Raw genomic sequence first — 106,183 nt, forward strand, 5'->3', positions numbered from 1 at the left:
CCTCCCTGACACACAGTCTTTCCTTTGCCCATGTCTGAGGAGCCAGCACGGAAAGGGCAGCAGGGAACAAGCTGCAGAAAATGTAGTTTGCTGAGCTCTTTTCAAAGCCAAGCCATTTGTGTAATTAATGTTCCATATTTTCTACCTATTCCCAGCTGTCACATGAAACTTGGCATGCGTCAGCTCTCTTGGGCGTAAGGAAAACAGTTTGTATACTGATGAGACATTTACAGGTGCTCCTTGTCTTTATTTCTCATGCTCCTTCCCTGATAATGACAGAATGAATACAAGATTGTTACTTTATATGCTTTTACTATTTCAATCTTCCCAACACACAAGTAAGACCCAGTGGTACAAATAAGGAACCCATCTGAGGAGGAGAATAGTTTTATTAAGAAATCTGTATGCCATGACAATGGTACAGACTTTCTTGTCACATGATGTGTGTAATTTAAATGAGTTAATAAGGAAGATGTCTTTTGGGTATTTCTGGTCTTCTGGAATAAGTGTCCTGGAGCTTGGAGACAGTTAAGAGTTGGGATACATTTTGTGGGACCTTATTTGGGTGTTTGGATCACTGCTACCTGCACTGTTCCCATACCTGAGAAGAATGAAAGATCTCAGTAACTGGGTTAGCAATCCAGAACTGCCTTTTGATAGTCCATTGTATTGGTACAAATCCCAAGGGACACAAGGATTTCTGATGATGTAATTTGACTTCACAGTTGTTTCTTGAGAAGGATGGACTGGCTCTGAAGTGTCCAAAAGGTTTCATTCTTTGATTCCTTACAGAAGTCTTGGGAAGCACAGCAATGGGAAGGACTCACCTGCTTTTTAGACTGCATCTCAACCAGCAACTGCAGCAACTGCAGCAACTGCAGCAACTGGCATTGTGCAGGTCAAAGAAGGTGTACAGCCTGCAGAAGGTGGTTGCAATTCCTTGTGGTAGAAGCAAGGCGCTGGCTGCATTCACCTACAGGGCTGCAGGGAGCTGGCCATCCCTGCACACCAGTTTTTTTGCTCACATGCTTTTCTTTTGTAGGTGCAGGGGCAAGTAGGTGCCCATGAAACTCTCCTGTATTTCAGGAACCTGGGTAAATTTATTTAGAAGGGGCTTTGGTTGCCTAACAGGAGGCATCATATGAAAGAATCTTGATTTTCAGAGAGAAAATGCTGACCACTTTCCCCAAAAATCAGATCTATGATAAGATGCCCCTTTTTGAATATTCAGGGTCACTATCAATTTTTTAAAACAGAGCCCATGACAGCTATTTGGTGGCTTTTGAGGATAACCAGTTCAGTGCATTATAGATTTTTATGGCTTTACTTTCCCAGTGATTTTTCCCTCTGGCACTACATTCCTGCTGTTGCATGACAAGCACCATTGAGAGCCTGCTGCAGTGCTTGTTCGCCAAATGAAAATCCCACCATCTTACAAAGTTGTTCTTGCACCTACAACTAAGGACACATTGAGGTTACTACCAAGAGCAGTAACAGGAGGTATGTAGCAATTCCCTAAAGTCTTTCAGGTCCTTCAGGTCATAAGAGGTAAAATACTGGCCAGCTGATTCATTGGTTATTCAGTATACAAAAAGTCTTTTAGTTGGCAGGAAAGTCGATACCCAGCAAGCTTTTTTTCCCCCTATTTTTTCCTAAATTCTCATCACGGAGTGAAAAATATTTCAATTCTATAAGAAGATGTTTATGGAAATGAAAAGGAGAAACAAAGCTCACAGGACCTAATACATTTTGGAAACCACATTGTGAGCGCAATAGTTAAAACTGTTTTGCTGGTAATACATATCCCTGTGCTCATTTCTCAGGTAACAGAGATTTACTTTAATGTTCCAGAGAAACCCCCTGCCCCAAAATCCATAAGGATCCCAGTTATTACTTGTCAGTTTTCTCTGATCGACCAGAAAAACTTCTTTTGGATGGCGTCCATAGTGGCACAGGAATAAAAGAAGAAATATTTCCCTAAATTTTCCCACTATTCCTGGCACTATTTTTCCTCTGCTTTCACCACTGCTTGCCTGCAGCCTGCTTTATAAATTCAACCGTTAGGTGGGGCGTTTCTACTGTCAGCAGCCCACATTTCATCTGCGGCATCTTGGGCCTGGGACAGATGCTCGGTAGTCCCGTGTGCTGGGATACGAGGTCTCTGCTGTTATCTTTAGTGCTTTCTTCTTTTACCAGTTCCATTGACATCCAAAATAGTACAAAGGGGGAAACCTGAGTCAGATGGTACAACCTGAGGTCTTGGTCTCTATCTTTCTTGTCATGTGTGATGTGTTAAAGGTTATCCAACTGAAGAAGATGGTGATCAATTACTAAGTTATTTCACTAAGTTCAGAGCAAAAAAATGTGCATTCATTAATTTTTTTCATTTCATTTGAACAATTTGGAATCAGACAGCACTACTGGGACAACTATTTCTTCCTGGTTTCAGTGTCTGGGTAAAAGCAGTGACACATTTCCTGACATTGCAGTGGACCAGTTGTGTCTCATGATACAGCACTGGCCCCTGCTCTTCCATGGGGTAAACTTTCACAGGGTTTGGGCTTCTTTTTCTATGAATAGCTATGCTTTATGTGCCCTTTTTAAATTTGGAAAGTAAAAAAAATCAATGAGGAGCTCTTTGTTGTACTTGTATAGAGACAATGCTCATCCAGCACAACTGAGCAGCCCTTCCTGAACTGGGGGGAGAGGGAGCTCTCCCATGGGGCCTCTGAGCTCTCCTAGCACCTGAAGTCCCAGAAATATAGGCAGTACTTTCACTTCATTAAACTTTTGGAGAAAGTGATGGTCTCTTTGCAAACCTGGGCTCTGAGGCTTGGGTTTGTCCCGGTCAGACCCAAGTGCCTCAGTCAAGGACTGCATTGCTGCAGGAGATGGAGGGAGAGAGAGGCACATACAGAGGGCAGTTGAACTTTTTCTGAGTTTGGGGACCAAAGGCAGAGGTTTGTCCTTCAGTCAGAAATGTGGGAGGATGAGTGGGGCTGCTGGAGATGGTGGGCACTTGTCCAGCACTGTGAAGAGGACTGTACCATCACACTGATGGGCCAGATCCAAGCTTGACTATCCAAATCACCCCAAAGCAATCCTTTTGTGGTTTCTGTATTACTAAGCCCATCTGGCAGGTGTCCTGCCAAGAAGAAGGGCTCGGGGAACATTTGACTATGGTGTAATTAGAGAGGACATAAAAAGTCTGAAGGACTTTACTGATGGCTGGTACTGGGAGCCTGCCTGGTTTACTGTTGCCTCAACCTCTACCCACCACTAACTACTGAGCCCCCCTCAGACCTGCTTCTGCAGATGGGACCCTTCAGGTACTCCAGCTCCAGCTCAGAGTCTGGACTCCCCTTAAATGCCTCTTTTATTAAGGGTTTCAAAAGCTTCTGGAAAGCTACACTTTGGAGACTCAAAAGCAATGGACTATGCTTGAAGCAATAACATTGTCATTAATTTTTCCCAGTCTCCTTAAAAAATCTCTTTCCATGAGAGTCTAATTCCATAAGAATATGAAATTTCAAAATACGTCACCATAGAGAGGGAACCTTGAGAAACCTTGTCTACCTGGGCTTTTTTTTTTTTATATTCCCTGTTCCTGGCCTGGTTGTGATTGTGTATCTGTGTCTATAGCTAAGCCAGGGCTTTAAGGAAGCATTAAAAAAAAAAAATTCCTGCTACCTTTAGTATAGGCTAAGGATCTAATTCCTCCAGTGACCTTGAGAGATGCTTGCCTTGAGAACTGTATATCAGTAAAACAGAGCTCTGTAGTATGGAAAAGGAACAGAACTGCACGGAATTACACCCATTGTCCAGAACCACAAAAGCCAAGAGATGTGCTGGCAGATGCCTCAAAAGCATCTGTTATTAGGTCAGACAAATTGAAACAGCAGCTGGGAGGGCTCCCTTCACTGCCTCTCCTGTGATGGAGTGAGAGATGTGCCTAAAGGATAGCAGGGGCACAAGGCCTCTGCTCCTGGGGGTAAAAAAATCTGTGAAGGACTACTGGACACTGTGAATTAAACTGTTTTCTATTGCCTCAGAAAGGGTCTCATCAGAGTTGAAGCCTGGCCATTCGCACACCTGGCACCCCAGCATAGATGAATATATCACTCCTCAAACACGTTTTCTTTCTGAAATACTAATTTCTGGCATTTCTTTGCTTATCACCAGTGCTAAATTTCCTGCCCTCATGGTCTGCAGTGACTTGTTTACTGCAAGGCACACCAGTACTCTATTGCTCCATCACCACTGGAATTTGTATGGCATTGTTCTCTTCTTTCCTGAAGGGTTAAGTGTGCTAAATCCCAGAATGAAGTGATTTCCTTAAGTGAGGCTTTACCCATAAGGATGCATTTAATGCAAATCTATGTCAGGTTTTAAGTGTACTTTGGGGAGGGTCATTTGACTTGGAGGGATGTTTTATCTTACCAGCAGAGATTAAGGCACGCAACAACCTAAAATTGACCCCCACAAGATGACTCTGCCTGGCTTGTCCTGAACACAGGATACTGCATCTTAGTCTGCTAGTTTTACATCTCTATTGAGAAAAACAAACAAGGCAGGTGTAAACTGAAAGACTTAAGGGCCTCCTGGTGCCCAAGGACAAGCTCTGCTGGGAAACACCTGCTTAATATTTGTCTAACTTTCTGCCAGAGACAAGAGCTCCTTCAATTTGTTACAGAGGAATAATATTTCCAGGTGTGAATAAGGGGCAATGTTCCCCCCCCCCCCCCAATTTCTTTAAAAATGTTAGCTAAAGAATAATTAAGGTGGCTTCTAATTAGAATAATTAAATTCTAATAAGATTAATTAAAACTCCCTCTATGAGAAGGTGACCTGTCTAGTGGGTAAGGGAAAAACTGAGTATGTTGTCTAATTAGACTTTAATAAAGCCTTTGACACCATTTTCCACAGCATTGTCCTGGAGGAACCAGCTGCTCATGGCTAGGATGGGTGAAGTGTTTGCTGGGTAAAAAACCAAATGGATGGCCAGGCCCAGAGGGTGAGAGTGAATGGAATTGGCATCCATCTGGTGTTTGGTCACCCATGGTGTTCCCCAGGGCTCAGTACTGGGTCCAGTCCTGTTTAATACCTTTATCAATGATCTGGACAAGGGGATTGAGCCCACTCTCAGACAGTTCACAGGCGCCACCAAGCTGGGCAGGAGTGTTGATCTGCTGGAGGGCAGGAAGGCTCTGCAGAGGAGTCTGGACAGGCTGGATCCATGGGCCGACATCAATGGTGCGAGGTTCATCAAGGCAAAGTGCCAGGTCCTGCCTTGGGTCACAATAACCCCAGGCAGAGCTACAGGACAGAGAGGCTGGAAAGGTGCCTGGAAGAAAAGGACCTGGGGGTAAACATGAGCTAGAGTGTGCCCAGGTGGCCAAGAAGGCCAAGGGCCTCCTGGCCTGTATCAGCAATAGTGTGGCCAGCAGGACCAGGGCAGTGATTGTCCCCCTTGTACTCAACACTGGAGAGGCCACACCTCAAATCCTGTGCCCAGTTTTGGGCTTCTTGCTATAAGAAGGACATTGTGGAACTGGAGCATGTCCAGAGAAGGGCAATGGAGCTGGTAAAGGGTCTGGAGCACAAGTCTGGTGAGGACCTGCTGAGGGTGTTTAGCCTGGAGAAAAGGAAACTGAGGAGGGACCTCATCGCTCTCTAGAACTACTTGAAAGGCGGTTGTAGTGAGCTGGGTATTGGTCTCTTCTCACAAGTAACAAGCAATAGGACCAGAGGAAATGGTCTCAAGTTGTGCCAGGGGAGGTATAGATTGGATATAAGAAAACTTTCTTCACTAAAATGGGTGTCAGGCATTGGCACAGGCTGACCAGGGAAATGGTGGAGCCACAATCCCTGGAAGTGTTCAAAAAATATGTGGATGTGATGCTTAGGGACATGGTTTAGTGGTGGACTTGGCAGTGCTGGGTAATGGGTGGACACAATAGCCTTAGATATCTTTCCCAACCACAGCGATTCTGTGATTCTCCTGTGCAGGCAGGAGAAGCCAGCTAATAGGGAATTTTTATTCAAGTCTGTTGCAAATGCTCTATGCTTTAAGGACTTTTCTCAAATGTGAAATGAAATAATGGACAAGAAAAAGTAAATTGGGCTTTAGGTTTAGTACAAAGTGGCCTTTATGTTTGCCAGCTTGTAACAGCTTGGTGGGTGAAGTAAACCTCTGTGTGTAAGGGCAGTGTTGTATCTCCAATAAAATCTATTTTAGTTTTTGAGGACTGGAGTGTGATATACAAATGCAGTTTTCATTTTGTGACCCTCCAGATGCCAGAAAGCCTAATTCTTGGCAGGTTGGGAAGGAAAAAGAAGTCAAAGTTTCAGCCTCTTCAGTGGTCAGGAAACACGATGTTCACATGTCCCCGACCGGGCCAGCCCAGTTGTCACTTACGTAACTCGTGTGCATTGTGCTGGCAAACGGGTTTGATCTCAGCTTGCTGCCAGCCTGTTCTTGTCCTTAGTCTCTTGATGGCAGTGGGTGGGGGCACTCTGCCAACCTGGGCTTAAGGAACAGCCAGCCCTCAGCTGAGGAGTGTGGTCATGGAGAGCATCATAAAAATGGAAGGGAATTCACTGCCATGGGGAAGCAGGACCTTGTTTGTACAAACCCTCTCTCCTCCTGAAGTTGGATCCTTAGGATATGCCTTTAGGGTTCCTCCACAGTAGGTTTTAATATGAATGTGTGGCTACAATGCTAAGCTAAACTCGTGTATGGGAGAGTTGGCGCTGTGGGACGTTCTGTCTGTCACGGCTTAACTAAGACACCCAAGGCAGCAACCCTGCCCTCCCTTCTCCAAAACAACATTCATCACACACAAACTTTTTGCAGAAGAGGCTATTATTGTAAACACAAAAAATGATACTGCATTAGTAGGATTCAGTGACACTGGCTGCTTTTTACTGCTCTATTTCACATTGCACTGTAAAATAAAGACTTCCTAAGACTTTAAATGTGAGCTGAGGCACCTGCCTCATGTCTGTGTGCCCCAGCATTTGGAGTGGGACAGATGTCCCAGGAAGAGCTGAATTGCCATGTCAAAGTGTTGAGCCACTCTGGCTTACCTTGTCCTCATGGCCTTTCAGAGTCGAGCTTTTTTGAGCTCTTACACTTGTTGCATATTCATTTTCAGTAATTAAGAACCCCTTGAAATGGTGTACCTTTACAACAATAATACATACAGTGTATGGCCAAAGTGCAAATAGCTTCAGAGGAGGTTAAATCACTATTTTCCCAACATTAATATTAATGAGGCTGAACATTTGCATTTGCCATAAATCCCCTTGTAGCATCAATGTCCTTTGAGGATTTTTCTGCAGATAAATGAAGCATTCCCCTCCTTCCCTCACTACTTCTGCTAGCAATGTCACTCAGTGCAGCAATAGATCAACAGTTGCTGCTAATCTGTGAAAAGGCAGAGCTTAGAACAAGTGCTTTTTGACATAATTAAAGCTACACTGCCTACCACTATTCCTGGAAGAAGTACTAGCAGAGTTTCATTAGAACAAGTAAATACAAATAGAGTTCAGCCTGAACAGTTGTCTTTGTTCCAAACAAAGGCCATTAGTTAGCGAAGAGAATTTGAAGCAGGGCTGAATTCACGCTGATCTCAAAGCCCTTCTCATATTTAATTTATAAACTGATGATTAATTCAGTGATTAGCTAATTCACTTGCAGTGATTAATTTAATTCACGTCTTCAGGCTAATGTTTAAGAAAGAAAAAAAACCTAGCTCTGATAGATGCACATCAATGTCCTTGTGATTAAAAAATGATAATATAATGCCCTGGAGAAAAAAGGAGAAAAGTAAGATCAAGAGAATTGGTAGCATGATCTGTTGTAAGTTCTTGCCTAAGCTGCAGCTGTAATTTTTAGCTGTGATGTTTAAATGTGTCAGTTACTCTAATGATCAATGGTTTGAAAGCTGAATCTAAGGATCCTTCACTGTAGCTTTCCACTGTGTATTTTGAGAATGGTGTTGCTTTAGAGCAGTCCTCCAGCTCTGCTTTTTTCTCGCTTGTTTTGCCAGCTGCCTGCCCACTCCCCTCCCTTTCAGCAGCGTCTTTCTCATGCCTCACCAAAGTCTTTGACGAGAGTGCTTTGTACTTCTTAAATCCAGGCTGCTTTTCTCTATTTCCAGCAGGATTTTCCTCATCTTTTGATGCAACATGTAATGATGAGGACGATTTGGGGGATTTCTCTGTATTAGACAAACTGGTCTCTTTTGGGACAGCACTGCTTTTACAGTTTATGCCATTGCTTGGCAATGGAGCTTGATAGCTTCTGAAATCCATCACAGGGCCCTCCTCTCCTGAGCCATGATTGCTGTGCCTCTCTGACTGGACTGAAGAACCGATCTTATATTTCTCTCTTCTCTCAGGTTCCCTCTTCTTTTCTGGACTACCAGTCTTATGCGTTGGTTTTTCATCATATGGTGGTGGCAAATGCTCCTTTTTGGCTGTGGCATTATTTTCTTGAGACTTCACAGGCAAATTTGAGTATGGGGACTGGCACATCCCAGAAGTTGGATCTTTGCTCTTACGTTTTACAGCATTTAAATCAGGCTTTGTAAAACTTTTGGATACAGTTTTTGGTTTTTCTCCTCCTGGAATATTTTTCTCAGGCTTCAATAATTTACTTGAAGGAGGTAACTGATGGTTCCCAGAACCTTGGTATTTATCTTTCTCTTTTACAGCCTTTTCTTCAGGTGACCTGGTGTCCTCTCTTGCTGGCGTCTTTTGCTTCCTCTCTCCTGAAGTGCTTTTTTCTTGAGGCTTCAGCACTCTGTTTGAAGAAGGCAGCTTCTCAGAATTTGTATCTTCATCCTTTTTTTTTACAGAATTAGTACCAGGCTTCTTAAAACCTGAAGAATCTGATGGTTTTTGCTTTTGTTCTGGAGTAATTTTTTCTTGATTTCTTTTCTTATTTAATGTTTCTGGTGGTACTGATGAATACTTCCTGGAACTTGGAAGTTTGTCTTTCTCTTTTGCAGTATTTGTATCAGGTGTTGGAAGACCTTCAAATCTCATTTGCTGTTTGTCTCCTGGAATATTTTCCTCATGCATTTCTGATTTTCTTGATGGAGGTAGCTGGTGCTTCCCAGAAAACTGCTGCTCAATATCTTCTTTTACTACCTCTGTTGCAGGTGATCCAGTGTCTTCTGCTGCTGGTGTCGTTTGCATCCTCTCCCTTGAAGAGCTTCTGTCTTTGCAATTTGGCACTTTGTTTGAAGAAGATGACTGGAACTTCTCAGAGGTATGTTGAGCCTCTTTTTTGTCTGACTTAGTTTCAGGCTTTACAAGGTCACCTGGTGACATCTGTTTCTGTGTCTCTAGAGTGCTATTGTCCTCATCAGAGGTCTTATTGTCTTGCCTTGCTGTATTTCTTGGTGGCATTGAATAATTGTTGAAGTCTGACTTGGTGTTTTCTAGCCCTTCACTGTCATTTGCATGTTTCATTGGCTCATCTGATGAGTCCCGGTGGTTCTTCCTGTTATTGCAGTAGATGTCTTCATCTCCTGTCATATTATGTTTGTGTTTCACAAAATCTCTTGGAGGTGCTAGATGCTCCAAACTCTGTCCAGTATTTTTCACTCCTTGAATGTTCGTATCATGCTCTGATGAAGATAACTGGGATGTTTGAGGTCTATGAGCATCATTCTCCTTTGAAGAGTTATTATCATGATCCACAGTATCATTTGGTGGGAATACTTGTTCCTGCTCAAATTTAGGCAAGACATTTTTTTCTTCTTTCTCTTCTGTCTCCATTCTATCACTTCCATCCTTCATGTCATCATCTGAGGAGAAGAGCTTATCCCTTGTGTGTTCAGATATCTTGTTTCTACTTTTTGCATCCTTCTTTTGGTCTGAGACCAATTCAGTTGATGAAGGAATTGGGTTCTCTTCCAGCATATCACATCCTTGTTTTTTGGTATCATCTAATGTTGGTGTTTTGCTCTTCTCCAAGGGTAATGGGGGTTCTCTTGCTAGCGTGGTTTTATTTTCATGTTTTCCTGGCTTTGTGGTTGAATGTGAAAGACAGTTCTCAAGTCTCTGACATGTACTTGTCTCTTTGTCAGTAGAGTTTTCATTTTCTGTTGCATGATTTGGGAATAGTGCTTGGTTCTTAAAATCACACATAGTTTTCTTCTCCCCCATTGTGTCATTCCCACCATTTGTCAACTCATCTGAAGGGGGGTGTGGATGCTTCTCAGAGCCATGGCTGTCATGCTCATGTTGCACACCACCAGCTCCCTGTCCCACCAGATCAATAGGCGGAAGTGCTGGAGGATTTCCAAGAGTGTGATGGATACTTTGTCCTGCAATCCCACTCATTGATATTGGTAAAGGGGTTGACAAGGGTGACTTCCATGCCTCAGAGTCAGGCCAGGGCATCTCATCCACAGTGTCCTCTTCATGCTCAATGAAAGATTCAAATGGCCTGTGGCAGGTCTCCAGGTCAGTTAAGGAACTCCTGTGCAGGGCTTGATTGTTTGAGTGATTCATCATTTCATTTGATGAAGATAATTTATCTGTCCCCAAATCTTCTTCTGAAATAAAGGAACTGTGCTTTACAAGGTCACCTGGCAAAGGGCTTTGTGTCTTTTCCAAAGGAGAAGAGGTGTCCTTTTCTTCTGCAGCACCAGGCTTTGGCTCCAGGCTCTCATTTGAGGAGAGTATAGGTTTGTTCTGATTTGCACCTGGAATTGGCATGTCCACATCGGAAACACTATTTTGGGAGCTACAATTGATTTGAGGAGGCTGTGGCTGCGTAGTTTTAAATTCATTTTGCATTTGGCTGTTGGGTGTTTTATTCTCCTTGTCCTCCATATTTGGGATATAACTATTATTTTTGCTAGAAGACATTTTGTCTTCACTGTGAAATTTTGCTTCCTCAGAACATTTGCGTCTTAAATCCAGTGCCTCTTTTTGGACCATTGGTGGCTTTGTGCCAGAAGCTGGTATTAGGACAGTTAGCTGTTGATCATCCATTGGAGACTCAACTTCACAAGATGCTGAAAATCTTGGAGAGTAAAATGGCAGAATGTTTTCCAGCGCTTTCTGCTCTGGAAAACATTTTTGGCCTGCAAAGAAAGGATCCTCTTCTGACTCTGTGAGCTCTGTGTCATCTTCCTCTGAGCTGTATACATACATCGATATTTCAGGAATCTCTCCTGGTTTAGTATCCTGAGGGCTTTGCTCGTGGGATTCTTCAGCTGTGCTAGAGTCAGGCGAGTCAGAAGGTGGGCTGCCTTCCTTAACAAGTTGCAGAACACAGGTAATTCCCAATAGTGAAGATGTGTCAGGCCCAGCTGGCATGTTAGTTCTGTCACAATCTAGACCACATTCTGATAAGGGAGGAATGCAGTCTGCAAGAGCTTTGTTTTTATGAGTAGTTGAAGAGTTACCTAGAACAGGATGAAAGTTGGGTGCCTGGTTTGTGGAATCTATTTTAGCACAGTCCTTTGCATCCAACATGGCCTCTGGTGCCATGAGTAACTCTTCTTTGTCCTCCCTGTCCTGTGCTGCATTTGCCAGTGTTTTGTTCTCTCCATGGTCTCTGTTGGATCCTTCCTTTTCGTTCAGTAGTGTTCCCTGACCAAAAGGCTGGTTTGTGGCATTATTTTTCGACCAGCTCCAGGGATGGTTAATTTTTGTAGCCATGCTTAGTCTGGGCACTGGGACCATAGAGCACACTAAATTTTGGGACTCTGGACTCTTTATACCTGTGGCTGTCATTGCTGCCATGCGCAGCACTCTGACCTCAGGCTTATGAATAGTTTTTCTGCTCTGAAAGCTTTTAGTCTTTCTTTCACCTTTGCGCAAGAGGGATGCTTTCACCTCTGCAGCTGAGCAGAAAGCACTTTGTTCAAACTGCTCCTTCAGTTTGGACAGGACTGAATTCTTGTTGACTATTTTTGGCAAACTGATGTTTGCTCCCTTCTTTTTCCAGCTGGGAGACTTCTCCTTTGCTTCTTTTTCTTCAGCAGCTAAAAATTTCTTCAGGATGTTCTTCACTGTGTTTTTTCCAGGCACATTACTCCACCTTGCCCTCTCACTGGGTGCTGTGTCTTCATCCTCCTCCACTGCTTTTCCATCTCCCTTCCTGTCTCTACTTCTGTCCAGCTTGTTACCAGCCCTGCTCATCCACAGCTTCTCTTTAATGACCAGTTTGCCAACTTCTCTTCTCTTCTTGGTGTACGGCTCACGATTGTTGTTTAGAAACCTGGACCGCAAGAGCTGAAATCTGGTTGGATACTGAACCCTGACTGGACCTGGACATGGCTGGTTAGAGCTCACCTGGTTTTCTTTACCTTCTGCCCATTTTGTCCTCTTGTTGCTGATCTCTGGATCACCAGCTGCGAGCTCAGTGACGTATAGCAGCAGACTGCTGAGAACCTCAAAGGCTCCTGGCTCTGTTGCCATCCTATTGAGCTTCTTCTTCAGCACCAGAGGGTCTATAAGCATCTTATCATCTCCACAGAAGTGTGTGCTTTTGGTGCTGTGCAAGAGAAAACATAAATATCTTTTCAAGTCATGAACATTGTCACTATCTTCTTACTTTGCTTTAATGGCATGCTGCTACGCATGAAATGGAAAAAACACTTAAATTTAGAACGTCTCAAGAGAGTTGATGTTAGTGGCCTGTTAAAAAGCATGCAAAGTGGTCAACAAGCTTCATGAGGCGTGGTGTAGCAGGACTGTCAGGGCTTCACATCGTCCCACACAGCACTGTCAGCTCTTTCTTCTGTTTTTTGTGGGCAGTGGAAGCACTTTGGGAAGCAAGCAATGCTAGTTGGGTCACTGCATCTCCTCTGTGCCACTAGTCCCTCGTTTAGTATTACCATGTCCTAAAGTGAGGGCAACACTGAAGTTGCTTTCCTTTTTTGCTAGGTAAAGTGTAGGCAAAAATAAATATGATGAGACTGCAGTTAGCAGGAAACCATGGTTCTGTCTCTGGTTTATAAAACCAGACACCGACCATTAAAACAAAATATCAAGGTTGAGGGGCCCAAATGTGCCACTCATGGTTTTTGCTATTGGTACAGCTTAGAAGTCAGTAGATACCTCCCCAGAATTGAAAAAACACAACCGGGTTTCTGTTATTTGCTTTTTGATAGCATTCAAATCTGACATCAGGACTATGCTCTTAAATCTGCTTTGTGAAGGCTATCACCACAACAGCAACCCTGGCAATGTCCCTTGACTACAACATCTTTTAATCTGGAGGAAGAAGGATGGTGTGTTGGACCTTTGCTTGTTTGAAGAATCAGGCCTTTGGACAGCTGGGGATTTAGGCAATGCTTTAATTGGTGTGGATCAGTTACTAAATAAAATACTGAACTCAGCACAGAAGCTGGAGCTTGAAGTCAATAACAATAGATGGGCCTAGGAGGAAAAAATCAAGAGGTGTCAGCTTTCTGACACCATGAAAAGCTGGAAGGTTACTTCACTGTGCAGTGAAATAGTTTCAGGCACAGAATGCAGCCTGCACACCCGGAGGGGATTAATCTTTATGAGCAGAAGTGGAATAAAAAATTCTTTAAATTAAGTCCACATGTAGAAAATGAAGAAAGGCTTCAAAGAGTCTCATCCTTTAGGGAGTGTCAAGCTTGGAAGGTTGTGGAAGGCCCAGCTGTGCCTTAGCAGCTGGTACCCCATGGCCTCTGAAAGAAACTGGACACGGCCCCCCACTGCAATATTAGGGAGGCTGTTTGCGAAGTGAGGGGCTGATCCCCGTCCAGTTGGGTTGTGACATTTGAATTCCGCTTGGCTGCATTTCAAGTGCACATATTGAAAATGACATCCCTCATCAGATGGATGAAGTTGCCATCTTGAATGGAAGAAGGTCTATTTATAATGACTTTGTAGGTATTTTTAAAGGCCAATAAAAGAAAATGCCTGACAACTGGCCCATGTCTAATGTGACAAACAATACCTTGTAGGTTTTGATTGGGAATAACCACATTTCAGCACAGCACAGGTGGTATCATCCACCCTCTCCCTTACCAAATTGACCACAGTCAAGGAGGCAAAGCTTCTACGTTACACCAAGAAGCCCATTTGTCTCAACTATGGGAATTTTCAGAACAAAGAAAGAACCAGAATTCAGAGTATAATTGGCTAAAAATATCCTAGTTCATTCCCTCTCCTAGCAAGTCTGCCGATATTTTAACTGCAAGATTGCCATCCCTCTCCTCCCTAACTAGTGTCTAGTGTTTTCAGAAAAACATGTGGGACCATCAACCAATATGTTTTAGGGTCATCTCTGATCTCTCAGAACAGCAGTGGAACCAGATGCCCTGCTTACCTCTCCCTTCTGGACTGCTTTGGATGCTATAAATGGCCACAGTAAAATACAGACTAGTCTTGCTTTCAGCATAGCCAAACTTGTATTGATTGTGAAGGAAAGAGGATCAGACTCTCTCTGCTAGGAATATTCACAGTAATTAATCACGTATGAGCTATAAAATTCAAATAGCTTCATTAAAATATACAATGAGCGAGGTCTATTCCAGGATTTCCTTTTCCATGTTAGAGTGTTATTATAGGATGCCATCTGAAATGTAGCATGTGTGGGAATACTGCATTGCCTTAAGTACCAAGACATGTTGCATGGGTTGAGTGTTTGATCCATATTCACCAGCCAGCAGCAGAAAATGAACAAACAGCTATGGCACCTATTTAGGGCATCTGCAGTTCTTCCAAGATGACGTCACCTGCAAACGACCATCGTGACCATGTAAATCTGAAATGCATTCTGTGCAAGGGCAGTGGTACGATGACACTGAATTCTGAGACCACCACAGAAAATGGAGGTAGTGGATGAGTCAGCTTTGACCTAGTGTTTGGAAAACACCATGGTTCCCCCTCAAGGAAGGAGGGCTAAGTAAGAGGTTTCTCATGTTTGGGAGCATGACCACCATTCTCAACAGGCTAAGTCATCATCCCTAATTTTTCCTTACTGTCTTTTCCCAAGTTGCATCCTGCTGTTCTTAAACTATGTCACTTATCAATGAAATATAGTCACCTCTATATCACCTACAGACAGTCAATTATAGTCCCATTGGGAGTACCTCGACAGGTAGTCCCCAGGAATAGAGGGAGCCCCATGCCAGCAGAATTCACTTCCCAGTGCCATGAGCTATGCCGTATGGCAAGGCAGATACTTGGGCTCCTCCCTGATCCTGTGAAATGGCCTAACATGTACTTTATCCCCCTCACCCCTCTCTTCCTCTGGAGATGCTGGTTTTCACTCTTTTTAATGTGTGTGATGTGCCTCAGTGTGCTCCTGGTTCATGGAAGTGCTGCTGCATGGTTTTCAGTGTCTGGAGGACAGACTACTTGGACCTGCAGAGGAGGCAGGGCCACCTTCAAAAGTTTTGTCTTCTTGGCCCACAAATAATTAATATGCATAGGACAGGCTGCTTAGTTACTTATTTATAGGTTCTTTGGGGACACTGATCACAGGCAGCATCAGAGTGGTAACAGCCTAATATGCTAATGGGCATCAGTGCAACCCTATCCCGCTGGCTGGCCTGTCCCAGAGAAACCTCTGCAGTGGATACCGCTGTGTTGCAAGCGGAGGAGAGCTGAGGTGCCAAGGGGAAGGGAGAGGAGCTGGCACTCTCTCCCAGTTCTGCCCGCTGCCTCCTGCACCAGTGTTTTCCATTCTGTTAGGGGTTCAGATGTTGCTGAGTAGCAGCGGGTGGTGGCATCCCATGGCATTTGCTAAAAGCATACAGTTACAGGATTTTCTGGTTTACTGTCTCTGGAGTGGAAAAGAGAAGGCCCCGTCTCCTGATCCTGAATTTCATGTTAAATATCTGATCACCATTTTAGACACTGAGGCAGCCTGAAGGACTGGCTGTTGCAGGGACAGTGGCATGGGCAGGAGGAGACAGCACTATGGAGGCTTCATCAAAAAACAAGAAACAAATTGGAAAACACTGTCCAGCCTGCAAAAGTTGTCAGAGATCAATGGATTTGTCTGCCTTACTGTTGGTAGGCACTGGGGAAATGCCCATGAGCTAGAGTGTGCAAAGTGCTGCATCCCATAGCCTTCCTCATCCCTGGACGTCCCATCACTACCTGGTTCTGTGTGGTGTCCAATGACCTGCCCCTAGATAAGGAAGACAATCAGGACCAGCTCTGCCCACTCAAACCAAACAGGCCTTTTGAGTGTGTTCAATGAAATGATGGCCAAGGCACTGCTCACCCCAACAGCTGCAGAAATGGTGCTTTATAGGTTCAATCTTTTTTTTCACCTTTTAAATGAGATTCTCTTATTGATCTCTGAAACACAACTTAGTCCTGCCCAGGCTGGATAGAAGGTAAAGTGGGAAAAATTATGAAAGCTCTTAATTTTTGTCAGTGATTATTTTTTTTCTAAAGGAAGAAGAAAAGCCAAAGTACTAGAGAAAGTCCTACCTTATGCAGAATATGTTCTTCTCTCTTCTCTACTGCTGAATTTATTACAGGAGTGCTAGAGGCATCCTAAACTAGAAGCAATGTTTTCAGAAAGTCTTGGTATTGTCTGGCACCAAAAGCTACTGACACAACTGCTGCCTTTGGTTTAACACATCTCCAAAGCAAACAAGAAAGCACCTTGCAAAGCTGCCAAGAGAAAACATGCTAAAACAACAGTGCGAGAAGTAACGCATCGTAGGGAAAACCTTTTCATATGGACATTGTCATGCAGGCTGCTATTCCTACTGACAGGCATCACCTGCTCCTGTGTCTGCCTCATAACATCCCAGTGATGAGTCCAGCAATGGCTTACATGGAAAAAGGCGTAGGAAAGTACTCATGTATTTTTAGCTATCTTTTTAAAACACAGTTCAGCAGCTGGAGAAAGACAGGAGAAACCAACACCACGTAGGCAATCACACACGGTGGAAATTAGAAAGCATTACGCAGACCTCAGTTTCTGAACTTCTAAGGTAAAACATGAGGTTAAACACAGGAACAAATTCTGAGCTTGCTTCTGCATTATTTCATAGAGGATTCCAGATTTGTGCCTGTGCTGCTCTTGGGGGCATTAGGATCTCCGTCGTCAAGGTCTACTGTTTGCTTTGTTTGTGGTATGCAACTTTTAACCCAATCATGGTTTGTTGGTTTTCTTGAAAAATGAGGAAATAAAAGAAAAAGGGAAAGAAGAAAAAAAAAAACCAACAGGGAAAGGCAAAGAGGAAGAAAAAGAAAAAAGAATGAAAAAAAGGACAAGAAGTAATAAAAATTAAAATTAGAAAAAAATAAAAAAGGAAAAAAGAAAAAATAGAAAAAAGAAAAAAGAAAAAAGAGAAAAAAGAAAAAAGAAAAAAGAAAAAAGAAAAAAGAAAAAAAGAAAAAAAAAAAGAAAAAAGGAAAAAGTTGAAGTAGAACTTGGAGAGGAGAGGTGAGATGAAGCCAGGCAAGGAAAGGCAAAAAAGAACAAAAGGTAATAAAAGGAAGGAAAAAAAAAAGAAAAAAGGTAAAGCAGTTGTAACTTTTCTTCTTGGGGTTTTCGTGGTGCTCAGACTTATGAAACGTATCACAGCCTAACCGTTGACCTATTACAACTGCTTGAAGACCTCAGCCAAAAATTCTGATACTGATACACCAACATATAATCTGTTCCATCTAAAAATAAAGACTGATACTTAGAAAATAGTGCAAGATTAATTTATTTACAAATATTTCAGCCAGTTATATTTTAGAGAAACTTTTGTTCTGAAGACTGAAGAAGAATAAGAACATAATTCGGAAATTTTAGACACACTGATCAGAAATTTTAGACACACTGATGCTTTGCTGTTCCTTGGAGGTATTTTTAGTGTTGGCTTTTCCTTTTCTGGAAGCTTCTAATGTAACAATACTTTACACCACAGTGCTGATACAGGGATCAGTGATTCATTAAAAGTAATCCACGAGACATTAGGTTTACAAGTGTCACAGACACATTAGATTTGAGAACAAGGAGGGACACAGTGGTGAAAGGATTGTCAAATATACAGAGAATATCCCTGTAAGTGGGTACTACCATTAGTTTTGCAAGAAAGCATTAGTTCTGAAAATTAATTTTGTATGTGTAATTACTGGAAACAGCTGTTTAGGAAGTGGTATTATAGCAAGTTAGACTGAAATCAGTCAAAAGAAGTTTTATTTATTTTTTGCCATTTGAGGTTTAAGCAGCACTCCTTATATTTAGAAATCCCTCCATCTGTAAAAACCCCACAAATATCGCATATATCTAATCAGTCTAATAATTCAGCTATGTTCACTTGCACGCGATGTACATAGAGCTCTTCAGACTAACTCAGGGCTACTTCCTTCTCTATGAATGCCAGTCAGATATCTACAGGGTTTGATATAGTCTTTATAGAAAGAGAAAATGGCAGAAACTGCTTTACTTTTCCTCCATGGATAGTCGGTAAAGATTCTCGCCCAAGAACTCGAGCCTCTCCCTTTGTTCCAGGTCCTGGTACAAGCCCTTGGGCACCTTGCTCAGGCCGTAAACCAGGCCGAACAGGCAGCCAGCGATGGACCCAGTAGCCGCGCTTTCCCCTGCAGGTTTAAGCACAGTTGCAGTGGTCTCTTAGTGTCACCTTCACACACACAACCAAAAAACTGCGCTGCACAGAGGAGGGAATATTCCACACTGATGGAGTGCAGTGGGAGCATGTTGGGCCAGTCCTAAAGGCTGAGGATGCCTAAGTAAAAGAGTGTTGCCAAAGCAAGCACATGGAGATGCCACTGTGGTGTGAACTCCTGGGCTGGGAGCTCACTTGGTTTTGGGAAAATCTACCCCAGCACAGCAGCTCTTACAAGCAGCTAGCCATTGCTAAGAACAAAGGAGGGAATAATAGTTGTTGGGGTGTCTACTATACAACAAAGGTCCTGGACTGGAGAGTGTCCCTTCCCTCCTCACAGCGCAGCACAGCACTGTGCAGGCTCTAAAACATCCAGTCTTGCTGAGGAGCACTGATGCTCTGTGCATGCAGTGCCTGTGGGTTTGTGCCTGCCAGGGTTTGCAGTGGGGGACTGTGAGCTCTCACCACTGTGTTGGGGCAGGTGAGAGACCCAGAGCCCCTGCAAAGGGCCCACACCACATCGGGAGGGAGTGGGTGATTCAGGGCTGGGGTCCTACCCACCCCAGCTACGCTGGCCCTCCCAAAAGCGCAGCAAGATGCGTCTGCTAATAAGAAAGTTCTCTCTCACAAAGCTGTAGAAGTACTTAATTGTGTGCCTCTAAGTGCTGGATTTTATTTGGCTGTCACTTGTTTGGGTGCTATATTATTTTTCTCCCTTATTTAGTTTCAGTACATGCAGCTAAAAGGTTGTTTTGCCAAAGGTGCTTGTGTTCTGTCAGGAACTGTCAGCCCTTTAGAAAGTCCAGCCTGCTGGACTTACTCCTCATGACCTCGGGCAGAACCATGAGATGTAGGAGGAACAACATATGAAAAGTGCCATTAATGGCTTGTGTGGCAGCTGCTGCCAGAAGAATGGGGCTTAGAGGATAAAACCAGAGGGGAGAATGTTACGGACAGCATGGCAGATTGGCCAACAGAGGCAGCTGACAGCCAGGAAGGCGCTACCCTGGCCCTGGCGAGGGAGCAGGGGTGGGAAGCACAGGGGACCCTCACCTCCGTGGAACATGGAGCGGTTGCAGAGCTCCGTCCAGTCCCCGCCGCAGCCCATCAGGGCGTCGTACGCGATCATGGGGGCGTCGTGGCCTCGTCTTCCCCCACGGCCTTCGGAGCTCCACCGCCTGTACGTCTGCGGGAGAGACAGCACTGTCAGGGCAGGGTACTGGAACTGCAGGCGTGGGGCACTTGGCCACGCCGGGCTGGAGTCTCCCCTGCCAAGTGGGAATGGCTCATTGGGCTGCGAAGGGCGGCAGGGGCTGGGCTGTGCTGCCGGCTCCTCTGTGTGTGGCGTGGGACGAGCCACAGCGGCAGCTCCAGCAGCCCCGGTGATGCCCGAGGTGCTAATGTAAGCCAGCACTCCAGCTTAATGCAGCCAGTTCCTGGCAGGCCAAGAGGCTGGTTTAAGCAAGCCAGAAATGCCAAAAAGTAGATGAAGATAGCTTTCAAGTTCACATCCTAGAAATTCCTTACCATATAAAAAATTAAGATTGGTAAGTCTTTGTCAGTCCTCTTCCTGCCTCTGGGAAATATTTTCAACTCCCCTTGTCACACATTTGCGAATGTTTCAATTAGCCAAGTTTTCATAGGGGGTGAAAATGTTCTGATTCAGTAATTTCTTTAGGGCCTTAGTTTGAGACTATGTTAATTCAAGCCCCTTCCTCTGTCTTTTTCTTGCCAAGCCTTTTCTCTCCTCTTCTAAAAGCTCTTGTTGAACAAAAGGGAAAATAACTTGCAAATGTCACAGTTCTTCCCCAGGAGAAGGAAGAAGAAAGAACTCCAAACCCACAGTGAGGTTTGCAAAGGAAAATCGGATTTTCTCTAGAGCAGATACCTCCAGCCCCAAATCCCCAAATTATCTCAACACTAATAAATTTATAGTTAAAAAATACCTTCCTATTAAGAAATGGGCAGCTTTATTTCCTGACGTTTACCTTACATCATGGCAAGTTGAATTGTTGCTGGTTGGCTGGCTCTTGGCTTCTGCAAAGTGTATGAAGAGTTTGCATTTCTCTCTATTCATTTTCACCTCAGCCATTTCATACTTGGCTGAGGTTTATCTACACATACATCAAACAAGGCAGAGTCAGACTACAGCTTCACTCTGCTGCTTCCTTTTTTTTTTCTTTTTTACAATTTAGGAGATTATTTATGCCTTTATGCTGTCCTCTGCCCCATGCAAATTTCCAGCCTTATTGCTGCAGTTTGGATGCTAGTGGAGCAGCATGAACACACATGCAATGCTACCAAAGGCAGGAGGGCTCAGCACAGAGGGGCTATTCTGGGTGTGCAGCCGGGTGGCTCAAGTGTCACTCTGGTTATTCCTCCTCATCCCTGATGCTCTGCACACATCTGATGTCATCTTGCCTTGTTGAAACAGCTTTACATTGGGGATAGCTGTCCTAGGACTGAACCTGGCGGGACTTAGCTGCACCAAGGCAGCACTTCCCGAACTTCTTCCTTCTCCTTTCAGCTCCAGCGCCTTTGTGCAGCCCTGTGCTGTGCTGTGGCACCAGCCCAAGCTTGCCTTGGGCCAGCAAGAACCTAGTACTTGGATGGGTGTCAGCAGGCACTCTCCTGCTGAAGGCACTGAGCTGTTGCCAAGCCCAGGAGGTAATTCACTCATCCCCTCCTTGCTGTCAACCCCTGCCACCAGTACTTACAGCTGCCTCTGACTTCCTCACCCTTCAGGAGCTCACCTGCTGCTGGCTAGCACTCCCTTTCCATTCTTTTTTTCCCCCTGCTTCCTGGGTTCTTTCACACTGCTGGTTTAAGCAATTCCATCTTAAGGAAACAAGGTCCTTACAGTCTAATTGTCCTGAATGACTTTGGTTTGGTTCCTCCCTCATTTTGTGGCACATTGTGTCCATCACAGGAAAGCGAGCCAGGCGAGTGTTTTGTTTGCAGAATCAAGGCTGATCCCACATGTTGAGAAATGTCTGCCCATGCACTGTGTATCTAACATCTTCCAAATGCGCATCACTGAAAAATTACATATACCAGCTTATAGAGAATGTGGCCTTTGCTGCAAAGCATTTCAAGGGGTGATTTGTTTTTGGGAGAGAAATTGCCTTTGAAACATGCTTGGATCAGTCCAAGCCACATTTGAGGGCTTCACTTTCACATACAGCTGGCACTGTGCCTGAAGAAAGGTGTACCTGGCCAAACAGGAACATGTATGGTGACCTGTTGGCAAGGGTTGTGCCAGATACTGGTGCTTTATTAACTGCACATGGAAAGTGAGTGGCTGTACTCCCAAACGCAAGGGGACAGCTAGTCTGGACAAAAGGCAAAGAGAGAGCACTCCTGGGAAAAAGGCAGGCAGAGTTGTTACCTTCTCCTTGTCTGTTCTTTCCATAGCTATTAGCACACTGATGAAGTATCTCAGCTTCTGCCAGGCTGTGATTTCTGCCTGCTGATTTGAGGGTCAAGCACCATTTTTCCTTTCTTGTTCATCAAAATAAATAGTCAATAGGCCAAAAGAGTTGGGCTAGGGTAATGAAGGTAAATTTTGCTTCTGCATTAGGAATTCATACAGTTCTCTCTTGAAATGACCGTGCGAAATTACTGTTTTGGTTTAATCTCTCCTAAAGCTTTGCTAAGACTCCAGTGGTACCAGAAGGACTATAAAACTAGTAGCAAATTCATGGCACCGATTTAGTAAAATAAATCTGGAAGGGAATCTGTTCTTTAGAGTGAGCAATTTCTTACTACCTGCAGTCAATCAGACTTCCATAGGCACCTTTCACTGCACAGATAATCACCCAAGCATACACAAGGTGACTTCTGAGCATAGAACTATGCTTAAATAGTCTGGAAAAAAAAGATTGGTTTATGGCAAAAGGTGACAAGAACCACATACTTATTGCTTAGCTGCCAAGTGGAGAGCTTTGGGAGGTGCCAGCATGTATCAGATAGCTGTAAACACCAGGAAAGAAGACACATTATTTCTCTCGAGTTAAGAAGATACAACCAGCAAAGAAAAGATCATGTACACTATAAAATAGTATCTCATGGAATGTGGTGAAACATCATCTCTCAAGACACTTAAAACTAGCTTGGCACAGCCCAAGCTGGCAGAGAATCAATCACTTGGCATGTCTGTCTTCTGCTCGAAGAACCAAAAAATCATAGACTGGTTTGGGTTGGAAGGGACCATAAAGGCCATTGAGTTCCAATCCCCCGCCATGGACCAGGATACCCTCCACTAGATGTGACCAAATCCAGCTTCTAATACCTGGGGATATTTCTGTGGGACTCTGGCCATAGCTCCTTAGGCTTTAATGAGAGCCCCAGGCAAGACATTTGCCTTTTCCACCTTCAGATAGCCATGGCCTATGTCCTGTACCTGCTCTGGGTACCAGACCATTAAGTCTGTCTCTCTGCACTGTTTTCTCTCATTGCAGCAAACCCAGGACTGGCGGCAACTGCTTTTTTTTTTTTTGAGCTAACATGTACCTGAGCCAAGGACGGGAGCTGTTTTTTCTTTCTTGAAATTTCAGAAAAAAAAAAAATTTCCTGACTACTCTGGCAGCAGAATCAGTTGAAAAATAGTGGTTTGTCTCTTTGAAAATACCTCTTTTGGTTCAGAGCCATCCCAAGAAGTTTTGGAAGTTGCAGTTACCTTTTCTCTCTCCTCTGCATCATAGTTGGCTGGAAAGACAGGTTGATTCTGATTTTCCTCATTGATTTCTCTCTCCTCCAAATAAAACTGCCACTTGGCTTCAAAGTAAAACCAGTGCTCCTGATATTCTGAAGGCAAAAGAAATTAATGATGTAGTATTTCATTTTGAGAATATTTTCAGTTCTTCTTTAACATATTTTAAGGATAATGACAGTGTTGACTGATACGAAACCCCAGGTATTTTACAGTAATATACTGCATATATACTAAGTATGTATGGAGTGGGACATCTAATTGAAAAGAGGGTGCAATGAAAAAAATACTTTCAGAATTTTGTGCTATTTTAATGGCATTTAAGATATATCAAGATGAAATTTTACAAGAATTTACTGAAGAGAACTCCAAGGAAAATATAAGAGTCAACAAAAAGAAAATAATCAATTCTTTGTCAGTTTTTATTCCTTTACTGTGATTAAAGAATATCTAAAAATGCTTCCATGTCCTAAATACAAATTGCCACCTACCTCAGTTATCAATTTTTAATCACATAAGTTCTCCAGTGTTTCTGTTCTATTTTCATCGGGTTTATTGTGTGATCATTCAGGAAAAAACAGATAGGAAAGCCCAAAATTCCCATTTGCATATATTATAATACATATCAAATGTAACAAAAGGGATAAATAACACACACCTGCTATCTGTGCCTATAGAAATAAGCCTTTTTAAGTAACCATATGTCTTTCTCCTTCTTTTCTGTCACTTCGGGAAGTGATCTCTAATCATGCTTAATGTTCCACGTGTAAATAAACTTTATAAATTTAGTTTGCTTTCAACCCAATGCTCTGGTTCACCCTTTTCAAAAAGGCTTAAAAAGGCACCTAAGTCAGTCACACTGAACTGTTAAGCACATGCACCTGCCTGCAGAACTGAGGCCTGAGGGAAACCCTGCCTGGCAAGTTGAGGGGGATAAGGAGTTAGAGAACAGTGGCCCAGATGGCTGAGTATGCCAAGGCAAACTAGCAATTTTGGATGGGACTATGGATGTAAAATAAAATTTAACATTCCCACTTTTTCCTTGTCTCTCTCCTGCTTGGCTGCTCAGTGGTGTGTGCTGCAAGTGGCTGAGAAGCACACACACAACCAAACCATTCATCTGAAGGATGTAATCTGATTTTCCTTCTTTTCCTAAAATGCCACAGTGGTGATGCTCTTTGGCAATTAAGACCTTTAAGTAGGGGCTTTTTTGTAAAAATCCAAGCCAGCAATGAGCCTTCAACCACATGCCTGAGACACCCAGAAATGTCCACCTTTTTCTGAGTCTATGACCCAGTTTGACCCCATTTCAAAGAAACCATTCACCAGAACCCTAAAAAAGGGGAGGTGTTTAGAAAAACAGAGTGAAAGTGCACTCACAGCCTTGAGGCCAAGGAGACCATCTAGATGCATCTACAGCATCTAGAGGAAAAGAAATGTAAGCAGAGCAAATGTAAACTATCAACACCCACTACAGCAGCTGGTTATGATTGTTTTGAGGAATGTGAGTGACCTGACAGGTTTCTGTCTTTTTTGTTGGTTTTTTGTTTGGTTGTGGCTTTTTTCCTAATTCCCCCGTGACAATAAAGCATAACTGCCCCAAAAATGAATGTTTTCTATGTAGCACCTAAACAAGCAAGAAAGTGTGATTATTCCACAGGTTCCAAAATAGACGGATCAAGCGGCTGAAGGAGATTTTTATTGGGTGGACCTGTAGCACGATCAGAATCCCATGCCACTAACCCTAGCAAGGCTCTGCACCTCCCCTCGAGCCCAGCCGAGATGGTGGTCACATTCAGGTCCATGGAACTATCTGGCAGTAATCGCAGTTGGATATCAGAGAGGAGTGTAGAGTCGACCTCTCTGTGACATGGATAACAAACTCTCTGTTTGTTATCCATGGGGGATAATATAGCTAAAATAGGATTTTCTAAAACTGGAGGACTCTGTTTGGCAGGATTTCTTTGCAGCGCATCTCAGCAGCCAAGGAGCTTAACTTTAATGCAGGACACTTTTCCCACTACCAAAATAGGATGAAGCTCAACAATACAGGCACTGGCTGGAGGGCATGCCTCAGGAGTCCAGCACGCATACCTCCACGATGAGGGGTCCTGCTCGGGTGGAGTGACAGGGACCTGCTGCAAAGCCACTCAGAGAGACGCTCGATCACATTAATCCTGCACCTGCTCCTCATGGGTCTGGTCTCTGCTAAAAAAATCCTGGTGTGCAATGAGGCGCAGACGAAAACGCGGGGTCTTTCAGAAAGCCTTCCTGGTGCTCCTTTCAGATTTTAAACCAGCAGCTTTTCTTCAGGGGGAAGGTTTAATTTCTGGGTGCTCTTGAGTAAAGATTTCTATTGAATTCAATCTTTCTCAACAGCTGTCCCTTAATCTCTTTCCTTGATGTTTCAGTGTAATGATACTCATCTGTCCATGGCAGGTCTCACCGTTACAAACACATCACTCCCTGGCAAGAGGGGACTAAAGTACCTTTGCCCCAAAGACCACATACATAGCAATAATACGGTAGTAGTATCACTACTACTACAGTAGTAGTTGTGTGACACTCAGTTTTTTAAAAACAAGGCTACAACAGGTTGTATCTTAAATATTTGTTCAGAAAAGCAACAAGTCAAATCTGAGGTTGTGGTCAAAAGCTAACTCTTGGTTAGGGGCATCTGCAGGTGCAATTTTCCTGCCAGGATGAGGAGTGTCAGTGTTTTTTCTTTTGGATGATGTTGAACTCCACTAATTGATGGAAGGCAGCTGAATAATTAGTATCTCAGCAGTCACTTTGCCTAATAACCTGCTAAATATATTTTCCTTCCTCCCCCCCGCCAGCAATCTCTGAAGATTCCCTAAAAATAAAAACTGTGCCTTAGGGCATGGTCATTGCTATTTTGCTTTGTATTTTTGCCACTAATACACCAGGCAACTAACTGGTGGTAGAAGGTGCACCACCTGTAAAGAGCTTGCTTCTCTGAGCAGAGAAAGCAGGAGGACAACCTGTTGAGGGAGGAGGAGGGGGAAAGCAGCAAGTTGGAAAGACTAGGGAGTGACATTTCTTCAGTGCCTTTTCAGCTAAACATAGCTTTAAGAAAATAAACTCTTGATTCAAACTCGGTACCTGCCATGTGACGAATGGTCTTCTTACAGTATTCTTCAGCCATCGGCACAACCTTCATCATCTCTCTTCCCCACTGCGCAAGGGGTTTCCCTTGTATAGCATATGCCACAAAGAGAGCTGTGCAAAGGGACCCTAGAAAACCTGGAATTCACAAATAACAAGGATTACCAGTGTGCATCTGTGCTGGTACCATCCTTGTTGTCCTTGTTGTTCCTCGTAAAATCACCAGTGGAATGCCTCATGGCTGTCAGGTAGGTTAACAAATGCACACAACCCATCTCCGCCTGCTTGCAGCCTGACCTGTGGCACGTCGAGATTATTGGCTAATGAGTGGTTCCCACTGGTTTGCGACTTACATTACATGGAAGGGAGCTTCTGTTCTCAGTGGTGTAATGTGATAGAAATTGAGGTAGGGGTCAAAAATAAACATCATCCACCAATGTGATACTGAAAATCTTCTAATTGAAGTCACATGAAATAATTGACTTGTACAAAGTGATTCAATTACAAGCTGTATCACCTTGTTTACAGCATCATCCAGCCCAAGAGTGGTGGTTGCTAGATCTAACACTATTTCTGGCTCATTTGACTCTAAGGGAACAAACCCATGTCCCCTTAGAGGAAAGAAGAAATTGTCCAAGAACAACACGCTTATCTTCTACTTTGGTTACAAATATTTCAACATTGTAAATATTACAAATATTATAACTGTTGATGGGCACTCAACACTTCCATGACACCAGAAGCAGTAGGGTTCATTTCTTGTATTTGCTTGTGCTCTTAGCATTCTGTCAAGGGCAACAAAATTAACCTGGTGCAGTGTGCAAAAGAAGCTTAAGAAAACCAGTCAGTTATTTAAATAAATCCCAGGTGAGCAAAGTATTGATGCATGTGCTTCTCTCAGTGCATGGATCCAAAAGCGTCCACTCCTGCACAGAGGCAATCATGAACTTTGTGTGTTTTGCTGAAGGTAAAACCAAATTATTTTAGGAGGTGACAAGTCCAGATGAGGTGATTACTAATTCCCTCTGCCACAAGACCTGCAATAGTGGGTCAGGCCCAAGGCGCATCCAACTAGAGTCCAGTAGATGTTTTCATAAAGAATAGAAGCCTGTGTAGAGCCAATCTGAAGAGTCTCAATCAGGTAGACAGCATCTATCCCAGATGACACAAAGATCCTTGAGTGCCACATTTACCATGAGGGTGGCAGCAGAGGGTTTAGAGTGAATCAGAGGGCTAGCAGGGGGCAGTGGGACAACTCAGTCAGAGGGTGGCAGAGGCTAGGGTGTGCCCTGAAGGTTTTCCAGGGGCTGGCAGTCTCCCCCTGCCCACTGCCCAGGCTGTTGCTGTTGCCCTGCTCCCAGCAGCCCTCACACAGCCTGCTGCCCCTCACTGGGGAAGAAAGCACACCCTGGCCAGGGTGTCTGCCTCTGCAACACAGTCAACCTAAGTGGTTTGGCTTCTCCATTCCCCAGAGCAACTAAGCTAGCTTCGTGGCCATTTTAATTACACAGCTTGTTTGATTTGACTTGATAGTCTCTTTGCCTGGTCTCCTTTGAACCCAGGCATATCTGTAGACTTTGCAGCTGTCTGTAGCAGTGAGGTCTGAGGCTTCACTATGTATAACATGGAGAAGTATTTCCTTTGTCTGCTTGTTTCAGTCCTGACTGACACACTAGTTGGGTTTTCTGAGTCTTTGAGTTATGAGGATCACAACTGGCATTTCACTGATACCTTTCAGGGTGGCAGTGAGGTGCATATGGCCCTTCCACCCCTCTCCTTCCTGCCTCCCTGCTGTACCACTTGTTTCTTTCCCAGCTGAAAACTCTGGATGTAATATCTCATTGTATGGAAGGTGTCTGACAACTTGGATCCTCCTTGCTGCCATTTTCTGGGTCTCATAAGCCCTTTCTGGCATGAGGCATGCAGACTGCCAACAGTCTTATGGCTGCTAATGCACCACAGACTTTACATACCAGCTTAATTTTCTGCTTTGTTTTGAACCCTTTTCCCCTAACTTTATGCCATCCTGATGGCTTCTCTGACTGCTTCATAGCACTGAGCGTGTTGAACATGTCACCATTCATTATGGTTTTATTTATTGCTGTTTAAAACAGACAGAATGAATACATGTTTACATAGCATAAAATTATCAAAATGACAGACCTGAATATTAAAAACAACATTAAATCTGCTTATTTAGGTTTTGTTTAGAAAATGTTTCAGATTCTATCCTAAAATATGTGGAGTTAGGTTTTTTTGGCTTACTACCTTTACCTACGGTGATTGGATATGACAAAATCTGCCAAGAGAAAAATGCTGTTATCCCCTGAACCATAAATTTGCATGATAACAGTGAGTCATCTAGATAGACATGAATCCTAAAATTTGACCCGGGCAACTAACATGAACATGCTTTGGACAAAGCAGGTTGTGTTTACATATTGGGATTTTAGGAAAGAAAACAACCTGAGGATGCTGTCAGCATAATATACAAGCAGCTATATCAGCCTATATAAGTAACATACACATGTATGTGTTAACCAAGCAAAGTTCAAACTGAGGCCTTGGAGCCTGCAAAGCAGAAGTAGTTTAACCAGGGGGGTTCACAGGAGCCACGTTAGTCCCTGCAGAAGAGCAAATCTGCCTTAGGGATGTCAGAGTGTGGGCATTACCTGTGGGATGGTTATGAGTCATTCGTCCACATTCAATGCTCACTTCAATAAGCGACTCCAGCCTTTCTGGTTTCCAGTATCGCATCCCTAAACACATGGCTTTTGTGGAAGCTCCAAATCCAGAACCTAAAGTGAAAGGATAACACCAAGCATTTAAAAGGAGACTGATCTCACACAAATATGTTGATAAAATGTGAGACAAGCACACTTCATTAATTCAGTTCATGTGTGGGAAGGGAACTCCTCAGGGAATGGGAAATTAACATGCAAAATGAGTTACAAGTTTTGAAAGTTTCTTGCAAGGGATTTTGCTCCTACATAGTCATTCTGGTTTTACAGGTATGTTCCAATATAATCAAGTGCTATGAAGAGCACAGTGGGTTCAGAAAGCAGTGCGCTCTCTTGTTCACAGCACTTGTTTGATCCAAACTCTCATCCCATCTTCACTCATTCTTGGCCGACACTTCTGTTTTGCTTGCTCCAGGTGCCCACACTAGAAACAGAACTTTGAGAAACAGATACATTTTCCCCATGCCCTTATTTTATAGCTGTAAGCACACAATTAAAACACTTTATATGAGCCTCAGAGTTCACCTTTCAATTTTAATGCACGTTTCATCCTGGAGAGCCTCCCCAGTTTCTGCTGCATACAAAAATAATGTGTCCAAAAGAAAGTAAAGGCTACAGAGCCAAATCCTACAAAGTTAGGCAATGTCAGAACTGGAGTTTCCCATGCAACCTCAAATTAGTGCTTGTTGTGCTACAGCCTACACTTACTGAGCTTGGTCTTGGGAACATCTGCCTCTGTGCAGCAGAGAATTTATTTATTGAATAGCTAATTCAGAATTTCTTTTAATCCTCAGCACTGAGTGCATGATCCCAGGTGTTCAACTTTTAAGCACTTCATTGAATGGAGTTAAACTTATTAATGAGTTTCTCTGCAGTACTTATCACAGTAATATCAGGATCCCAGAGAAGTTTTAATGAGCTTATCTTCACAAGGCACCAGTGAGGTGATTATCTCCTCTTTGCAGCTGGTGAGCCAATGCCCAAAAAAGCATTAACTCATTGCAGGCAACCACCCTGAGATGGATAGGCTTTGATTTTTCAAAGTACTTGGCATTTTTCAGCACTGTCTTTGCTCAATCACACTTCCCAGTGACCTTGGGAATAGCTGAGAGCAATCAGCATTTCTCTATTTGGTTCCTGGAAGATAAGGGGCATATTTATGCTACCTAATTTTAGCCTGTGTGAACCTGCATTACGAGCCCAATCTCCTTGTCTTTCCCAGACAGGCAGCATGGAGAAAGGCTGTATGTCCATGAGTGTGTATGATGGCATAGTAGGAGCAACTCAGGGGCCAGAGTGAATTGAAGCAGCGGATGCCAAGGAGCCAGGGTCATGGCTTTCAGTCACTTATCTGCAGAAGGGCCCTCAGCTGCTCCACTGGGATTTGTCTGTTGTGGGAGCAAAACACATGGGGCTCTTTTGGAACACCTCTTGCCATTTACTCTCATCCCAAGTGGCTCCAGCTCCGATGTCCTAAGATTATGAGTGTGATACAAGTAGGGTAGTGAGAGTTGCAGGGAGATCTACTTCAAGCCAAACTGAAGCCTGAGCCAAACTAACATAAGCTACCTACTGGCATTTCCAGGCGCAATATCTGAATTTCCCGCTTAGGAAGAGTTCTTCTCCTCCCCGAGAGCAGCTATCCAGGAGCAGATAAAACTGTCTGCCAGTCCCACATATCACACAGAAACCACAAGGAAGAGCCAGGAAGAAAATCCAGTCTTCCAGGGCACCACTCAACTGGGAGAAAATATCTCCTCCTGCTTGCAAGACCAAACTCTTCATGAAACCATCTGCTGCTGTAGAGTAGCAGATGAGAATCTTCACTATGCAAACCTGGTTTCTCCAAAGGACACAATCCATGCTGGTTATCCAAGAGGGAAAGCTCTTGTACTGCACAAAGCTGCTAATTAAATAGCATCTCTCACTGTATCCAAAGTGGAAGATGTACTACAGTAATCTGACTTCTGGTTTGGAGGAGGTTCTCTTTCCCACTTTATTGCATTCCTACAATCTGGGAAGTTCCATTAAAACCTTCTGCAGTATTAGAAAAGTAAACTTGGTAACAAAAAATTCCATCACATGGAGTAACATTAAACCCAGACAGAGCTTCAGGAGCTGTTAACTCCCATGTCTCATGTCTACCATTTGAACCAAGGACATAAGGGACAGTGAGACTAGTCTGAGCAATGGGTGACACATGTGACAACATAAGGAGTGTCCTCCATGATCACACCAAAGGTCAAACCAACTTATCATGTCTGAAAATGAAGAGGATACTTAAAAAAGAGTAAAAGAGAAGTACAATGGCACTATCCCTTTGCACTAACTAAGCTGCTGACAGTTTGTCTCCCTGATCCAGGAGGCAGCTAGCTATTCATTGTTCTGCTTAAAAACGCATGAAGGATTTCCCCTCGGTGAATTTGCCCAGCTCTTTTTTGAACTAGCATGAACCGCATCATCTGCAAATTGGCTTTGGAAAATAGTTATGCAGCTTATGTAGGTGTGTGAAGGAGTCCTTTTTTTTGCTTCCTTTGAGCTCATGACCTCTTAGTTTCATTTGAAGCCCCTAGTTGCTGTCCTGGAGGAGACAGTGAATTTTGCTGTACCTATCCATGTTTCCCAGCTATTTTCATTTTCCTTCATGCACTACATTATTCTTTTTTAGTATGTCATACCTCAGTGTGATTTTCTTCACTCTACACCTGTAGAATAACGAAGATTAGGGTAATGGCTGCTAAGCCCTGAAGAGGATGTGCCTTTTGTGACTACAGATAATTCTGCATGAAAACATAGAGCCCAGAACCTTTATCTCCTGTGCATCTGCAGCTTAACCCTCTCTTCAATTTTCCCCTCAATTTCTGCATTTTCCCTCACACGTTTCCCTCATGCTCCTCTGACAATACCACCAGCAAAAGGGCACTGTTTTCAAGTGCTTCTAGGAAGCCCAGAAGTTGCTTCCACAGTTGCAAATAAAGACCTGCTTGGATGCTGCAGCCTCAGCCTGAAATATGCACGATACAGGTAGAGCCCAGCTATTTGACTCGGCATTTGACTGGCCTTTCGCAGCGGCTCCAAAAGCAAATCTCTGGCTCAGGGGGTACCACCTTACTCAGATTTTAGTTCCAGTTCTACAACATCAATGATTCTCTTCTGAACAATTTGAAGTTTTAGCAATGGGTCAAAACATTTTTACCATGTCTCAGAAACAGCAAACACATCTGCATCAAAACTTTAAGCAAATACTGACAGACAAAGAAAGGCAAACACTTAATGGAGAGAACGTTAGCCTTGCACTTATCAATGTTGTAAATGGTAAACAAGCTCTTAAAATGGAAGGTGTTAGACAATCTTGGGCAGGTTTTCTGATGGTCACAGGAATCTCACCAGCCTCTAACATAACCCAGGTATCTCTGCAAAGAGTGTGGCAACGAGCATGACATGAGGTGGCAGAGACACCTTGGGCAGTTTGACTTAGGGATTCAGTGTGCTGCCTAAACCCACAAGAATTTGAGCAGAGAAGCATCCATAAGCAATGCAAAATTACCTAAGATAAGCCCATGAAGGCTGGCACATGAACTATTGCTGGAAGCAAGATAAGATAGAATGCCCACAGCAAATCAGACTTTCGGTTCCAGCCTATCTAAAATATAACCTGACTGCTAGGCATTCAATCCCAGGCATTCAATGCCTGTAGCATGTTTTTGCCTCAAGAAGAATTTTGTGCAAATTCAATTAAATGTTAATTAGGTCCATAGCAGTGCTTGGTCCCGTAGTAGACAGAACATCTCCATTCAGGTCACTGGTTCTTCTGCTCTCAGGGTGAAAAAAAGGCTTCTTGAGATGTTCAGGATGCTTATTTGTCAGACCAGATGGAGAAGGTGGCTTTTAGCTGTCAGATCTCTCAAGGCAGGAATTAATTTTAGATTCTTCTAGCCCAGAGTGTCCCCAAAGCAGATAGTCCATCATGGAAAGCTGGGGAGGAGGAAGGCTGAAAGAAGAGATGTAGCTCCAACACTGCACTGGACCAGGGAACAGCCATACTCAACTGCTTGTTGAACAATGTTAAGAGCTACTTGGGGCCAACAGCATCTCCCATGATTATTTTCACCAAATTTTATCCAGTGTCAGTCAGAAAACACATGACAAGTGCCAAAGGGGCACTTTCTCAGATCTGGCTGATAGCAGGGTGGGAAAAGTAAACCCTTATCACTCCCAGCAGCTGTTGTGAGGAGCGCGGGACAAGTGAGAGATGCTTTTTTTCATCAGAGAAAACTGGCTGCAGAGACCCAGAAATAGCCATGGCACTGTGCCACCGGGTCTTTGCCGTGGTGTTGCATCAATATGCAGTTGTGTTGAGCCAGTGTGCTCTGCAGTGGCCGAGTGTCACACCAACACAGCCAACGCTGGTGTGAGCTGACACCGTTTTATGGCTGTCTGGGTCTCCCTCTGATAACGGGGTGTCTCTACGGCCTTTCAAGATTAATTGCACTGTATGTGTATGCACATAGCTGCATGAGCATTATTTAACTTGAAGCGGAAATTTTATTCATTGTAAACATAAATGATCATAAAGAGAAGGAAAGAGAGGGTCAGGTGTAGGTAAACCAGGCTACGAATATTAGGGATTGTCAACAAAACAACCACAGTTGTTAGCAGGGGGTCCAAATGGAGAAAAGTCTCTGCTTTCCCTCCAGTGAACAAGTTGGTGCTTAGAGCAATTTACAGGCTTGGCATTTTGTTTCAGATCTGGTATCACTGAAAAAATCCAAGTCTACAAACGTTTAAATGAAAAATGGCAGAAAATATTTCTTAAAATAACCATTAAACTCAAGGACAAAGATCTGGACCCTGAGGCACAGAGCCAAGGACAAAGCCTCTTTAAATAGATGTTAAAAAGGGAGGGGTTCACTTACAAGAGGACACAGTGCCCTACAGAAGGAATTCTTGGCAGATCTCTTGTCATCCTCAGGCAAACATGGAAATGTTTCAGGGGTAGTGGCCTTTGATGTCACAGGGGAAAAGGAAACACTTTCCATACAGCCACAAACACCGAGAGCATGCATTATTCTAGCCAGGGCCTCTAAAAGGAAAGCAGTACCGTACCCTTTTCATTGAAGGGCGTGTGCCAAGCGAGAAGGTGGTTGTCTGGTTTTAACTCCCTGCAACCTTCGATGGTGGCGGGGTCCGGCCGCCTCCCTGACAGCTTGTCAACAGCATCCACATAGCGCTTCACCAGCTCCCGGTACAGGTCTTCTAAACACCAGTAATCTGCTCAGGGGAGGGAAGAGAAGGTTATTGTGTGAAGGCAGAAGGGCAAAACACCACAGAAAACATGTAAGCAAGTTCACTATGCATTTGAGAAATATTCCTGTTTCCATTTCCAATATAACAAGTCATATTTCTGGTGCCACTGTTGACACATTTTTACACAACATGACAACCGGCTGGAGGGAGAATGGTCTTCACTCTCAATTCTCATCTTTCCCTCCATTTCTTCCCATGTTTAATTCCTTCACTGGAATGATGAAGCATTCTGTTAATCCACAGTAGCTGCTGAGGGCCTGTATTTAAGCTCTGTGGTGTGAAGTCGTTACAGAGATGTTCAACTGTCTGGTGACAGTGTGGCTGCCATGGGATCTGGGTAAAGCCAGGTATGCCTAGCTCAGCCCCTGCCTTTACAGATGTGAATCCAATCTAAAAATGAAAGCTGGTTTTTTTTTAAATTACCACATTATATAATTACTTTAGAAGTATGTATGACTAGATACAAAAGCAAATTAGCAACCCCTTTTTAAAATCTGTATTTTATATAAATTTTGTCAAAAAATTGTAGGTCTTACATGTAGGGATCCAAATATCTTATAATATCATTAACAGTGAGCTTTTATAAAAAATATTACAAAAATCAGTAAGAGTAGTAAATCCCTACTGCCTGAAGGCACTTTCCAGCACATAAATTTCTCTAATGTAATAAGTTCACTAACAATATCTGTTTATAGATTATTTTTACCAAGTCCTACAGTCTTGTCTGAGGAGGAACCTTCCCCCCGTTAAACATATACTGTTTCTTCAGTATTGCTGCTTCTCTCGGCTGGTGTTGTCTGTTGTTGGTCTTGAAGAGTCCTGCCTTTTACTCTTGTCAAGGAAAACCTTCCACTGGCATCTATTACAACTGCGCAATCAGTGGAAACAGAGGCCAAAGGGATTTATCCACTTACATATTTTCTACATACTTAGAGAAACTCCATTTAATACTTGGTTAGTTGCACAGGTTGAAAGACACAACAGGAGAAGTTCTTCTAAAAATATCTTCATTTTGTCAGAGAGGGTGAATTCTGGAAATCCACAGTTTAACTTAAGAGAAAGTTTGGAGTCCAGAAGCCAGAGACATTCTGAAGTACCAGTTGTGGAGGCAGGCAAAAGAGAAGATGAAGGGTCAAACATTCGTCTTCTTGCACATAAAATAGTACCCTACCAGTTATACTGGCCATCCCACATGTAATCCGAAAGAAACAAGACACTGTCAAGCTGCCAGTTCTTTCCAGACTTAGGAGTCAGGTGTCACAGTTTATCCAGATGGGAACTGCCTGGCAGTTCCTCCAGAAACCTTGTCCCCAGAGCCAGAGTTGCTGTGGTCCAGCACCTCCAGGCTGTTCAAGCCCACCACGGTTCCCATGCCTGGAGCCAGATTGCTGTCTCAGCCATCAATAGGACAGGTTCTTTCTTTAGAAATGAACTCTTATTTTTTTAAACCCATGTGTAAGTAAGAGAGGAAAAGGCTTTTGTCATTACAGGGATAGTGTCCCTGGGTTTGATGATGCTGTCCTTGTTCCTCCCTTATAAAATAACAGATTCCTCCTGGAAGCAGATGTTTTGTCTATCCTTCATTGTCAGATCAACCTTTCAGTCAGGGCACATGGTGGATTTGGGGAGCACCAGCTCAGTCTGCAGCAGTGCCCACAGCCCTGGTTGCTTGTGGCCGTGCCCCTCCTGGGATGCTCTCCATGCAGCCGCCAAAGCGCTGGCCAAAATCCCCTCCCCAGGTGGGAACAGCATTTGTCTTTAACACAAGCCTGCACCTCATGCTTGGCTGCTGCCTCAGGCTGGGAGCTCCCCCGAGGGCAGTGCCCTGACAATGACAACGGGCTGCCTGACTTTAAGCCGTGGGCAGGTTTAGTCCCAGCCTACAAGTATCCCGCAATTGCCCGCAGGTGAGCATCCGGGGAATGCTGTGGCCAGCAGGCAGCCAGCCAGGCAAACAGGATGTGTAGGGAGCAGGGCAGTGAGAAACATTTTTATTGCTTATTTACACTCCTTTTTTTTTTTTTTTTTTTTTTTTTTGGCTGGTAATGTTCCAGTCAACCAATATATTCTTTAAAATCTGTTTCCACAGCAGTAAGGGCAGGTCCCCAGGGCTGGGGGCAGACGCCTTCAGCCTCACAGATGTTTCCCTTCCTCTGCTCCACTCTGTTGGCGTGGGTGATTTGGCACCTAGGCTGGGCCATGGGCAAGCCACGGGGCTTTTTTGCATTCCCTGTGGGCAGGAGGAGCCACTGCTGTGGGCAGGAGCAGTTCTTGTTTCCCTTGTGGGAAGCAGGGAGAAGGACTTGTTTTATCCCACTCACCAATGTTGCTGTGAAATGAAGATTTCTTACTAAAATTCCCTACTCCATCTTGCTGTTTCCTCTCCAGCCCATGAAAGCACCTTTTTAAAATGCTTGTCTGATCAGCTCACAGGGAAATAAGAATGTAGGATAAACACAGCCAATGGAAACAATAGCTTAAACTTTTTTCTTTAGAGCAATTTACAGGCTGCTATATTTAAGAAAAGAATTATTATTTTACTGTTGGTCTAGCTGACTTGATTACCCAGAAGTTATGGTTTTAGAGGGTTCAGTAAGCAAGAAACATACGATACGTATTTAATCATAGCCTATATTCAGAAATATACTAGTCATCTTTTTTCTTGATAGGCTGACATCTTGCCCTTATCTTTAGTGTATTAGCTACTCCTTAAACCATTGGTTAGCTAATAGCCAAGTATGAAGTGTCCTACACACTCTTCAACTGATCTCTACATACTAAATTTAGAGCAGATTGGAAGCAGGCAGATAAAGGAGTGAAACACTAGCACAAGGGAAATCTCATTGATGTGAAGGATACTTGGCTACACTGTGAGCTTCTGCTACTGGTAGTTATGCAGTGTTATGAGTTTTAAGAAAAATCAGGAATATTTTAAAAATTTTTAAATAATATTTCCTGATTTAAAAAATCAGGAATATAAAAAAAATTGAATCATTGTGAAGAGGCAAAATACTGCTGAGAGGTCACTGTCTTCTGGTGTACTTTCTATGATCTTGCCAGTCTCAGCTCTAGTTTGATGGGTAAGGTGTCGATACAAACACTGTCTTATCTTAAACAGACTACCCCCACTTTAAGAAAAAACAAATGTTCTCTCTCAAACCATTGTGATTTTAGAAGACATATCTTAATAACTTCCACTATTCTGACAGATTTCATCATAAACACAGAATGTTAGGATACTTTTTGGACTAAAGACATGGAGCTCTCCTAATAAAACAAATAGGTTTTTTTCTGGCTTTGCAGATGCAACCCTTTGTCTGAGGGGCAGCAAAGAGGAGACAGCACTAGTGCTTTTAGCCTGAAAGAGGTACTAAGGTAACTCTACTCCAGCCTGGAGTTCTGGACACAAACACGTAAAAAATGCACTCAGAAGAGTTCTTGTCTTTTACAGAAGGATATCTAGTGGCTATATTATTCCCTAATGTATTCCAGCATACAGATAATCTACTTGGCAATTATTTTTGTTATGCTGGACATGTGATATTTTAGTCTCTAAGCTTTAACCAACTGTATATCTCTAGAGAAAATATAGGAAGAGCCCCTCCACGCTCCAGAAATCAAGACGACCCCCCAGTTCGTGAGATGGTCACAGGATTGTAATGGAACAGCCAAACTAATGCACATTCTCATTCATGTAAGCAGCATTTCTGACATGCTTTCTTATGACTTCCCCAGCAATCAGGCTTATTCTAAGAACTGCAGCAGCTCGACCGTTCTGCTCCTCTGCAGACTGCGTTCGCCATTCGCGCCGTACCTACCTGTGATGACAGCCTCAGCTGTAGCCATGTGCATGAGCGTGTTGTCACTTACTGGCCACTTGTCAGGAGAGAGCACCAGGTTCTCAAGCCCTCCAATTTCCTTCAGCTCCTGCTGGATTTTTGCACCTAAGGCATTGTTTTCTCGGGAGAAATTGCGATAACCGAGAGCATCCCCTACTCCAGCCAGAACAAGCGCAGCCTTAAATTTATCCATCCCCAAGACACTTTCCACTTTCCTTTTGCCTGAGACAGCCACCGAATCTTGATCTTCCTTTGTTCCTTTGCCTTCAACTCAGCTCCCCCGACACTTTATATCAGCCATTGTGTCACACCAAGAGCTCTCTCTATAAGGCAAGGACTTCCTTTTCTGGCTCTGCAGATGCCATCTCTTGTCTGGGACCCGACAGAGAGGAAATATTTCATAACCCAGGGATTTTGCAGGGGCTTTGTTCAATGAAACTGTAAGAGCAGACCTGCAAAAGCCTTGTTTCTGCAACCCAGCTTAAAGCAAGCCAAGAGATCCTTAGCCCTACCCAGCCAAAGTAACTCTACACCCAGAAAAACAGATGCCTCCACAGGGGTGCTTATTTATTCAACAACTTGTAAATTAGTATTTTTTCTTCTGCCCATTTCTGATATGCTGAAGTCAGCCTCCCTCTCAGGGACCAGTCAGAAGTAAAGGCTATTATAAAAGCAGTTTTCCAGGCTCTGTACACACTAGAAGGAGGGATCAAGGAGTAAGAAATCTAGTGAAATGCAGATGACCTCTCCCGTTTCTAATTACGCCCTATAGAGATATTTTGTTAGCAGCTTTCTTGTTCTGTTCCACCTAGTACAAGAATGTTCTGCTAATTCACTGCACCCCTGGATAAACACTGAGCAAAACACCAACTTCAATTCCATGCCTCTTAGTCCCTGGCAAAGAGTGACTTTCTCCTGAAGATGAGGTCAGTCCACACTTGGACTCTGGAAGGAAACTATTTTGAAAGATGTATTGAAATGGCATCCTGTGAGCCTAATAAAATCCTAAAGACTCACAAACAACTACTACTACTTTACAGATAGAAATAGAAATGTAAATATAAATGTAGGTAGATAAACAGAAAGCTTTGATTGACTTGACTATAATTTTGATAACAGATACCAGGGGAAAGGTCTTTGTTTTGATTTTTTCAGAGGGCAATACTGATTGCTACCCAGATGGAAAAGGCCAGCAGTGTAAAGGATACACCATCCTAGCACCCAAAGCAACAAGTTAATAAGCAATAAGTTAATCACAGTCTGAGTTATTGACCTGTGTAGAAATATCTCTGTACTTAATGGAGTTTCAGGACACAGAGAAGCATTGCCATACTTATTCTACATTAGAAGAAATAAAGTGCCCAAATGGTGAAAGCAGCCTCTGTTAGTGCACTCTTGCTTTAAAGATTGGGATTGGTTAACAGAAGAGCTGAAAAGGACACTGAGAGTGTGTTATCATTGCTAGAAAGCAAAAGCTCTACACTGAAAAACCCCCAAAAAATGCCCCAAAAAACAAAAGAAAGGAGGACAATTATGCCTTAGGGACCAAAGGATATGCAGGGACAAGCATCAGAGGGGCACAGCCAGCCTACTCCCGGGCTGGCTTGCCACAAGTGGTGGATGCCAGCCCTGCTGCCCTGTGTGGGGCAGGGGGAACAAGCATCATCTCCCACAACCAGGGCATTTATGTAACGCAGAGGTAATCTTAGAGTCACCCCTGCACTGCCCGTTACCTCACGTTCCACGTGTCTGAAAACAAACACTAAAAATGGAAAACCAAGGCCAGGGCAGCTTACAGAACACACCAGGCAGAAGCACTGACGTTGACATCTCTGTTACAGGTCCATCCACCCCTCTGTGGCACACACCTGTTTTCTATTCCTGCATAGCATCACGGTTTGGAGGCACGTGGGAATTTGAACTTGCAAAGCAAGGACAGGAGGAATCACCTGCTGAGGCACTGTGGTGAGCTAGCAAGGGCCTCATCAGATGGAAGGTTCCTCCCTGAAAAGGGGCAAAGCTATTCTTAGTTTTCCATTTATCTTTTTCTTCTGAATGTGGCTGGCAGTTGCACTGCCCTTTTGCCTCCTGTGGACTTCACTCTGTTGCAACACACTCGGCTGCTCGGAACACAGCCCAAATTAGGAATAAAGCCATAATAAAAACCCAGAGAAAATTGCAGAGAAGTTCTATTTTTCAACTCTGTAAAACAGAACATGCAGCAAAGACATTTTTATTTAATTTGTTAATTATGCAGGGTCTCCTTTTCATGTGGTACTTCCAGCTTCTGTGAGCTTTCTGGGCAGAGGTAGGCTAGACACACTGATAACTCCCCCACAAAGCAGACAATTATTTGTAAAATATCATACCTACATGTCTTAAACAGAGACAAAAGACAGTAACTCTGTTAAGATGGGTAACTATTCACAACAGGAAAAAAACCAAAACCGAGCAGAGGTCCAAACTACTTGGTAAATCACATAAAAATGCAGCTTTGGTGTCTTTTCACAGTGTACATACAACTGCTTTCAGATGGTGAGAATCCTTAAAGAAAGGAATGGGAAGGCAGAACAGAGAAAAGGCTTGTCTGTGTTGGTGGCAACACAGTTGTTTCAGCTCAACTGCATTTGAAATCCAAGGTGAGAACATGAAAGCAGCCTTTGGCAAACGTGGCTGCTCCTGCTCCTCCAGCAGAGGGATGTGCATGGATGGTCTCCAGGCCCAGGACACCCGTGCACGCTACAGGTGCTGAGCTCTGCTCCAAACCAAGGAACTGGCAAATGGAGCTGGGCTGACACTGTGTCCACACAAGCCCTTTTAAGTTAAAAGAAGACTACACCCCAAATGCTTCTCCCATGAGTGTCTGAGTGATCCTTTGCCATTCAAAGACACTTGGCAGAGAAACGCTCTAGATTCCAAGTTCATCCATCCAAAGGACACAGCGCCATATCCTGGAAAAGCAGCATTGATACCAGATGGGTGCCAGACTTCTGTCAGAGCTGCATTTTTACAAATCTTGAAGTGAAGGATTTTACTCCAGCATCAGGATCATTCCTTTAAAACACATTCATTGAGATACAGGAAAAAAATAAACTGGTTTTACTCAATTCTTTAGCAATGGAGATGAATTATTTCCATACAGTTTTATACCACTGCCTTGAAGGAAAAAGAATCCTTTAACACCACAGGATGGACTTCTTTACTGTCTTGACAGAAAGCTGTCATGACATGAAACCTACAGGATTCACTGAACAATAGAGTAGTTCATTGCTTGGAAAAGGAGGCACAAAAAACCCCCATGGGAATTGGTCAAGTATATGCACCAACAAGAGGAAGTATCCCAATACTCAATCAAAACGTGAATGCCCCTAAACTTCCCCAGCCCTTCTCATTAAGAGGTGAACATTGCAACTACTTGTCTGAAATACAGTATTTTCCGCATGTGATTGTAGAGGCAGCTGCAGATCCCTCTGTCAACAGTTTAGAACAAAAAAGTTGATTTTAGAGGTCTGTCACCTAGTTCTACCCAGCACTTTGTAGATAAGGAGAAGATCAGAAAACATGTTCTGCTGAACAAGTTCATGGTTGTAAAAACATTACACTTCTTCTCTTTCAGAAGAGCCTTTTGGTGAGCAAGGTGCTGGCTGGCATCACCTGAAGGAAGTTACTGGTGCTGAGACTTGAAAGAAAAAAGGCTTGCCATGGTTGAAATATCAGCAGCTGCAGTTTCACTGTCACAGGAAAAGGAAGACAAAACTTGTGCAACACCAAAGCAGCCCATGGTTGGTGAAAGCACTGGAGAAGGATGGCAGCTGGGTGAAAATAGAGGACAACTTATTTATTTTAACTTAAACTTTCAGAAGAGAATTAATGATAGGTGAATGCATACCTCTGAAGGTCTTTGCACAGATTTCTGAGCATGCTGCTTCTCCCACAGAGCTCAGAGCCAGGACTGAACAACACTTTCTGGCAATTAAACCTCATTGCCAGCACAAAGTAATGACAAAAATTGTGGAGAGTTTGGTGACCAGCAGACACATGCAGTGAATACAGTACTGCAGCTAAACATGCCAAGCTTCTTAAAAGCTTAACTGTGACACAGATGACCAAACCAGACGTTTATTAAGGCCATACAAAAATTACTGAGTTGCATCCTTACCCTCTTCTGGCTGATAGAGTAATAACACAAGAACCTAATAAATGAACCAAAAAACAACAACAAAAAAACTCCCACCAGACCAAGACTTCCAAAGCAGAAAGCTGACAAAAACCATACAGACAGCTCACATGACTGACTTCAATCCTTTGACAGTCCATTTATTCCTTTTTCCATTGCCACAAAATATACACACACGTACAGCTTACTCAGCAGCAAATCTCCCAGGTGCATTGAATGAGCAGATGCCTGCAGGTTTGCTCTCCTTGGCATGACACACATGATAAATTACATTTAAATTTAGAACTGGCAAGTACAAATCCTATGGCTCAGTTTCAAACCAAACAACTTGGCACCAAGTTTAAAAATACATACAGCATATCTGTGAAGTAATACTGTATGCACTGAACAACTTGAAGACATCTGTACCATTTAGGATTACAAATTGAGCAGCCTAGGTGTTACCACTGTATCAGCTTACTTAAAATGGAAGTCAGAGTACCCTGTAAAGTGGAACTGTGGACAGCAGCAAATGATTAAAATAGGTAAGAAATCTGTAAGGTGAAAACAGTTTATTTGCATTTTTTATGACTGTTCAAGTGTGAAGGTGTTACTCCATGCTATTATGTATGGGAATATAAAAAGCACATGTGGTTTAAAATGGGTAGAAGACCGGGAAGAACAAGGAAAAGCATAGCAAACCTCAAAAGCTGGCTGACAAGGAACAACTATCTTTGGAGTATTTTGCCCAGTATTTGTCTGCTGGAAGATGTCACCCATGAAGGATCTGCACAAGAATGAGGTTTAAATGTGCGTGTGTGTATATATATATACATACATGTATATACATATATATATGTACATGTATATATCTATATGTACACACACTGAATCCTAGGCTAAGCACCTTCCTTCTTGCTCAGATTAACAAGAAAAAAACCCCTCGACCCACATGCATTTTTTATGCTCTATTTATTTTAAAAGGTAGAATCAGAATGATTTGATGGAGCTCTCATCATGAGCAAATGTTTCACAAGCTCTAGTGCTATGAAACTTCAGTTACATCACATACCAATAGATTAAGCTACTTCTGGTCAGTTATATTATATCTATATATTTTAAGTGGCAATTGTGTGAGTAACTAGCATTCCACTACTTCTGGCTAGGTAAATGCACTTAGAGGCTGTAAGATGTTACACATTCTGCAAAGCCTGCGGGACAGATACAGCAGTGGCTTGTTTTGGGGAGGAGGCATAGATAAATCAAATGCAGTTAAAAGAGCGTAACACTACTTCTAGCTCTCTGTTGACTTCTGAAGAATACCTGGAGTTATGTACACAAATGCCCTTCTAAACAGATTGAGTGAGAAAGCAGTAATTTGGCACAACCTCAGTGGTTATCTCTGCACAGGAGCACGAGGCAGCAGCAGGCTCAGACGCTGACATCTGGCGGCTGTTCGGCCAGGGCTGGCACTCACAAAAAAAAGACAAATATTGGTAACAAATCATTCACAGGGCATTTCTAACTTGAGTGCTAGGCTCTTACTAAGAGAAAATTTGCTAATTTGTTCAAATTTTCCCTCACCCTGCTTTTTAAACATCATGCACAACTGAAATTCCATCAAGTGGAAGAATGAAGGCAGTCTCTGTATGCAGCATGTACACTTGTCCTTGCAGGTTGTGTTGACATAATGAAAGCTGACTGCTTGTATGAAACTCTAAATATTAGAGTTTAAGAAAATATTGTAAGCTTTTATACCCTGGCAACTACAAAATAAAATAGTATGCTGTCATGCAACACTTCAACTATCCAAACAGATATAATTTATATAACTTAATGCACAATTTTATCCAAAATTCTTGAATCTATTCAGCCTTAAATACAGAAAATATATTGATCATAGCTGTACATACTCTTCAGCAACTCTTCATTTTAACAAACTTTTACAGTGGCTATGACAAACTCATTTTGATGAGGTAGCATTTGCAAGAGCCCTGTGCGAAGACATGCCGAATAGTTTCTGGTAAAACTTTTTTGTGCTTAGACATCAGAAGACACTGATGAGAAACAGAAGACTGACACCTCTGTGCACTTCATAATCAGTGGCTGGCAAAAGGGGAGAAGCAAGTGACTGAACAAGTTCAGGTTTGGTGAAACTGGTTCAATTTCACCAGCCTTGAGATCACTGAAACTGCATTAATTTGCTTTTTTCTCCCCTTAAATAAATACAATTGAATGCACAACACATCCACAGGCATGAATACTTATAATCATTAATATAAAGTCTCCTTACCCTTAACTATTTCTCCAACATGGAAGCCAACTAGTTAAGTCTTTGGGCTTATTCACATCTATTTTCCATGAGAAGTGCCAGGAAATGAATTTACAACTATGTTGCACTTAGCTAGAATTTATGATATGTTTCAAGCTACAAATAAAATCCATATTCTACCAGCTCCTTATTAAAAATAAATAAAGCACATAATTGGAGACTAACTGAATTATGATAATCAAAAATGAATTATAAAAGCATCTTTGGTTGTTTAATGTCTACTTTAAAATGGCTACTAAAAAAAGCTGAAGTTGCATCACCACATAGAGCAGCAGCCTGTCCTCAGCAATGCTATTGTTACATGTCCAAGCACTTCAAGAAGAATAATGATGAAGTCAAATTCATTGGGAGAAAACAAAAGGCTGGATGTAATCACTGTATACATCCAGGACGTGAAAATACAAATTTAAAATGTTGGCAACAAGTTAAAAACAAAAAAAGCATACATTAGTTGGTTTGGGTTTTTTTTTTTACAATTCTATAGTAGGACAGATCCACAGAACTAACCTTTATAAAAATACAACATACTGCATAAGTTTTATTTAGGGATTTAATTTATATACCACAAATACTGCTCTTAATATAAGTACAATATAATACAGTTTTATTTATGTAACTGCTGGTGTTCACTTTGGATTATGAACTGAATGGCATGCTGTGCTGTCAAAACTTTAATAAAATGGCCTCTAGTTAAACTTCTCCAAAGTATAAAATCATGCAAAATCTACATCCTATATGATACAACCAGTAGAATAATTGAAGCCAGTAGCCTACAAACAGCCTGGACTATCTTCTGAGTTTGTTCTTGAAGTGTCCACACATCAGTCATCATTTTCTTTAGGTAGAACGGAAGAATTTCAGCTTTGTCTGCAGAATGTCCATCACGACCACTGAAACCAGCACCAATGTGCACAGTTATCAGCTAACAAATCTTCATTACCCAGTGCAGTTCATTTAGTCCATATTGACAAATCTGGGGTTAGGAAGTTTTATGTTTTCCTCCTGTGACTACTGGTCGTGCATATTCCACAAAATCATCTATTAGAACAGGCCACGCTCCTACAGAGAAGTCAAGCAATTGAGAAATTAGCCTACCATTATCTGCAAAAAAATGGTGTAGTCTATAAATGCAAAGGATTAGAAGCTCATCTTGATTTCTGGCCTAGTCTAGCTTTAACATGCACAACACAATAAAATACTTGAAAAAAAGCACCTAACTAATAAATTCCACATTTGAGTCTCTTCTTGCAGCAATAGTTCTTAAGACAAGCAAAATGCATTTAAAGCATAAAACTGCACACTAAAAATATAAACATTAGTTGATAGCAAAACCATGGCATTCTTATTATAGCCATTTGTATCTTAGGACTTACTTCTGCACACATTCCAAAACAGAATTAGTAACAGAGAGTAAACTGCATATAAGTTAGCAAAAATTTTGTACAAAACATTGTTTCACTGAGAGGTCTGTAGCATAACACATTCAAGTAGTGTGTTCTATCATGGTGTGACTGTATCTTTACTTCTGTTTTCAAATTACAGCAAACTAATTAACCTTATCACTACTGTTTTGGCAGTAAGTATGACACTGTATTTGTGGCCGAAACTTTAAGGGTAAACAAAATTAGGACATGAGGTAACAACACGTTCTCTTGTTAATTTATAGCAGTATTTTAATTCTGCTGTACCAACTTTTGAAGATATTCAGGTACTGCTTACCTTCTTCATCATAGTTGGACATATCATCTGCAATCATATTTCCAAAGTCTAACAAAAGATTCCAAGTATCTTTGGGAATCGATCTTTTATGATGTTCCTGTATGGAGGAAAAACAGTACTGTTCAAGTCCAAACTACTTTCAAATTCCACAGCAGTATTTTATATTGACATATACAGAAATACACATTTCAAAAATATTTCTTCAACTTCTTTATCTTACAAAACCAATAACCTAAAAAAACCCAACCATCTGAAAGAGTTCCAACTTCCTTCTTTCTTAGGTTGAAATCTTTTAATTTAAATATTTCTTCTGAACTAAAAATTCAGGTTGAATTATTTCTCCTGAAGTAACACACTTTAATACCAGGTCATAAATTGCAGATTTTTCTTCAGTTACATCTATAGATCTGAATCTGGATGTCTTAAAGTGTATTAAGGCAGTTAAAATATGAAATGTTTTCAGAAGTCCTCTTGATGAAACTGGTACATTATTCAGTGATTCAAATAAATATACTGCCTAAAAATTTAGAAAAAAACTTCAGAAAAATATTTCAAAAAGTGTACACCTTCCCTATTAAGCACTGGGGGACAAAAATGCAGAAAGACTTCTTATTTCTCCTAAACTACAGATAAAAAGAAAAGATAAATTATGTATTATGTAACATTGTTTTTTGTAATTATATAGACATGCAAATGTAGAAACATGGATGAGTGAATCAGGTCTTTTACAAGAGCATGGTAAAATACATGGTTGACAATAATCACAGCTGTCTTGAGAATTAGCAGCACCAGTTCCATCTACAATCATGGCTTCCTTTCATGCAGGAACTTTCCTAAGTAGGAGGATACAGGATTAAGCAACCAGAACACTATCACTTTGCTGCATCTTTTTGCATTATTCTCAATTAGAAAATCATAAAGAGAAGATTTAATTTGGCTTGATTTGAGACTATTTTATATCAGTGTTCAAAAAGGAAAAAGTTTGAAGGAAGTATAGAGATATTCTATCTTTTTCTTATTGGAAGCACACAGCCAACAAAAGCCAGACTACAGGGGAATAAGACAGGCAGTAAGGAATAAAGTACATACTTACCAACAAAAATTTATTCCAAAGATCTAAAAATTTAAACCTTCCTGACAAGACTAAATTCCAGTATGCAATTGCCATTTCTAGATCTGTAAGAGATAAAACAACATGTAAATATTAAGCACATTATAAGCAAAAAAGCCCTCATGGTTAAACTATTAATGCTACATCTAGTGTATTATGATACAAATGAAAAACATTCTTTTAAAATCAGTAAAAAAACTATAAGGAATTGTTTTCTACTCTCCCTGACCCAAAAAGTAGAAGACAAGCAGTAACAGTATAAATTTTGTATTGAACATCAAAGTCAATAAAACCAAAATATTTTTGTCACCATCCACCAGTTACAGATTAAAGCTACTTTCAATCTACAGAAAAGGAACAAAATACTTACGGATAACTTTGTCTGCAAACCAAAAGAAAAATATACACACACATACACAAACATAGCAAATATTGACTGAAACATAAACATTTAAATCCACAGATGTCAACTCCTCTTAATTTATCACATTTTGGACACACTTGACTTTGAAGGGAATTTAAGGATATGAGGGGATGAAAAAAGTCATTTGTCTGTGGCATTAGGATTCTGCAGAACTCCTTACAGCAATAATTCTCTTCTGGAATCGTTCAATAGACAAACCCCTATAAGCAATACTGAAAATACAAGTCTAAGAAAGCAGCCCTCATTCTGTATCCTGATCAGTGATCTGAGAGCAGGGTTCAAGGAAGATGCAGCACAGCCACATATTCCGGCAGAAAGGCAGGAGCGACATTAGATGCAGCTTAAGGGTAGAAAGGATGTTTCCTTGAAGGCCTGTTTTCATCCTCAGCAGCTCACAACACCTAATGGCTGTGGTGCTTGCTCCCACAGGTAACAGCACTAAGTACATGATTACTGCTGGGCAACCACAAAACAAGGCACAGCTTTTCTTAAACCACAGAAATATTTCAGCTTGTGCTTTCAGGGTAAAGGAAGCGTAAAGAGAACGCGAAGCTCAAGAGAAAGTAGTGTGATAGCATGCAAGACAGAAGCTTGACCTGCACTCCAAGAAATAAGAGCAGTTTTTGAAATTGCACATATCACACTACAAAACAAAGGATGCTCTGTCACCTCAAATCAAGTTTCATGTCTGAAAGTGATGTTCCAGATTTTAACACAGCCATGTCCCTAGAGTCCCTGTTTCAGACAGGGCTGCGGCCCGGATGAAGTGCAGCAGTTAAGATGTAGAGAAATGCAATATGCCTCTACCTGCCTATACAGGGACAGTGCTGCCAGTGTTTGTCCTACTATGATCAGTGCTCTTCAGTACAGAACTTGAATTATGCTCTAATAAACTTCCTTCAGTGTTGGAACCCTGGGTTTAGAGAATTTATTATATCTGGGATATAATAATATATACGTGTAACAATATGGAGGATTTTGGGTGTGGATTAGCTCTTCATAAATCTGAGTGCTCTGTTATTGGGTCAAAAAACCCGCACTGCAGGTCATGAATAGATAGTTACTGGATTATAAGTAAAAACATATTACTTGGTATTTCATAATTGGTTGATTTGGACTTTAAAAGGCCTTGAAAGTTAGAACTCGGGGACATTTTCCACCTTGTTAACTTGAAAGCACACCCTGTGCAGCTGTGCTAAAGATAAGAATAAACATCAATTAGAAGAAAAACCTAGTGTCTCCTGCATTTTAATCCAAACTAAGTAAAAGAACTCATGATTTCAGAGACAAGAAGAAAAAACAGAAAAAATTAATACTTCAGTTCTTCCTGTCTTTGCCACCATGCTCACTTTTCACCAAAAAATATGTAGAAGAGAGTAATTAATAGCATTTACTTGCTGCTTAGATATGCAGATTTATTATTCTTATCTGTTATCCCAAATGAAAAGCAAAAAGAATTAAAAAAGAGAAACTTCTAAAATCTTAACAGTTGCTAAACTTCACTGTGAAGTAGCTGGCTTTGATCCCATTCACTCAGGCTTCTTTATGAAGACTCAACCTCTCCAAGCAAACCTTGCAAATCTGTAATTTTTAAAGCGACATTGAAGTGACAACTTTAAGCAAAATGCGCTTTGAAGAAATAACACCTTAATAGTTGAAAGGTTTATACTTCTGATGGAAATATTCCTTGGAAAAAGGAAGAAAGTACAGGTAGGGAAACAAAAATGATTAAAGGTGCCACAAAAGAAGAGGTAAAAGGGAAAGAAGAGATAACACTTCCTTGGTTTTTGTCAAAGTCAGTGGTATGTTAAGGTGAACTTGACTATTTCAAAATTGTATTAAACACAATGCATGTGAAATACTATCCAAAGCTGATACTTAAGGGACACTGTACATGCGTCTGCCAATGAATTCCCCTGCACAAGGATGCAAAAGTTATTTGCTGTAACATGTAACAAATGCATATCCCACTGAGAATGCTGCTCTGTAGTGGCTGAAACAGGTCCACATCAGAGCTGCTCTTAGCAACAGGCACGAGGAGGAAAGTTCTGTTCTTGATAAAATTTGCCAAAAGAAAAAAAAAAAAAAAATCCATCTTCTTCATCTGGTTCACTGTAATCCCACAAACCCATCGACTAACACAAGTGTTATCTGAACACAAGGACTAGATGGGACTATCACTCTTGGTAGTGGTGCCAGTTTATGCAGTCTTAAAGTACGTGAGAAAACTAGGTCTTCAGATTTGCTACAATCCCAGGGGATACGGCTACACTTCTGTTTGAAGACAGTTCCCTACCCAGGTTGAAAAATTTGGCACCAGAGGACAAAAAAGAGGATTTTTCTGCTTTAAAGGAAAGACCTAGTTACAGGGTTCAAATTCAACATTAGCATGCTGACAGTAGTATCAATAAACAGTAATGCTGTGGAGACTGTATCTGCTACAATTAGTGCTCCACTGATAGTAAAAAAAGAGAAAAGCCCTTATGCCATCAGAGTTCTGCATCCCCACAGGAAGATGCTTTTGCAAGGCAAAAATTCCTTAGGCAGTCTTAGGAATACCTATTTCAATGCTCTATAGATATGAAGGCATTGCTACAATAGAAATCAAACTACAACTATAAAATATGCTGGTTTTTTTGTACCAAAATACATGCTACCCACATTACAGACTAATAATGTAAATTTTATAAACAGAAAAAGATGCATGGATCTCAGAAAACACCTAGACAAGGACCAGTTTAAAAGAGACTTCATTGCTAACATCCATGTTCATATCTAAAGCATAAAATTGCCAAATGATTAAAAAACAGCATAAAAATACCACATCATATACTGTACATTATACAGTAGTTTGAGCTTTCCTTTCAACCCAAAAATATTTCCAGTGTCAATATCTACTGAGAGTTTTGTGTCATGCAGACCCTTAAACAATCAGTTTTTCCTAACCAGAAATAGTATTTTACATGCAGTATGATTTATCTTCAAATATTAAAACCTCATTCTAAACTTGTTTTTAAAAAACCTCAGCCTTTTCTATCCTGATTGAACAGAAAGCTCGAAGTGATAACAAATAGCACAATTAATGCAGAAGGAGAAATACAGCCTGTGTCTGCTTTTAAGATTTGATCAAATGCTGATCTTGTTAAGAAAGAAAAAAATCATTATTAGATTGCTGCATGAAAAAAGTAAGAATCAAATTAAGTTCCTCATGCCTTTGCTATGATTTTGGACCAGGGCAATGAAGTCACTGCACACTAGAAATCAAGGAAGTGTGAAAACAAAAAGAGAAATCAACAAATAGCAAGGAATTTTCTAGAAAGCAGGATTTCTGAGGAACAGGAAACGCAGTTCATTTAGACCTGCTGTGCCAAAACCATCCTCTGGGACTGCAGCACTTACTTTTAGCATCTGCCAAACAGAGCTTTCTACCTCTCAGTCTGCCCTACCAACAAGATCTGTTCATGCAGTCGTGTTTGAAACTGATAGAGTATTATCACTAATTCACCTGAATTACTGCTGTAACTTTTCAACACTGTGTTGAAACTGACGCAGAGGTAAGAACAATGGAAACTGTTGTCAATCTGTCTCAACAACACAACTATCACACTGCCTGACCAATAAGCATCAAGTGAATACTTGCAAGAGCCAGTGAGTTAATAAATTCCTTGTTTCTTCATTTCTAAATGATTTTTAAGAGTCTTCTTTGGCCTCCAAATTGCTAAGAACACAGACACAAGAATTAGTTTCTTCTTTCCTAATCAGCAAAATAACAAGAAAATACCACGAGGTTTAAACCCAAACCCACTTAATTGAGTTGCCAAAAGTTTAGAGCAAAATAGCCTGTAGCTGCAACTGGAAGCTCTCCCACAGAAGACAGACAGAAAGGAAAAAAAACAAGTAAGGGGGATGATACAGATACAGATCACGGCTAAACTCAGGATCCAGCTGAGCTGGATCCACTCATCCCAGCAAAGATGTAAGAAAAGAGCTTCCCAATGCCCTATGTTATGGGACAGATAACGCACAGTTAAGTGCCTGTGGTGGACAGGAGGAATGGTAAAGCACAGCACATGGATTTCAGAGGAGCACTGCAGGAATCACTGCAGAATTGAGCAGGGTCTGGCTGTGCTCATTAGCTCTGCCTCAGCATCTGCCATGCTGAAGCAGCCTGATTCCATGCAGAACCTTTCATGTTTATCACCTTAAGCACTAACTACACAAAAACAGATGAACTGCTTTGGAATTCAAGTTAGATTTAGGCTGTCTGAACACCAGTTTGAGTGCAGCCTAATGAACCTGATTGTAGCCGGTTCAAAAATACTTTTGCCTCTGCAAATCTCTCCACGTACAATTCAGATAAACTACAACAGATGACTCAAAGTTGACTGGACATACATTTCCCAAACAAGGTCCAAACATGAGTAAAAGAATCAATGAGGCATTACTAGAACTGGCAGTTATGCCACACTTTTACTGATCAGAGAACCTCTTCTGTACCAAGTTTCTCTCAAACTGCTGGCATTTTCAACATGGAAAATGTGAACAAAAATAAAGCAAGAACCATACACACAGACCAAGGTCACTGGAACACCTAAAATACAGCATTCACAGACCTCTTTCAAAATAAATGTAAAATTCATTTATAGACCTTCCTCAACTTCTTCCATGCACTCACTCCTACCAATAGCCTACGAATCTAATTCTTCATTGAAAGGGGAGGACATCTTGATAACTAGGTTGGGGAGAGAGGGAGTAAAAAAAGAAAACAAAATACAAAGAAAAGATATCCTTCCCTAATGTCTAAAGATCTCTTCAAAGAATCTTACCATACTGCTATGGTAAAAGCCAAAGTTGATGTTGCTTCAATTAAAAAAGAGTACATTATACTCATCTGCTTATAGGAGAGGAAACCTCCTTGAAGTCCACATACCGGATGCAAAGATAGTCGTTCTTCTGGTCTTGAGGTAATATTTGATTCAAGTCTGAATGCCCTCCTCATCTTTCATCTCTTGCTTGATCCCAGGCAACTGGCAGAGAGAAGGAAGCACAACCTTTTGAGCCAGCAAGCAGACGAAGGGATCACAAAGAAGTGATGAAGGACCAAATCGGCTTTTTGTTTCCATGTTGGAAGGTGAAGATCATGAAAGAATGCTTTAAGCTCCTCCCTGGGGCTGAAACAAACTGTAACAAACTCCTGAGCATGTCTTTTTGGGGGTCAAAGGGAGACCCAGTAAGAGAATCACAGCAAGCATCAGGTTCAAAAAAAAAGAAGGGAAAAAAAAAAAAAAAAAGATAAGGCCTTGTTTTGAGCTTCAAAGTGCCCTTAGAAATCTGAACTGCTCTGCAGACAACATGACAAAAGACCTATAATCCTATTTTTGAGTACACTTACCAACAAGAACTAAGATACAAAATTTCATTCGGACTGCAGTAGAAAAGCTAAACCTTGGGAGTAAAAGGCAAGATAAACCTCTCCAAATCTGCACCATGCAAAAAAAAAATATTTATTGTACTATATCCGGTAGTAAGAACATGAGAAAGCAGACTAAAGACAGAATCACAGTTATCCATAATAATTCTTTTTAAAGTGTCCTGGCAAACCAGGAAGGTAACCTCATAAACTGCACCTTCAATATATAAAGACAAAAATGCAGATCAAGTTTAATATATCTAAGTATTATGTACGCCAGATCCAACATGCAGCCGTTGAGATGGCACTGCTGTGTTGAAACCCTGCTAGGTTTTTTTCCTGAATTTTGTCCACCACTTAGAGAGTCATAAGTTATAAGCATCCATTGTCTTCTTTGATAATGATCAAATCTACTCAGATGTATTTGAAAGACACTTGACAGTTGGGTGCTGAGCAACATTAACCAGAAAATGATGTTCTGATTAAAGATCATCAAGGCAGATCTTATGCACTGAGCTTCTGCCTCCTTCATCTCACTCCTTACACAAGATATCACCTTGGGGCACCACTATTACTTTCACTTCTTTAAACAGCACGTGTCCAGACTGAAGGATTCTACTTGATAATACTGAGCTAATAAAAGTAAATGCCAACATTTGAGTTGGATGAGACTATAGCAACAGAAGTCCAGCATATACAAAGAGAAATAAAAATTCCCTACTGTCACCACATGAACTGTGGGAAAGAGACTCCTACAAAAGGCAGCCCTATTTCTAGGAATGAGTATTGGTGTACTCAATTCTGTGTCTATTTTAGGGAATGACAGAACAAATGTAACTTAGTTTATTGGAGAGGATCCTTCCCATCTAATTACATAAAGGCAGAATTTCTTGCATTGGTTTTGAGGGGAAATGGAGAAGAAGAAATTAAAAAGCAAGGGAGGACAGGCTTTTCCAAAAATAAATAAAGCACAAAACTACACACACACTCCTACTCTCCAAGAACACTTTCCTGGAGCAAAATCCCCAATGAATTATGAAGACAGCTGTGTCAGGTATCATCAAAATTCTTCTATGACCAAAAAAAACTTTAAGAAGGGCTTCTGTGCCTTCCCACTCCCCATCTTATAAATGGCAGCTGGTGTGATAAAAGATACTGTCCTGCTGGTAATAACTCCGGAAAGAAAAAAAGTCTGGGACACATGGAGATTTTTTTCCAAGCTATGCTCCAAGCAAAAAGATTCAATAAAAACTGACAGTTATTTCAGAAAAAGCTTTCAGAAATTCAGTCTTCAAGCACTGCTGCACAAAGTGAAGCCAGATATGCTGAAATTCACCTCAGTATGCTGAAGCAATCTCAAACTGCTTCCTACCATGTTTGAAACTTCATAAAGGTCAAGGAAGTTCTGGAAGAACCTCAGTCATTCCCTGCCAAACTGGGAGAAAGTAACTCATCCAAGCAGGTCAGTCCTGTATCTAACATTGCCCAATACTTAAGTAACTCAGATGATACAACAAAGAAAACTTCTATTAAATTTGCAACTTAAAAAAAACCTGAAAAAAGTCTAACATGATAGAAGACAGGATTAGGATTCAAAATTATTTGGACAACCACTTGGAAGTAAATAAGAAAGATTTCATTAAAGAGAAGTGCAAAGTCATACTGCTAGTGGGAGTAATCAACTGCAGAAATACAGGATTAGATTTAACTGGGTACATTGCAGTGCTACAGAAACCCAGTAGTAAAACAGATTGCAAACTGCAGACAGTATCAAACTTAAGAACATTCAAAAGGATGCAAAACAAGAAGCAAAATATTTAAGACAAGTGGAAGGTATCTGGCTTGTTTGGGTACTACAAGACAAAGAGAAAATCAGATCAATTTGATTGCAAAGGAAAAGAGAGTTGGAACACAAAATTCCAGTATCAGCTAGAAGATAAAATTTATCAGGGTAGTTGGTTTTACTCGGTCCAGAGACGAAAGGCATATGTATTTGGCATACATCATGCCAAATATGTAAAAAGTTGTTACTCACTTTAAGGAAATGTATTCTGCATACTTACTTTGACTGGAAAATTTAGAAACAGAGATTTATGTTACATGCTAAAGAAAGAAAAAAAAAAAAAAATCTAACAATAGGTTTAAGCAAACATGGACAAAGATGTATGAAACCTGCCATCAAAAATTTCAGATTCTATTTTGTGAAGGCAATGGCTCTCAAACTTGTTCAACCAGAGGACCATTACGAATCAGACCTCAAATCTTATTGATACTTACTGAAACTGAAAAGGCAAGTTAGTATGTATTGTAGCATACCACGGAGCATTTGGTTAGAAAAGCACGTGCAAGGAGTGGTTTTGGTAGATGTTGATCCTGTCTAGCACAAGGGAACACACTACGTAAGTATTTCTCTACCTTTTAAATTTAAAGACCACCTATTAAAAAGGAACCCATAAATCACTATTTCCTCACGTTTTTCAGAGGAGAGGGGACAATAAGTTGCATATCACTTCTTAAAACAGCAGATACAGATTTAAAAAAAAAGTAATCTGAAATGTATTAATGTACTGAAGGAGTAATGAACATGATTCATAATCAAAGCATTGCTGCTTGAACATTTTAGAGATACTTCATTAATTTCTTGTGGTTTCAATATGCTACGATAACAAACAAGAAAACATGAAAAGTAATTGTGTAAGTCAGTCTGCCTATCACAGCCTCATTTCTAGCAAGCTCTATTTTCAAGAGTTACTTCTTTTAAAAAAAAGATGCCTTAGCACTCAGCCTGAAGGACCCAACAGAAGGGGTTTAATTACGTCTTCTTTTATAAAAGTTTCTACTAACAATCTGTTAAGAATACAAATTCCTCATTTGTCACTATGTCAAACTTGCTGAGTTTTGAAATAGGTGCATTCATAGGTGATGCGTATATCCAAGAATCAAACAACATTCTTTTAGCCTACAGATCAGTCCCCTAAACAATGAGTACAATTACCAGACTTGGTGATAAAGGCTCCCAGACTAATAAGAAAAAGCACTGAATACTTCAGACCCTAGAAAAACCATATTAAAATATTCTGCAACTGAAATTTAGGAAAGAATTCCTAGATTATTTCCACTTCATTCATTAAAACTATGCACTTTCATCCTTTACTTGACAAACTTACTGACCTCTCAGTCTCCAAGTTACAATTCACCAGAAAGACTTTAAGGCAAGCAGCTTGAGCAGGAGCTAAGCAGCATCCTATACTGACTGAATGTCATCTAATGTGCATGTGGGGAAGAAGGAGAGGCCATCACTGTAAGATGACCTAGACACAGCTAGGCACAGATTTGTACCAGCTCAGTTGGTAAAAAAACTAATTCTTCATTCTGTTTAAGTACCTGGACTTAATGAAAGTAAAGGCTCCAAACTGAGTAAGACAGAAGCAGACTGTACATGGCTGATACCAATTCCCGAATCTCCTTGACAATAGGGCACACAGTCATTAGACACAAATACCAAACATCCCTGGAGAGAGGGAGCAAAGGTTCTCATTCCAGGAGAAAATACATAAATGTATACAGAGAAGAGGATGTAAAATAAAAATACAAACCAACTACCTAAACCTGTATTAAATGTAGCTGAAGCAACTAGAATTCTTAGCTCATACAGACACTCCAGTAAAATAACTGTTTGGATTTTTTTCCTTGCTTACAACTTACTGCTTCCTTCTGTGGTTATTACAAACACCTACCTGTAAACTTACTTTTTTCCTTCACCTCTTTGCTCCACTATGATGGTATTCCCTGTAAAGATTCCAACTCCAAACCTATACAGTGTTAATTTTTATTTGGGTAAGCTGTCATTGGCCTCAATCACTCAAAAATGTCACATTAGTCTGTATGTTTGCTCAACAGTTTTTTTCTACTCAACCTATGGTGATCCAAGAAATATGGGGTCTCCACTGAATAACAGTGGCATCTGCTTATACTTCTTTACTGTCAAGAATCATCTTATCAAAACCAGAAAAAGTCTGATGAAAAATGCCACCAAGATACTACCATGTAAGAACTAAGTACTAGAAATTAGGAGACTGTATATATTATCAAAATTACTAAAATTCCTGAAACTGAAATCAGCAACAGCTCCCATCAATTCATCCTACAATTTAAGCTTTACTTCAGTTTTTGCACTCCTTACTTTCTTCTGTTAATAGTTCAACTCTTAGTCCAAGAAGGAACTTCGGTACTTTAGGCAATAAAACACCTTTCTTACACAACAGGTAAGACAGACTTACCAATGAAAGGACCCCCAATACTGAATAAATAGAAGTAATGGAAAACAAGTAAGTTTCCTCCTCATGTCAAGTAAAAAGTGCATTCAGTTCCAAATCTGGGTTGGGCTGCCTGACGTCATCCACTCTTCATACAAGCTTAGGTGAAAAGCTTTTGAAATGTACTGACTGCTCAAGTTCAAGAGTTTCATGTTGGAACTGATCCAATTAAAACAGGAAGCTATTTGTAGTATTTCTTTAGGTATCCCATAAATTCCAACCTCAGCTGTAACTAACTTACCTTTCCTGCAATTTCAAAGTACTAATCTTTGTTAATGAAGACAAGCTAAGGGACTAGAATTCCAACCAACCTCACAGAGCCACTACAAGGCTTCTTCATTTTTGTGCCAGTACAAGTGGCATGTGAGCCATGAGAGAGGGACAAATGAAATGAAAAATGAAACTGCTAAAAAAAAAAAAAAAAAAAAAGAAGACAAATATAAACTAGCTAAAAGTTGTCCATAGTCAAAAAAAAAAAAAAGGACACCAGGGCACCAGGGAAGACAAGAGAGATTATTCAAAGTAAACAATGGGGAACAGATACCCCTGGTTGAGGTCTAAACCAATATTCTGCTCTCCCAGCAGTTCTTGAGAAAAGTATTTACCAACTTTTCAAGTAACTTAGACATAGATTTAAGGTGGCTATGCTAAAAAACATTAAAAACCCCCAAACCCTAAAAAAACCAACAAACCACTTCCTCTCACCCACAGCACAAAAAACAGTGATGATGGGAAAGTGCTATTCTATATGCAAAACACTAATTCCTTTCTACACAGTATCTTCTGAAAGTGGACATAAATTTGAAAAGAGTGGATTTCACCTTACTATTTTTTTCATCTATTCACAAACTAGAGATTTTTGATTTGAAGAAAAAATAAAAAAGGAATTTAAATAATGTATCTGTTTTACTCCAGCAATACAAGGCATGGATTGGGATAAATCTCAAACTTTATGAAGAGTAATAGTTTAATGCTTTATAAACTATGCTTATTTTTACTCACTAGTTTTAAACCAAGTCCATAATACCCTTTTCCTAAACTTTACATAAAAACTGAGCTAAAACTAAAAATTCTTAGAAGAAGAGTAACTTTTATCAGTTTTCTCCCTCTTCTGAGCTGATACGGACTTCTTGTTTCAGTAGTTGTTAACACACAGAGCTCACTAGCTCAGTATTTAAAAAAAATAAAATTTGACAGGTCTTGAAGAACTGCACGAACTTCTTTTGACAAGAGGTGAGAGAATGTCAATACTGGCAGAAAACCCCATTAAGTTATCTGTACCAAGGGGACATTAAGAAGAGATTAAATGAAAGAAGATGGGAAAGAGAAGTCAGTGAAAGAAATCAATAATGAATTTACTATACAATCACCAATGAGAATATTGTAGTACTGGAACCATTTGGAAGACTTCACTGACTGCAGATATTTCCTCACTTTTTTTCTACTTACCTAGACCTTTTTGTCCTGGGTTTTTAGCAAAGTTAAAAGTAAACTGATAAAAATCTTTGAACTTTGTTGGATCCTTTAGCTCTTGTTCCAGTCTTGGCAATAGAGCTTTTAGTTTTTCTGTGGTGTCACACCTGTTCAAAAGAGATTATGTTATTTTCATATATTTAAAATTTCTTTCTACTTTCCCCCCACCTTTTTTATAGTTTAGTTTCAGAGCAAAACAAAACAGTGTTTAAGATAAAACCAGATTGTCTTTGAGGATAGCATTCTGAAAAATATAAATGCTCATGTGCCTTTACTAAAGAATTTTAAGTGGAACACTGTAGACAGGCATCCATTATGTACACAATGCAAACAGGATTCAATGGTTTAACTTCTTTTCTGTATCTTTATGAATTTCTGAACAGATGCTATTCTGTTCTTAAAGAACACCCAAACCTCACTGAACTCTGTTATTCCTTCTCCTGGGACAGATGTTGTAACACAAGTGTGTGAGCTTTGCGTTAATCTAGATAGACACTGCTTATTCCCTGCTCTCCTAAATAAAGAGCTTCACACTACATGAACACTTGAGAATAAAACCTAGAAATAAAATGAGCCTTGAATGATAGCCTGAAGACTGGCAAACTATTTAACAGCCTGGCACAGGTAAGCTAAGACAGAACCAAGTTACTGAAATTTTAACAGAAACACATCCCTGAATAACACCACCGAAGCATTTTCGGTGAAAACACCTGAGCTAATAAGATACATTTGTAAAAGGGAAAGCATTTCTGCCACAACAAGGCATCAAACGAATATTCAAGGTTACAGGACATTACCAATATCTTGAATTGTACCTAGAAACTCAAAGTGAAGCAAACAGGTTTCAAAAGAAGCAGCTATCACAACTAACACTGTGTATTTGAAAGTTCTCCATAGTTAAATATTTGTACTTATTCTAAAGATTCCAGAAAAATTCTATGAAAGGATGGGTAACCATAACAACACCCATAAAATGCAAGTACAGTTTTAACTGTCTTGCATGGTATAGATAAAAATAAGTACCCTTCTGGCCTCCAGCAGTACCTGGTGGAGAAAAGAAAGAATTCTGCCAATGGTCTTCAAATGAGAAGTTCAATTTCATTGGGACTTGATCTAGTCAACAAATATACCTTCCCATATGCATCCTAAAGATGCTATGGGATCTAAGCCTCAGGGAATTTCTTCCCATTTGAATGCTCACTTGTGCTCATTGCTAAAAACCACAGACACTGTGCCTCCAAGTACGTAACAACATCACTCCAAATTCTCAGTAAGTGCTGTGGCAAGCGGGCACAACCATATTATACTCCCAAGAACAGTTTAGCATGTGTTGAGCAGAATGAGATAAAAATCACAGACTGCTATGGAACTATCAGAGACAGTCAAACGAACACAGCAGAAATGTGACAATCAAATTCAAAACAAAATCCAAGCCAAAAGTCACAACGGGTTTAGCAAAACCTCTTTAATCACTTTCATGGGAAAAAAAAAAATGCTGGCAACCTTTCGTATAATAACATGAGCACTTAATTTCTGTCTGTGGTTAGAAAATCATAATTATTCTTGTAACTTCTTGTCCTGGGTTGCAGTGTATTCTATTACCATCCCCATCAGCTGTTGAAACCAGGTGGGGCAGTGTTTCCTTGCCTCCTCCCCCCAGACTATCTTTCTGTTAATTGCCCATCATTGTCCTGCCGCCTGACTCAGAGATAACTCCCTCCGGACTATCTTCTGTTAATGAGCCTAATCAACACTTTGCCTCATGACTCATTACCCCATTGTGAGATGCTCCACCCAGAGGGAGGAACCAAGCATCCCAGCGTGGATATAATCTGAAGCTGACCACCAGAGACACCGGCTTCCCACTGGATTTCCAGAGGACAGGAGCTACACAGCCACCACTGGACTTCCTGAGGAAGAGCAGACTGTTTTACTACAGGATCACTGCTTCAGAGGACTGCAGCCACCATTCTACCAGACTGCTACCACCACCCTGCCTAACAGGGTGTCAGGTTGTACCTTGACTCTGCCAGTTTGACAGTGTTTTCTTTTACCTTTTTTTCCCCCTTTTCTTTAATTTCCATTAAATTGTTATTCTGACTTGGTGCCTCCCACTGGTTTGTTTTCAAACTAGTACACTTCTACTCAAAGCTACCCAAGGGGACAAAATAAAGCAATGAACAAAGTGGTATCAAAAGTTATTTCATCATAATTTCCTAAAAATGGAAGCTTAAAAAAAAAAAAAATCAGTAACTGAGGAGGTCAGTAACATCAGACTGCTAAGATCTCTGCTCAAGAAACAACCACTACATTTCTTAGAAGTTGGTCTGTCACAGAAATGTATTGATAAGGTGCCATTCTAAGACCAAATGAAATTGTTTACCTACAAAAAACATGAAAAAGTAATAAACTGTACTTATCCACCCATTTAATGCAATCTGTTAAAAAGTAAGTTATTTTGACATTTCTAAATATTAGAAATGCTGCTCCTCTTGCAAGGAAAAGTTATACACAAAATATTATTTTATGATGATAAATGCTTGGCTTTATTGGTAAACAGAGGCAATGTTCAAGGTTTGTTATCAAGAACAGCTCCATAATCCAGGAAGGAAATTTTTATCAGTTATACCACAGTTGGACTAATCTTTTCTACTACCAAGATTCTAGTTTTTATTTCAATTCCTCATAGGTATTTTGTACAAATGAAGTATCTAGGATAAAAGAGACAAAAGTATGGGTGGTAAAATGGACAAAAAGAAAGATGGGTCCATTTGCTGATAGCAAGGGAAAGAATTGAAGGTTCTTTTCTGTTTTCCTATTTCTTTTCTGCTTCAATAGCGAAATTTTTTTTCCCTTCACACACCTCCAGCGACTTTCAGTTTTTAACAGCAGGAGGCCCAACTCAAATCCTTAACACAAATATGGATATGTTTACTATGAACTACATAAAAAGATACTTGAATTCATCTGACTCCCTTGCTGTACAGGTAGAAATTGTTTTGCTTCCCCCCTACTGCGGTCATTAAGGCTTTGCAATAAAGCACCAATTCAAGGAAGACAAGACACTACATTTTGCACCTGTTAAGCTTGGCACTGGCCTCAACAGCTTTGTAAAGCTTCACACAATTTATCTGAAAATGTTTTGAGCAGAAACACAGTTCAGGCCTTACACTATAAACTATCCAGAAGTGGATACTTACCCCAACTCTGTCATGCCATCAACAAATTCCTTCTTACTGAATTCACACTGAGTAGCTGCCCTGAATTTCCATGCCACAACCAGAACACTGATACTGGCTGGGTCCAGGCTTAAATCATCACAGAACTGCTGAATCCCATCAATGCCAATCTTATTTTCATCTTGTGGATCTGCAGTTCAAAGTACAGAGAGGAGAATTATAATTATTTACAAAACATATTAAGAAATAATCATCTGACAGTTCTGATGTGCTGCATAATACAGGTATTCAATTTTTGATAACCTTCACAAATGTTTTCACTTGAAGTCTAGGTAATTTTAAAAGTGAATCAGTAAACAGATTAAGTATTCTGTACACTTACAGAGAAATTCATTTGCATCTTTTCCTGAACTTATCTGCTAACAACAAAATAGTTTTGTTTTCCCTCCCAATCCTCTATAAAAGATTTGCATTAACTCAGGAGATGCTGCCTACATTTAGAAATAGTAAGGGTGATAAACAAAATGTACAACACAGTTATATTGGTCAGCAGGTGTTAAGCTTAAAAACAAAAAGCAACCCAAAATCAAGCCCAGCAAAAACACACCTACCACGTCAGACCACAGATTTTTTTTTCCTGATAGTGACATATGGGTATCTACTGTATCTATTTAAAGACCACATTTAAACATTCTGGGGGTTTAATTCTAAGTCAGGAAAATCACCAAAACATTGTTCAAATAATGCCTTACCATAACAGTCTTAAGCTAATTAATACAATTTAGAACAAGCGAGACATAGTATTTCCCCACTAGTACCTTTCTGAATGTCAGAAGTGCATTTCTGAACTACCTACATCACAGTAGATGCCTCATAATAATTCTGTAACAAAATTCTCTCTCAAAAAAACCCCCAAACAAACAACCTCCTGCATGTAAACTTAAATAATTGGAGAAGAAAAAAACCAAATGAAAACAAAAGAAAATGAGATCCACACCTGTAGTTTTCAGAGCTTGAGACTTTACAAACCACAAACTGTCTTTCCTAGCTTTTGAAAGAAAGACATTTCAATATCATAAGTTGGGCTGTGTAGAAAAGCATCCCTTGAGAAGATTTAAAACTAACTTCCTAAACTGCTACAATTTTCAACCATGCTATTTTTAAGTCCTGATCCAACAAGATGATTTAAAAAAAAAAATCAAGCCTAGATAAAACTTTTTGCATTTTATTTTAATTCTTAAGCTCTCTTCTACTTTTCCAGCCAATACTACAGTGAAAAAAATGGTAAACTCCAGAGAGGAAGTTAATTTGGCAAACAGACTTATACCCATTAAACAAAGAATTACACCCATGGTATAATTCAGGGACCTTTGACCCCAAATAACAAGTAAATATATCTATTCAACTAGTTCTAAGACACATATAACATATTTCTTGTGTATTTGGGGAGTAACTGAAGAACTGAAGGCTGGATGTGCACTGTCTTGAAACCAGTGAAAAGATTCTGGTGGATTTCAACAAAGACTTTTCATCCCTATCATATTTCACATTATCCATGCAATTAGTAACAAAAAATGCAATTGTTTTGACAGAGTTGCTGGATAAACAGGTAAGAAAACTAAGAAAAAACAGCACAGAAAAAGACATTTTATCTCAGATTTCAAGTACAGTGCAATATTGTATAGGCCTTGTAGAACAAAGGAATCCCTTACTGTTGAGGGACCAGTGACTCAGGTTTAAGCCAGATATGAATAAAGAAAAGGTGCTTAACCAAAACTTTTATAGTCTTCTGTCAAATCTGATGAAACTTTTTAATGTTTACAACTTCAGTGTTTAAGTGCCAGAACTGCAAAGGTGTGCTGCTAACTAAAACACTGACATAAACTGGCTAGACTTGCTTTCACAAAAGTCAGATAGTGCAGTTTGCCCCTGCTAGGAATTTGTAAATAACAAATAACATTTGTGATGATCTTTTTCCATTTTAGATATTCTTAACAGCATTTATCAATCTGAATACGTATTTTTGACCCAGCAATCTCCAAGACTGACATTCAAGGAGCGAAGAGAAGATTCATATATATATGCTATATATATATATATATACATATGTCAACATACACATATGCATATATAAACCAAAACATGGTTCTCTGAGTTTTGTCTCTGGGCTTTTGTTTTCACAAAGAAATGCTATAGCACTGCTGCCTCTTTGTCCCTGCACAATTCACTACCACATAATAATGAAGTATTAAAGAACCCCCATACTTAGAATAGATTATGTAAAGAGGAATAAAAATGGTGGAAACAATATAATAAAACCAGGATAAATTGTATAAAAAGCATGCCATATATTTCAATTAGAAAAGTACATAAAATCATAGCTGAGTAGTGGCTAAAAGTTCATGTTTTAAAACACAAGATGTATGGATTTCAACAAGAGCTAACAATGACTCCAGCCTGCATCGCTCCAACATGAACAATGCACACACTCATGTCACATGGCCATAGTTCAGCAAGCACTGTCACCTGGATCAGGTACATTCTTATATTTAAATGCCTATCTTTTCTTTTTTGTTGTTGTTCTTTTTAATAGTGATGTAAAATAAAACCTGGAAAAGAAGCAACTCTGCCTTTAATCCACTTTCCTGTGGTTTTCCCTCCAAGCCTCTCTGAAAAGGCACATCACTTTTGCTGTAATATGGCAGCATGAAGGAATTAAATAAGGATGTAGTTTTCAGTTCTTGAGTTTCCTCATTAGACTGTTTTGTCACACTCCTAGCTGTAATGTTATCTGAAAAATTTTTGTTTTAATGTATAAAAATATTACTGTCTCTGAACAGAATTAATTTCCCCAAATGTTAGCATAAGACCAATATGTATTATTTTGCCATGGAAGGAACATCATACACATATTTAATAGCAGCCACTGACAACAAATCATGGAAGCTGAATAATAAACTTTGCTACCATATTTGACAATTGACACTTTTTCCTCACTATAGGTTTAATTTCCTACTTTTGAAGTCTACAGAAATCTCTACAGAAGTCGTGTACAGACCATTAAGAGCATTTAAAACCTTTTTTCATTCTTATTACTACAAACACACTTGGAGATGCAAAAGCTAGTGAGCTTTTCTTAAAGCTCCTTAAAAATGGTAGAGGGAAAAGCAGAAAAACTCCTCACACAACATAATTTAGAAAAAAACAACAAAAAAAATCCACAACAACATCAAAAAACCCAAGCCCACCAATCAAAAAAATCCCCCCACAACCAAAACCTTACCTTTGTATCGATTATACAATTGTTCTAATTTCTTCTTGTCTACTGAATTTTTCATGGATTCTTTGTAGTATAAATCTGGATTCTGGAAGTAGTTGTCTGTTGCCACTTCTAGTTTCCATTCATTCTGTGTTAAGCAGTATATAGCAGTCCTTTCACCAGCCTGGGTAAATGCCATAAACTGGCGGACCTTGTCCTTCTGGGATGATTTAAGCTTATGCTTTGGGATGCAAAAGAAGCAGGAAAGCCAATGAAGCTAATCCAGAAGTTTGTTTCAGCATTCTACTACTAATGCCTATCTTTTAAAGGTTTTAGTTTTCTTGTTGATGACAACTTTCACTTCAGAATTACAGGAAGACAAAGCCTTGTTCTTCTGCAGTTAAATAGACAGCATTTTCTTCTGAAAATTGAAATGACAGCATCTATATATACACTTTTAGCAGCACATATTCTGTCAGTAACAAACTTGTATTTCTGCTTTATTGCTCACATATGCTGACGTTTTTTTCTGTTCTGTAACAGCAGTAAACACAAGTGTCATCATAGTATAATATGTTTATCTTCTGAAAGATATGCCTAGTGGTTATAAAAAAAAAAATAAAAAAGGTGCAACTCATAGATTCTCAAATTCTGTATAAGTCCTTCGTACATGGAAAAAAAATACCCTAGAGTTTTCCTAGTATTTTCTTAGCAACCATTAACAACACAAAGTTTAATAATTTAAAGTCATCAGCTGAAAAAGGCAGAAGCATTTCTCATATAATTATGTTATAGAACATTGCCAACAGAAGACATACAACAAAAATAAAATAGATGAAGCAGACGTATCAGAGACTGATGAATGTTACAGTGAGAGTATAAGATTGTTATAAATGTAATCTAAAACTTTAATTAAACTCTGAAAAATATGTTTATACTACTAATACATTAAAGAACAAAAAAGCCTGTTACAGTGGTCTACAGGAACTAATATGATGTTTCTCTCAATTGCAGCAACCATATTGATACAACACCCCTAAACTTCTGGAACACCCGAGAGGTAGGAATGGGCATTTTATGGGGAGAAAATTTGCCAGTAACATATTTCAACATTATTCTTTACATGAAGCTGCAAGCAGAAGGAGATTGCTTAAATCAAACTCCATTTTTTATTATATTCTGTAGTTTACAATTTCGTTAAACCATACCTAACACATGTTCTGGGCCAACAATTAAGCTGAGAAATTTGTCTAAATTCCCCACTACAGCTTAAATCATCAAGTATACGGAAAATTTACTGGTCTCTTAAAAGAGAACTTAATCCTGATCCAGTCAGCAGTAAACACGGGACCACCTTTCAGTTTACTTTTTTATCGCTTGTACCCATATGGGCAGTGACATCTCGACTATAGATGGTCCTGACACAAGAAACACATCACATAAACAAGATAAGGATTTTGGTCTTTCCTACAAGATTTTTCAATTTAGTGTAAGAAGAAACACGTTGGGTTTCTTTTTATACAAAAAATGTGTACAGTGGGAAGGAAAACAAGCAAAAAGTAACTACAACATACTTTGCTAAGTAAATAACCAATTTGGCTGCAAGCTCCAGCCTGCCTCCAAATTTTCATGAAGGTTTAGCTAAGGGAACCTCTGCACCTAGATCTTCCTCAGTTACATAAACTTCTTTTGGGCTACAAACTTAGCGATAATCACTTCAAAACAGAGCACTGTGCCAACAACGCCAAAGCAAACCCCATGTCCTCTTGCAAGCTTAGTTAACGTCAGGCATTTACGGATATTTTCTAGCTTCGTGTCTACCGAAATGACACACTGAATTATTTGAAGCGATAAGAAACACACTCGACTCTGCAGCCCACTACCCTGCCACGTAGCACAGTTCCTCCCGCTCATCTGCGGCCAGTGCCCTGCAGCGGGCAGCGGCACCCGCGCAGCTTCCCGGGGGGCCGGGACGAGTCTGAACTCCCGTCTCCAGCATGACTCCTCGCCGATGGCACCCGAACAAGGATGCGCACCTCGCACCCAGGCACAGCTCAGTCACGTTTCGGGAGCCCTCTCCCAGAGCTTATGACACCGTACCGCACACCCCAGGGAAGCGCTGAAGCTGCTGCAGAGGCACCGTGAGAGCGCTTCCTTCCCAGAACAGCCCCGGCCGACCCCGCCACCCCGACCCGGCAAGGGAATTTGTACCGCACCTTTCCCACCGCCTCAGGCTGCACCTGCCGCGCCCCGCGGCGGGGAAGGGCCGGTGGGAGCGAGGGACTCGCAGCTCCGGTGACCTGCCCCGCCGGCCCTAATCCCAAAAAAGGGAAAGGTACGCGCTGCGCCGGCTGCCTGCGCTCGAAATAGCCGCGGCGACGCCCGGCCCCTCCCTTCCCCCGCCGCCCCCAGTGACCTTCCCCGCTCCCGGCCCGGCGGAGGAGGCGGCGGGAGAGCGACGCCGCACGGGGGGTGCGCGTCCCCGTGTCGCCGCGCCGCTCGTCTCCCCCCGCCTGGCACCGTCGCCCCCCTCCCCGGCCAGGGCAATGGGACTCGGCGCGGCGGGAGGTGCGGGATCGCTCAGCTCGCCAGCCCAGGGGGAGCTCGGAGGTCGTTCGGAACTCCCCCTCCCCCCCGGCTCGCACAACCTACCATTTTATCACCGGCGCTCCCACCAACTTCACCGCCCGGCGCCGCCTCCCGCGCAGGCGCGCACCGGCCCGCCCGCGCCGCCTCCCGCCGAGGAGCGCTCCGGGCACGGGCCGCAGAGGCGGAGCGCGGGGTCGCGGTGCGGAGCCCGCAGCGCTGCCGGGGGGAGCAGCGGCGTCCGCGGCGCTGGGGCAGCTCCGGGGCCGCGGCTCCGACTACAACTCCCGGCGTGCGGCGAGAAGCCGCTGCGACGCTTCCCGCCGCGAGGCGGCGCTCGGAGCGTGGGTCCCGCCCGGCTGCGCTCCGAGGCGCCGCCCCGGCGCTCGGGCACCGGCGAGGGGCGGCCGCAAGGACGGGGCTCCTCGGTGCCCTCCGCCAGCGGCCGCCGCCCCCTTACACCCGTACTCGCCGCCCTGCGATCCCGCCCTTCCCGCCCCGCCGCTGCGGGCCTTCTCCGTCCCTCAGGTGAGCGTCGCTGCCGAGAGCGCCGGGCGGGGCGGCCGCCTCTTTTCCCCCATCCTTCCGCCGCCGTGAGGGAGAGGGAGCCGGGCCGGTCGCCGCCGCGCTCACTTGTCTCCTTCTGTTCTCCCCTTGTACCCCGCTGTCCGCCCGGCCTTTCTCAGGGACCGGCGCCGCGAGCTGCCATCGCGCTCAGGTGGGGACCGCGCCGGGGCGGAGGTGCCGGGCGGGCACGGCCCCGGCTGCTCTGCGGCTCCTGGGGCGGAGCTGGGATTGGTAAAGGGGGCGAGTGGAGGCGAACCGACAGATGTGGAAGGACCCGCAAGAGGGTCCAGAGGCAGGGCCCAGTATTATCAGCTTGATGAAATCTGGTGCTACAGTGTCGTGTTCAGGAAGCAAAAAGGGGGAAGATGAGCTGTAATCCGGCAGGAAGCAAACGCTGCTTAAATAGGGGCTCCAAACGACAGTAGTTCCCTCTGATTTGATACTTACTGGTGATGAATGGAGAGGAGTGTTAGTTTTTTTGCCTTTTTTTTTTTTTTCACTCAGCATCACATCATTTATTTCGGTATGTGAGGTCTTTATTCCCTTAAGAGCTTTTGGGCACTGCCCCAGGTGTCACTCCTCTAAACAGTTTTTGCTAGCTGAGTAAAAAGCACTGAAACAAAAATGTCCCACGTCTGAACCGCGGTGCTAAGTTTGTACTGCGCAACAGTGAGTGAACTTTGCTGGCATAAATCTCTGCTCAAAATTTTGTTATGTGGTTTGATGTACCACATAAGACAGGCAGTAGAGTCTTCTACTCTCCTTGGATATACACTGGGTTTTTTCTTCTCCCTCTTTCTTGCAGAAATAGGTTGTAATACATATTTAGAAAAATCTCTGCCCCAAGCCTACTAAACAGGAAGAGTATTAGTTTGTATATATGAAGAAATACTTCCTTAAATTTCACTCTAGAACTTTGCCAGTTGGTGGGGATTGTTATTTTCCTGATTTCTTAAAAATAGTAAGCCCCACAGCTTTATCAAAGTTCCGAAATGTTTGTACTTTGTTATTTTATTGACATTAGACTGATGCGATTTGCATTTGCTACTTTGGTTGCCCTTTCAGTTCTTAATTTTAAATGTTTTAGCTCTTTGTGTTGTTAAACCCTAGCCCACAGTCAGCTATTAGTAACTAAATACTTTGGCCTGCATTTCATGCATTGAAAAAAGAAATAAACCAACCCAAAGACAGATTTTTTCATTTCTCTCTGAAACAGACATGGGAGGGCATTTGTAAAATTAAGGTAGTGCATGACTGTGTTTGCCGTGTTCCCTTCCCATCAAATCATAGAATGGCCTGGGCTGGAAGGAGCTTCAAAGACCCTCTGGCTCCAACCCCTTTGGGCAGGGACATCTTCCACTAGATCAGGTTGCTCAGGGCTCATTCCATGTATTGACGATCGCTGGCCCAATTGGATACCTGGGATTGTGACTGCTACTGCATTGTGGGAAAAGAAGATTCTCTGTTAGGCAGACTGCTTCCAGATGACTGTGTCCATGTGTTGGTTCTTGATTAAGGCTGCTGGCCCAATGATCAAGACTATAAATAAATTTTTAGGGAAATACCTGCTATGTTGGTGATCTATTAACATGTTGCGTATGATGTGTGTTTTTAGAATGCCATGTACAGAGTTTTATATATTGTTATGTGTAGCTTTGTGGTATGTGGGTTTTTTTGAGGGGTTTTGTGTTTGTTTGGATTTTTTTAAAAGAAAATGTAACTTTGTTATTTTACAATAACATCAGTATTTTGCTCTAGGTTCTGAGGGAAGGAAATTAGTTTTTTACTTCTATCCTGCTTGGTGTTAAAATTAAATACAGCAGTCTTAATATGGATCTTCAAGTAGTTGTTGGAAAATGAACTTAAGAATGAATTGATTTAGTGTTTTTATAATTTACTTTAAAATCTTGAAGATCCCTAATAAGTTTTGAAGTAAAGTACCTCAAGGCCCTGCAGCCTTTCAGGAGAAGGAGGTCTTTGATCCAAACTAGTAGTACCCAGAAGTCCAGGAAGGTTTGCTGTTCTTTCTTCCACAATTATGATTTATAATGTAATCTGATTCAGTTAAGCTTTTTTTTTTTTTTCCATTATGTTTTGTTGAATGTGTGTAGTTGAGTTTGTTAATGCTTCTGAGACTTTATAAATAACAAATGATTATGATACAAAGTTTTAGGATAGGTTTGAGAAGAGACAGAAGGTTTACTGATAGCTAAGAATAATGAGTTCTAGTGCTAGGTTGAAATGCAGCCTATGACATCATGGCCTGATATTTTTAAAGGCTTTTCTTTCATGTAAGAAGTGCAGATGAGTACCATGTGAAGTGACTAAGCTTACCAGTCTCTGCTTTAAAACAAGGTGTTATCTAGGAAACAGTCAAGGGGAAAACAAAAATCTATCAATAACCTCGGACTGTTTCTTGGTTTTCGTAAATGTTGAGTGAAGAAGACCATATGTGTTCTGTTAAAGATAGTTGTGCAGGAGGCCGTCTTGGATTTATTTTCTACGTTAGTTTGATCTAATGGCCCAACATTACCACGTTTGATAGCTGGTTGGTTCTGTCTTGCAGCCTAGTGTGCATACTGGAGATGCAGAAACCATGTAGCAGAAAGCTTTGAGCAGCTGTGGATTACCAGTTTCTCCCAAGAGCAATATAAAGTGAAGAATGAAAGCGACTGGATTGATTTCCCTGTGGACATTGGTTTCACTGCCTTGTGGCCCGTTAGCAAACCCTGCAGAACGTGAAGATGTAGTGAAGCATGCAATAAAGCTGCACCGTGGGAAAGGAGCTGTTATCACTCAGAGGAAGCAGTGGGTGTTGGAGAGCTGCAGAAAACTGTCTGGTCTTCTTCGCCAAAAGAACGTTGTTCTCAACAAACTAAAAAATGCCATAAGAGCAGTTGAGAGGGATGCAGGACTGTCTGATGAAGAGAAACTTTTTCAGGTGCACACCTTCGAAATTTTCCAAAAAGAGCTAAATGAAAGTGAAAACTCAGTCTTTCAGGCAATCCATGGCCTCCAGAGAGCTCTACAGGGTGATTACAAAGATGTTGTAAATATGAAAGAGAGCAGTAGACAGAGACTGGAGGCCTTGAGAGAAGCTGCAATTAAGGTTGGTTTCCCCATGTTTGTTACTAGAATATTCATATTCTACTTGTGATTTTAATTTTATTATGGTACAGTTTCAGTCTGTTTTAATAAAAAGGTATCTACATAAAACTTGCAATGTTTACTGTTGAAAATGGATTTTGAATGAAGTATTTGTTCTCATTAGTAAATTTACAAGTAATTCTTAAAACTTATTAGCAGTCAATACTTCTTATCTCAAAGCTAAGCATAGTTGTAAGACCTATGGCAAATACTATGTTAAAGGGAAAGGAATATGAACAGGGAATCCGTGCACATAGCACAGTTGCACTAGCCAAGCTAGTGGGACTAGCTGAGTGGAAATAATGCCATCACATCGTGAAATACTGACTGGTTTTTCCATTTTAAATGAGAATTGCTAAACCAAAGTCCACAGTTAAAACAGAATGACTTGCTGCCTCTCACTTCTGTGTTTGTATAGATATGGGTCAAATGGACATGCAAATCAGTAGATGACTGGATTTTTAAAGTCAGTATTGCACTCCTAACCTAAGAAGTGCAGGTTTGAAAAGCAGTGCTTCCAAGAAAGAGCCAGCTGAGATAACTTTGCCAAGGAAAAACACAGATGAGTAACAGTTGAACACAAGTACTTAATGGAAAATTTGAGTTCCCATGTCCCATTAGGTTGAGCACAATCTGTCACTAGGTAGCGTTCAGACTATGTACTGGAAGTCTCCCATTGAGAGAAAATGTAAGTTAATTTATTTGGTATTTAAATTGGTTTTTTCCTTGCTTTACCCCTCAACCACTGGAGGAATATATTAAGAATTTTCTTTGTTTTCTGTCTTCCGAAAGAAGAGGCTGCCCCTGTACAAGGGACCAAGAGGAGGAACAAAAATGTAATTGGCATTTAGCATTTGAGTTGTTAGAGTCTCTGAAGGGCATTTGTGCTAAGAGATGTGCAGATCTTGACAGGTGAAGATGGAAAGAAATTATGTGCAGGAAAGGTATCCAGTGAATTGTGCCAAGATAGGCTGGTGGAAGTAGAAATTAGGATGCAAACTTGGCAGACTGGTGTGGTTCTGTGCAGTGGAAATGAAGACTGAATTACAACAAATTTGAATAGAGAGTAATTTGGATCTAGGTGTATTCCAATGAACTGCTTTATATGATTTGTATATTGATACTCTATGGTAGTGGCAGCCTCTGCTGCATAGAAATGTCATAGAAATTGTCATAAGCTTTACTTGATTTTCCAGCTTTTTTCTTTCTTGGAGTTTGTAAAGTAGCAGCAGTGAGGCAGTCCAGAACCTTCTTTCCCATTTACCTAATTCTTGGTAATGTTACTGTAAAATAATAAAGTAATTTATCCTTGAACTTGAGAATGGTGCTTCTCCTAGAAGGAGGCCTGTGTGTACAATGATGTGTTTTAGAAGTGTGTGCTATGAAAACCTGACTTTTGCAGAAGTGGATTGTGCAGGCTTTTTTTGTATTATCAAAATACTTACTTAAGTGAGCAATCTTTTGCACCTTCCTTCTTATGCCGTGCACATGGTTATTTAAACAGAATATTTGTGGTTATTACCTTGTAATTGTTGTATAAAGGGAAGCAAAGGATATGGAAAAATGCATGCCAAAAAGATAAAAATTGCATGAGGTACATTTGTTTTGGACTTGTTCTTATGTTGTAAGACACATATTAGTCCAATTTTGTCCCAGTTTCATTTTAACTGTAATGATTATTTTGTTGGTATACTCATAGAACATCTATTTTTAAACAGTGAGTGAACCGAAAATACAAATAACTGTAGAGGGTGCTGGACTCTTCCCATTATTTTATTTCTGTTGAGCTGAAGTGCTTGGAAGTCATTAGTGCTGGGGTATATTTGTACGTCTGATGCATTTATTGCTGGTTCTGCTGCTGTGAAAAGATGTAGTGGAATCATTCATGGTGCAGGGCAGGGGGAAGTAAGAAAGAAGCACTGAAGATGGTTTCTGCCTTCTTTTGCTCCAGGATCCTGTTTGGAAGTTCAGGAAAAACCAACAAAATCTTACCTACTTTTTAATTAGCTTCTGATTTCTTGGATGCCTTCTAATCAGACATGGGTGGAAAAAAATAACTTGCAAGTAGTGCCAAGATGCAACCTCTTCTGAATGTGCTTTTGTCATCTCTGATTAAACAGTAGAGAGCAACAGCAACACTGCATTCTGAATCAGCATTTCCCCAAAGTCTTACTTAATCTTACTTCATTTTGCTCATGTGTTTGTAGGTGTTCCTGTTAAGTGCACAATCCCTATCTGTATTACTTTGCTTAAGGGATTGCTTGGTATGTACCTGGTGATCATGTGTCTCCAATCCCAGCCTGAATTGCACAGCAGTGTTTGTACTGAGATGCACTTCCGCTTAGCATGTAGCAGGTTGTTTGAATTAACTTGTGCTTTTTATGGACACCATTCCCTGTGATTGTCCCAGTCTACGGCTGTCACACTAGTCTGTCAGTGGAAACAGATGCCACTTTAATAGACTACAAAAACCTTTGTCTCCATTAATTGAAGAAACATGCAGCTAAACTCTGATTTTTTTCAAAGCTTTTCTACCTTGCTATTCAGGGAAAGTTAACTTCTTTGAAATTAGGGAATTATTTTTTATGTAGTTTGCCTCTAGCTCTCTTCAGCTTGTTTGTCTTGGCAGACAGAAAGGACTGAGATGGGCTCCTTGCACCCAAAACCTCTTCCATTTTTGAAGGGAAAGAATCTAATCATTATCAATTTCATCTTGTGTTCTAAGTTGTTGCTGAATTAGCAGGGAATCTGCAGCTCATACGGGGGCTGTTTCTTACATCTTTGAAGCAATGTCTGCTAGCAGAGAGCAACAGATAGGAAATGTTTTTCCTTGAGGCTGTATGAGAGTGACTATGTCTCCTACTTATGTATTGCATAAGAACTAATAGTTGACATTGGGCCAAACACATTACTAGTTACATTCTTCCCAGCTCCAGTTATTTTGGGATCTGGGTAACTTTCACCATGATGGTGTAACTGTGATAATTCTAAACACCAACAGACACCAATACTGTGGTTTCATCTCAGTCAGAGGCATTCCTCCGACTGTCAGGATTTTAGAAGGGTTCGGCTACAGTTACTGGTTGTACTGAACATATTCTTGTCTTGGCATCAAGGAATTGATTAAATTAAGTGCATGTTCTTGCAGGTTCCAAGGGGAAAAATGTCCATCTGCAAATGTGTGGAGGAGAAGACACTCCAGTTATTTAAGCGTAGGTGTTTAGGACCATTTCATAAGCTCAGGTTATTGAGGATATCTGTGGAGGGTAGGCAGATAAAACACAATCTATGGGAGACCTATGTTCTCTGATTTCTAACTGGGTGTGGCAGGGGCAGGGCATCTGGAGACAAAAACTTGTGTTTTCTGGGAATTGAGTCAGACCTATAGATTGCTTGCATTTTTTTGCCTGTGTTTTTTCCTTTTTGATAATATTTGCTCTCTAAAAGAACAGCAAAAGGGTCTCTCATCCAAGTATTCTCAGCATCCTGAATCTAACTGAAAGGAAGGAGTGCTGCCCTTGTGTATGTTTCCTAATTCATAGCTGTTCTCTCAACAATCTTTAAAAGAATGGAAGCATATAAAGGAAAGTCTTTTTTCCCCAAAAGCCTAAAGTTGTTCTCTGTCAAGACACAAAGTATTCTGTTTGGTTACTGTCATGGTAACTACGGAAAAGATACAGTGTTAGGCCCAGTAGTGATCAGTAAATTAAGCTTTTTAGTTCTCGGATCTGAAACATCCAAAGAGAAATGAAACATCGTAACTTTATCAGGGACCTTAGTGAAATATTTTCACACCATATCAAACCATATGAGCATATTTTCTCATTTTACTTCTGAAACCTAGTAATTTCAGGAGCTGTCAATGCAAGTTGATAAGAGGCCCAAACTGAAATAGGGGGAAAAGTCATATGTTTTAATTCTGATAGGAAGAGTGCTTTTTGGGAAACATGAACAGGAAGCTTGGCTAGAGTGATTGGCTGCTCATCTTTCTTCCAGCTCTTTTTTTTTTTTTCCCTGTTTCCACAGTTACTGTAATTTTTTGAAAACCATAAACAGACTTCTTCCTATGTTTATAAAAGGGCTTATAAAGTTAAGATTCATTGTGCTTCACATCTAATTTGTTTGTTTGTTGTAGATAGTATAGCTATGCTTTCAAGGTATTGTGCTTCCTTTCTAAAGCATGAAGTTCTAAGCCTTTTTGGCTTTGAAATGTTTCCTAGAGTTTCTCAAAGTAAATTCTTTCTCGTGTTTTCTGGATCAGAACCTTGGGGCAAGTCTACTGTTTAAAGGATTAGAAAACGCAATTGGTGGATATTTTGTTTGGTTGTTGTTTTTCTTGCCCACTTATCCGGTGAAAATTGGCACAACAGAAAGCAATCTTTAAATATCTTCATGAAGTCTATATTGCTTTTGCAATTCCCTGCTAAAATGTTTAGTGTCAAAAGAAGCATATATTTATGTCAAATGTTTTTTCTGCTCAAAGGCCTGGCCAACACTTTATCTGTGTATTGTAAAATTCAACAGGAAGAAATGGAATATGTTGAACTCTTAGCAGCAGAAAAACACCAGGTTGAAGCCCTTAAGAACATGCAGCACCAAAACAAAAGCCTGTCGATGCTTGATGAAATTCTGGAAGATGTCAGGAAGGCAGCTGATAGATTGGAAGAGGAAATAGAAGAGCATGCCTTTGATGACAACAAATCTGTAAGTGATGCTTTACACTCAGTCATTTCACTGGAGTGCATTTATTTATAGTTGGTGTTTGCACTGTGTGTTTCTCTTGTCTTATATAGCTGTTAGGATTTTAGTGATTGGTAAAGAGTGAGCAAACAGGAGTAATTGTTCCTTTTTGCTAGTGATTTCTGTGGTTTTGATTTGAAAATCCTCCCTGCAGCTGCCACTTTAACAAGAGACAAGTGTAGTCCATCTCACTGATACAGCCCATGAGAGATATGGCATCTCTGTGGTGGTGGGGACTGTGATGGTTGGACTTGGCAGGATATGGAGTTACCGTGTTAGGCATTGTCTCCACTTTTTCATTTTCTTAAGAAAGTTACGGGAGAGCAAGAATCCTTGCAGTTGGTTTTCACAGTCTGGGAAAAGATATATTGTTCAAAGGAAAGACCTGAAATGTGTTTGTGGTGTTACTTTCTTCACATCTGCCTTCCTCTGCTTTTTGTGCCTTGGCCTACCTGCGCTGATCCTTGTTTTATGTTGCATGATGGGACAGTATCCTTCAGGTAAGGCTGTGTGTTTCTAGAGCCAGCAATGTGTCAGTTTATTCTGTGTCCGATTTTGCCATCCTCAAACAGATTGGCCCTGTTTGCATAAACATGGATTACAGTTTTTTTGGCTTCTGCTCTTGGGAGGTTTTTGTTGATTTCCAGGTTGACTCCTGAGGTAAGCATAGCTCTTGAGTTCTGCTGAGGAGGCAAGACCAGTTTCTCTATGGCAGAGAGCCAAGCCGTGCGTTGTTTTGTTTGTTTGGGGTTTTTTTGTAGTAGTAGTGCTCGAATCGAGAGAAAGCGACAGCAGCTTTTTAATTTTCGTGCGCGGCGGATTTCGAGAGCGGGTGTGCCCCGCGGGAGTCGCACCTGGCAGCGCCCGCGGCGGGCGGGGCCGGGCCGGGCCGGCGGCAGCGCCCTCTCCTGTTCCGCCGGGGGAGAGCGGCCCTGTCGGGAGCCGGGGCGGGCGCTCTCCCCCGGCGCCTGGGAACGGGCAGAACGCCCGCCATCTCCTTGCTTTTCTGCTTGTAGCTCCATCCATGAAAGAAAAGGAATCATGAAATGCAACCTGGAGGACTACGTATTTCTCCGTCATTGCAGGGAACATTCTTTTAAACTAAAACAGTGGAATTTTAGAATAGAGGAGCTTTAATACAGTAATCCGTATTCTGATAAAGATACACAAGCTTCTATTAAAATATAGCCAAATGGAGAAGTGTAGCAGGTAAAAATGAAAAAAAAAATCTGCACTACAACCTGTGTTCAAGAATTGCTGTTTTGAGAAAGAAAATCGTGAAAATAACTAGATAGAAATAGTTCTTATAATCTCTCCATCAAGTTTACAGGATAGTGACCTTTTCTTGACCTGGAATGCAGTCTTTAGTTCAGATTTTCGTGAACTCAATATCACTTTGTAATCTCCAAGTAGTTTTGTTCAAAGTGATAAGATGTTACTTTTAAAGACATCACGTTTTGATTAAGAGATTGAAAGACTTTTAGAGAAGAAACCTGCACTATTTTTAGTCTGTGTCAACAAGTTCTGTAGAAACTTCAAGCACAGCTAATAGTCTTTCCCTTCTTATTATATGCTTAATTGACTCCCCTTTTTTTGTTTCCTTGATTATTTGTTTTCTTTTTCTTAAAGGTTAGAGGTGTAAACTTTGAAGCAGTTTTAAGGGTGGAAGAAGATGAAGCCAGCTCCAAAAGAAATGCTTCAAAAAGAGAAGTAGAAGATGACTTAGGTCTTAGTATGCTTATTGATTCCCAGAACAATCAGTATATCCTTACTAAACCCAGAGATTCAACCATTCCTCGTGCTGATCATCATTTCATAAAGGTAATAATTTTAGAGACATTCTTGTCCTTCACCTTTGGGTTTAGTCCCCCTAGTTTGCATGTCAGTACTACTTGGTTGGAGTGAGTATAGTTTCAGCATTTGTCTCTCTGAAGTTATCCCTGCATTCATGTCTCCCCTATCTATGATGATGATTTGGCTATGTGTTCCCTGCTCTTAGGATTGTCTTCACAAGATTGATCATGAAGCCACATGAATTCTCTCCGGTTTTATTCAGCTTAATCTTGTTTCACCTTTGGGGCACTGTCCCTTCTCTCAGACTGCAAAGTTTTAAAGCTACTGCTTAATAAGCCACTTGCATGTTGTCAATAGAGAGAATTTATCTGGTTGTGCCTTGTGATGAAAAAAGGGAGACTGGAAAATACATAGATGTGGTAGAGTTTTGATTGTACTTGTGCTTCATATAGAATAGCTGGATTGGGATTTTTGTTTTAATTATAAAACCCCAAAACAGTTCTGTTTCACCATCTTGTTTTAATGCAAGGTGTCATTCCACTCAGGAAATTGCCTGCTTTCTGTAATATATTTAAAATGTTTATGAGTTGATTAAAAGTCTCCCAGTTACTTAAGGTCGGTACCTCATCTGCTTCATCTGAAAAACTGCTGTGCTTACTACCTGCAACAGCACTGAGGTTAATTTACAGAGGTTTTGTTTTCCTTTCACAGGAAGTAGTCTACATTTAATTTTACAGTGCTATTTATCTTTTGAAAGATAATAGTCTTCAATTTCATCCCAAATTTGTGTGTCCTTTATACTAACGCCTTTGTAAATCTTACGTATTTAGGATATTGTGACAATAGGAATGTTGTCTTTGCCATGTGGCTGGCTGTGCACAACAATAGGATTGCCAACCATGTTTGGATATATCATCTGTGGAGTACTCTTAGGACCCTCAGGACTAAATAGTATCAAGGTAAGCATGCAAGTTACTTCTTGACTGATTTAATTTGTTGAAGTCTTCAAAAGTAGTTTTAAAAGAATATGGTGTTGCCAACCTCAAATGTACTTTGAAAAAAAGATATCCCCAAACCTGAACCTTCGCAAGAGGAGGCCTTCAAATTTTATGTCTTTGAATCATTTTGTTTTCAATCTTTTTTTCTTCTGTAAAATTATGACAACTGTTGAAAGTGAAAACCGAAGGTTGTGTGTTGTGGAAGTTTTATGTCAGGTTTTTTTGTTTCTTTCTTTCTTTCTTTTTGACTTCAATCATAAAGCATCACGATTTACAGCTAAATTATTTAAATGACATAAAATATACAGAACCTTGCAAAAAGTCAGTGTTAACAGTGGAGGAAGCATTTAAAACAAATAGTTCCCCAAGTAACATAGCTTGGCTTTCTAGAGAGTTATTTTGCACCTCTGTAGTGCTTTCATCCACCCTAGTCCCCCTATTCCTTTCCCAGTACCCTGCCCACATTCCTGAAGTCTTTTGAACCTTTTTAGCTCCGTCACGTGTACCCTGATTACTGGCTCCTGTGAAACCTTGAGCTGTGGTTGGCTGGACATATTTTGATTAGTGCTCTGGTGTGCTTTAACAGATTGTTTAGCCAGCAGGCAAAACAGAACACGTTAGGGCTGCACGGTAATGTCTGCTTAAGTTGCACGTGTCTATTGCATTGATATCCGTGAAACCACTTGGAACTGTCTTTGCAACATCTGCTCTTACATGGGCTTCTGTTGGAAATGACTGTTGGGCTCAAAAGTAAGTAGGGATTAGTAGAAATTCTAGGATTTTGTTGATCTTATGTTAGAAGAGATTAAATAATCTCAACCTCTGCATTGTACATAATTTCTGGGTGGAGAATGTCTGGAAAGTTTCACCACTTAGACTGAGAATCAAGTTTGTAAGCTTGGCATTAGAAAGAGACCCAACAACAAATTTTCAGAGACTTACATTGCAGAAGATGATGTGGTCAGAACAGATAGAAAAGTTTCTTTAGGACAGTTTAAGTGAGTTGCCTTTTTCTTGTGGAGCTGTGATTAAACATTATTCATCTGGATAATACTCATGTTGACTGGGTCTCTTGTGCTTGATCTCTTCTGCATTTCCTAAAAAAGTTGAATGTCCAAGGAACTGAGAAGGCCGGCAGATTCTAATCTGGCAGAAAAGATAGTTTCTGTCCCCACTTCTGTAATTGATGATAAACCTTTTCTTCTACTCTGCCCTGTAAGTACATAGAAAAGAAATACTAGGTTTTTAAAATAGAATAGGGTATTTCAGTCATAGTGTTCACTGTTCATGTTCCCTGCCTGAACACTTCTGGGCTAACCAAAAGGTAAAGCATACTGTTAAGGGCATTGTCCAAATGCCTCTTAAACACTGACAGGCTTGGGGCATCAATCAGCTCTTTAAGAAGCCTGTTCCAGGGTTTGACCACCCTCCCAGTAAAGAAATGCTTCCTAGTGTCCTGTCTGAACCTTTCCTGGGGCAGCTTTGAACCATTCCCATGCATCCTGTCGGTGCATACCAGTGAGAAAAGCTCAGCACCTCCCTCTTCACTTCCCCTCCTCAGGAAGCTGTGGAGAATGATGAGGTTGCCCCTCGTCCTGCTTTTTTCCAAGCTAGGCAAACCCAGAGTCCTTAGCTGTTCCTCACAGGACATTCCTTCCAGCCCTTCCACCAGCTTTGTCCTCTTCTGGATGCATTCAAGGACCTTCACATCCTTCTCAAATGCTGGGACCCAGTGTTCCAGGTGAGGCCACACCAGCACTGAATACAGTGGGATAATTTTGAGTGACTGGTGATGTTCTGTTTGATGCACCCCAGGGCGGGGTTTGCCCTTTGGGCTGCCAGAGCTCTCTGCTGACTCACACTGAGCCTGCTGTCTACCAGCACGCCCAGATCCCTTTCTGCAGGGCTGCTCTTCAGACACTCCTCTCCTGATCCATACTTTTGCCTGCATTACCCCATCCTAGGTGGATCAGAATCCAGCATTTTGCGTTGTTAAATAATTTCCTCCCATTAATCATTGCCTAAATGCCTGAGTGTATCTATATCCCTCTGCAAGGCATCTTGTCTCTCGAAAGAGTCAAAGCCACCTCCCGGTCTGGTATCACCAGCAAACTTGCTAGTGGTGCATTCAACTGCTCCAATATATATATGATAGAATTGTCCTGAGAACTGAACCCTGAGGGTACACCAGTTTCCAGCCAGAAGTATCCCCATTTTTCTGTAGTGATTAGGAAGACAGCCACTTTTCTTGCTGTTGGACCCTTCTGTCTGAAGCACAAAGGCTGGTAGTTGTGCTGGTCTGAGAGATGGATGTGTGGAGCCTGTAGGATGGCGAGCAGGACAGCAACCGCAGTCTAGCAGAAAGGTTATACCAATAGACCAAGAAAATAACTAGCGAGAAGTAGATTCTGAATGCAAGCCTTGGGGATTTAATAGGACCTGTATAAAACATAACTTACTTTTTTTCAACCAGCAAGTAAGCTTACTGTTAAGGAAACTTCCCCGTCTGACCATTGATGAAAGTCTCTGGCCTCCCAGTGTGCATTCACCTTCGTGGCCTTGGTTATCCCAAAGGCTGACACTTCACTGACACTTGTTGCAGGCTCCCACTGAGAGTTCAATCTCCATCTCAATCTGCAGCTTGCCAGCCAAGCTACCTGGACCAGATGTATTCCTCAGCACTTACGAAGATCAATGCACATGTGCACATTGGGTGACCAAGACTCTCCAACCAAATTATCACCTAATATCAGCCAGGTGATGGGAAAAATAATTGCGCCCTAAAGGTGCTATGGGAACTTCTGATGTCATATGAGCAGCAAGTGAGCTACCTGTGAAGCATAATGAGAATCCATTTGTTTTGTAGTGTATTTATAATTTTGTATTCTAAGTAGACTGCTGTGCACTGATTTTTTTTCTTTTTTTTTTTTTCTAAGTCTATTGTACAGGTGGAGACATTAGGAGAGTTTGGTGTATTCTTCACTCTCTTTCTAGTTGGTCTGGAATTTTCTCCTGAAAGATTAAGAAAGGTATTTTTGTATAATATCTCTGCGTTAAAGGATTTAATTGCTAATTACTGAAACTGCAGGTTTTAGTTATATTTTAGATTTTTACACACTCCCTATAACGCAGTGGTGTAACTTTGTACATTTTTGAAAAGACAAATGTGACATTTGCTTCTGCACTTTGTGAAGAATAGAATGCATTATTTATTCAGTGTCTCAAAAAAAACTACGTTTACTCCTTATTGTAGTAAAAGAGTTTGATTACTAGAAAAATCTCTCACAGTTTGACAATCCATCTCTGCCTTATTTTAACATGCAGTAATGTGCAGTTGCTGTTATGGAGTGTCAGTGATGTTTGCCATTCCTGTTATGAAGAAATCAGAAATTTTAAGTCCTGCATACTGAACTGATAATACATACTCTACTGGCTAAGAAACTGATCAAGCAAGTATGTTAACACAATCTGGAATATTAAATGACGTGGCCATCAGAATTCAACAAAAACTACAAGTTTCTTTTGGTCTTAATTTAAAAAGAAAAAGTTATAAACCAGGTAGAATTTTAATAGTGGAAAGTATGGCTACAAAATATATGAAGACTATATGTAAAGAACTGCTTATTTGCAGTGAAAAACATTGTAACTTAGCAATGCGGAAAGTCATTAAAACATGTTTTCTTCCCAAGGTATGGAAAATATCTTTGCAAGGACCCTGCTACATGACAGTTCTGATGATTGCCTTTGGTTTACTATGGGGGCACTTGCTCCAAATTAGACCAACACAGAGTGTCTTCATTTCCACTTGCTTGTCTTTGTCGAGCACACCACTGGTGTCCAGATTTCTTGCAGGTAGTGTTCGAGGAGATAAAGAAGGTAAATATGACTTTAAATATGGACTCCTATAGTATCTAATAAAATTTGATATGAGTTGACTTTGTAATATTATAAGAGAAGCTAGTTAAAAGAGCAAAACAAAACACACTGTTAAGCCTGGTTTACAAGCAGTCATCCTTGTTTAACACTGACCAGTGTTGTGCGTATTCTTGCTAGGAAGTGTACTTGATTTGTACATAGCCAGTCCTCTTTGGGCAAAGACAGCGTAGTACAACCAGTGCTCTCCATTAAGAACTGACTTTACTGAGGGTCTGGAATCCTTGAACTTTTTAAGAGGTTACCAGATTAGCCCATTGCTACCTGTCATCAGGGCAGAAATGCTAATTTAAATAATTCACATCCTTCTTCAGGAAACAGAAACCAGTTCAGATGGTCTTTCATAGCTAACAGCTCTTCAAATAAGTACCTTCAAGAGCCATATTTCTAGCTTCTCAAATACTTCTAAATGTTTCCTTTTGAAAGTTTGACATCCTGCTTTCTTCCACTTAAATCTCCCTCATACAAATTGTGTTAAAGTACTCCTCACCCTCTAGAATATTCATTCTAATGCCAGAATTCAAAGTGTATGTTTTACACATGCTGGCTCATACATGTGTCTTCAGAATAAAGCCTGTAGAGAAGTTTCACTAAATGCATAACTAGTGCTTAACTGCTAAGCAAAGTCTATGTTTTTACTGTGTAACAGAAGTTTCATATGAATATTTTGTTTGTATTTTAATATGTCTTTATAGATACATTTTAATATATCTACTAGTGGGGAAAAAAAAAATCCCTAGACTTCTTTGAATGACCTTCAGCCCATTAAGAGCTATACTGGGCTTCCATTGGATTGAGCCTTTTCTAGATTTCTGAGCATTTGCAAGCATTCATGGTTTCTGATGACTGTTTCCATGACCACTTTGCTGGTGTACAGGGGACATTGACTACAGCAGCGTACTGCTTGGCATGTTGGTGATGCAGGATGTGCAGCTTGGTTTATTTATAGCTGTCATGCCTACACTTATTCAAGCAGGAGTGAGCACATATTCCAGGTAAAAAAATTATTGTATGGATCTTCCCCTTATCCCTTGCAGTTACTATGTAGATTACCAATATGAATGTGAGAGCACTGCAGTTAATGTGTGTTCCATGGAAAATAGGCACTCTGGTGGATTTCCTTTATTCTACTTGTCATGAAGTAGAAACTTGTAGTAGTCATACAAAAGTAGTTGTATGAAAATAATCTCTTTGCTATAGCTGCTTTTTTCCTGTGTGGTAATTAAAATTTGTAGTGGAAAGTTTGTTATTTTAAAAAGACAAGAATGAATTTCTTCATTTACTTTATTCTGTCTGAGCATGTTTTTGTCAAAGACTAAGTCATAGTATTATTGTGCCTGATGTCTTACCTTGGAGATCAGTCAACAAAAATCTTTCTGAGTCAATGTGGAAGTAAATTCTAGGCTGTAAAAGAGGTTTCTGGACTAAATCTGCAGATTTAGTCTTAATCTTGTTTGCTAACGCATCTAAATACCTTCCTGTAGCTACTCAGTTTTGAACATTTATGGAATTAGATCTTTTCATTTACGGGGAACTGGTTGGGAAGTATGAGAGCACTTGAAAGAAACTTTTTGTTTGTTCTTCTCTTCCAGCATTTTCAAGGAAATTCTGAGAATATTGATACTGATTGGCCAAATTCTGTTTTCTCTGGCTGCTGTTTTTCTTCTCTGTCTTGTTATAAAGACTTATCTCATAGGACCGTATTACCGCAAGTTGCACACAGAAAGCAAAGGGAATAAAGAAATCCTCATTCTAGGAATAACTGCATTCACCTTCCTTATGTTAACGGTAATCTTTTAAATTAATAAAACATTTTTATGCATGTGGTAGTTTACTTCATCAATATCACAAAAGCCATCACACTTACTGTTATTGCATATACATGTGCCTCTTAATTATTTGGTTTTAAAATGTTTTAAAACAACCCCCAAATGTGCAGATTCCTGCATTATAGCACAGATGAGTAGGAAGAGATACAATTTGAATGTGAATCAGCTGAAATTCTGCTGTTAGCTTTTAATACAGCCAGTTTAGGAATCATGATCTGAGTTCTAATTGTGGGCTACTTCATGTATTTGAAAATAATTTAGGATGGGTTTTGAGATACTGATGTCTGATTGTGACATTTGCTCACAGCTTTCTTCTCATTAACAAATTCTCAACACGGTTTTTTATTATAAAATAATTTTCTTTTTGTGTGGGAGACACATTTTGGGATGAAGTTAGGAAAGGAGAGAAGTGCCTTAAGGTTCATAGATTTTGATTAACCCTATTGGGTGTGGTTCATTTTTCCCTGAATATTCCTTATTTGTTTCTATCTCACATTTCAGCCCTCTGAAAAACTATACTGCTGGAGAGCAGAATGTGACAGTTGCTTGATAATGTTGTGGGTTTGACACTCCATTATCCTGAATGTGCAGACTGTTACATCCTCTAAGAATAATTAAAGTTCCTGTGCCTGTTTTCTAGGGGTATTTGCTTAGTTACTGCAGCCCAACAAGGGAAAGCTGACCTTCTTCGGGAAGAAGGTTGAAAAGTAGTTAGTGAGACCATGGCTTTACAGTTAGTGACTTCTGTTGTACAAGTTAAAAATGCCATTGCTCTAAACAGGTATTCATATTTCAAATGTGTCCTCTAATAAAAGAAACAAAGCTACTTTCTCCTTTTTACTGTCTAACAAGCAAACATTACACTTGTAAAACAACTTTAATGAAAACCAGCAAACAAACCACAGAAGCAGTTTTACTTTTTAATTAAAATCATGGCCTACATAGAATTGGGCTTACTGTACCCAAATTGCGTTTCAAATATACAAGGAGATTGTCTACATGACTTTACACAATACATATTTGTATACAAACATGGAGGGGAGAATATGTTTGAGTTCATTGGATTTATACTGCGAAACCAGAAGGCTTCTTCAGCATTTTCAAAATTCTTTCTTTTTGAAGTTGATCAATGATTTATCGAAGGGAATGGTACAAAGTTTACTACAGGTAACTTCAGTGAACCAGTTGAGGTGCTTGATATTCACTGACACTGATAGATTTGTTATAGTTTGAACACACAAATTTAAAAAAAGTAAAAAAGCATTTGCGTGTTGAGTTGTACAAGTGAACAAACAAATCTTCTGGAAAACCAATCTTAATTGGTGTAGATGCTGTACTATGTCAGGAATACAAACATAGGATGGGTGATCACAATCTAAGCTGAAAAAAATGTTGCATGTCTTTGGAAAGGTGAGATTAAGGTTTTCGGGTGCCAGGTAGGAAAACAATTAAACTGTCATGGATTCTGCAAAGATCTTTCTCATTGGAAAGCCAAGTCTAAATATTGAAGGAGGTTATATAATTAATCTGCAAACACAGACTTCTCTGTACTGGTGTAATTCTAAAAAAGCTTTTGAATTTGTAGAGGAGCACTAAGAGAGTGCCTATTTTAGTGTCCTTAACCAACGACAGGTCTGTGGCTCCATTTAGAAAATTTGAGATATGTTTGTAAATAAAATATTTTAACTCACTGTCTAGCATTGTGAGTTACTCTGCAGGACACATCCTTTCCAATACACAAAGAAGAGAGTAGGAATGATATGGTCTTCCTGCCTCATGCATATAGTTACTTATTATGTGCTTCAGTGTTGGCTGTGTTTCTGGTGTCCAGCTAAGCTTATTCTGTATTTGGATTAATGTGTAACACCATGTAATGCTCATTATATATAAACTTAATTTATTTTACTTGGTTCCTTTGTTTGAAAAATCTCAGATGATTAATTAAACAAGAATTGCCATTTCCTTGTCAGTAAGTGCAAATTCTGTATGAGAAAACAAGAGGGAAGATGAGACAGAAGAGGTTCCTATACTGCAGTGTGAGTAAGGAATTTTCTTGTAAGGATTATTCTGTCAGTTGAGGAGATTTTGTGTATGGTCATGACTTTTGAGCATTTCTGAGCTTGGCTCACTTGAATAACATTGCAACTTGTTAAACCTGAAACAGATATTTTAGTAGGACTTGGAGCTTAAGATACCCTTTCTGTTCCCAGTATTCTCAGAAATAATTGAACTTCCCCTCCCTTTTATCCTTCAACTGGTTAGGCAGATCGGGGCTGGGAGGTGGGGATTGTGTCAAGTGCCAATCCTGTAACAGTATAGATGACACTGAGACAGTTGTGCATCTTTGAATCATGTACCTTGTCTTCAGTAACAAAGGTTCAGTAGATCATTATTACACTTTCAGCAACTCCTTTTCAAGCTTTGGGATATGCATATAGTGGTTGGTTTGTTTGTTTGTTTCTGTTGGTGAACTGTTCTCCTGAATTACCACATAAGGAACAAATCTAACTTACAGTTTTAAATATGGCTATTCAGGATCAATGGCCAAACTTGTAGTTGTAAGTCGAGATACTTACTGGGATCAGCTGAAGAATATGTCAGCCTGAGCATTCACTGGTGTAGTGTTGCTTTTTCATATTCTGTACGTACGGAAACATTACAAGGAAAATTGTTTTAAATGCTGTCCTGATAATGAAGTGCTGTATTGGACACCTGCAGGACAACTGTAGTCAGTTTTATTGTGTTTTGAAACTGAAGTTGCTGAATGTTATTAGGGAAATGGAAAAATATAAAACCGGATCTGACAAGAAGGACAGCAGTTACATTTATAGTATACATTTATAGTTTATAGGACTGTGCATACACATCAGGGAAAAGTAGCTTCTGGTTTCACTGCCTGATGGTTGACCCAGGATGGTGACAGCAAACGGAGGGAAATTGCCAGTTTGCTTTACATACCGAAAATACAGTGATGTTATTGCAGTATTTTACATATGAATACGTACAGGGGATTTTCTGCAATTTCTTATGAGTATCATTACTAGTACTGCAATATCATTCTTAGCTTCATGTACTTTTCAATGGTTTATAACCTGCTTATGAACTCTTTCCTATCAATTAAAAGAAGATTAAGGAAGAACTTTAATTTCAAATATTCTAGTTAATTATTTCGTAAAATACAGTTGAGACAGAGGTTTTTACAAGGTTCACTAAAAATTGTTTCCATTTCCATTACGGCTTTACTTTCTTGAAATGCAAGCTTAAAATTCACCTCTTTACTCTTGAGCAGATTTAAATTACTAACGCCTGAAATTCTAATACCTTTATTTCCACCAAAATTTTATTTAATTTTACTGGTTTACCATATTCATTAAGCTTCTATGATGATTAAAGAGAGGCAAGAAGATAGACACCATTAGAGAATATAAGCAAAACAACTGCTGAACAGATGGTTGAGATTCGCACAGAACATGTTATAGCAGTAATGTTTATTTCTTTATTTATTGACGTGGTAGAACATTTGAACATAAAAATCCAATATTCTAGTGAAAGCAAAGCAATCCTTTCTGAATTAGAGTAAAATGGGATCTTTGAATACAACTGAAAACTAAGTTGTACTGAGGAAAACATATAAACTGACAAAATTTTTCACATAATTTTGACTGAAAAAGCTTTCTGTAGTGTAAGAGTTGGGAAGAGGACAGCGCAAAGCCCAGGGATTAGTAATTGCTAAAGCCCTGTTTGGTAAAGGCGGAACATTAGAAGTGATGCAAGCAGAGAGGGAATACTAAACGCTCAATACTTTCCAGGCTTTGCTTATGTAAGAAATTCTGCTCTGAATGCCTTCCTGCCAGTAAAACAAGTCCTCTAGTATGTGTGTGCACATGTGCCCTTACATTATATATAATAAACCCTGATTCTACAGTTCTAGCTGAGGAAATGTGTCCACTTGTAGGTAATACTATGGGACAGCCAGAGACAAAGCTGGGAATTGTAAAAGGAATGTATGTATAAAGCTACATATAAAAGTTGGACTTGATGATCTTAAAGGTCTTTTCCAACCTAGTTGATTCTGTAAATCTGAAGAACAAACTGGAGCCGGGGAGAGAGTGTTAAAATTATGTAAATTTGGGGTTTTTTCTTGCTCTCTGATACACTTTACACTTTTCTGTATGTGGAGTGACCTATAGATTTTGTACACCTGAAGTTGTGTGGTACCCAGAGACTAGACAAGAAATAGCAAAATCTGCCTATTTTTTTACCAGGCTCTTGAGCTCACACTTGGCTTGCTATACACTGAAGGAATGTAATTCAGTTTTTATGCTGTGGGACCAAATTCCCAGTTAGACATGCTGTTTACTCCAGTTATGTCTGATGCTTTCTGAACAAATATGTTTCTTTCACACTCAAATTGCTCCTTGCTTGAAGATTGATTCTCACAACAGTGCAGTATCGTGCAATTCTGGTACAAGATATGCTGCATCTCATATGGTAACCTAATCCTGTCCAAGGGAATGTTTAAAATACTAGCTATAAAAGTTTTAATGTAGAACTGTGTTGCAGCTGATAACACTTAAGTGTGGGAAGATTATAGCTGAGTAGTAAAAATAATTCCAACTTTATTTGAATAGGCTGTATTGGATCTTAATCATCCACAAGAGGCTGTGACTTTTGAAACAACTAATGTATGATTGAGAAGAACTTAAATGTTTCCTATTCATATCTGTTTCCTTTATTTTATTCATCTCTTGGTGATTTTTAAATCCTTTATGTATATATTGCCTTCTTCCCTCTTAAAATTTCAAATTGTTCTGAAAAGCATTGAAATTCCTTTTGTTTTAAAATGAGAATAACATTATTTTGTTTGCTTTGCATGATCAGCAACTAATATTAGTTGACAGAACCAATTTGTTACCTTAAGTATCTTGCAGTAAATTAAAGAGTGTTATTACAAATGCAGGTATGTGATAAGCATTCAGACATTAATACTTCAATACACAAAAGTCTTGGGATTATTTTTAGATGGCATTTTATGCATAGCGTGGAGACTTGTTTATTGTGTCTTTTGCACTCCTCCATTAGTTTCACGTCACCTGAGTTTTTGTTTCATATCTTACAGTATAGCACTGTTCAAGATATGATGAATGGTGTCCATAAATGTACTATAGTGTATTCTTGCTTAATCTAAATTAGAATGAAAATTAAGTCATCGGTTTTAAATGTTCTATTAATATTAATAGCATTGTCCTTTCTCAGCAGGATGACCATCTGCAGCTGCATGATTTTGAAGTATTTTAAAACATACTTTATACCATACCATACATGAGAATTGCTGCTTGCTTTTTTTTTAATGTTCCAGGCATTGCCTTAAGCAGTTGGCTTTGTGTTTTGTTTAGTCTCTTTACATGTGTTTCATCTCATCTTCTAGTACCACATTAAAATATTAAAAAACAATGAAGCAGTCTGAATTCTTTCAAGCAGACATTGTGCTTCATTTCAGCAGTTTACTTCACACACTTAAATGAATCCCTGTTCAGTAAAGCACACAGGTACATTTGAACCAAATTTACAGTAATTAAATGTAATTTATGCCGGGGGCTTCTGCTAGATTGAGACTCTTCTCCCAAATACAAGCTTAGATTTTCATTTTTTCCCTCTTGTTTGACAGCTGGAAAATACCCTGTTCTTACTGCTTTATTTCACAGCCTCCATGTATTAGGTAATCCCAACTCCAAAGATGTTATAGTCTCTCTTGGACATGTGAAATCAGATGCTGTCCTTAAGAGCAACACAAAGCATTACAATGTAGATTAAGAAATTAAATTTTCTTTTTGTGGGAAAGGAAGTAACAGAAAGGGAGAAACTAGTTTTGTGAGTCTTCTGTATAAATACAATACTGCACAACACTGAAATATGTACACTGAATTCTGTTTGTTGTTGAACTTGCATAAAGACATACTAATTTCCTGCATTTCGTATAATGTAAAGTTCTATAGTTTCACTGTGAAATGGTATATAAAGTCATTCAGCAATAGATTCTCTGTTATTCCTTAACAGATCACAGAGCTGTTGGATGTTTCAATGGAGCTGGGATGCTTCTTAGCCGGAGCTCTGATCTCTTCTCAGGGTCACATGGTTACTGAGGAGATTATGTGCTGTATTGAACCAATACGTGACTTTCTTGCCATCATTTTCTTTGCATCTATAGGTAACTTCCAAGAAAACTTACTTTAAAATATATTATATTTATATATAATATTAAATAATGTTATATCTATACTATATAAAATATATATAATGTATAAAAACATTGCTTACAGTGTGGGTGAGGAGAAAAAAATGTTGTCTATAATGTGAGGGGAGGAGATAGATTGTACTTTGTTAAAATACTACGCTGTTAGCTGACCACAGTATTGGTTTGCCTTTGCTGCTATTTTTAAATGTAACATTCAGTTTCAGAAGTCATTTCCATGTTGTACTCCCAAGTCTTGTTTTAGTGTCAGTTTTTCAATGTTAATTCTGAAATGATCCTATTTAAAATACATAACTAAAAATTTTGAGACAAAAAGGCCTTGGTTTGGGCATTGATTTGCTGGGGTTTTTTTTGAATGTTCTTCTGTCTTCCCAGCAGCTGTATTTGTAATTTTTACTAAAATTGTGTTACTATTTTGAGTCAATTGGTAGAGTAGATTTCAGATTTTTGTGACTTGGTTTTCTATAGAAGCAGAACGTCATAATACCATAATTTTTCATAGCTTGTTTCTTTAGAAGGTTAGTTGGGAGGGGGTGATCTGTATGTTCTCAATGCAGGGAAAAAATAATTGAAAGAGGATGTATCTCAGACACTACTTGAATGCCAACTGAAATGCAGCATTGATGCATAAGATGAGAGAGTAACTCATTATGCTTGATATCCAAAAGGAGTTAACTCAGAATACTTACAGTAAATCAGTAATTTCCTTTTGAACTGCTACGCTCTCTAGCTGTCTGTGCATGTCCCAATACACTTCGTCTAAGGGAAACTGGAACGCGTTACTGAAGTGCTTGGCATCACCAGGTGAGGAGACAGGCCCTGTGAAAGTACTTGCCTCTCCCTGTGGATTGTATAGGAGATGCATGTCCTGCAATGCTGGGAGCATCGCAGTGTCTAAGAGGAGGTTTGGATGTGGCCCGGTGCACAAATCCAACTTTCTTCAACCCATGTTTACTCAGAAAGTCTTAGGGTTTGGGCTTGGGTATTTTCAACACCACCCTTGGTTTTTCTTCTGGTAGGATTTTAAGGTTTTTATTGTTCTTTTTATCTCCATGTATTTATTCAGATAACAGTAAAGTCCCACCATCTGCATAATTTTAATGTTTTTCCATATATACCTGTGTGATACTCATTGTTTCGTAACAGAAGCTAAACTGGTGGCTGTCAAAACAGAAAGGAAGTAGCTATGCTTGCCAGTCTTAATTTTATTTTAATATTTTTTTAATCCAGCCCATGATAATAGCTTCTGGTGATGAGTCAGATTACTTAGTAATAGATATGTTTATTTGAATAACTTATTTTTTAATAATGGGAGGAAAGTGGTGGGCTGTGATGAAACTTGGGCCTATATAACTGACAAGCTTGGATGAGTAATGCTCACAGATGCAAGTTGTTTATGTGTTTCAGTAAAGATGGTGATGGAGTGGATAGTGTTATCAGGGATACAAAGCATGACAAGTGATTATAAGCCCAAAGTTAATTTTACAAGGGACTGAACAAAAATACTGTCCTACGCTCTTGTGGCTGCATAAATTAAGACTAGAGATAAGACTTCGCTAGAGTACAAGAAAATAGCAAGACCTCGGTTGGCATGCTAGCAGCACTCTATACTGCCTACATTGTACTCTAAGGAAATTATTTTAGTAATTCTGTTACAGAATTATATGAAAAAAATTCTTTTTAACAGTTGTTGCCATTATAATTGCAAGAAGGGAAGAAAAGAAAATTTCGTAACAAGTTGGTGTGATTTTACAGAAAATGGGCATTATTCCTGCCTCAGAAGAAAATTATCTAAAAAGTCAGAAGAGCTATGTTAGAGGCCTCTGGCAAAATGTGAAAATGCTTGCTTGTTAAAAAAAACCAAACACAAAAAACCCAACAAAAACCCCTCCAAAATCAACAAAGAAAGAAGACCCAAAACCCTAAAAACCCCCCACCCTCAAACAAAATCCCCTTCCTCCCCAAATAAAAATTAGCCCCCCCTCTCCCTTTCAGTTACTTTTAAATTTTGTGCTTAACAGGAAATTCTGTGGGGTCGCACAGAGGTAGGTTTTAAAAGGAGTGAATGTGATGTTGCAAAGAAAACCTGAGTAGAATAAAAAGTAGTCCTGAATTTTTCTTCTTAGTAGACTTCTTTTTAAAGACTTCTTGCTTGCTCCCTACTTGCATATGTACACATGCAAATTATATCTATCTATAAATGGATAGAGATTTACTATGTGAAATTACGTAAGAGCCACAGGGAAAGGTTCTTCCCCCTGCCTAACGAGAAGGTTTGTTTGTTACTATATGCAGCAATCATATTATAGAGAGCAGTTATATAGAGAAACGCTTGAGATCCTGAGGAACACCACTGCAGTGGTATCATTTCTGGTCCCTGTAGAATAAAGGCACAAATGGAAAAATTATCATAATTGAAAAGTGACTGTAAGTATGTCATTTGGAAAAGTTCATTCCTATTTTGCTTGTCTTAAAAGCCTCCTTTTCTGTTCTCACTACAGAAATCCTTCTGGTGCCTAAAAGCTGAGCTGAATAGTACTTTTCATGTAATATCCATAGCAGTGGACCTGCCCTAAGCTTGACCTGTGCAATGGTACTGCTTTCAAATTTGCGCTTGGGTGCATTTGTGGGAATAATGCACCTTTGCAGTTAGGCATTAACAGCTGCACTTTGAGTTAAGCTCAATCTGTACATTCATTTAGGCCTCTGGATGTTCTTCAGGGTTCCTGGCGCTCTTCATGCCACCTGCTGAGGTTAGAAAATTCCTGTTAGTCTCTGTCCTCACTAGGAGTTTTGAGGGAACATCTTGACCAGTCCCTTAGAGCCACATTTGGGCACTTTCTTCCTCATTTTTGTTTTGGTCCCTACTACACAGATCTTTACCCATACATCATTTGATTTTGTTTTGATTACTTTTTAGAAAGATGGAAGGCATCTTTGAGTAGACTGTTTGACTGTTTTAAAAAAGCTCCAATTTTTTTAGTGTACATGTGGAGTATGGAGTTTGAAACTGGGCATCAGGACCCTCTCTGCCACTGGTGAGGTGACAGATTATTTCCACTGACAAGTTGTGTGTTCTCAGTTGGCTGTACAGAAGTACCCACCTGCCAGGTTCCATGCTTCCCTTCTGGGTAACTCCTGTGGTCTGTGTTGGACCTTGAATACAAGATGCTGAAAACCCTTTAACAGCTCAGTCCTTTGCTACAGAAGATGGGTGATGCTAACACTGACAGCACCATCACTGTCCAGAACAAACGTGCACATAAGGATTGTCCAATGAGCCTCTTAACATTTCTGTTGAATTTGAGAAAAATCAAAGGAAGGTCCCAACTGGAATTCATTAGGTGGCATGCATCACCTTCTCTTTATCCATGCAGCTCTACTGCTTTGTTTTCCTGCGTGGAACACAATGAAACTTGAAGGTTTTATGCCCTCAGAACTTAAAATCAAAAGGACTTTACCCTTTGCAGAGATATGAAGTAAGCTGGCTTTCTGCTCTGCTCCTTAATGATCTGGCCAGGGCTGTAGCATTTATTGCATTTGCTGGCTATGATCTTCGGTTCATTAGGACTCTTAGTAGACACAGCATCTCAATGCATAGCTAACATGATTTTTCTGAGTGATGTCCTGTCTTGAGGATGTGTCAGAATTAATTCTACTGGCTCCAGTTTGACCCACAGAGTTCTGATTTTTGCACTCGTTTGCCGTCAAGGATCTCCAAGATTGCTTTTTTTGATGTTGGATCTAACCAGGATATGGTCAAGATGTTTGGATATTCACATGCTGTTAGGAAGCTGTCCAGCAGATCAGTAGAATCTGTCTAATCGAGGAAAGAGGGAGTACTTTTTAAGAAAAATGTACTTATAAAAAGAATGTGCAAAGTCTTGCCTGTAATTGTCCACAGAATATATACCAACTTATATGGGTGAACTGTGCTTTTTGGCTTGACATCGATGCACCCCAAGGCCTCTGTTCCAGCTCTTTGTGAACACTGCTTAGAGCTGAAGTCTGGTAGTTTATGGTCAGCTCTGTAAAAGTGTACCTAAGTGTTATCCTAGCTATTGACTGCTGGCCAATGTGACATGTGCTGATGACGCTGCTGACGTTTTTGAGTTATTTGAAGTGTTTCTTACATGTTAGAGAATGATTTCAAAATTACTCCTGAACTTAGTTGAAATCTGATCAAAGCCATTGCAATAACTGGCCATATTCATACACCTTCTGCCTATGAATTTAATCTTTCTGATGGTGTTTGTGTTGTCAGGAAGGTTTCATGTGCTTGTATAGGAGTCTGATATGACTTCTGGCCTTACCCTGGGTTTTCATCTAGGACTGGGGCAAAGGTCTATACTGACCATAAAAATCACTTACAATGAGATTTATTTCCTTCAAAAAAAGTCTGGTTTCTGGGATGTTGATTTGTCTGCTCAGAATAGTGTATGTGACAGGTTTAGGCTTGTTTTCACCTTGCAGACACTCGCCTCCAAAGGATTGGTACAGAAATCAGATGTGGTTTGTGCTTTAGCTCTTTGGAATATAGCAATAATCTCCACATTGGGCAGCAGTTCAAATGGACTTCAGACTGCCTGTGTGCTCCAGAACTGAACGTGTAGTGCCACCAGTAGTGATGAGAGCACTAGGTTTTGTTTATAGCCTACTGTGGAAACCTTCAGTTCTAGATGTGGCAGAGTTGGCCCTCTTATCAAACATGCCATTGCTACAGGCTGTATTTCTCTAATTGCTTTTCATGTATTTTCTGAGATCGGCCTAAAGGTGAAAGAGCACTGTGTACGTGATATACAGTGAAAATACAGAGGAGCTACTTGCCCTTCCACGTGCATCTGTGTATATATGTGGATTTCTTTTTTTTGGTGTGATGTTCATCTCTTATTCTGCCATCTCTCCTCTTACTTTGCCAGTCTTTTGCATTTCTGTTTCAGTAGTTGGAAGGAAATCGAGAAATAAAACAGGGTGTGTGCGTGCTGACTGGGTGGTACTTGGGTAAAGATCCCTGGTGTATTTGAAGAACGTTTCCATCAGCAATTGAATGTGCATACAGACAAAACATTGTGAAGTTACTGTAGGTCTGGAGCGATGACAGCTCTTGGTCCTCTACAGTTTGTCTGGCTCTGCACTATAGGGAGGGAAAATTAATGAAACCTGTCCCACATTAAAATAAGAAGTTATTTACAGCATTGATTTACATGCCTTATGCTTTAGAAAGCTAAATTCCTGTCCTTCATCAGAAATAACTGGATTGGAGAAATGCCAACTATTATGAATTTGTTGAGAACACCATCACTATTTTGATTTCACCTTTTAGAAATTTTTATGAAAAAGGAACGAGCTTCCAAAGATCCACAGTTATGTTTGCCTGCACAAGTTCCTCATACTTCAGGAGATAAAAATGGACTTAGTTGTAAGATTATTCCTTGGTGACTCTAGGACTTCTCCAACAAATACTTCTTTTTCTTATGTTTAATATTAACAGGATTTAATTTTATGTTTCTGCAGTCTTTGTGGTTCTTGTTACCTTTCTTCATATAATTACCAAGTTAGAATGACCAAATATTGCAAAAAACCAAAAAAGCCAATCCACTCCAACAAAAGAAACCCCGCCAACATCAAAGCAATGGGTTTTTCTGTAATTCCTTGATTGTTAGACTGTGCTCAGGGGTTTATAGCCTTACCTGATTCCAGTCTAAGTGACTTTTCAAGTTCAGGTGTCTTTCAGTGTTTGGAAGTGAGGGTCATAGAATGAAGCAGTTTGGGTTTCTGTTGTAGCTATAGTCAAATATATGTAGTCAGTATGCAAATACTGAGTTACATGTTCCTTCCACTGTGATAGTCCATGACCATATTGTACAAAAAAAGTTAAATGACTAGCAAAATATTACAGTGACTGTGCAGAACAATGGAATTATTTTCCTGTGGGATTTTTATAGCTTTCATTAGATGTGTGTTTCAGTTCAGATTTTGTATTGTTGGCTGGTGTGGAGGACTGAAAGCTTTAGAAATTAAAAGTGTTTGTCCATCAGTCATATGCAATTAATTCATTTGGGAATATTTCTTGTGCTGAACCTCCCCAAAGGAAAAAAGGGCTGGATATTGCAGGAAATGCTTTTGTGATCAAGTCGGTAGTTAGGGCTTTAGTGATCAAGTGGTTGGTAGGTAAGTTAAGGCTTTCTGTTTGATTGGTTTTGAGACTATAGTCTTTCAATTAAATATATTATTAACGCAGAAAATTACCATAGTAAGATATTGGCCTCAAACTGTGCAATATTGTTTTCTTTCCTTCTAGGACTTCATGTTTTTCCCACATTTGTAATATATGAACTCACAGTCTTGCTATTCCTTACATTGTCTGTCGTCATAATGAAGGTATTTTCTTTTATGCTTTTAAAAAATATTTTAATCTTCAATAATCTAAGTAATCTTTGTGCTGCATGGGCTAAAGAAAATTCTATGCAAGAGCTGAATATCTGATTTAACAGAGAATACTACTGTAAATCTGTATTTGGAGGAATCTTACTGATTAGAATACAGTTGATACAATATTCTTCAGGTATTTAAAAAGAAAATTATTTAATGTTAAAAGTAAGTTACACATGGAAAAGCATCTATTTCTCTACCTTGGTATTTGTGACAGTTATCAAGTGTTTTTATTATAGTAAAGAAGATGCTACTTTTTAATGTGCAATGTACATTGTCTGTTTTGACATTAATACAGAAGACACACTTGGAAGTCCATTATTTTATGTTATGTCCAAAATTATTGTATTTGATTCTATGTATCTTACAGAGATAGTACTGTTTTATTTACTGCACTTCTTTTATCTAATCAAACAAACAAAGCAAGCCCACAATAACTCAAAAAACCCTGTTTTGAAAGTTTGTCTTGGCAGTGCTTGTCCTTTCTTTGATTCTTCCAAAGACCAGCCAATATATCAAGTGGATTGTCTCAGCAGGACTGGCCCAAGTCAGTGAATTCTCTTTTGTTCTGGGAAGTAGAGCACGCAGAGCAGGGATCATATCTCGGGAGGTAAGCTGTTCTGTGGTTATTAACTTCATTTTTTGCACCTGAATAACTTACACTGTAATACAAAATCCCAGTATTTGAAATACCAAAGCACTCCAATTTTGTGGCACCTCTCAACTGTAAAAAAGTAGAATCAACCCTTATACAAATGGATACTTCTGTGTCCTTGACAGGGTTCTTAGTGCTGGTTTTTACTTGTTTCATACTGTACTTTGATATTTTAAATAGCTTAGATATAAATGCTTTACCTTAACTTCTCTCACTTACAACTTAATTATGTGAGCAGTGAGTTGCAGATAGCACCCAAGCAACACAGACTGAGAGGCCTTTGCTTTTAAAATCTTGATACAGCTATTGAAAGAGGTGTAGGAGTATACAGAGAGAATATAGGAATTGAAGAAGGAAATACCAGTAAATAAGAACTAGAGAGCAGATATTGTGAAAATTGCCTTGACATTTAAACAAGCAAATAAACTTGTAATCACTTTAACCTGTAAGGCTTGTTCATTTTAAATCCTCCACAGAAGAAACAACCAATGTTTTCAGTAGTCATGAAAAAAGTTCCCCAGGAAAGAAGCCTTAAACTTAGTTTTATACTGAAGCTGTGAGAATGTTACTTTTTTTTTTTTGAAGATGAAGTCTGATTTACGAAATTAAGTAAATTATGGCTATAGAGATACAACAACTGACCTCACTTTCTAGTACTAGCTGCTTTGTCCTCTGTGCTTCTGCTCACAAAACATACTCTCCTAGTGCTCCGAGGTTTTCATTATATGAGCAAGTGGACTGCATAGTGTTGGAACCAATTCCAAATAAAGCACATGTAAAAAACTTACACAGTGTTTACTTGTAGGTAAAGGTGATTCACTTTCATGTTCACTCTTTCATATAATTAAGAGTTACAAATATTGCATGTTTGCATAGAGTTTCAAGATATCTCTGTGGGATCACAGAGCCAGTTTAGGGGCCCACCCACTGAGCTTGGAGGCTTTTAGGCTTTCATTTTTTTCTATTCTCACATGATTATCTACTGTGTAGGTTTGTATAGCTGTGAAATTTCCTAAACTCATTCTTTTTCTTAAGACCTCAAAACTACTTCCTGCCACTCCTAAGACTGATTCAGACTATGTAGTTAGGATCTTTTTTTTCCAGAAGATGTACAGTATGACTTAAAGGGATTTTTGTTTGCTTTTTTCTGTTGATAAGTGAACTAGCAGTGAACTTTGCCATTCTATCACTAAACCACAATAGTTTAGAGTGGTGGTGGGAGTTTTTTTTATTTGTTTGATTGGTTGGGGGTCTGTTTGGTTTGTGTGTTTGGGGTTTTTTGTTTAGTTTTTTAAATAAAGTGATAATTGGCCTTTGACATTTTAACAAATACTGAATTTTCAAAATTGGTCACTTAACTATACATACAAACAATTGTTTTTCTATAAGTTCATAATGGTGTTTTTGCAATTGTATCTTCACACCAGGTAAACAGGTAATTAGATGATTTGAGCATGCACTTGTTTGCTTTTGTAGCAATATGCAAAGTTGCTTAGGAAGACAGGTGAAGTCTTTTGAAAATATTGTCTAGAAGAGTCTAATCTCACCAAACTTCTGGTCGCTTCTTTGTACAACCTTGCAGCCAAGAGAAGTAATGGCTTTTATTTGCCTTTTGCAGGTCTATCTTCTTATTCTGAGTGTGACTACTCTAAGCCTTTTACTTGCTCCTGCCCTGTGGAGAGCTGCAATTATGAAATGTGTTCCAAGACCTGAAAGACGCTCAAGTACTTGATCAAGTTTTGCACAAATAGAACAATATGTCCTCTTGGAAGGAAAACATCTTCATTGCTCATTGATTTCTATGTACTCAGAAAACGAGACCTGTTGAGTAGTCAGTCCTCTTAACAAGCACTTGGTTATAAGCCTTATACTGACCTTAAAGCAAAACAAAATTCAATACTGAAAGTAATTGCATCATTTGAATTGCACACCTTTTACAAAATTTACTTTAACTCTGACAGATTGGAATCTGCTAGAATATTTTTTTCTGATCCAGTCTGTTATTCAGAGCATAAATTATTTTTTTAAAATATAGCGTCATGCAAACTATGTTGATTATTTTTTTGCCTGAATGTGCCTTTTAATTTTCATCCTGTTAATGATGGTTCATCACCAGATTTTGTTCAAAAAGGGGGAAAAAAAAAAAATATATATATATTATGGTGCCTATGGTATCTTCTTTCACTAAATGACTTGAGTCATTTTCACATTTCGGATTTTAATATAGCAGTATAAAATTAATTACAAAACAAATTTCTCGTGGTGAATAAAAGAGTGGTCTTCTACACAAAGAAAAGGTTTAACTGTTTAACATCAGTTCCAAGCAGTTAATTACATATTCCAAATCATGCAGCCAGTACTGCATGATATTTTATTCCAAATTTCAGCATGTAATATATTTTCTTATAGTGGTATATTTTGTGTTAGCTCTTGTATTTATTTACATATTTGACAAAAAATTGACAGTAAAAAGGGCGTAACTTATGTTTGCAGACTGACAGTTGTTACCTGTTCTTGTTGCTAACTGCTGCTACAGTAATGGTTTATGGGGTGTTTTCTTTTCTTTTAAATCAAAAAGAAATTTAATAAAACTGGGAAGTGTAATTTCAATTAGATGTGAAAAATAGCACTTCTGTAACTTTGGAGGTTGGATCTTAGTTGACACTATTCTAGATTTGAAATTATTTTAAGTAAATTAACTTGCAGAAAACTAGAAACAACAGACTGGATGTGTATTTGCTGCTCTATGACCCTTTAAGTTACATTTACATTTAATAAATTGTTAGTCTTTTTAAAGTACCATGATATTTTAGAAAACAATGTTTTGAATGTGATCTTAAATGTGTTTTTTCTTTAAAACATTGTATGTAGTGAGATAGGTCTTGTAAAAGCCCATTCTTTAAGTGTCATAGAGTAAGCTTACTCATAGGCTATAGTCTACTCTGTGACAAAGCAATTAAGAATCATCTTGAGGTTTATCTGCTAAAACAAATACTATTTAAGATCCATTAACTCTTCAGATCGGTATTGCAGTGTTACCTGAAATAACATTGATAACCACAAAATGGTTAGAAAAAATGCATGTTATGAGGTTTAAATGCCAATTAAAATGAAAATTGTCCTCCAAGTAGCAAAACAAAGCTTTGGATGGATTTTTGTGCTCTATACCTCTTTCCCCCATAGCAGCCTCAGTTTCTTCTGTGTTTTCTCTGACATCTGCTGGGCTTGTCCAAATGAAGCTTGGATTGATCTGGAGCGTGTATGTGCTGGTGGGACAGGGTAGAGATCATCATGTTTGAGTTCTTCCTCACTGGACTTGGGGCTTTCCCTCTAGGCACTAATGCTTCATAAAGCTTGGAGGAATGTATGGCAATTCCATCTCCCCTCAAATGGTTTCAAAAGTTGTTGCAAAACAGACACATGCAGAGCAAAAAGCTGCCCTATAAATGAATTTTTTTTTTTTTATAAAATGAATCCATAACAGAAAAGAAACTCAAAACTTGTTGTCAAATAAATAAAAATTTGTTGGTGAATTTCAGTATTTTTATTCAAAATAGAGGAGCAGTTCAAGTTTTATGGTTCCATTTAACAATCTATTATCTCAGTCCTTTTACTCTTTTCCAGGTGCCTCACTGAAATATTTTGTTTCTTAACTGTTTTAAGGAGAGAAATCTTACTCTACCTGCTAACCTAGCTCATAGTTTCTGCATGAAATACAGACATCTCTCATGAGTGCTTCCTTTTGGCTTTGAAAGATGCTTATTTCACATGTAGTTTGCCACCTGTTTCAGGGGGTAAAAAAGGTATGACAGATCATGGTAGAGACTTCTGTATGGTTTCCATTATGTCACTTAGTTAGCCCTTGAAGCAATTATACAATGTATTACGCCTGTGATGAGTAAAACTTTTATCTAAATAAACTGCTGTGGGTAGTTGTAGTTCTCTAGAGAACTCCAGTTAGGAAGGAGACTAGGAAATGCTGTTGGCTTGTGTCTCATAAAAGAAAAAAAATATTTTCCTGATTATCTTTTTGAAGATTTGGGTGAAAAGCTCTTTTGGTACCATGTTCAAAAAAAAGGAAAGTGAGCATCTAGATACCTTACTGGTTGCCTCACCTCTCTCAGTTCTCTTCCAAATAAACTTGTATCATGGTTTAGGAATGGTATTCCCCAATTCAGTGCTCTCACCAAAACCATGCTGTCAGTTGTTTCCCCTCTGCCCCCAGCTGGAAGCACAAAAGGGAAAGATTGTGGGTTGAGATAAGCACCATTTACTGGAAACAGCAATGAGGTAAGAAAATAAATGGTAACAACAACAATATTAATAACAAAAGTGTACGAAGAAGCCCCCCCAGACAATAAAAGTTCCCCACCCTGCCACACAGGAAGGGGCCGCCTTTCTTCCTGGAAGTAAGAGAGGGAGCCCCTTTTTCCTGCCTCTGGCAATGACATAAGATGGTATAGAATAATGAGGTAGACATACCCACACCAGGTTCCACCCCCTCACGGCTACTGTGAAAAAAGCTCTATCCTGGCCAGAACCAGGACAGCTTGGCTAGGCTTTAGGAGAACTCGGGAAAGAGAAATAGCCTCATGTGAGTACCAGTGTTCTGTGCCTCTTTGTTGACATAGACTTGGATTGCCTGGTTCAATATTAGATGTAAGTGCAAAATAGTAACCTTATTGGACATATGGTAAGTTTGTTTACAATCAGATATTTGAGATTGCTGCATAGAAATCTGGAGGTATATTGAGATACTGTAAATGTTTCCTGAAATGCAAATAATGGCTCCATGCATAATTCCATGTCCAAATGAGGTAGTCTCATGATATGATCTTAGGATAGAAACAACAGACCTTATTCCTGAATGATCACTCATTCCTGTATGGAAAATGGGGAGAATATTGCATAACCAGCCCACTTAGATATAATTGCAGCTTTTTGGAAACCTTATGCTTGTACTGTGGAACATTCTCTTTCTGTGTCAAGCAGATAAAATTAAAGCAGAGTTCCAGAAGTCCTGAAAGGAAAATCCACTGATTTGTTGAAGGTTTCTTGAAGAACGAAAGGTCTTTTCTGGAAATTCTTGTTCCAGCTTGTTGGACAGAGGTTCTATCTCATTCATTAACTAATGATCAGCATCATTTGAGTACAGAGAAGCTGATACAGAGCAGAAACCTGATTAAGTGATGAGAGGATATTCCTGTGGCCAAGCTGAGCTTAAGGGGAGTGAAAAGGAAGGTCTGCTCTGTGCTTTACTTGCAACTCATTCAGCTAACCTATTTTGGGGTTGAGATTCGTTTTTTCAGAGGGGGGTTGGTTGTTTAATTTTATATGTGGATTTAACTGTGCTTGTTTTGCATGGCTTTCTGAAAATTTGAGTTCTTGCATGTTACCCCTTAATTGATCCCTGTGGTCATTCTGTAAAGATAAAGGAACCAAAGTAGTTTAAAAGCTGGTAGTGTGGGCTGTGCTTATCTTTTGTGAGCCGTTTCCCTGGCCCTGGGGTCAGATGAGTATATATGGACCCACAACCACCCTACTTGTGGCTTATCCCATATAGAGCAGGTGGCTTCAGTTTGTCAGTAGGAAGGTATTTGTGGGAGCTGTGAGGTGGTTTCCTGGAACTCTGAGTGATGTAGGTCTAGGATGGCTCAAGAATGTGGTGATGGTGGACTAAGTCCATGGGACTACATAGCCTTTTAAAAGCTGTAAGAATATGTACTTCCTATAATTCTCAAATATGAGGAAAAGCATCCTCACAATGCCTTGTACTTCACTTGTTCTGTGATTGGACATCCTCAGCTTTGCAGGCAGAGAGATGTGGGGGTGCCTTGTATGACAGAATAGTGCTGTACGGTGGTGCGTGATGGAGGGGGTGAGAATCTAGTGTGGTCTTGCCTGTTGGAACGAACCCAGGAACAGTCTAACCACAAAAGCACTCCTGGGGTTTGTATAGGGAAGGAATCCATAGTTCTGCTCTGTAACCAGTCCTGGCAGTGTTCCAGTATGTGGCAGTGCCAAAGGTGGAGGAAACGGGATCCCTGAATGACGAGAGACAAGCCACACTAACAGCGTTACTATTTTGTGGGAAATGCAATAGCTTGTAAGGAGCAGCAAAGTATCAGACATCCACTCTTGATGACCTGACAACAAGGGAGCCAACACAGTGAAGGGAGAAGGAAGAACAGTGAGACAGTGAGATGTCCTAAGGGCTCAGAGATGTGTAGCCCACTCAGCCCCTAGATGCAGAAGGGAAAGGCATGCCTTTACCAACTTCTCTCAGTAGCCCAGGAGATTTGCTCCTTGGGTTCTCCCACAGTCTCTGTTGAGTAATTACCACTGCTGGGTTGGACTCACTGACCCTTAAGGACAGTGGGACTAGAAAAGCCTCCTGCTTGCTGGAGACAACAGACTGGACAAAGGTGTGACAAGAGTGACTTAGGGATAACTGATCCTGCCTTGTGGGAAAAAAACCTAGATCAGGGAGTTGTAAAATTTTCAAATTTATAATACCAAGCAGTATTTTTTATTTCCTAAAATAGAGTAGAAATTTGAGAATTGGAAGGTGGTACCTCCCGACGAGGCCAGATGCTGATAAGGTGGTCAGCTGGCATGAGGTCTTTAATTAACTCATGAGCTTGCACATGTCACAGTGGTCACATTGTTCAGATTGCATGGCTCCCAGTTCATGTGCATGTCCTCTGGCATCTGTTGTAGCTTTCTGCCTATAGACTAGATGACCTCTTGAGACAATTTCCTCACGTCTGTCATGCAGTCCTGCCGCAGTGATGCTGTTTAAAGTTATCATCTGTTCTGCTTTTCGAGCACCCTTAAAAGGAGGAGGCAGTCCCCAGAAAACAGTTGTGAAGTGGAATAGCCTTGAACCACTACAAACAGAAACGAAATCCTAAAGCTCCAAAATACCTGAAAACGGTGTGCTCAGAGATTAGACAAGTGTGGAAAGTTTTTTCACTGGTACAAATACTTCAAATTAGTTGTGAACAGCCCTCGGCTGGAGGGGAAAAGAACCACCACCCAAGAGTGGGCGTGTTTGGGCAGTTAGTATGTATCAAAATTCTAGCAAACTAGGACACTCCTTCTTGTTTGTGCTTGTCCAGTTGACTCGCAAGGCTTTTTTCCTACAAGAATTAATGTAAAACAAAAGAGGGGGGGGTGGGTGGGTAGGGACGTGAGATACATAGATAGTTTGAACCCTCAGGCACAGTATATATGACCTGGAGGGTGGAGAGCAGCACTATCAACTGGAGATGTCTTTCAGGAAGCACTTTTTCCTGCAACTGGCTTATGGTGCTTCATGGGTTTTGTGTGTGAAAGTTTTTGCTGCTTTCTGAAAAGTTACAAAGTTAGAAACACTTTTTTATTATCACCTTCTTTCTTCGATGTCCACTGCCGTCAAGCTTAATCAAGAGGAATGAAGAAATAGGATAATAACCCTAGAGCAGCAAGTGGGGGGTTATTGTTAATTAAAAGCTCCGAAGACTGCTATTTATCACGAAAATGAACGTAGTGTTTAATTATAATTG

The 106,183-nt window shown here is 40.3% G+C and overlaps 3 protein-coding genes across 11 annotated transcripts; 1 reads left to right on the forward strand and 2 right to left on the reverse strand.

The window, feature by feature from the left end:
* Positions 1 to 5,446: 5,446 nt before the first annotated feature.
* ADPRHL1 (ADP-ribosylhydrolase like 1) lies at positions 5,447 to 39,791 on the reverse strand. 2 transcript variants are annotated; one of them, XM_042039189.1, is made up of 8 exons: positions 38,303 to 39,791; positions 34,284 to 34,448; positions 29,109 to 29,234; positions 26,434 to 26,574; positions 23,275 to 23,402; positions 19,650 to 19,782; positions 18,417 to 18,570; positions 5,447 to 12,526 (listed from the first exon to the last, which is right to left on the reverse strand). In XM_042039189.1, the coding sequence occupies exons 1-8, from the start codon at positions 38,514 to 38,516 to the stop codon at positions 7,897 to 7,899; spliced, it is 5,691 nt and encodes a 1,896-aa protein (XP_041895123.1). In that variant the 5' UTR covers positions 38,517 to 39,791; the 3' UTR covers positions 5,447 to 7,896. The 2 variants fall into 2 exon arrangements, with proteins under 2 accessions (XP_041895123.1, XP_041895131.1); XM_042039197.1 differs by lacking the exon at positions 5,447 to 12,526 and having other exon boundaries at positions 17,673 to 18,570; positions 38,303 to 38,821.
* A 2,824-nt stretch (positions 39,792 to 42,615) lies between these two features.
* Positions 42,616 to 68,456, reverse strand: DCUN1D2 (defective in cullin neddylation 1 domain containing 2). Of its 5 annotated transcripts, none has more exons than XM_042039247.1 (7): positions 68,355 to 68,454; positions 65,727 to 65,943; positions 62,465 to 62,633; positions 59,241 to 59,371; positions 47,624 to 47,706; positions 46,531 to 46,627; positions 42,616 to 45,870 (listed from the first exon to the last, which is right to left on the reverse strand). In XM_042039247.1, the coding sequence occupies exons 1-7, from the start codon at positions 68,355 to 68,357 to the stop codon at positions 45,791 to 45,793; spliced, it is 780 nt and encodes a 259-aa protein (XP_041895181.1). In that variant the 5' UTR covers positions 68,358 to 68,454; the 3' UTR covers positions 42,616 to 45,790. The 5 variants fall into 5 exon arrangements, with proteins under 5 accessions (XP_041895181.1, XP_041895191.1, XP_041895210.1 ...); XM_042039257.1 differs by having other exon boundaries at positions 65,727 to 66,123; positions 68,355 to 68,414; XM_042039276.1 differs by lacking the exon at positions 68,355 to 68,454 and adding an exon at positions 67,919 to 68,082.
* Positions 68,457 to 68,643: 187 nt separating this feature from the next.
* On the forward strand, positions 68,644 to 101,776 carry TMCO3 (transmembrane and coiled-coil domains 3). 4 transcript variants are annotated; one of them, XM_042039210.1, is made up of 13 exons: positions 68,646 to 68,816; positions 71,422 to 71,964; positions 76,527 to 76,706; positions 78,372 to 78,563; positions 79,367 to 79,495; positions 82,471 to 82,563; positions 83,224 to 83,410; positions 84,345 to 84,462; positions 85,060 to 85,255; positions 91,354 to 91,504; positions 97,851 to 97,930; positions 98,442 to 98,591; positions 100,255 to 101,776. In XM_042039210.1, exons 2-13 carry the CDS (start codon positions 71,518 to 71,520, stop codon positions 100,366 to 100,368), a joined length of 2,037 nt encoding a protein of 678 aa, XP_041895144.1. In that variant the 5' UTR covers positions 68,646 to 68,816; positions 71,422 to 71,517; the 3' UTR covers positions 100,369 to 101,776. The 4 variants fall into 4 exon arrangements, 3 of the variants coding, with proteins under 3 accessions (XP_041895159.1, XP_041895170.1, XP_041895144.1); XM_042039225.1 differs by lacking the exons at positions 98,442 to 98,591; positions 100,255 to 101,776 and adding an exon at positions 92,280 to 92,353 and having other exon boundaries at positions 68,644 to 68,816; XR_006017891.1 differs by lacking the exon at positions 97,851 to 97,930 and having other exon boundaries at positions 68,645 to 68,816.
* Positions 101,777 to 106,183: the final 4,407 nt, after the last annotated feature.

This window comes from Corvus kubaryi, unplaced genomic scaffold, assembly GCF_017639235.1.
Source record: "Corvus kubaryi isolate FWS band 111438036 unplaced genomic scaffold, C.kubaryi_AGA036_p1.0 133, whole genome shotgun sequence".
Classification (NCBI taxonomy): domain Eukaryota; kingdom Metazoa; phylum Chordata; class Aves; order Passeriformes; family Corvidae; genus Corvus; species Corvus kubaryi.

Bases quoted from the DNA above. Each gene is read 5' to 3' on its own strand.
- ADPRHL1 (XM_042039189.1), bottom strand. From the start codon at position 38,516: ATGGATAAATTTAAGGCTGCGCTTGTTCTGGCTGGAGTAGGGGATGCT. The intron at 29,235-34,283 runs GTACGGTACTGC...CTTTCACTTTAG, and splicing joins CACGCCCTTCAATGAAAAGG to GTTCTGGATTTGGAGCTTCC. The intron at 19,783-23,274 runs GTAACTGCAACT...TCTCTCCCGCAG, and splicing joins ATGCAGAGGAGAGAGAAAAG to ACGTACAGGCGGTGGAGCTC.
- DCUN1D2 (XM_042039285.1), bottom strand. From the start codon at position 67,333: ATGAAAATTTGGAGGCAGGCTGGAGCTTGCAGCCAAATTGGTTATTTA. The intron at 65,944-67,237 runs GTACACATTTTT...TGCATCCCAAAG, and splicing joins TGCTTGTTTTCCTTCCCACT to CATAAGCTTAAATCATCCCA. The intron at 59,372-62,464 runs GTAAGTATCCAC...TCTTTTGAACAG, and splicing joins GATGGCATGACAGAGTTGGG to GTGTGACACCACAGAAAAAC.
- TMCO3 (XM_042039210.1), top strand. From the start codon at position 71,518: ATGAAAGCGACTGGATTGATTTCCCTGTGGACATTGGTTTCACTGCCT. The intron at 79,496-82,470 runs GTAAGCATGCAA...TTTTTTTCTAAG, and splicing joins CAGGACTAAATAGTATCAAG to TCTATTGTACAGGTGGAGAC. The intron at 91,505-97,850 runs GTAACTTCCAAG...CTTTCCTTCTAG, and splicing joins CATTTTCTTTGCATCTATAG to GACTTCATGTTTTTCCCACA.